The sequence below is a fragment of the Natator depressus genome, chromosome 2 (assembly GCF_965152275.1).
Source record: "Natator depressus isolate rNatDep1 chromosome 2, rNatDep2.hap1, whole genome shotgun sequence".
Classification (NCBI taxonomy): domain Eukaryota; kingdom Metazoa; phylum Chordata; order Testudines; family Cheloniidae; genus Natator; species Natator depressus.
Genome location: NC_134235.1, coordinates 204279508 through 204382707, shown reverse-complemented (window position 1 = coordinate 204382707; position 103200 = coordinate 204279508). Strand labels below are relative to the sequence as shown.

Sequence of the window (103200 nt, the reverse complement as noted above, 5' to 3'; positions counted from 1 at the left end):
AAACCCTGTATATACTGGAAACCTCTTCAAGCCAGGGGGTGCAGCAGCACCCCTCTTCCCAGTATGTATGGACTGAATGGACCATTAGTCTGACCCAGTATGGCCATTCTTGTATTTTTTTCCTTCTCTTTACTAGGTAACATCACCATGCCCCCAACACCTCACTATCTTTTTTCTTTTAAACAGGGTTCCTTCCTGTCCCCAGCACTGTGTAATAGTACCCACGGGATGTGACAGGAATATTAACCTTTTGTCCTGACCCATTTTGGCTGCCTGAGGCGAGAAATAAATACTGGTCTCTTACCAGAGCTCATGCGAATCACACCTTGCAGGATCCCCCTTCCAGGCTGTCTCTCTAAACCTTGTGCCTCCTTCCAAATTTCAAGTTCCCCTTTTCCCTCTCCTTGTCATCCCTTCCAGACTTTTTCCTCCTCCTCCAGGCAACAACTCATGTGATGCTCCTAATAGCAATGAGCCAGGCTGGGGATTCAAAGCAGCATGTGGTGCCCTACAGCAATTGGGAGCAGAAAGCAGTTTCATTCTCCATCACAGCCTGGGAGGCAGAAGGGCAGCCAGCAGGGGGTGGGAGGGCCACTGCTCTTTGGCCACACTGGCACTGCTGCAGCTGTGCACAGCAGAATAGGAGGGAAAGAAATTAAGGAAGCTGTAAGGCAGAGAGGAGAAGGGGCTGTAAACCTGCAGGGCGGGGACTTTGGCACCCTCTGTACTGTAGTACCCTAGATGGCCACCCCATTGGTAGACCATTGTGGTTTTTGCCAATGGGAAAGAACATGAAATAAAATAAAAAATTCACCCCACAGCAGTGGCTCCTGCCCCAGAGGGCTGAGCCCAGCTGCCTGCTGCAAGCGATAGCATTCAACATAATATTTAAGAGACGGTGTTCAGCTGAATACACTAAAAGTGGGTTTGTTGCATATCTGCTTTCGGTAACAGGAAACTTGGTTCTCAGAGGAGATGCTAGCTGACAGGGTCCATAGTTCTGAGGAGACATGGAGATGCTGAGTGGTTTTGGCAGTTAGTGAGGGCGTGGTGCAAAAGCATAGCTACCTATTTACTAAGATGTGAAGACTGCAAGAAAGCATAAGATGTGTTTTGCAATGCCCGCCATTCGGTGCCCTGGGTGCTGTACCAAGGCATTAAAGATTTCCCACCCACACAAACAAAGTACTTCCCATCCACCTGCTCCAGAACCCTCATTAACCCATCAACCCCATAAAATCTCCTTCAAACCAGAGAAACCCACAGTATTTCAGTAAATCCTGAACTCTGGTCTCCAGCAAACCGGGGCAAGCATTCCAGATCTGAGGATTCTTTACTGAGGAGTCCTGGCCCTCAGGGTGGTTTTTGGCCCCATCACATTGCCTCAGCTAATTGCAGCTGGTGTGATGTAGCCTACGAGGGGAGGGGCAATCTTCTATTGCACCCAGAATCCAAACTCTTTAGAGCATTACAGGTCAAAACTACAATTTAATTTAGCTACAGCTATAAAAACACCCAATGTTAGTTTTTACAGCAAATTGGCTTGGTAACTGAAAATGCATGCAATTCAGCCTCCCTACTCCGGGGGAGTGCTCTTGTACCCTTTCAGGTCAGGCTGGAGGCTGCATCTTGGTCTTTTCTAAACCTGAGTCTTCTCTCTCTCCTGCTGCTTGGAGGAGTTGAGAGCAAAAGCCAGCTGCAGGTTCCCTGTCTGTCCACTATCAGCAGGTTCTCCCCTCCCTTCCACCCGTTACCCGGGTGGAGGACAGGGACAGTGAGGCTTTAGAGAGGGAGACTGACCTTGGAGACGGGGAATGGGGGTGAACTTAGGAAGAGAGGAAATTTGGGAGGATAAACAGAGATGAGGAAAGCTAGAGGGAGACAGGCACACAAGGATCTTGCGGAGGGGTTTTTTCATGGCTTAGTGAGTATGGACTAGATAGGCACTCTCAGAACAGGTCTCTATTATGCCTGCAGTGATTAGTTGTGAAGGTAGGCTACCAAGCGCGCTTGAGTGTTAAATGGGATATGCTAGGGCCTCAGGTTTGAGAACTGCTGCCTTAAACTTCAGCTGGGAATACATTGTTAGCCACTGATGTGCTGTCTGTGGAAAGGGCCTCCTAATAGGCAAGTAGCTCTATTTTGCACTATTATTATTAATTACTCGTATTACCATAGTGCCTAAGAGCCATAGTCAGAGACCAGGACCCCATTGTGCTAGGCACTATACAAACACAGACCAAAAAGTCTGTCCCTGCCCCAATGTAAATGGCTAGATTTAGGTGGGACCTCCTTGTAGAACACAAGTAAGAGCACATGCGTGTTGTGTGGCTTGTAAGAGAAGGAGTCTTCATTTTGAGAATGGTTTTCTGAAGCTGGACCTGACCCCAGAAATAACGGCAGCCCTTGATGTGGGCCAATGGAGAGAGCCCCATGAAATTCTTTATCATTTTTTGTTCTATTTCTTAGAAATTTCTTGCTAATTTATTTTATCCATTCCATTCCCCATCCCAGGGGTTGGTAGCCGTGGGGGATGGGTTGCAGAGCAAGCCTGCTCCTGTCCTGCAGGGTTGGGCCTGGCTCCCTGCTCTGGGCATTATGACCTGGAGCGTGGGGTCACAGTGCCACTCAGGTTTGCTCATTGAGTTGGTGAGACTTCATGATAGCAGTGAGATTTGCTAGAAAGATAGTATGATGTTTCCACTAATAAATAGAGAAGCCAGAGCACAGAATATTAGCTTCAGAGAGAGTCCAAGAGACCTCCGTCATTTTCCTCTTGCATCCAATTCCACTGGCTTTCTTCGTGAGTTACAGAACTCCTTCCTATAAAATCAAGGGACTGTATGTGATTTGCACTACAAACTTGTTCTTTCCACCCCCCCTTTACCTTCCTGCTTCAGCAACTTCACTTTTTCCTGTCTGCCTCCTGTGGTTTCAACCCCATATAACTCTTTTCTGTTTTTGACTCCTCTAAACTCAATATCCATGATACTTCCCTGTTTTATCCAGGATCTTGCCAGTTTCTTTCAGGAAAAATTAATTCTTTCTAGCTGGAGTTTTCCTGACCCTGAGAGACCTCTCTTACTCTCAGTTTCTTATTCCTCAGCCTATTCTTTTATCACCTCTCATTTTCTGACTCACTTTCTCCTCTCATCTTTTCCTTTATTCTCAGCTTCTTTCACCTGGCTCCTTTTCTTCAGCCGTCATCTAACCTCTTGTAGCTCTTATCCTAAAAAGCTTCTTCTTTCACCTCCCCTTATTTGCTCATCCAACTATCACTCTATTTCCTTTCTCCACACTGTCTCAGAGATCCATAAGCACATTTCTGCTTTCTGTTCTGGCATGTGTGCCTAGCAATTCAGTTTCTGGGCCAGATGCTTCACTGAAACTCTTTGTACCAAAGTCACCAGTGACCTCCTGACCAAAAGTGATAACCTTTTCTGTGCTTTCATCTCCCTCAGTCCATTCACCATCCTCAGTGAACAAGGAAGAGTCCAAAATCTCCATTATCTACCATTCCTGTCTTCAGATTGCCGTGATTCTGAACTGTCCTGAGTCTCCTGCTCAGGGCCATCCTTACCCATACGCAAAGCACACAAGTGCGTAGGGCACCAGGAAATTTGGGGCACCAAATTTCCTGATGCCCTGCGCAGCTGCGTGCTGCTCCAGACCCTACTCCGGCTCTTCCCCAGGCCTCCGTCCTGCCTCTTCCTGCCCCAGCCCAGCCCCTTTCCCACCCCAGCCCCACCTCTTCCCACCCCTGCTCCGCCCCAGCCCCCCCCCCACTTCCCTTGAAGATCGCAGCCAGGCCCTGTACTCACGGTGTGGTAAGTGGAGTGACCTGGCCCCAGCCTGCTCTGCTCCCCTGGCTCCCAAGCTTGAGGGGGAGAGGGAAACCACTCGCCGGCAGCGTGGCTGGGAGCCAGGGGAGTGGAGCAGGATGGGGCCAGGTCACTCCACTTCCCGCAGGAAGTGGCCAGCCCCCTTCCCCCACGGAGGCCTGGGGCCACACACACCCAGTGGAGGCCTAGGGCGGGGCCCCACACAGCCCCCCCGCAGAGGCCTGGGGCGGGGCTCCCCTGCTCCCACCCACGGAGGCCTGGGGCCCCCAAACAGCCCACCCATGGGGGGGCTGCATAAGGCACCAAAATAGCTAGGGACGGCCCTGCTCCTGCTCCTGGTCCTCCTCCTCCAAATGTTCCTATACCCCCTCTCCACAATCTGTTGAGATCCCTGTCCCCTCTGTTTACTTTAATCTTTGGATATCCTCCTCTTTTCTCATGCCTTCATCTGTACTGATGACTTCCAAACCTACCTCTGATCTTCCCAACTACAGTGTATCCCTACCTTCAGTCTCACATGTCTGAGTCTCCATCTCCCCCTCGATGTCCCAACACCAACTCTCAGCATAGCGAAAATTGAACTCCCTTTCTACCATCTCCCTTCTTTCTTTATGCACATCATATTCCATTATCCTTCCAGTCACTCAGGCTCACAGTCTTAGCCTCTTCAATTCCTCTTCCCATACATCCGTCCTGTCACCAAATCCTGTCTGTTTCTTTCTCTATCCCATCTCTAAACAACAACATGTACCCTCCATTTCTCTCACAGGGGGAATTTTCTAACCACTTTGTATATAAGATGATTCTGATTCAGATTGCATTGACCCTTTTTGTGGAGGCAATGCATTACCATGGTGGGAGGAGGTACAAATGCAATCTTCCCTGCTTATGTCTGATCTGTTGCATTCTGTGAAGTTCCGGAAGTTCTTGGCAGGGCTGAGTTGAGACTTGACATTTTGACCCATGATCTTCCTGATTGGTAAAAGATTGTGGGAAGAGTCTGCATAGAGATTATCAATGCTTCTCTTTTGGAAAGCAAAGTGGCAGCAGCCCTTAAATGAGCAGTTGTTGAGAAATGGCTATATAAGTATTATCTTGACAACTGCAGCTGTCGCTCACCTTTCTTTCTGAGGAGAAGTTACCGAGAAGGGTGTTGGAAGGCAACTTTGGCAGTGATTGGAATCTTCAGAGTTTCTGGACCCCTACTAGCCTGGTTTAATTCTTGAGCATGGAGTATGCACTGGTCCTGTTGGTCAGTTGTTTTCTGGCACCGAACAAAGATCAAATGGCCATTCTGATTCTTTTAACTCCCTTTGGTACCATTGTTGCTAATACTGATACAGTGAGTGGATTCCAGGAGTAAGGGTCTGTGCAGTAGGAGGCTAAAAGGGGGGCAGTAAGGAATGTGGCTTGTGTGAAGCAAAGGGGCAGACATGGAAAACTAAAGGAGACAACAGTAGGTAAGTTCAATTTCTTTCCCAGAGGGTCCAAAGAATGGTATTAGATCAATGCCCTAATTGCTCTTCAGTCCTGAGGGATTTCTTCTGTGGGCAGGATTCCATTCTGGCACTTCTCCTGCTCAGTATGAAGCTAGTAGGGGAGACTGAATATTTCCATTATATGATTGACACTTGCCTCTATATTGCCATTTCATTCAGCCCAAACAGCGTGCGTGATGGACTTTCTCATTTCTTGGCTGAGACTGAACCTAGATTATTGCTAGCTATCCAGGCTCAACCACAGGAGTTGGTGGAAGGTGTTATCAGCCTTCTTGCTTGAGGAGGTTTATCTTTCCCTTTTAGCTAAGTGTTATGATGTGGCTGCTGTTGGCATTTCTGATAGCAGCAGTAGCCAAGAGTGTTTTTTTTCCCCCATCAAAGCCTAGTTGGAAGATTGGTGCTGCTATTCCTTTTTGATTCAGATCTTACCCTGGAGAACCATTGCTTTTTCACCTCCAAACCAGATTAATCTGCGAGGAGTTACATTTGAAAGTCACTCACAAACCTGAGAGAGTGCAGCATACAAATCCTCCCTCAATGAGCAGTATTTTACAGGTATAAAACATATTAGGTTAGACTGTAACCACAGGACAGAGTAAAAGGAAAAGCTAGGTGAAAATGTAACAGCAACCAAAACACATACTGGCTGGAAGGGTAGGGAAGCAGTCAGCTGCAAAATGGCCATTTTAGGGTTGCATCTGGTTGTCTCTCCCAGATTTAAAAAGACAGTTACCTTTTCCGTAACTGGTGTTCTTCGAGATGTGTTGCTCATGTCTATTCCACAATAGGTGTGCGTGCTCGCCCTGTGCACCGGTGCCGGAAGTTTTCCCCCTAGCAGTATCTGTAAGGGGAGTGCCCCAGCGACCCCCAGAGTGGCGCCTCCATGGCGTCATATATGGGGAGCTGTGCACTCCCCCCACCCTCAGTTCCTTCTTGCCCGACAATTCCGACAGAGGGGAAGGAGGGCGGGATGTGGAATAGACATGAGCAACACATCTTGAAGAACACCAGTTACGGAAAAGGTAACTGTCTTTTCTTCTTCAAGTGATTACTCATGTGTATGCCACAATAGGTGATTCGAAGCTATATCTGTTGGAGGTGGGTAGGAGTTCACAAATTCTTGGGACGGAGGACAGCCCTGCTGAACCCAGCGTCATTCCTGGTTTGGGAGACAATCGCATAGTGTGAGGTGAACCGAAGACCACGTGGAAGCCTTACAAATGTCCTTGATGGGGACGTGGGCCAAGAAGGCAGCCAACGAGGGTTGCACTTGAGTTGAGTGAGTTTTCACAATCGGTGGCGGGGATTACCCGCCAGACCATAACAGGTACGGATGCACGAAGTGATCCAGTTGGAGAGCTGCTGAGTGGAGATCGACCAATCTCTCATGCACTCAGCCGAGGTGATGAACAGTTGCAAGGACTTTCTGAACTGCTTGGTCCACTCGAGGTAGAAAGCCAGAGCCCGTCGCACATCGAGCGTGTGGAGATGGTGCTCCTCACTGAACACGTGGGGCTTGGGGCAGAGGACTGGCAGAAAAATGTCCTGACCCATGTGATAGGTGGAGACCACCTTCAGGAGGAATGCAGGGTGTGGGCGGAGCTGGACCTTGTCCTTATGAAAAAACGTGTATGGAGGCTCCGAGGTCAGGGCCCTGAGCTCCGAGACCCACCCGGCCGACATGATCGCAACCAGGAAGACCACTTTCCATGAGAGGTGGGACCAGGAGCACGTGGCTAGCGGCTCAAATGGGGGCCCCGTGAGATGGGCCAACACCAGGTTCAGGTCCCACTGCGGGAGCGGGGGCCTAGCATACAGAAAAAGACAGTCCAACCCCTTGAGGCATCAGCCAGTCATAGCATGGGAGAATATCGTGAGACCCTGCACCGGCAGATGGAAGGCCGATATGGCTGCCAGGTGCACCTTGACTGACAAGGGCGCCAGGCCCTGGGCTCTAAGGTGGAGAAGATAGTCCAGGATAAGATGGATCGGGGTAGTCACCGGGGAAACACCCCGCTCATCCGTCAATTTGGAGAACCGGGACCACTTTGACAAGTAGGCGTGGCTCGTGGAGGGCCGCCTGCTTTATAGGAGGATGCGTTGAACCCCTTCTGAGCACGTCCTTTCTTCCCTACCTAACCATTGAGCAGCCACACCCTGAGATAGAGAGCCGCTAGCTTGGGGTGGAGGTGGCGGCCCCAGTCCTGGGAGAGCAGGTCCGGGCGGAACAGCAACAGCCACGGCGGAGCAACTGCCAGGCCCGTGAGGGTCCCATACCAATGTTGCCTGGGCCATGTCTGGGCAATCAGGAGGACACGGGCCTTGACCATGTTAGTCTGGTGGGAGTTGACGTTGATCCATGTGGACTTTGCCCTGACTTTGCTGGGCGGCGAATAGCATCAGGAACTTTCCCTAGACTGAGACCCATACTGAGCTGGGGGCGACTGCAGAGATCCCAGTGGCAGCTTGCCTATGGAGCTTGGAGCCGACGTCAGCGGTGCTCCTGGTACCGGCATGGACATAACATCCTGGGCCGCCTGCAGGGCTTCTGGTGTGGAGGGCATCCGGACATCTGGGGAGGCCTGCTCTGAATGGGCCGGGTTACTCCACTCGACTTGAGTCAGAGGCCTCAAGGCCGGTGGGGGTCAAGGACTGCCCAACATGGGTCTAGCCTCTGTCCTGGGTTTACTTTGGTGCCGCTGCGAAGGAGTCTTTCTAGCCTTCTTGGCGTGTCCTGTGGACGAGGAGCGGTGCTGACTGGTTGATGGCACCAGAGGGTCGCTGCGCAGTGACACTACAGTGCCCCGTGCCAACTCAGAGCGGCGCACTGGAGTCAGGGTCAGCGCAGACTCCATCAGAATGGCCCAGAGCCTAGTGTCCCTTTCTCTCTTGGTCCGAGGCTTAAACAACTTGCAGATCTTGCAACGATTGCTGATATGGGCTTCTCCCAAACAGCGCAGACAGTCCACATGCGGGTGACTCCTTGGCATAGATCGCCTACAAGTGTCGAACGACTTAAAACCTGGGGCGTGGGGCATGCCCTGGCCCGGGCACTCTAACTAACTGAACTAACTAAACAGCTAACTAACTACAGGTACCAACACTGAACGACCAAGCAGTTCTGGGGACGAGCTACAGCAAAGCTGGAGCAGAGCAGTTCCGACGCACCTTCACTGGCAGCAAGAAGGAACTGGGGGGGGGGGGGAAGCGCGGAGCTCCCCTTATACCGCACCATGGAGGCGCCGCGCGAGGGGTCGCTGGGGTGCTCCCCACTACGGGTACTGCTAGGGGAAAAACTTCCCACACTGGTGCATGTGGCGAGCATGCACACCCATTGTGGAATACACATGAGCAATCACTCGAAGAAGAAACATCAGCTACTGGAAAGGAGTATGCTAGGAAGAAAGCACACATTAAACCTAAACAATAATTCTCCATTTAGAATATAAAGAAATATCTTTCCAGAAACACTTCCAAGTGGCTGCTGTTCCCTTTCTGCTTTTTTTATAGGATAAGACCAGAGAAAAAAGGAGAATGCACAAGGAGAAGCAGAAAAGCTCACCAAGACAAAAAGCCCACAATGGGGAACAGCTGCTCTTTCATAACTTGAAGCTTCTTGGTATAATTTCTCCTCCTGTCCTGCAAACAAACAAGTAATTTTATGCACAGAAGTCCCAGTGAAGTCAAAAGGAGTACACGTGAGTCATATGTATTTACAAGACTGAGCCACTGGATTACTAGAAGGGATTCCTGCCTTTTATTTACCTGCAAAGCATGATGCGCACCTGTGTAAATAACAAATGAGCACTCTGTGATCACCTGTGAAGCGATCCTCCCTTTTCAGGTTTTTCAGTGAGATGTTTGAGGTGGACTGAGAGACAAAGGGCACCTACCCATAGATCACCACTCCATTCCTCACCCAGCTATCAAAAAGACTTAATATACAGGAGTACAATAGCACACATCCATACATCTCAGTTCTTTAACAAAGGTATTATCCCTGTTTACAGATGGAGTAATTGAACTGCTCTGGGCTTCAATGATTTACCCAACATTACCCAGGGCAGGGTTACAGACAACCATTTTAAATTAAGTAGATAACCCAGCTTCACCTATTGCATGCTGCTTATCCTCTTTCTTAAGCCCTCTTCCCACCCCATCCTCAACATAATACAGATAATTTGTCTGTGGGAATGGACAGTGAAATAGTCTCATCAAAGAGAGTGTAATGGAGGCTTTGATTTTTTTGTATGAGAGGGTAACATATAAAGTGTATCTTACCCAAATTTGGATAGATCATACATACAATTTAAAATGTAGTATTAATTTCTCTTTCTTTTTGCCCCCCCCCTTTTTTTAAGGAACCTGAGGTGTGTAGAAATGGTGAATCCAAGTACTTTGGATTAAAGTGGATTTGGGGGGACAGTCACATGGTTACATAAATAAAATTCCTGCTATAAAATGGCCGAATTTCAGACTTCTTTTTTGTTTGTATCTGCTACAGTCTGTTTTGTGGGGTCTCCCAACACTCACAGCCAGTATCTCTTGTGGGGGAAGCAGAAACGGCAACTGTTTCCCAGCATCCTCTGCTTCCAGAGAACAGTGATAAAGGACATATGAAATGGATGGAGGGGCATTATTGTTTGTTTTCATAGCACACCTCTGAACAGTGTGCAGTGTTTGATAAGGACTTTTTATTCTTTTTGGTGGGGTGGGAGGCCGGGTGAACAAATTAGAGAGAAGAAGGCTGGCTGTAAATATTACCAGATGCTTAGATAAAAAGAATACCGGGCAAAGCTGGCTTTTCTTTGAATTTGTAAGAAAGTTTAAATTTAATTTAGGGCTGGAACATACTTTGCTCCTATTTCCTAATGATAGGTTGAAGCTGGGGCTGCAGTCACTCCGGTGATGACATGAGCACTAGACAGTAGCTCAAGTAGCTAGGAGCTCAGCGCTGAGACACTGTCACAACTAAAGTAAAAATCCCCCTCCCCCACATTCTCTGTCTCCATAATGGAGAGGCTGGGAGAATTAGACTCCCAGCGCTACATTTGTGGGTGTTGCCCACTAAGCTAGCTCCTGATCATTGAGGGAGAGGAGCCAACATGTTAATAAAGTCACAATGGAGCAGTGAGAAATAAAACAAGAAAAATGTTTAAATTTGTGTGAGGATAGGATGAGGCAGTTCTTGCCCTTCCCATGTACGTATCTGGCACTATTTGCAGCTCATCTCACCAGTGTAGATGCAACAGCCTTCTCGACTGCAATGCCTGAAACAACTTCTCTAAAGCCGTCTGCCTGCCCACCTCATTTAAGACCTCTATTTTCCCCCTTTCTTGTGGAAATATTAAGTATTAGTAATTGTATTTGTTACAGCATTTCCTCTCCTGCTAAACAACTGAATCCCAACCCAGTATAAATGATGCACATAGTCTCTAGAGAGCTAGTCTTAGAGGTTCAATAAAGCCAACATCACAAAGCAGGTTATTAATTCAGATAAGCTGTGCAGTAATATTACACAGCTGGAAATGACCACATCACATATTTCGCTGTATCTTTGAAAACTCAGGGCTTCTGGGGATTAGCTCCTACCACTAATGTACATGTAATTTATACTTTTACACTGAGTTCACAAATCGTGACACTACTGCTATGTCTACACTAGAAAATTTTGACAAAAGAGCTAAACATCTGGCAGTGGCCACTGTCAGAAGACAGGATGCTGGGTTAGGTGGACCATTGGTCTATGGCCATTCTTGAGTTTAAGGCTTCTCCAGACTTCCTATTGGGGAATTTATTGCCCCACAGATCTGGAGAGGATCAGATCTTTTTTTCCCCCTCAGCCAGTAACTGCTCTGCGCCATAAACGTCAGAGTCTAAATGTTAAGAGGACTTTTAAATGTTGTTTAGTCCTGACAAAGACTCTTTACAAGTCTCCAAATCTGTTTGTTTCCTTAGACAAAAAAAGGCTGTAAGAGCTTCTAGAGCAATAATTTCTTGATGAAATAAAAACTGTCAATATGAGCAGAAGACCCCTGTACCTCAACATCAGTTTGTACATGCTGTACAACAAACAAATCACTGCTCCCTCTAAGTCAGAAAGGGCAATGGATTTAGGGGCACTATATCAGCCCCTCCCCCCACCCCAGGTCTGAAACAGTTCCAAAATATATTGCCATTCAGGACACGCTGCATAGTCCATTTATTTGAACGAGCGTTTGGGGATGTGGGTGGAAAGTAAGTATTTTTCTCCAAAGCTTCGGGGTGGGGCTGTTTTGTTAAGGGTTCTTGCTATTTAGGGAGGGAGTTGCTGCTTCTTTGTTTTGACTTGTGTTTTTAATGGTTGTCAGGGCACCTTCTGGGATAGTCATCCTTTAAAATGTTAAATTTCAATAAATGATATGGATCTAGTTTCACTCATAGCTCCCTGCTGTCTAGATCTATCCCCATTCCACAAGGCTGACTTTGATTAGAGTTTTCCAAACTGCCACTCAAGAAAAGTTCACCTCCTTGTTCTTGCTGCTCCTCATTCCAGCTATTATTCACAGACTTGTTTTGAAAGCTAGAAAGAGAGGGGTCAGACAACAAAGGGAGAATTATCTACCAGTAACTGTGTGTATTACCATCCTCCCTTATTTAATCCTTGTTTGTTTGTTTGTCTATCTATCTATCTAAAATCTTTGTCTGTTACATTTTTCATTGAGAGAAAGAGGGTGGAGAGTGGATAATTACATACTGCACCTGGGATTGGTAGTGTCATTTTAGCTCCCACTTTTTAGTGGTGCTGATGGCTTTAATGCTTGGTGTGTGGATTATTGGTTTGTTTTCCATTAATACTGATGATAACTAGTGCCGCATGTTTTCTGTGGTACATCAGCCCTAAATTCTGCAGCAAGGGCCCCTGATGTCTGCACATGGTGCTGAATCTTGTGGTAGCATAAAAGGCACATTAAAAATGGAGATTATATTGAATATTAAAATAGCATTAAACTGACACTGCAATACTGAGTTTAATACAAACCTCGGAGTTTGAATGGCTTTCCATACATTTCAATCCGCTGTGCAATTTACAGCTCACTGTGGAATGCAAGACAGGTGTATGTATAGAGGCAGAAATTAGGAGCCCTTACTCCAGATCAACAGTGTTAAACTTGGGATGGGAAATGAAGCCTCGGTCCCTTCTCTCTAATTGCAACAAGGAAGTGGGATTCCGTGTTCCTTAATTTCCTATCACCTGGGAAAAGGAAAAGACTCTAACCCATCCCTTTATCCCAGCTCCAGAGTGAAGGGCTCTGGAAAATCCCCTACAGCTTTCCTGCAAAGGCCTTAACTCTTCCTTAACACAGGAACACTCGTGTTGTGTCAGACCAGCGGTCCATCTAGTCTAGTATTCTGCTTCACAGTGAAATTGCTTGTTGATTCAGAAGGTGCGAGAACCCCATCGTGAATAAATACGAAATAACTTGCCCACTAAGGAAGTTTCTTCCTAATCCTTGTCAGCTAAAAGCTGTTTTATGTCCTGGAGCATGAGGGTTTATAATTCTGTAAATTTTATCTTGTCTAATATAACTATTATTTGTATTACAGGAGAATGTAGAGCCCTTGTGCTTGCTAGGCATTGTCCCTGCCATGAAGAACTCATCATTAATACAGGTAAAAGGTGGGAAAAAGTAAATATTATCCCCATTTTTATATCTGTGACCTTGAGGCAAGGAGAGATTAAGTGACTTGTCCAAGGTTATGCAAGTAGGCTGTGGCACTTCTAAGAACTGAATCGAGATCTCCTGAGACCAATGTCTAATCCCTTTTTGTACTCTGTTAAGCTCTTGGCTTTAATATATTGTTGCAATGAATTTCAGCTATTTATTGTAAAAAGTACTTCCTAATATTTAGTTTAAATCTGCTGTATTTCAATTTCACTGTACTATTGTAATATTAAAAAGGATGAATAGAACACAATTTACTTTCTGCACATTCTTTATTTTGTATATGTCTTTGTCATGTCCCTGTTGTTTTCTCCTTTCTAAACACTTCTGCTCTTGGTTTCCGGGTGTTTCCTCTTCTAGCTTCCTACAGACGTAAGTTACACATGGTTTGTCCAAAGATAGTGTAAATCTCCAATTTAGAATGTTGTGTTAAAAACAGGAAAATATGGTTGTCTCCATTGGTGTGTGTAACCAGAATTGAGTATTTTAAAATAAAATTTGTTCTAGCTACCTTCCCTCAAGACCAAAGCAGCTGATCTGACCTGCATTCAAAGCCCTGGGTGCGTCAATTGACTGAATTTAGTACTGGCTTCCCATCTCAGTTACACCTCCATACAGTAGTCTGGGGAGAGCACACCCCGTCTTCCATGTTTATTCTTCTTGCATCTCCGAGAAGGAATGGAGTCAAGTAGAAGGGTAGGCAAATCACCCATTCCTCAAAGCTGTGTGGAGCTTTTAACAAACTGAGGCAAGATGCCAGTTTTCATTCTTTGCTGCTGTCTGGGTGTATAGATCAGTCAACTTTTAATGAGTGCACCCAAATTATTTATTTTTTGTATTACCATAGCAGCACCTAGGAGCCCCAGTCAGGGACCAGGACACCGTTGTGCTAAATGCTGTAGAAACAGCAATATCTTTCCTTTGTATTGCTATTCAGACAACAAGCAATATGTTTGAAATGGGGCCCCGTTGTGAGGAGAAGGGACAGAATGTTGGCACTGATGTTCTGGAAGGTTCTGTGACATTTGGGTTGGAAAGAGATACCTTAAGGAAGCAGAATGAAGGCAGCAGTCTCCACTCCCCCCTCCCCCAACCCATGGAGGAGACAGATCGGAAACAGGCAGTGAAAGAAGGTTCATAGGAAGCAGGGTGAAGTGTGTGGAGCAGCTGCATAAGGGAAGTTAAAAGTGCTCTGTAGCAGGGGAAAAGGAGAGGGACAGCAAAAGAAACAACCCATGGAACTAGGGAGGAAAGAGAACAGAGTAAGAAAAACAAAACTGCCCTACCTCCTCCCTGACCCCCAGATAAGTGATCTGCTCTTTGTTACTGCTGGTTCATTGAGCGTATGAAGGGACTGAACTGCTGCATAACCACTCTTATTTAAATATGAAGAGTCAGCCTTAACTGCAGCATTAAGCAATTGCATATACTATTATAAAAACTCAGTGTTTTTTCACAGTTGAATGGTCTTGAAGGCAATCATTCATTCTGTGAGGGATAAACAGGTTTAGTGGTTATTACTACAAATTCTGAGGTATTTATGGATTGTGCTGTGGTTATTTGGGGCTGCAGCCATGACTCCTAGAATCAGGGACTCCAAATAATCTATTCTTTAATTATTATCCATCCTTAATTAAATGCATGTGGAATTCTTAAATGCAGGCAGGCACCTTGTCCAGTGGGCAGTAAATAATATTTGTCATCTGGACTAGGTTTTTGGGCTGTCGGGCAATCGTATATGCCTATGCCTAGCCTACCCAGACATAATCAAGCAGGGAAGAGGGTGAGTGTAGACTTACCTCCCTATCATGCTGTCCACCTGGTATTTAAAGGAAAGAGAGGATGCCTGCAGCAGAGGACTGAAACATTTTTGTAATTTGCACTCCACTCCTTGACTTGAGCCTATGCCCAGGCAAAATGAAGCACTGATTAGAGCATAGAGTTCTGCAGCAAGCCCTGTATCAGCAGCAATTTCTGGAAGGCACAGGGCTCTGGTGACAGAGTAATGGTGTTGTGACCTGTAAACTAGTCTTCCCATGATAAGAACTCATTGGTCTGGAGGAAGAGGAACTGCTGGAAATAGTCCCAAGGAGTCACACAAATACTTGGAAATTACTGAACAATAAACCATTGCACACTGGATAACCCACAACCTGAAACTGCTACAATACATGGCAACTCTTACTGAAAGGGCGGGGTCTGTAGGACTGCTGGATTCTTGTTAGAAGACAAATTTAGAAATAATTGCCGGACAATTGTTGTGCCCTGGATTTTTAAATGCATACCAGACCAGCAGCTGGTTCTTGAGGTAACTTCCCCCTACCCCATTCTCATACACAAAATGAGTTAGTCTGGAGGAAGAGAAACTGTTAGCAATCAGAAAGCAGAAAGAAATGGAGGACAGATAAGAGGAAGAAATAGGAATATGAAGAAAGCATAGCACACTGCAAAATTCAACAAGTGAAAGACATCCACCTTATAGACAGCCATGTTGCTGCTGTCTACATTGTGTAATAAAACACTTTCTCATTGCCCATGTGGTAGCCACTGAACTAGCTGAATATGTCCTAATCCTTGATGAAGGAGTTTTACATGATCTTTTGTAAGATTAGCTGATAAAAAACAGTTACCTTTCCGTAACTGGTGTGCTTTGAGATGTGTTGCTCATGTCCATTCCTCATTAGGTGTATGTGCTCGCCACGTGCACTGGGGCCAGAAGTTTTTTCCTCAGCAGTATCTGTAGGGGAGCGGCTCTGGCACCCTCTGGAGGGCGCTAACATGGCGTGGTTAAGGGGAGCCACTGGCTCCCTCCACCCTCAGTTCCTTCTTGCCAGAAACTCCGACAGTGGGGAAGAAGGGTGGGTCATGGAATGGACATGAGCAACACATCTCGAAGAACACCAGTTATGGAAAGGTAACTGTCGTTTCTTCTTCGAGTGCTTGCTCATGTCCATTCCACATTAGGTGACTCCCAGCAGTTCCTGTGGAGGCGGGTAGGAGTTCACGGCTGCGCAGATTGTAATACAGTTCTGTGAACTGTATTACAGAGCATTGTCTCTGGCCTGCTGAGTGATGGCATAATGTGACATGAACGTGTGGACTGAGGACCACATTGTGGCTCTACAGATGTCCTGGATTGGGATGTATACCAGGAAGGCCACCGAAAAAGTCTGTGCTCTAGTCGAGTGGGCCCTGACGATTGGCGGCGGCGGGACCTTTGCTAACTCATAACAGGTCTTTATGCAAGAGGTGATCCAGGTGGAAATCCTCTGCGAAGAAACTGGAAGGCCCTTCATCCTATCCGCCACAGCGATGAAGAGCTGGGTCAATTTACGGAAAGGCTTGGTACTCTCCAGGTAAAAAGGAAAGGCCCTCCAGAGATCCAGCAAGTGTGGACACCTCTCCTCAGCAGTCTTGTGCGGCTTGGTACAGAACACAGGCAGGAATACATCCTGGCTCATGTGGAAGGAAGATGCCACCTTCATCAAGAAGGCTGGGTGGGGCCACAGCTGGACCTTGTCCTGATAACATTGTGTAAGGCGGTTCCGAGGTCAAGGCCTTAATCTCTGAGACTCATCTCACTGACGTCACTGCCACCAGGAAAGTGACCTTCCAGGACAAGTAGAAAAAGGGAGCAGGAGTCTAGCGGCTCCAAAGGCGGGCCAGTGAGTCTGGAGAGGACCAGGTTAAGGTCCCACTGCGGGACAGGGGCCTGTACCTGCGGGTAAAGCCTCTCAAGGCCCCTTAGGAAGCTGACAGTCATGTCATGAGAAAAGACCATCTGACCTTGGATCGGCTGGTGGAACACAGAGGTGGCCACAAGGTGCACTCTGATGGAAGAGTGCACCAGATCCTGGGTTCTGAGGTGCAGTAAGTAGTCCAAAATGGACTGCACTGAAGAACGCTCGGGAGAAATGCCACGTTCCGACGCCCAGCGAGAAAACCTCGTCCACTTGGCCAGGTAAATTAGTCTCGTGGATGGCTTCCTACTTCCAAGACGGACCTGCTGGACCTCCTCCAAGCAGGTTCAACCACGGAGCACCCACGCCGAGAGGTATAGAGACTCGAGGTTGGGATGTAGGAGCCGACCGTGATCCTGTGACAACAGGTTTGGGTGGTAGGGAAGGGGTCAGGGAGGGGCCACCGACATGTTAATGAGCATGCCGAACCAGTGCTGGCGAGGCCACGCAGGGGCGATTATGATAACCTTTACCTTGTCCCTCTTGATCTTTACTAGGACCCAGTTGACCAGAGGGATTGGAGGGAACACGTACATCAGACCCTCGGCCCACGACTGGAGGAAGGCATCAGAGAGAGAGCCCTTGCACAGGCCCTGTCAGGAGCAAAACTGATGGCACTTTCTGTTTCACCTGGTGGCAAACAGATCTACTTGGGGAGTTCCCCACCTCTGGAAGATCATGCAGGCCACCTCCATGTGGAGCGACCACTCGTGGTGAGAGAAGTCCCTGCTGAGGATCTGCCAGGGCAATCCTCAGACGGGGGAGGTGACCAGCTTCCAGATGGATGCCGTGGCCAATGCTGAAGTCCCAGAGACGGAGAACCTCTTGGCAGAGAGCCGATGAGCGCGCTCCTCCTTGCCTGTTGATGTAGAACATCGAGGCCATATTGTCCGTCAGGATTCTCACCACTTTGCCCGACACGTGCGGCAGGAAGACCCCACAGGCCAGCTGGACTGCTCTGAGCTCCTTGACATTTATGTGTAACGTTGTCTCCTCCGGGGTCCACATCCCCTGGGTTCGGAGATGTCCAAGGTGCACCCCCCAACTGAGGTCCGAAGCATCTGACACTAGCTCAACAGATGGAGTGGGACTGTAGAACAGGACTCCTTTCAGGACCTTCTCATGATCGGTCCACCACCACAGCGAGGTGAGAATCGCCGGAGGAATGGTTATGATCTTTTCCAGGTGGTCGCTGGATTGGGAATAGGTCGATGCCAGCCATTGCTGCAAGGGCTGCATGCAGAGCCTGGCATGGTGGACCACATATGTGCAAGCTGACACGTGGCCTAGTAGGCACAGGCACACTCTGGCCGTTGTCAGGGGAAACGCAGACACTTCTGCAATGAGGTCAGGACCTGAAACCTGTCTAACGGCAGGAATGCTCTCGCCCAGGTCAAGTCAAGCATGGCCCCGATGAATTCTATCCTTTGAACTAGAGCTAACATGGACTTTTCGTGGTTGACCAGTAGGCCCAAGGAGCGGCACGTGGTTTGTAGTATAGTGACATAGCATTGGACCTGAGCCTTGGAGCTGCCTTTGACCAACCGGTCGTTGAGGTACGGGTAAATCTGGATACCCTGATGCCTGAGGTAGGCTGTGACTACCACCATACACTTGGTGAACACCCATGGTGCTGTAGCCAGACCAAACGGAAGGACCGCAAACTGGTAGTGGGCCGAGCCAACCGTAAAACGGAGAAAGCATCTGTGTCCTGGGACTATCACTATGTGAAAGTATGCATCTTTCAGGTTGAGGGCAGCATACCAGTCTCCGGGATCCAGGGAGGGCATAATGGAGGCCAGGGAAACCATGAGAAACTTTAGCTTCCTTAGGTATCTGTTGAGGTCTCACAGGTCCAGGATGGGATGGAGAGCACCCTTGACCTTTGGGATCAGAAAATACCGGGAATAGAAACCCTTGTTCTGGTAAGGAGGCGGGACCTCCTCCACCGCCCCTAGCTGTAAGAGCCCCTGAACCTCCTGCTCGAGAAGATTCTCATGAAAAGGGTCCCTGAAGAGGAACAGGGAGTGGGGGTGGAAATAAATTGGAGAGCATAGCCGTGCACCACCGTACTGAGGACCCAGCGTTCCGAAGTTATCACCAACCATACCGGGAGGAAAAAGGAAAGGCGCTTGCAAAAAACTGGGAAAACTGGATCCAGGAAACAGACTGGTAGGTTGCCCCCGGGTGCACCCTCAAAACGACTTTTTAGCTCCTTGCATGGAGCGGGTCGAGCCTGACTAGGCAGAGGGTAGGGAAAGGTGGCTCGTGCACCATCTGTAACCCTGGGGCTTTTTGTGCGGCTCATCCTGCCGTGGCTAACTCCCTTGCCCCTGGGGAAGTTGCAGTTTGAACCGCTTACGTGCCAAGCCCAGAATATAGAACCCCAGGGTTTTTAGGGTGGTTCGGGAGTCCTTCAGCCCATGTAACTTGTTGTCCGTCTGTGCCACAAGCAAAGCCTGGCCATCGAAGGGGAAGTCCTGAATCAACTGCTGAGCCTTGGAGGACAACCCAGAGAGGAGCAGCCAGGACGCTTGCTGCATGGAGATGGCAGACGTCATGGTGCGGGCGATGGAGTCTGACACGTCAGATGCCGCTTGAAGGGCCGCCCTGGCAGCAGCCGTGCCCTCATTGAGGATCGCTCAGAATTCTTTATGGGAACCTTCCGGGAGGGTATTCTCAAACTTGGCCGCGGACTGCCACATATTAAAATCATAGCAGCCAAGGAGTGCCTGGTGGTTGGCCACTCTCAACTGTAAGCTAGATGAGGAATACATTTTTCGTCCAAACAAGTCCAGTTTCCTGGAGTCTTTATTTTTGGTGGTAGCTTCGGGTTGCCCCTGGCGTTCCCTGTGGTTAACTGCCTCAACTACTAGGGAATTTGGGGCAGGATGGGAATAAAGGTATTTGTTTCCCTTAGTTGGGACAAAGTACTTACGCTCTGCCCGTTTTTAGAAATGGGGGGCAGAGAGGAGGGGGTTTGCCACAAGGCGCTGGATATCTTCAGTACCCCTTTGTGAAGGGGAAGGGCCACCCTAGCAGGGGCAGTGGAGGAGAGGATGTCAAACAGGGAGTCCACTTGCTCCTCCAACTCTTCCGCCTGCAGGCCAAGGTGGGACCCTCTTCAACAGCTCCTGGTGCGCCTTAGCATCACCCTGAGGAACCAGGTGAGCGGGCTCCGTGATGGCCTCGTCCGGTGCCAATGAGGAGGAAGCTGGTACCACAGGTTCCATGGCACCCATTGGTGGTCCAGCAGGCTGTTCCCCTTGATCCCCATGGACATGTGGGGTCTTATCCCCCGGGGCCTCAGGCACCGGAGGGGGTTGGGTCGTCAATCCCACAGGCCAGTCTGAGGCTTCCGAGGCCAAGCAGGCAGGCTAGGAGGGCTGGGTGAACCCCCACAGGTGCCAGGGGTACCACGGGCCCGGTCACTAGGCCTGGGGCCATGGGGCAGGTTTCGGTACCGACGATACAGGCTGCACCAAGGGTCTGGGAGGCTGCCCCTCCGATATGGAGCCTTGCTCCGTACTGGAGCCATGTGCAGAGCGATTGCTGCCCAGTGACCTGGATCCACTGGAGCGGCGACCCCATGCCTGGCGATAATCTCGGTCGCGTCTAGAGGAGGACCAGTCCGAGCAGGACGTGCGCCTTCATGGGGACCTCGGTGACTGGCAGCTCTCACCAGATCTGCGACAGAAATACGGCGATCCACACCTGCGCTTCAAGAATTGGTACCAGGATGAGGAGCGGGACTTGGAGATATCGCAGGCCAGGCACTGGGGGGAATCTCCCCCTGTATGGTGACACCCGTCTCAGGGAACGTTGGCGGGGCTCGCAGCTGCGGTCCTCCAATCATTCCCGGGATCTGTAATGGCGTTCCGGTGACGCAAAGGGCTGGTCCCAACATTCCTGCTGGGGAGCACATGCCTCTGTGGTTCTGCGTCAGGTAACTGGCGAAGTCCGCTTCGAATCCCACTGCCAGTATCCAAGGTCTGGTGACCATAGACGGCTCCAATGCGTCTGCCTCCCTAACTCCGAGGCATGACAGCTTTGAGAAGGTAAATGGTGGCAGGACATCCCTTGCGATGGGGAGCGGTACTGTTGAGGCGAGAACGCACGGAAAGGTCCCAAGGCGGGCTTATGCTGAGGTCTGGGCACCGCCGGGGCTGGTGTGGGCGGGACTGGGAGAGTCAGGATCTCCCGCACAGCCTGGAGCACTTCAGGCATCAATGGCACCTGAAGCTGATGAAGGCCCGCTTGTGTGTCCAAGCTTCCAGGCAAGTAATGGGGTGGGCTGCATCGCTTGACATGAGCTGAGGCCTGACTTCCCAACAGGGGAGATGAGCCACCTGGCGCAGGTCTTAGCTCACCCGCAGCCCTCTCCTTCCCCTCCCCTTGCGGGAGTAGGTGACCGTCCCCTACCAGCCTTCTTTGACTTCTTGGCCGGGGCCACGGATGAGGATCAGTGCCGGCTCATCGATGGCACTGGCAGGGCACTACGCACTGATGCCGCGGTGCTGGGTGCTGAGTCGGACCTTTGCTCCGGGGCTGGAATGAGCACCGACTCCATCAAGAGCACTTTGAGTCTGATCTCATGCTCTTTCTTGGTCCTAGATTTAAAGGATTTGCAGATTCAGCACTTATCACTTATGTGTCCTTCACCGAGGCACCTGAGACAGCTACTATGTGGATTGCTCACGGGCATGGGCCGTTTGCAGCAATTGTAGGGCTTAAAGCGACAGGACTTAAACTCTAACTACTGCTAAGGGCCAACTAACTCAATTACTATGTACGCTAACTTTACAAGAACTCTAGTTTGTACGAAGCCTAAGCAACGCTAGTAAGAGCAGCAAACATTCCATGCACCATCAATGGCAGCAAGAAGGAACTGAGAGTGGGGGGAGCTGGCGGCACCCCTTATACTGTTCTACTTGGGTGCCACTCCAGAGGGCGCCAAGCCTGCTCCCCTACGGATACTGCTGAGGGAAAAACTTCTGGCACCGGTGCATGTGCAAGCACATACACCGAATGCGGAATGGACATGAGTAAGCACTCAAAGAACTACAGTTCTCTCATAGGCAGATACTGTTTTTCATAAAAAGAGGTTACTTATAGATCCAAAGGCCAGAAGAGACCACTGAGATCATCTAGTCTGACCACCTGCATACACAAGCCATAGAACTTCCCCAAATTAATTCCTAGAGCATCTCTTTAGGAAAATACATCCAACTTTGATTTAAAAATTGCCAGTGATGAGAATCCACCATGACCTTGGATAAGTTGTTCCAATGGTTAATTACTCTCACTGTTAAAAATGTATGCCTTATTTCCAGTCTGATTTTGTCTAGCTTCAACTTCCAGACATAGGATCGTGTTATACTTTTCTCTGCTAGATTAAAGAGCCCACTATTAAAAGTTTGCTCCCCATGGAGGTACTTAGAATGTAGTCAAGTTACCCCTTAACCTTCTCTTTGTTAAACTAAATAGACCGAGCACTTTGAGTCTATCACTGTAAGATATGTTTTTTAATCCTTAAGTCGTTCTTGTGGCTCTCTGCTGAACCCTCTCCAATTTACCAACAGTATTCTTGAATTGTGGACATCAGAACTGGACAGTGTTTCAGTAGTGGTCACACCAGTGCCAAACAGAGAAGTGAAATAACCTGTCTACTCCTCCTTGAGATTCCTCCATTCAGGCAGCCAAGGATTGCATTAGACCTTTTGGCCACATCATCACACTGGGAGCTCATGTTCATCTGAATATCCTCCTCACCCCCCCCCCCCAAATCTTTTTCAGTCACTGCTTCCTAGGATAGAGTCCCCCAGCCTGTAAGTATGACCTGTGTTCTTTGTTGGCAGATATACGTTTACATTTAACCATATTAAAATGCATATTTTTTGCTTATGGCCAGGTTAACCAAGTGATCCAGATCTCTCTGTATCAGTGGCATGTCTGCTTTATTATTTAATACTCCCCCAATTTTGTGGTCATCTGCAAACCTTTATCAGTGATGACTTTCTTTTCTTCTAGGTCATTAATAAAAATGTTAAATAGGATAGGGACAAAAACAGATTCCCCACAACACCTCAACACAAACATATCTGTTTGATGATTTCCCATTTACAATTACATTTTGAGATCTATCAGGTAGCCATATTTTAATCCATTTACTTACCAGAGTAGCTCTTGTTCTCTGTATGTATTGCCACCACAGAACCATGCTGTAGGATTGCAGGCCTGGTCCCACAAACCTTTTATAATTGGATGGGCAGTTGGGCACTCACAAATTCCTAAAGCTTAACAGTGCATTGACCACAGATATAAATATCCTACACACCCTCCAAACCGCCTTCAGTCCCTCTCTCCCTCCAGGAGCTTCAGGGCTTTAAGAGTGAAGCAAAGAGGAGGGTCAGTGTGGATCTGTGGAGGTGATGCTGTTGAAGAACATGTTGGTGCAGTAGACGACCCTTTTTTGCTTTCATAACATTGCCTCAACAGCACTATGCTATAGAGAACTAGCTGGCAGTGACAGTCGTCAGGAGGTGTGGGCTGAGACCACCACTTATTTGTTGAACGTTAGCTAAAGCACTGCCATTTTTGAAACCAGCATCTTGTTCTTTGTGAGAATAGTGATTTGTGAAGATGTGAACCAAACTCCATGGACTAGTGGGCTCTTGACATAAGATAGGGCCCCACCTCAGAAGCACTCGTCAAACAACAATTGATTACAGCATAACTGTACAAAACTCATTTGTCCTAATGAAACAAAATCACTATATAAACAGGGTGCCTTGCAATGAAACTTTGGGTTTGTCCTGCCAAGACTTCCCCGAAGCATCATGTCATGACCAAGAGAACCCGGCTCCTCCTTACCCGTGATCAACCTAGCTGGCCACTAGATTGATCCAGACCCTGGACTGGTAACTATAATATCGACTGGTGGGACAGTGTGTGTGTAGTGTGATTGAATACATATGCTAATTGTTGTATCTTCAGTAAATGCAGTGTATTGCCTTTTCCCCTGAAAAAAATCCTGTGTGCTGCTTATAAGCATAACAATGTGGGGACTGGGATTAGCCAAGATGAGCATACAGATATCTCCAGGAAGCAACAGAATCACAACATACGGGGCTGTAAGAATAATACAAGGCAATAAGAATTCTGCGGGCTGAGTCTGCTCTTCTTAGCTACTCATGCCAACAAAAGACATACACCAAATAGTCTATTTGAGTGAGAATACAACTCTCTGTAGTCTCTATATCAATGGTGGCCAACCTGAGCCTGAGAAAGAGCCAGAATTTACCAATGTACATTGCCAAAGAGCTGCAGTAATATGTCAGCAGCCCCCCAACAGCTCCTCCCATCATCTCCCACCCACTAGCAGCCCTGTTGATCAGTGCCTTCCCGCACCTACTGATCAGCTGTTTTGTGGCATGCAGGAGGCTTGGGGTGGGGCGGGGTGGAGTGGGGGCAGGGCCTGTGGCAGAGCAGTGAGCACCCCCCAGCACACTGGAAAGTTGGCACCTGTAGCTCCAGCCCTGGAGTCGGTGCCTATACAAGGAACCTCATCTTAACTTCTGAAGAGACCCATGTGGCTCCAGAGCCACAGGTTGGCCACCCTGCTCTATATCCTAGAGCCTTGATCAAGAAAAATGCAGTCTGATTATTGCTTGAGACAAATAAGTTGATTTGAGGCCCCCGCCCCCGCAATTTCTCATAGATCTTGATCAGTACTGTATATTTCAACTCCAGTTCCCTTGTGGAAGAGTTTGGTAAGTTAACTAGTCAACTTGAAGGCTGACCTTGTACTTGACATCTGTATCCGAGACAAGTTTCCCATACACTGGGGATTTGCAGAGTAATATTTGATGGAATAGCTGGCTCATCTGTTGCTCTGAAGCAGGATGGAGCTAAATTTCATTTGCAGGCTAAGGGTCTCCAACAGCATTGATCATTGCCCTGACTCCAATTTTTAATCTTGCTATGTTTCTTCCTGGTCCACCTACCATAATGTGTGAAGATCCATGAAAGTGCCTCACCCCAACCCTGATGCATCCACAGTTATCTTTGTGGGCAGCATCTCTCGTCAGTACTTTCCCTTGGGCTAAATCTATCTTGCTCCACCATCTCAAGGATTATAGTTACTTGTGGAGAGCGTTACCTTGTGCCATGGATTCTTCTTGGCAATCCACTCTGTTAGGAAGGATTACAGGTCTGATGCAGGACAGCTAAATGAATTTTGTCTGCATGCATTAGGTCCAGAAGTTTCAGCATCTGACAATTTGGGGCAGTTGGGATTTTGTACAGAGGATCTGCACCCTCGTCCTTAATCTCCTGCTAAAAGGAATACAAGATCTGGATCACGAAATGGGCTGATGTGGTGATCATGCCAGCACTCCTCTTCTGTGCCCAACATTCACAACTCTTCTCGCTCTCTGTTGTGGCAGTGTCTGAAATGCCAAAGTTTGGAAAACATCCCCTTAAAGCAAGAAAGGGAGGATTTATGTATGAGATGGCTGCTCTTGTGACTGCCTGAGAAGCACTGTAATCCTCCTTTGAAAGCTTAAGTGCCTACCCTTCCACAGGGATTACTTTGGTATGGGAAGATTTACAACTTTTTAGGCTTTAGTAATATGGCTTTCTATTTTCTTTATATTTTTAGCTGTCACCTTTTTTAATGTTTTCCCCAAACAGGAATGTCTGTTCATTTGGATGTGCAGAGTATCTCTTGGGAATGACTGTCAACCATCCATGATACAGCCACAATAGCCTCCCACGTGGCTAGGATGCAATCATTCTGCAGGGGGTAGCTTCTAATGTTTTCTCTATGGGATCCTTTGGTTAAAAAGACTCCCTGACCAAGCTGCTCATGTCTTTTGTCAGCAAGGCCACAGCTGTATTAACCTTAATCACCTGAAACTAACACAAGTTCTAAAATGGGTTTTTGTTTGGCCTTTGTTTTTCTAAGTGTTTATTTAGATCTCATGATATTCAAAAAGTTGTGAAGGAAAAATCTGCAGCCATCCTAGCCTGAATAGTAGACTTACCCTTGGTTTTGAGGCCTTCTTCCTCTATCACTAATGTGGCATCAAAATAGGTGGATGGAAAGAGTATTTGGTTCTGATTTGGACATGTCTAATATAGGCAACTTGCCCTGTGCAAGGGCAGGGTGTATGTGTGTACAAGAACTTCCGCCACTTTGGGCTTTTTCAGTACCCAAGGCCTTTTAGTGTGTTTCAGCAACTATTGCTGTCTGAATAAGCTTGTGTAGCAGTGGGAGGGCGGTATCTTGTGCTGTTCAGACAAGGTTCCCTTAATTGCTCTTAGGTGGGGCAATGTATGTTGTACATCTTCAACTGGGGGCAGACCAATCCAATAGAGGCACTGGACAGTGTTCCTTTGGGGGTAGGAAGAACCACTAGGGAGTCCTGGGATCTGAAAGACACTTGTCTGCTTCCCTAAGCCAGTTAGCTCCCATTTAAGCACTTTGAGGGACCTAAGTATCCTAGGTCCTTTTCAAGTAATCTGTGTTTGGTACATGAGAAGGGTTTTTGCACTTAGTGTTCCTTGGGTGCCCCTGAATGAGAGCCAGAGTCCTTTATGTATCTTCTTCTGGGAAGAGGCCACCCAGAACAGTCCCTGTGCTGTGTGGAAATTGGGGGAGGGAAGGAAAAAGGCTTCTTTTGAGTCCTTTTGCCAGCTTGAGAAAACAGATATAGCCCCTCCCCGCTTTCTGATGCGGCCTGTGGAGGACTTTGCAGATATTGCGTAGAGGACTGCATGCCTGACAGAAGGCACTCCAGGAGAGTCTGTGCTTAGGTCATTTGCCTAACAAATAAAAAATGCTACCCCTTGTAGGGAGCAAGGGAGAAGAATGGGTTTCACTTGTTTTTGTGCCCATCAGTTGTCCCGAAAACGTTAGTTCCAGAGAATTTGACTCCTACCATGTCACTGGAGAACTTCAAGGTAACATAAGATAGTGCTGTGACCAAGTGGAGTAGATAGTTAAGCAACAGTTTGAGTTTCCTCTGCAGCAAAGCAACAAGCCAGTATTGCAGACTAGTGGTGCCCTGAAGCAGAAATACTTGACATTTTACTAAGAACCTAAGAAACAGAAGAGGGTAGATGGACGGAAGGTTCAAGCCAAGTGTTAAACAGCTGAATGCATCAAGACTGCTTCATAACTCACATTGCTTCTGTTTTTAAAGCAACTTACTTGCTTCACATGTAGTGAGACAGGAGATTGAAAACTCACATTTTCAAGCACAAAGTATGGGTATACAGTATAAATGACATTTTTAAAATGGTAGCTTCACTAAAGCTATTTCCTCTCATAGCAAACACTTCTAAGGTCCAACTACCACCAATTTTCTGATAATTTCTGTATAACTTATTACAAATAAACTGCCACTTGCTTTTCACAGTAAGTACTGAAAGAATCTACATTGGTTTAACACATATTTATGCTATCCTGGGTAATTAGAGGTTGTTTTGGACTCAGTGCCATTTGCAAAACATTTTTCACGACCAGTACAAAATACACTAATGAAACCTTTTCAGACTATCGTTAGGTGTCTGCATAAAAATGGCACCTTCTATGTCTATTGTGGTCCTGCCCCAAAGCCACTGATCAAGGCCTCCTTATGCTAGGACTGGTAATGCATAACCATTATGCTCAGAAAAACTTACAACCAAAGCTCACTGAAAACAACCAATCCCTGATTAATGTCAGGTCTGCTTACTTTAGTAACAATACTTTTTACAGCTTTACTCTTGTTACCCTGTAGAATTAACACAGCTACTGGATATGGATTTGATTCCTTGTGCATAAGAATTATTCTATTGTTACACCAATGCAAGTGCAATGAGAGTTTCACAGGTGTCACTGAACACGAATCTCTACTTCCTTTTCCTGGGGCACCCTCCCCCCTACCTCAGTAAAAGGGGTTTATTACTTTATTTCTTCACAGCAGAGTTAGGCTTAATTCCATTTTTTAAAATTGCTTTGAGAGTCTCAGTTAAAGCACTATACACATACAAATAACTATTACTGTGGGAAGTTTTGATGGCTTGGGAATTAAAAGGAGAGCTAATTTCAGCCCAAAGTTTAGAAGAGTCAAAACCCTAAAATATGTAGTTAAAAATGCAATACAAATGTTTTGAACATTCCTCCTCCATGCTGTTGCGTCCAAAAATTTTGCTAGTGAACAAGATCATGTAAATGAGGGAAACTATTCTTATTTTCTAAATTTTGTCAATCATTTGGGATGGTTTCTTTGGAGACATTTACTTCAAATTGGTAAACCTTTCTGCATGTGACCAGAGCTCCAGCTATGCATATGTTTTACAAATCTAAAACTGAATAAAATGCAAAAAGAAATGAAGTAAATTAACTTCCACAGTTAATTAGTAATAGTTAAGTTTAATTAGTTGATAGTGAAAAAGTTAGCAAGGAATAGTAAGTCAATATAAATAAAGTGTAATCTAAATCTAGTCATGGGAGCTGGATGATTCAGAAGATTCTTGGAATATGGATCTTCTCCATCTCTAACTCACTGGTTAGAATTTAGCCCGTAGTAGTACTTTTTATCACCAGATGACATGTAAATGCAGAATAAAAGACATGAAAATCCATTACAGTGTAATTAACTTTATTTTGAGGAAGAAGTTTATATGTAACTGTAATTTTTCTATCCATACCAGCAACTCCAGAAGGACTGAAAACTAGAACTTCCTTAACCATCATTGTAATACCAACATGAGTTTGTATGAACAGCAAATTATATAACTAATTGCTATGTTCAATAAATATTTTTTCTCCTGCACTGATTAAGGGGAAACACTACTTTGAGTTCAATTAAAAAAATCAGTTAGATTTGTATGGTTTTAACTTCAAATGTTATCCACTGTGTAGCAGTCTAGAAACTTTTCATCTATAAAACACAAAACTTTTATCTTCAGTGTACAAGAATCTGTTTTTCCAAAGAAGTTAAACCAAATATGAAAATTTGCTATCACTTTAATATTTTACACTCAAAGCAATTTAACCAAAAAAAAAAAAAAAAAACCTGTCGGGTTCATGACTATCTAGTGAAATTTGTCATTACAGAAAAGGTTCGGAAACGTTACTTATTTTTCAAAATTAACAACCAAGCATTAACAGAAAGATTAACAAGTTATTTTTTGGAAACACAGGTTTATATTAAAGTAGCTGAGTGCGTATATTACACACAACATGCAAGCTTTAAAAAACATCAATGCTCTCTTCTCCTCATTAGATTAGCCAGGAGTACAACTGTTTTAAAAACAAAAACAAAATGACTTACAAAATGTAGTAACACTTTGGGATTTCTATTTAGTTTTGCTTAAGATGTTTAACTACACAAAACTACAACAATTACGATTTTAAGAGTATTACAATAAAAGGGGGTGGAAAACAGCAATACTTCAACTGAAAATATGTATCTTCTAAATGAACCAAAGATCTTATAAGAGAGATTTGAGGGGAAAGGAGGGGGAGACCAAAGGGAAGCTAAGGGCAGAACTTTATTTAAAAATCATGTCCACAACCGTAATTCTTCCGTTCTTCAGTAGCGTCCTGGAAAAAGATAACAATATTACTATAAAAATCATGTACATTTAAACATTCAAACTTGCAATAGCAGAACTTACACCAAGGTGAATTTTCTGTTGCCACATTCAAAATTTCTCATTCATCACGAGTCTATTTTCCATTAAAACTAACAAATCAAGTCCAGATGCACTAGCATGGTTCAATACGAACTATTTACATATACTTACTTGGGCTATAGGAGCGGGATCTTGACCGTGATCGGTATCGGCTATAATAAGGTGAAGGTGATCGTCTCCTTTAAAGAGAATATAGAAGTTGTAGCTTTGTTATGAAAGTGTCTTTATACAATCACTTCTATATGATGACAGTTGTTCCCTTGACAGTGGAAGATCGGACTGTATGGTTGATTTAAATCTGATCTGGCAGAGACTCACAATGAAATATTTAAGGAGCTTCCTAGCTTCTCTATTCCAAGTATGGTATTTAAACTTATGAGTTTATTTAGAATATGTTTATTATCCTATATGGTGCTCCGAAGTGTGCACAGCACTTCTGCAGACATGTAGAAACAAGTCCTTACCCCAAAGAACTTAGTTAAACTATACAACTTTGACAAAGGAGAAAGATTTTTAAATGGATTTGACCTCATGCTTAACCATCCCTTTAGTGGCTTTTACTTTCAATATGACATTTTCCATTTTGTTTTAATATTTCCCTTTAATTATATTTGCACCCCTGCCTATTTACATCCATTCTTATTAACTTGGGCTCAGATCTTTTTTCTCCTCCTCCCGATTATGAAACCTCACCTTTTTATTACATTAGCCTTTCCTCCAGCTCCCTACTAACATTATTTCCCTTTCTCCCCCCTTATTCCTCTAGAAATTAGTATGTGGACTGCTGAATGTGTTATTTAGTTGACATAACTGTATTAATAAGGCTACAAGGCTTGCTTTTGCTGATCTCTCTCCTAGGGGTCACTTGAAATTTAAGGACACCAGATATGTATGAGAGTCGCAAGTCTCCCCACAGCAACTACCTTTATTAAAAAAATTAAAATGAAAGAATCAAAATTAATCCAACTTGTTACCTGTACCGGTAGTCATATTCTTCATATCTGTCATATCCTCTATCATATCCCCTATCGTAATAGGAATCACGACGACGACCTGCTCCTCCACCACCACCACCGCCGCCACCTCCACTGCTATTTACAAAAAGGAACAAAATGGAAGCACAGAAATCTGCATTCTTTCTTGTGAATTTTAAGTTCTCTAAAATGATCTTCAGCATCCTCAAGTGACAACTACTCCCTGTACACTTTCTGTCTCAGACTTAGTAGATTCCACATTTTAAAAAAATCACTAAGTGCATTAATTGACCAGAGTGGGGTGGGGTTTAGACATTTAAAGAGCCCTGGAACAATTTCCCGCCGCCCCATCTTGTTTATTTTTAATATATTCTTCACCCAGTAAGCTCTTGGGCTATAAAAGATGTTCACCTTAAGTAAAAATACCATACTAAAAGAGGGTTTAATAGTGTACCTCAGGATCAACTGCAACAAACCCACCCACCCTACATTAGAGATAAGGAGCAGCTTAAAAAAGGCAGACGACTGAAATCCTCACAAGAAATACATTGCTGGTAGCGTCTGCAGTTCAGAGTTCAAACATTTAGTTTAACTCGATCTGAGGCCGTTCACACAGAATGAAGAGTCAATTCCTTACTGGGTTGGCCTGCCCATGTAGATGCCCGGGGTGGGGGTGTGCGCTCTCTTGGTGATGGAGTAATCCACGCGAATCCTCCTGCCGTCCAGCTCCATGCCATTTGCATGTTCCATCGCCTGCAGGGGAGACAGGGGCCCGGCCATTAGCTCGCGAGCTGCTACACCGCTTAATGAATAGGAGATAAAATGAGCGCTTCGCTTCTCAGTACGCGGCGCAAGCCCTGAACAAACGGGCTCGAGTCAGGCTGGTTACTAGCGCCCCGCTGTGGCGAGCAGCGCGTCTCGCCCGCCGACATGCCCGTCGCAGGCGGAGTGTTGCAGCGCTGCCTGCACTGGGGCGCTGGAGTTACGTGACACGCGATCCCTGTGCTAGCCATTAACATACTGACGCTTTCCCCAGACTTCGACATTTAGCCAACAAAAAAGTTAACAGGCAGCAAAGCAGCTTCCCCTGCAAACTGCATCCTTCCGAGCGCCTGCTCCGACGCGGAGGCAACGGGCTCATTGAGAAGCCGCGCACACAGTGGCTTCCTACGGGGTGCATATGGCCGCATGACTGCTAGTCGGCTGCCATTTCATGCGCGCTCTGCCTCCTGCCATCTCCCTTACAAGGACCTACTCCAGCAGAGCTTAATAAAATGGCGGGTTTAGCCTACATGGATACCTAATTACAACCTTCCTCCCCACTCCCACTCTGTGCAGCTCGCTAAACCGATACACATCGGGGACTGTGCTGGAAGGCTGCGCCCCCAGACAGGACTGAAACCCGCGCACGCACTCATTCACTGGCCCCCTGCGACTCTGAGTTTTGAATCAATACAATGGCCCCCTAGCCCTATTCCAAATCATGCAAACTGGAATTCAAAAGGGGCATAACACACTTTAAAGAGTTACGTGAATATAATTAAGACTTCAGTCAAAGAAATCAGAGTTAACCGCTATTATTTAAATATATTTATTAGGTTACAATTAAGTGCTACTTGCAATAAGCAGCAATTTCTGGCCCCTTCCATCTAAGGGCGTTCTCAGCTGCTAACGGGTCTTTGGGCAATCAGTTCATACTAACAATTAGTTTACCTTATTTAGATTGTATTTTCCTTCTTCTATGTGAGCTAAATAGAGTTTTATTAAAATTAGCATACCAAATTGTGTTCCCATTTTATGGATTTTAAGTTAAATATCACACACCACACAAAAGCTTTCTTGTAAATGATACACAAAGCATTCTCTTTTACAGACACTAAAATTGTAACCTTTAAAACAAAATTAGATTAAGAAATGGTTCCTTTTCAAGCCCCCTTTTTAGCCAACAATTTTATAATTTAATGTTAAAATCAATGCAATAGGAATCTACAAGACACCACCACACGGTCACTGTTCATATCCCTACCAAACTGGAAATAACAATTCTCCACTAACCAATTTAATCCCACTTAGTTTGCTCTTTTATAATGCTGTTTATATCTAGACTATATTGCCACCTAGTGATATCTATTCAAACTCAAAAATAGCTAGATTTAGTAAACTGAATAGCAGAGCAAAACCGTAAGGGGATAATGAGCAAGATCTCAATCTTTCAACACTACACTTAAACATATAAATACAAGGTTTTGAAGTGGTTGCATACCCATAATCTTTTAAACTACTCCTATAATGCCATAAAATAAATATGCTGTTCATCAAAGATGCGCTAAGATATAAAAAAGCAACTGGCTACAGAATACCCTAGACCTCAACAGGATTCTCAACTGGTGTCATTTTGACCATAGGCATCTTAGAAACTTGATAAAGTGAAATTAGGTATAAAAAGTGGGGTTATTTTATATTGCAGTGGAAGATGTTTTAAAATCTCAGGAATATGAGCCAGCAATTTTGGTCAAGTCTTACAAAGCAAATATGGCACAAGTGACAGCCAGTTCACAAATACAGACTTCTGATTGAGGTTTTTGTTTAACTGAAGAACTAACTCTACAGGAAAAGGAACTTCTAATTCAAACGGTCCCTTCCCTTTCAGGGAGAAGTCAGCCTTGAAGATGATCCATTTTGAGAGCTTTTATATACCAGCAACATACCTAAGACACTCAAACCTTATTTGCCAGTTAACTGGAAGAACGTCTTAGAACTACCCTTAAGATAGGTACCTATGTATCTAAAGAGTGTAATTCTAGTATCATATTTTGACCCAAAATATTCATAAACTGTTTCCCCAAAAAACACTACACTTTAATATAAAGATTATACAGTTTAATTTTTAATTCCAGAGCTCTTCAAAAAATCCAACTGGCCTGCTTAGTGTCCCAAATAAATGTTTATCAAAAAACAAAACACAAAGACCCCCAAAACTCCCACGTAAAACACAAAACTAAAAGAGTTGAACTGTCAGCATCATGGTCAGGATTTTTAAAATAATTTTAAAGCAATTTCCTTTTTTACCTATGTGTATTACAGTTTGTATAGACATCTATTTACCCAACAGGCAAGAACAATGGGGCCTAGATTTTTTTTAAAATGTAATTTAAGTCAAATAATTTTTATAACCTGATCCCACCTTCAGCCACTAGCAATTCTTCTTAATGATGCTCTGTACTATTCTTAACAGCACAAAGCAACAAACAGAGAAATCAGATAGTTCATGGACTGCTTTTGGCATCTAAGGATCATTGCAAAATGACTCAACGAAGGCCACTTTGAAAATCTGCTTCCATTTCCTGCTTTTAAATGGTCCACAGGTGAAAGTGTCTTAAATTTGCACAGACATTATTGTCAGGGACACACATTAAGAATGCTAATAACTTTTGATATTGTTTGCATTTCTGTATCTCAAACACATCAGTTTTTATGGTTATTTTGTACTTGTATGCAAAGCATATATTTACTACTTACTGTAAAGTATATAAAAAAATGCTTAAAATGTTAACTTGCCTAGGGAAAGTTTCCCATAGTTAAATTCTTTAAACACATTTGTAGCAAATATATTTTCAAATAGGATTGCACGTCCATACGGCAGAGTCTCAGAAATTCAGTTTTTAATCAAAAGGGAGGAAAACAGTATTGATTTGAATGTCTATAACAGATGCCCAAAATTTATAATAGATGCCCAAATTTAAGAAGAAAATTATTAAAGTTTAATTTTGGTTTTAAGCATCACTGTTTACTACCTTTCAGAGGCATAATATGTTTTCCCCTGTTGATTTTGTCCTTTTCTATTTGAACACTGATTTTCTCCCCAATGCCTGAATGTTTCTAGTGGACCTGAAATCACCATGGCTTTTATAAGATGATGTAACAGACAACTCTTCTACAGAAAGAAGTTTTAGTAGTTTACTTGTGTAGATTACATGGGCAAAACTTGGTAAGTCACCATCTTCACAGAGGGAGAAAGAGTGGAAGCATATGAACATTGGTAACCACATGTGAATCCTTCAATTCTAAATGATCTTAAACATGGAACAGCTTAGTAGCTGTTTAAAGCCTTACAGCTGTTCAGTGGGCTATTAACTTTAAGTTGGTAGTTTGTGTAGATCTTTGTGGACTGGTATACCACCTTTCCCCTAGGTGACAATGGCCAAGGATTCAACAGGCAGAGAATCAACTACTCTTTCATCCTCCTAGAACAGAGGTTTCCAAACAGTGGTATGCATAACCCTGGGGCTACATTGGAGAAATTGTGCAAGGGTGGATTTTATTATTTTATTTATTGCATTTTCATAATAAACTAATCAAAGCTTTAAAACTGTGGGAATTTGTTATATAAAATACAGTAGTTAATTTACTCCAAGATGCACCAAAGAGAACACAGATACATTGACTTACAGAGCCCTCACCTCCAATCATCCTACAGCATGGGTTCAGTTGCCCAGTAACTGTCCAGTCTAACTGAGCTCAGAATTTAGTGAGGGTTTGGTTTTTTTGTGGTTATATATGTCACACTATAAATATATCTGTACAAAACAGTGAAATATGGACAGATGGCTAAAGACAGGTAGTGTTTAGAACACAAAAATTATCAGTGATGAGAAGGTTAGAGGTACGCAGGCAGCTGGTAGATCTGGAAGGGGGTATGTAATAACAAAAGTTTGGGAACTTCTGCCTTAGAAAAAACACAACCCAGGGGAGGATTGAGGCATATAGGAGGGCTGACGCCATCTGTGTGTGTTGGACTTATTCGGCAGATACAGGATTTCACTTCGTAGAGCTGTCAATATCTTTCATGAGGCCTAAAGTCGCCGAAAATAATTGTGGCAATTACATGATGGGTTTTAAATAAGAGATACAACCCAAACTGCAAACAGATCAAACATTAAAGGCCTTTATTTGACAGTCTCTTATTAATTGCTATGTACAGCTTCAAGAATTTGTGAAACCAATGAAGCAGACCAAGCATACTTAGTAATTTACTAATTCAAATGTAAAAGTAATACCCTTTGTGATACAGGAGGGCCAGGGAGCAGTAGGAGAGTGCTAGAGGGGAAATATATAAGCTCAAGGGTAATTAAGCATGGTTCCCTGTAGACTAGGGAAGGTGGCTGCAGGTTAATTGGAGCACCTGCAGTCAATTAAGGCCCTGTTAGGAACCTAATAACCCCCACCACCATCACCCCGCATCAGGCAGTCAGGGAGAAGGAGGAAGGAGAAAGGACTGGAGCTTGGAGGTGTGTTGAGAGGTTTGGAAGACCTGAGAACTGAAGCAAGGGAGACCCTGCCCAGCAGGACAGGGAGACTCCCTTCCCCCCAGCATCTAAGGACCAAGGGTAACCCCACCTAAGGGGGACGAGGGTAAGAAACCCACAGGGGTTGAGAGGGGCTGGGACTCAGAGCGAGGAGCAAACCCAGACCCCTCCCCTGCTTCCCTCCTCTACCACCTTCCCAGGCTAGTAGCGGGGCCCTCGGAACCCAATGCAGGGCAAAGGGTGGCATTTTAGCTCCCCACCAAGAAAAGCACAGGACCCACCAGACTAAAATCAGACATCTTGCCACACCTTACACACTAAAAATGTTTTAAATAAAAAAGCTTCCAGCTATAACTTCTAAATAGTAGTCAATGACTTTTGGGACACATTCAAATATTTCTACATATATTTACTTTCAGTATTTCTTCACGAAGAACTGAGATTACTTGCATGGAAAGACTTTCTACTAAGTCATTGGCTTCTGTTACCTATTTCTTACCTGAAGTCCTTCCTATGTCATAATCACTTCCACAAAAAACAACTGTGATGCAATGGACACATTAAAACATGTGATAGGACTATACAGTCACAATGAATGAATTAAACTAAAGCTTTTATGAAACCAATATATTGTTTAATACCTAATTCAGATCAGAATAAAAAATGCAAACAAATTAAGCGTGTAAAAATAGCTTTTTATGCTGTAATCCGTGAAGCCTTACATTCAAGACTATTTCCTTATAAGACTCTGAGTCAGTTCCCTACTCTGGTGTAGGTATTTGTAATGTTAAATATGTTAGAAATTACAAGCAAGCCTGCATTTTACATATTTAAACATCCTGCTAAGAATTTGGGATCCTGTTTTTTAAAAAGCTTTAAAGAATTTACGAGTAGATAAATACAGGATAGAAAACAAAATTATTTTTAACTGGAATGCTTTTCTAATGTTTCTATGTTGTGTGTCAGCAATGTCAGGACATTTTACAATCAGCAAACATGTTTTTAAAAAGTCATCCCATAGGTCCAAAACTCTTAATTTCTGCTGGTGCATTTTGTTCTCAAGAGTTCCTTCTGTATGATTTTTTTTTTTTTGCGAACAATTTTAAGCATTCACTGAATAATTTGTATGAGAATTTTCGAAGTCTGTAATAAACTATGTAAATTTATTTCTGAACACACCAACAAGCCAGCACTGTAGAGAGTAATTAGCACTGATAATTCATAACAGTGGTCTTAAGTAATGTAAATATTTGGTCAGAATATTTTTGTGATTTTTTTGGATTTAAGTTCATGTTTCAGTGCTTGGGAAAGGTGATGAACTGACTGCCCTTAAGTTCTCTATCTGCAGAACAAAAACACAAAGTACGTCTAGCAACAATGTAAAGTTCATGCTTTATTAATGTGTTATGCTGATCCAGGGAAATTAATCTATAAAGGTCTAAAAAGCAGTGCAGTCTCTATGCCTACACAATCCTTGGTGCCTTTACTTAGACTGCCAAGAGTGTAAATTACCACCATTTCTAAAAGTAGTTTTGTAAGATTAACAAAACTGGAAATTCCATACAACTGGCATTGATAAAACTGAAAATTTTCCATATAATTACCAATACCCTGAATTATCCAGTCTCTCTCAGTTAGAAGTTTCCTGACCCATTACTAAACAAATACACAATGTTACAGATATTCTACTTAGGATTTTAGTGAGAAGGCATTCCACTTCCCCATATGTGCAGCATTGTTACTGAAAGGTGTTTTAGCTATGAGTGCAGTAGTAGTTTTTCCCACTGCTATATATATTCTTAGTCAACACAAAACATTCCTGAGGATGCATGTTTTTTACAATGGAAAAGTGAACCCCAAAACGCAAACAGGAAGTAGATGGATAGGTGAGAATGGGCTAGAATTCCATCAAGGTTTTTAAGTAACAATGCTGTAAATAAGTGGAGGTAGACTGATTTTTCATTAGAATTTTATGATGGAATGCCAATCCTCTGAATTATCTCCAAAGGGAGAAGATTACAGATGTGATAATCCCTTGTAATCAAATGCCATTCCTTAAACATCTCATTCTTTGAGACTGAGAAACTCAAGGAATATCAACGCAAGTGACCACATACTGCAACAGACAAGACAAAAACAAATCTCCAACTTTAAGGTTCTTAAGAAAATGTGAGTGATAAAACATCTCCTTTCCTCTAAAAAGCACAATCAGACAGAACCTCAGAGACTGTGCCCTCAGAAACCATACTTGTTTTACAATTGATCTTACTCAAATAAACATCCTGGAAAGGACAAAAAAATACTCTAGCAGGTAGAATACTTCAGGTACCTCTGCTTTGAAAATAGCAACTGAAGACCAAACTGGACCCTTAAAGATTCTTAGTAACATTGTTTTGAAAAAGCATACAGGAAGGACCACGTGCAAACTGCATATATTTTGAAGCAAAACAGGTCTTAGGTTGGCAAGTGAAACAACCCAGCCTTATATAATAGCATGATAGTACAGGACTGCTAAAAGCTTATAGCAGCAAGAAATGCACTCAACACAGCCTTTGTAGTAATAGCAACACCTATTCAATTGGTGTTAGATAGAAGAATCTGGGTGGATTAAGGCTGTTCAACAGCTGATCTTTTGGAAACATTGGAATAAAACTGTGAAGTCATTTATTGCATCTATTGAAAACAAAGATGGGTTTTGTCAGTTGACCCCATGGTGTCTTGTAAGCTCAGCAAGTAGATCTTTACAGTATTCCACATGAGAGCTCTTTGGAAAGAAATTACTCTGTGAAGTAACTGGTTCTTTGAAATGTCTCCTCCTTCAGGTGCACATTCACCCCTCAAAGCCCTTGATCAGAGAGAGTTAGCAATGTCCATTCAGCCCATGCACATGCCCATGCCTCCTTGTGCCCAGTACCAAGACTACTGAGGGGCACGCAGGTGAATCGCCCTTTCCTCTCCACCCAAACAGGAATAATCTGAAGCAGAGGGGAAGACGGGTGGGTAGCGGAGCACCCACAGAGAGAGACATCTCTAAGAACCCAGTGATGCTGGAACAGGAGAGGCAAGGGGGCCATAGCCCCACTACTTTTGAAAGTGGGAGGGCATAATAGCCATAAGGGCAAGCGACCCGGGGAGGGGGGGGGAGGCAGAGCCATGGCAGAGGGGACATAGGGGAAGGGGCCACAGTTCAGGCGCTGGTGGTCCCCCCACTTTTAGGGAGCTTCTGCCGCTCCTGAAATAACCAGTTACTGCACAAAGTAACCAACATCATCATCTCTGAGAAGTGTCCCTATGAGTGCTCCACTTCAGGTAACTTCTGAGCAGTCTTCAGTGGAGGAGGGAGCTTCAGAATAGAGTCCGAACTGAAGACAATACTGCAGAACCAAGCCTGAACAGCATGGAGCAAGGCGTAATATTTTGATAACGTATGTATTGAAGCCCATGTAGTAGCCCTACAATATTTCAGATACTAGTACACTCCATCAGTAATGCCACAGATGTTGCCTGAGATCTGGTTGAATGTGCTATTACCCTAAGGGGCAAGGGGGGGGGGTGGATGAACACCCGCAGCATTGTAACAAGTGATAAATATATCTAGATATCCATCTTGATAGCCTATGAGTATTGAGAACTGATTGAGAGATCGAGAACTGTGTGGATCTATCTGCAAAGGAAATAAAGAGCCTAGGTGTCGTCTTAAATTGCTTGGTCCCATCTAAGTAGAAGGCCAATGCCCTTCTGACATCTAGGGTACAGAAACAAAAATCCTGCAGAGAACTATGTAGCTCTGGAAAAAACACTGATAGATGAATGACTTGAATACGGTGGAACTCTGATAGAAACTTAGATAAGAATTTAAGATGTGGATGTAAAGAGAACTTACCCTTAAAGACCAGTGTAAATGGGGGGTAGGGAAAGGGAATCTGCCATTTAGGATCCAGACTCCGTAACCTTATGGCTGACGTGATAGCTTCTAAAAAGGCTGTCTTCATAGACCAAAGCAACAGAGCAGGTTGCCACTGGTTTGAATGGAGGTCTCATAAGGTAAATGAGTACCAGACTGAGATCTCAGGTTGGGGCAGGGCTTCTAATCTGGAGACAGACATTCTTCAAACCTTTAATAAACCTAGACCACACTGCATGAGCAAATATGGAAAATCGTTCTAGCGGAGGATGAAAGGCTGATATTGCCTTAGTATATATCTGAACTCCTGTGGTACCAAATAGGGGATCAGTACTGATACAGTAGCGGAGGCCATGGTCGCCAAAGTAGATGGTACCACCAACTGTGGGCATACCAAAACAGAAGCTAATCATGTGTGGTGCTGTTGCTTGCTGGTGCCGAATGCATGGGTACTGACAGCTGGGCTGAACTTGATGGTGCCAGTCTTGAGTGTCTGTGCTTGCCCTCCTTGCTGGTAGAAGGTACCAAGTCCTGATTGGACCTCTCTCTCTCCTTGGTGCTCCAGGACTTTACAGCCTCTCCAGTACTGGATGAGGAGTCCTTCAATTCAGTGGTATCGAGTCAAGAGGTAGACTCTTCAAGACCATAGATCTCACCAGGGTCCTGGCATAGGGATGGATGAGCAGATTGAACGGACATTGTTAAGTAAAAATCTCCAGTCATGGGCTCAACAGGAGCACCCATAGGGACACCACTTGAAGAAGAGGAGCAGCTTTCCAACACCTCTATCTAGGTCCTGTTCAATTGGAATGAGCATAGTGTTATGCCATCTACTTTAGTTATGCCATGCAACAATAGAATCAAAAGCCAAAGTAAGGCTGAGGTTTGGCTTTTATCCATACTGGAGAGTGGCCATTAATTACTGCTACAAGGACTGCCTCTTTCTCAAGTCCTATCTAAAGTCTGACAGAAAAATTCAAGATGTCCACAGATATTAATTATATTTAATTTCGTACTGCCTACGAGACACACTCATGTACCAGGACCCCACTGACAGGCACTCCATAAACACAGAACAAAAAGGAAGGTTCCTGCCCCAAGGAGCTTACAATCTAATTATACAGCAAGAGACAGAGGGTCACATGAGAACATTCGCCAGCCTCACTGGCTACTGGTGTGCTGAGACCATAGCCCAACTGTTAAGCTTTTTGGGTGCATCATGGCATAGGAGAGTTTTAAGGACTGATCTGAAGGAGAACACTGAAGTGGTTTTGTGGATGTTTACAGGAAGCTCCTCCCAAGGGTGAGGGGCAGCATGGGAGAAAGCATGAAGGTCCTTGTTTGAAAATCTAACAAATGGGTAATGGAGGCTAGCATCATGAGGCAATCACAGGCAGGAGCAGACATCTTGATACTTAATGAGAAATGATAGGGTGGGGCTATTAAGTGATGTTGAGTTTGGTTGTTACCACCTATGATGTTTTTACTTAAGTACAGGGAGACTGGATAGGATATGGAGAGATGGCAGTTATGTGTAGTCAGACATGTTGGATGGACCTAAATTCTACCGTGACAGAAATTTAGCACTCTGGTGAAAGACTGGAAATTCTGTAGCAGTTTCACACTGAAGGACTATTTTACAGAATTAAATACAAGCACGTTAAATTCAATTAAATGTTGCACCATAATTATCAGTTTTTTCAGCGGTTGCAGAATTTTGTACTGAAAATACAGAACTGCATTGTGGAAGCTGGAGACTATCAACGGTTAAGAGATAGCTGGGGCTTTTGGAAACTGGGAAAACAGTTTATGATTGTGAAATAAGCATAATAGCTAGATGTTTCTGCTAATGTGGTCAGCATCATTATAGTTAATAAGGCTGACAAACTGTCATAATTAGGTTCCAGAATTAACACTCCATTGAGCAGGAAGATAATTCATACTTAGACCTACTGTTTCAAACTGTCTACACACTTAGGAAGACAACACAGACAGTTTACACTCATTTCATGTTCTCTTCATAACCACGAGGGCTAGAAACTTTAAAATAAAATCTTAAATTTTGCTTAAGGTAGGGTCTGTGTAGCCAGTTACTCAGTAGCAGAAAACACAGGTACTAAATAACTCAAAAGCTGATCAGCTTTGCCAGGGTCACATTAAAAACTCAAAAGAATCTTAGTGAAGTTTCAGACATGTCAGAATGCACATGAACCTGCTAATGGTCCAAAGAGACACTTGTCTACTTTGGACTAGTTCACGGAAGACTAAAGCATAACTCCATATTGAACAGGAAAGTTCAGCTGTTTACATGGATTCACTTTAAGGGACACACGCTGGCATGCATGACTTCTACATATGGCAAGTAATTCCCAAAGGTATGTAAAAAAGTGCTCTGCTTCCAGTTACTTCAGCCGAACAAGAGGGAGCATGGTCTAGTACTGTGGATATGAACTGTTCCCATCAAGGATCCAACCATCAATCACACTTCTTACTGCAATCCAAAATCCCACAAAACTTTGTGGCCAGAAAGAAGTGCAAATATGGGCACCACAAGAAGCAACTGGGGGCAATGTGTTGAGTAAGGTGCTGATAATAATGATGATTTCCCCCATTCCCCAACCTCCTTCCATCCAACTGTTTCAAGTTATTGTGGAATAACAGGAGTGAAGTAACTGCAAGAAAAAGAAAGGGAGCTTCTCTTTTCCTCACTCCTAAAAGCTACAGCCTCTGGTAGCTTTCTTCCTATCTCCCATTCCTGTCCCGTGAGTGCTTAACAAAAAACATTAATAAACTGATGTTCTACACCCATGAGCTATTCTCCATTTTACAATCAAGAAACTTAACCTGCAAATTACTCATCTGTAGTTACACAAGAAATCGGTGGCAGAACCAGGAACTGAACCCAGATCTCTCAAGTCTCAGTCCAATGTTAACTACTAACCCACCCTTCCTCTTAATCAAAGTGCCTTCTACCTTAGCAAAGGAAGTTTTCTGTTTTAGCCCCTGGAGTGCAATCAATTGGGTAGCTACCCCCTCATGACCCACTGGTGGGGAGAGTAGGGGAGGTGTCACATCCCAGCATTTGAGAAACTAGTTTAGAGGAAGCAGCATTGACTGCACACTTGAAACTGCTGATGTGGTGTCTATTTTTCTTCATTTTGACAGAGCATTGTTTAGAAAAACTGGAGATACCGTATCTTTAATTGAGGTGGCCTCACAGCCAGTAGAAGTTTCAATATAATTTCATATCTCGGAAGAAGTAACAATACACCTCTTTTTAAAAGAGACACTACTTTTCTATGGTGTTCTGTACCCCTTGTGCAAAAATCAATTTAGATTCTTGGTTTCCATTCTTTCCTCCTCAACTGACCATATCATGGATGGAGAATGATCACTCCCAGGAGCAAGGTATGTCTTAAGTGTTTTGCATTGATTAGTAACCCACTGACCAATAAAGGCACATACTGACAAGTCAAAGTAAGCTTTCCAGATCTTGTTCCTTAAAACAATGGTGACAGATAAAAGCTTAAGACTATGAGGGAAATCAGTGGTATCTCACAATTCTGACAGATAAGAGACTGCTCAGGGGGAGAGAGAAGTGACTTTTTAAAGGTAGATGTTTAAAAAGTTTAATAGTTTAAAAAAATCCATGCCCCTCTAAAGATTTTATTTCCATTTTGTAACAGATGTAGTGAGGCAAAACAGGGCTTGCATTAGTGAGTAGTTATGGTTGTGTTAATGGATGTATACTGATTTTACTTTACAACTGTCAAACCCAATAATGTTTGGGAATTAAATCCCATTGCTTAAACAGTATACTGGTATATAAAATTACAGTGTTTTATAAACACTAAACCATTACTTCTCATGAATTTGACCAATATACTATTTATATAGCGATTTTCAGCATTTATGAGATTCACAAAATACAATGCATCCGATGAAGTGAGCTGTAGCTCATGAAAGCTTATGCTCAAATAAATCTGTTAGTCTAAGGTGCCACAAGTACTCCTTTTCCTCTTATAAAATACATTTAAATTCTTTAGTTTATAAAAATATCTGTAAAGATTTTTACAAATCTGTAATAATAATCAACTACAGTCAAGAGCAACAACATTAATTTACCTCTTTAGAATCGTCTATTCTCTCAAAATAAACAAAAGCGAATCCTCTTGATCGTCCAGTCCGCTGATCATAAACCACATTGACGCCACTCAAAGGTCCGTAACGGGAAAAGACTTCACGCAAGTCTCGCTCAGTGGTATACAAACTGAGGCCAAACACTCCAAGGCATGTGTTAGGATCTGGATTAGCCTGTTAAAACAAAAGTTCAAAATATATTCCATTAAAATGCTATTACTATCATATCCGCCAACTACTATTTGTTTTCCTGGTTACTCAAAGCTTAGCATTTCAACCTTAATAAACTAAAAGATATTTTCAAAAATCAAACTTAATTTTTTGATAAAATCTATTACAGCAAATTAAATATTGGCAAACGATGCTGAATTCACAGTACTGGAAACCGAAGCCCTTTGTTCACCTACAGAACAAGTACAACGTAGACGCCTGCTCCAGAAGCTTTCCGATAGCTGCCCCTAGCTGATATGCTACTGGCCTGATTTGGAAGGACAGACTAGCGGTAAGAGTAGCACTACTCTCCATTGAGATTCCATCCTTGACCTCTCTGCAGAGACTGGAATGTCATTTAACACTCTATTCATGGATATTTAGCATAGGGATGTCTGAATTCCTAATTTATCTTTTGCTAGATATGGACATCTCAACTATTACTATATCTGTAATCTCCCCCAAAGACTGAATATTTCTGTCACTTTCCCCCATAATAGTTCTACGTCTGTACATAAAAGGCTCAATTTAGGTTTGTAAGGTTCATCTCTCTAAATTGTCCTATCCCTCTAAACTGACCAAGATCACAAGCTCATCTTATCTAGATAGTATAGATGTGCACTATTTTAAGGGACCTTGGCACTCCAGAGCCAGCAGGACTAGAGTTCTGCAGCAAGATGCCAGGATTCTTACATGGTAGACTGGAAATTCTTTGGCACCTTCATTTCAGTTGCACTTTACTACTTTTACTTAACCTACTTTTTTAAAATATAAAATTGAACCATACAATCAGTACAGTACTTCCTTTTATTACATTTATTTTATGTTGTCTCCACATTTTCATTTTTTGATATGCTGGATATTTAGTTTTAATACAATCCATTGTAGAAACTGTTTAGAAACTTTTGGAACTGTCGAAGCACTTTAAGACTAGGATTAATTGCAGTAGCTGAATGTTTCAGCTACAATGATCAGCAGTGAAAGTTAATAAGACTGAAATTTAATCAATCATTTTTAGATAGGACAATGATATGAATGGAGCAGTTCACACTTTTCAGAACTATGGTTTCAGATTTTCTAGCCACAAGAAGTGCACTGGTTACAGATAATTTTCTTCACAGCTCCAGGGATCAGGAACAACCCCCCCCCCCCCCCCTTGCATACACACACTTTGGAGCATAATTCCACAGCCATGAAATAATTCACTGACATTTTCAGTGACTACTAACTTGATGCAAGTCACTGATTTACATAAAAAAGTGTAATTTCATTCCTTAATTCCCTAAGGGATCCCACATCTCTACAATTGGCATGAACCTCTTATTCATGTCAGTTATTCTAAAAGTAATACTGTTTGTGACAATGTGTGGGACCTGTGCAATTTGAAATGAGGTTTCCATTCTGTGTAAGGCATAAATACACATTAAATTTAAAAATCAAGCATCTGTATGATAATTTTGTTCTTGTCATTGTTAGAATTTAAAATTACTAGCTGAAATTTTAGTGAGAAAATTTGTTTGTACCTTCAATTGGTTTACTTTATTCAATAATGTCAAATGCACAATCAGTTTGAATTATTTCTGTGTGTAAATCTTATACAGCAAAAAGAGAATGTTTAAAAAGAAAATTCAATTGTACATGCCATAAAAACTGACAGGGGATTCCTGGACAGACATGGGTTCCAAAACTACTACTATAATGACCAGATCACAAATTGATGGTGTTTCTTTAAGCACTGCTCCTGACTAAACCATTTTCTAGCTGGTTTTCACACTTGTTTATAATTTACACAGCTTAAAGTTTTCCATGTCTGAGTGTAAACTCATTTACAATGTTATATGGCAATGTTTATAATTCATGGTGAGAACTGATACAGACACGGACTTAAAAGCCAGAACAGACCATTGTAATCATCTAATCTGACCTCCTGAACATTTCAGACCACAGAATCTCTCACACTCACTCCTGTAATAAGCTCATAACCTCTGAGTTACTGACATCCTCAGATCTTCATTTAAAGACTTCAAGTTTCAGGGAATCCAACATTTACTCTAGTTCAAATTAGTGAGTGACCCATGCCCCATGCTGCAGATGAAGGCTAAAAAACCTGTCACTCTCACCGGGGCAAAAAATTCCTTCCCTACCTCAAATATGGCAACTGCTTAGGCTCTGAGGATGTTAGCAAGACCCAACAGCCAGACACCTGGGAAAGAATTCTCTGTAGTAACTCAGAACCCTTCCCAGCTAGTGTCCCATCTCAGACTGTTGGGGATAATTGGTACTAGCAATAGTGGATGGGCCACTGCAAGCTATCATTATACCATCCCCTCCGTCAACTTATTAAACTCAGTCTTGAAATAAGTTAGGAAATTAGACAAAAGTTTCTAACCATCAGAGGAGTGAAGTTCTGGAACAGCCTTCCAAGGGGAGTAGTGGAGGTGACCAGGATGGTGACAGTGACTGTGAAATGCTCAGGGAGATTAAAGAGGCTATTAAAATATAAAACTCAATAATAATGGGGGATTTCAACTATCCCCATATTGACTGGGTACATGTTAACTCAGGACAGGATGCAGAGAAAGTTTCAGAGTAGCAGCCGTGTTCATCTGTATTCGCAAAAAGAAAAGGAGTACTTGTGGCACCTTAGAGACTAACCAATTTATTTGAGCATAAGCTTTCATGAGCTACAGTATCCAATGAAGTACTCCTTTTCTTTTTGAGAGATAAAGTTTGATACCTTGAATCAGGCGTGGGCAAACTCTTCAGCCCAAGGGCCACATCCGGGTATGGACATTATATGACGGGCCATGAATGCTCACAAAATTGGAGGTTGGGATGCAGGAAGGGGTGAGGGCTCTGGGGTGGGGCCAGAAATGAGGACTTCAGGGGGCAGGAGGGGGTTCTGGGCTGGGGCAAGCCGTTGGGGTGCAGGCTCTGGCTGGGGTGCAGGCTCTGGGGTGCAGGAAGGTGCTCTGGGGTGGGGCCAGAAATGAGGAGTTCAGGGGCAGGAGGGGGTTCTGGGCTGGGGCAAGCTGTTGGGGTGCAGGCTCTGGCTGGGGGCGCGGGCTCTGGGGTGCAGGAAGGTGCTCTGGGCTGGGACCAAGGGGTTTGGAGGGTGGGTCGAGGATCAGGGCTGAGGAGGGAGTTGGGGCTCAAGAGGGGGTCAGGGGTACAGGCTCCAGGTGGCGCTTACCTCAAGCAGCTCCTGGAAGCAGTGACATGTCCCCTCTCCGGCTCTTAAGCAGAAGCGTGACTGGGCGGCTCTGCATGCTGCCCCGTCTGCAGGCGCTGCCTCTGCGGCTCCCATTGGCTGCGGTTGCTGACCAATGGGAGCTGTAGGGGCAGCACTTGGGGCGGGGGCAGCATGCGGAGCCCGCAGCTGCCCCTCTGCATAGGAGCTGGAGTGGGGGACATGCTGCTGCTTCCAGGAGCCGTGCAGAGCCACACATGGAGCGGGGCAAGCCCTGAACCCTACTCTGTGACAGAAAAACACAAGAGCCCAACACTGTAGCATTTAATTTCAGAAAGGGGTACTACACAAAAATGAGGAGGTTAGTTAAACAGAAATTAAAAAGGTACAGCACCAAAAGTAAAATCCCTGCAAGCTGCATGGAAACTTTATAAAGACACCATAGAGGCTCAACTTAAATTTATACCCCAAATTAAAAAACGTAGTAAGAGAACCAGAAAAGAGCCACCATAGCTAAACAACAAAGTAAAAGAAGCAGTGAGAGGCAAAAAGGTATCCTTTAAAAAGTAGAAGTTAAATCCTAGTGAGGAAAATAGAAAGGAGCATAAACTCTGGCAAATTTTTAAATTATATTTAAAAATATAATTAGGAAGGACAAAAAAGAATTTGAAGAACAGCTACCCAAAGACTCAAAAAGTAATAGCAAAAATTTAGTATATCAGAAGCAGGAAACCTGCTAAACAATCAGTGGGACCATTGAACTATCAAGATGCTAAAGGAGCACTCAAGGACAATAAGGCCATTGCAGAGAAACTAAATAAATTCTTTGCATCGGTCTTCAATGCTGAGGATGTGAGGGAGATGCCCAAACCTGAGCCATTCTTTTTAGGTGACAAATCTGAAGAACTGTCCCAGAATGAGTGTCATTAGAGGTGGTTTTGGAACAAACTGATAAACTAAAACAGCAGTAAGTCACCAGGACCAGATGGTATTCACCCAAGAGTGCTGAAGGAACTCAAATGTGAAACTGCATAACTATTAACTGTAGTCTGTAACCTATCATTTAAATCAGCTTCTGTACCAAATAACTGGAGGATAGGTAATGTGACACCAATTTTCAAAAAGGGCTCCAGAGATTATCCTGGCAACTACAGGCCGATAAGCTTGACTTCACTACAGGGCAAACTGGTTGAAACTACAGTAAAGAACAAAATTGTCAGACACATAGATGAACATAACTTGTTGGGGAAGAGTCAACATATTTTTTTGTAAAAGGAAATCATGCCTCACCAATCTACTAGAATTCTTTGAGGGGCTCAACAAGCATGTGGTCAAGTGAAATCTAGTGGATGTAGTATACTGAGATTTTCAGAAAGCCTTTGACAAGGTCCCTCACCAAAGGCTCTTAAGCAAAGTAAACTGTCATGGGATTAAGAGGGAAGATCTGCTTATGTATTGGTAACTGGTTAAAAGATAGGAAACAAAGACTAGGAATAAATTATCAGTTTTCAGAATGGAGAGAGGGAAACAGTGGTGTCCCCCAGGGGTCTGCACTGGGACCAGTCCTATTCAACATATTTATAAATGATCTGGAAAAAAGGGTAAAACAGTGAGGTGGCAAAATTTGCAGAGGATGCAAAACTACTCAAGATAGTTAAATCCCAGGCAGACTGCAAAGAGCTACAAAAGGATCTCTCAAAACTGGGTGACTGGGCAACAAAATGGCACATGAAATTCAATGCTGGTAAATGAAAAGTAATGCACATTGGAAAACATAATCCCAACTATACATATAAAATGATGGGGTCTAAATTAGCTGTTACCACTCAAGAAAGATCTTGGCGTCATTGTGGATAGTTTTCTGAAAACATCCACTCAATATGCAGTGGCCATCAAAAAAGCAAACAACGTTGAGAATCATTAACAAAGGGATAGATAAAAATATAGAAAATATCATATTGCCTGTAAAGAAATCCATTGTACGCCCACATCTTGAATATTGCATGCAGGTGTGGTCGCCCCATCTAAAAAAAAGATCGATTGGAATTGGAAAAGGTTCAGAAAAGGGCAACAAAAATTATTAGGGATATGGAATGGCTGCCGTATGAGGAGAGATTAATAAGACTTTTCAGCTTGGAGAAGAGACAACTAAGGGGGGATATGATGAGGTCTATAAAATCATGATGGCGTGGAGAAAGTGTTATTTACTCCTCATAACACAAACTAGGCGTCACCAAATGAGATTAATAGGCATCATGTTTAAAACAAACAAAAGGAAAAATTTCTTCATACAACGCACAGTCAACCTGTGGATCTCTTTGCCAGAGGATGTTGTGAAGGCCGAGGCTATAACAGGGTTTAAAAAAAAAAAAAAACACACTAGATAAGTTCATGGAGGATAGGCCCATCAATGGCTATTAGCCAGGATGGGCAGGGATGGTATCCCTAGCCTCTGTTTGCCAGAAGCTGGGAATGGGTATGGTATCCCTAGCCTCTGTTTGCCAGAAGCTGGGAATGGGTGACAGGGAATGGATCAGTTGATGATGACCTGTTCTGTTCTGTTCATTCCCTCTGGGGCACCTGGCATTGGCCACAGTCGGAAGACAGGATACTGGACTATACGGACCTTTGGTCTGACCCAGTATAGCTGTTCTTATGTTTTTTGTTTAGAAAAACTGGTTATCTTCTCAAAGAAAGATCAGGTTAGTCTGGCATCACTTATTTGTAAAACCATGTTGTAATTTTATCCCATTTCCATTTACCTCTATGTCTTTAATTACTTTTTCAAAATTTGTTTGAACACCTTGCATTCATCTAAGGTCAAACTAACAGGCCTGTAGTTTCCCAAGTCCCACCCCCCTTCTTAAATATAGGCACTCTATCTGTAATTCTCCAGTCACATGGTATGACACCCAAGCCTACGGATTCATTAAAAATCCTTGCTATTGGCTAGCAATTTCATGAGCCAGTTCCTGTAATATTCTTGGATGGAGATTACCCAGGCCCCTCGATTTGATCTCCTTAAGCTGTTTTGAGTTTGGCCTCCCCGTACAACGTGGTAGTTTCTACTTCCATATCCTTGCTCCTACAGCAACCCTACCACTGCCCCCAAGCACCTCATTATCCTTATTAAAAACTGAGGCAAAGTATTTGTTTAGGTGTTGGGCCGTACTTCTTATTTTAATCTCCACCATGTCCTCAGTGTTTAGCAATCCCACTTCCTTCCTTGTTTTCTTTTTGTTTATATGGCTAAAGAACCTTTTACTATTGGTTTTAATTTCCTTTGTAAGGCCCAGGTCTGCTTGACTTTTGGCACTTCTCACTTCATCACTATGCTTTCTGACCTACATTGGTGGGTCAAGGAAAATTGTTTATTCTCTCAAATATACAAATAGCAAATCAAGTCTATTCAAAGTATTTAAAAGGGGAGATGATGAAATATTTAGATCTATCCATAAAGTTAAACAGAAGAAAAAAAATGTGTAAAAAATGCACAATGCCACATACTATTACAGGAGTAACTGGTGGTAATCTCTATATTTAGGCTTCCTTACGCTTTCCATTATATCAGATTCTTGTAACTCTTTTTCCAGAAGCTTTAACACCTACACTGTTCGCAGCAGGCTTTTGCAATTTGACAACTGAAAAGCCCTTCAGTAGAAACATGTCTTTAATCCCATGAAATTCCTTTTAGATTTAAACAGAGTTATAAACAGTTAAATAATTTCCTCTCTTTCACTAGCATTCCTCAGGAAAAGTCTGTCTGCATGCCAAAATATTAACAGAACACAGACATTCTAATGAATCAGGCTGCCACAGCACACGACGTACACTTCTATCCTGATATAACGCAGTCCTCAGGAGCCAAAAAATCTTACCACGTTATAGGTGAAACCGTGTTATATCGGACGTGCTTTGGCCTCGAGCATTTCCTTTATTAATAGTCACTTCCCATCCCCTGACTGACCCCTCTGAACCCCCAACCCATCCAACACCCCCCCCCCGCTCCCTGACTGCCCTGAACCCCTATCCACACTCCCGCCCCTGACAGACCCCCCCCCCGGGACTCCCACGCCCTATCCAATGCCCCCTTTCCCAGTCCCCTGACCGTCCCGCCCCCCAGAACCATCCAACCCCCCTCTCCCCCCCGAGACCCTCTGCCCCTTATCCAACCCCTCGGCCCCGGCCCAGCACCCTAACACGCCGCTCAGAGCAGCGTGTCAGAGCCAGACACACTGATGCGCTGATCCGCCAGAGCGAACAGCCCCACACCGCAGAGCACTGCTTTACCGCACTATATCGGAGTAGAGGTGTATTAGAAACACCTGGGCCCTACCAGAGCAACCTAGTCGTGCTGTTTAGGGAAGGAGCTTGACCAAGCCCCCTAATTCTTCAACCACACCACATGGGTAGAGCCCTGCAAATCTGTGGATATCCACAGACGCTGTTTGCAGATTGGACATGGATAAAATTTTATATCCATCCACGGCTCTACACATAGGACTCTGAGGCCATGATCTGGGTCTCTCCCCATCTCCCTGCCCTTGGGGGCATCATATGAGACAAGAGCTCCCTCAGCTCCAAGGGCAGTTGGGAAGGGAGTAGAGACAATCAGGCCAGGATCCCCCACCTACCCCACTGACTCTGCACATGGCACCTGTAGCCCACTCCTGCTTTGGGATAACAGTCTTCTGCTGCTGCCGGTTAATATGGTCAGTTCTTAAGTGGTAGAAATCTTGCTGCACTGCTGAGGGGTTGAGGTCTCAAACTTTCTTGATTGTCCATGATGGTGATTGTTACAGCCGTACAACCTGCTTTATATTTTTCCCTTTAACAAACCTAGGGAAGTGCAATACAAATAACTGCTTCAAAAGAAAATTGTTTAGGTTACAAAACCAAGAATGCAGAAGTTAAGAATGTCCAGATTTATAGTTGCCTGTGCAATCTTAATTCTGCAACTTTGTTCACATGCATTTTGACACAATCTTTAACCACATTTCCCGCCCCCCAAAGACACCTACCTCATTTAGTCCACAGATTGTATGCACAAGGGGGAAGAATTTAGGTTGCATGGGCAACTGTGAATCTGACATTCCCCAACTTTCAAGTTATTTGCTTTGTAACCTAAATAACTAAGGGTAGGTTTTTAAAATGTTATTTCCTTGGGTGTTTGTTAACATACTTTTAAACCTTAAATAACCTTTTTTAATGCATTTTTGTATATACGTGTAGAATGCATACACTACTCATAAGTGTGAGTGCCTAAAAAATTGCCACTCAAGTAAAACAAACTCATGTTGTACACATGTTCTAGGCTGAATTTTATACCTAAAATGTTGTCTTGTGCAGAATAAATGAAATGGGCATATCGCCATATCCGAAATACAATAATGTAAACAACATGTAATCAGGCAAACTGAAGGCAAATGAAATTTTGTTCCACCTTACACCCTGACTTTCAGTGTAGCACTAGTCTGGAATTTGAAGCTGCTATGTTTTTTTACACCACAGATTGCTAGATGCTAGCTAAAAGCCTAAAAACCATTTGACACCACCCCAAAGCCCTAGCTGAAGTTTCAAAAGTGTGAAATATCTAATTTAAAAAACAAACAGAACTCTGAAAAATACCACTAAATAATGGCTAATCAACAGGGGCGTTATGATAAATAGGTCTTTCTGATTCAGTAGGATTTATTTCTGCTGTAATACGTGGTCACTGTATGGAATCGGTTGAGAACCAATGCAGATGACTGGATAAACCAACAGAGGTTTATACCAGGATGGGACTACCAGACAGATTGTCTCCTTTGCAAAAAGTAATTTACATGACATGACAAAAAAAATGGAGGTTATGTACGAGCAGGATTTTATAATTGTACTATAAGAATAGAGGTACTAATGTATGTCTTGATTTCATTTTACCAGCTACACCATTTGAATAGCAGAAAGGAATGACCCTCTGGGACATGGGTAGAAATGCATCTGACAGACTGCCAGTGTCTGTACTGATGTTAAGGCAGGGACAGACCAGAACAATCCTTATGACTGATTATGGTCACCCGTTTTAGGATAAGTTATCATGTCTACTAGGATTTCCTATATTTTACAAATTATGCACTCTAGTTAAATATACTGTACATTTCTTTGTTTTAAGGTTTAGTAAGTAAGAGACAGGACCTTGTATTGTGTCTACGTTAAGGAGATCCAAAATAAACTGACACTATTTGTATTCTCAAAGGTCTCTGTAAAAGATTGTTTGTGTGAATGAGGAATGTATGCATCAGGAAAAGATAAGGTGCGAAGGCCATTGTTATAGCCAGATGGCCATGGAAGAAGGAGTGAAGAGACTTAACGGACACCAGAGAATCATCAACATGCATCCATAATGAAGGAAGGGCAGATTGACGACCCTGAGATGAAGGCTGGCACCCCTAAAGACAGGACAATTGATTAAATCAGAACCAGGACAGGAGGACCCTCTCGGAGGTGTATTGGACTGTTTACATCAAAAGATACACCAATTAAGAAGTAACCCAGTCACAGACTGACACAGCAAAATCCACAGACTTCAGAGAAAAAAAGGACGGTAAGAACAGGGTGCTTGGCCATGGGACTTTGGGTTCGTCTTGCCACACTCCAGGAGCATCGGATCACGACCGACAGAGCCCTGCTCCCCTCTGCGACCAATCTGGCTGGCCACTAGATTGATCCAGACTCTGGACTGGTAACTATAAACATCAACTGGCAGGAGTGTGTGTGTGTGAGAGAGAGAGAGATTGAAAAGCATATGCTAACTCTTGTATTCTCAATAAATGCGGTGTTCTGCCTTCTCCCCTATAAAGATCCCGTGTGCTTCTTATTACAGTTAGAGCTGCTCATCAGACTGGAATCTGGACTATATCTAGTAATGTACCAAGTAAACTAGGGTAAGCAGAGATAGGAGAACTAGATATTGTGCCTGAGACCATGGGTAAGCAAAGGCCAGACTTCAAACAGGCTCAACGGGGAACAGTTTGATAGGAATATTCTTCACTGTTTTCAACAACCTTGTGACTTGGGAGAAACCCATTATGAGTACCCAAGTGCCCATCAGGACAGACAGATAATCCCTGGAAGCCTTAAGATCAGCCCTTTAAGCCTCCTTGGGAGACAGAGCCAGAAACTAGGGACAGATAGGGAAGTATTATTACCATCATACAAGCCACTGGTGAAATCTCATCTGGAATAGCATGTGCAATTCTGGTCTCCCATGTTTAAGAAAGATGAATTCAAACTGGAACAGGTGCAAAGAAGGGCTACTGGGATGATCAGAAGAATGGAAAACCTACCTTATGAGAGGAGAATCACAGAGCTTGGCTTGTTTAACCTAGCAAAACAAAGGCTGAGGGGAGAGATGACTGCTCTCTATAAATGCATCAGAGGAAAAATACCAGGAAGGGAGAGGTCTTTAAGTTAAGTGCCAATGTTGACAAGAACAAATGGATGTAAACTGGCCATCAACAAATTTAGGCTTGAAAGCAGACAAAGGTTTCCAACCATCAAAGAGGAGAAGTTCTGGAACAGCCTTCCAAGGGGAACAGTGAGGCAAAACAACTAAATTGTTTCAAGACTGAGCTTGATAAACTGACGGAGGGGATGGTATGATGAGACAGCCAACAATGGCATGCAGCCCATCTGTGACTGCTAGGAGCAACTATCTCCAATGGCTGGTGATGGGACACTAGATGGGAGGGCTCTGAGTTACTACAGAGAATTCTTTCCCAGATGTCTGGCTGGTGGGTCATGCTGACATGCTGAGGGTCTAACTGATCATCATATTTGGGATCAGGAAGGAATTTACCCCCAGGTGACACTGGGTTTTTCACTATCCTCTGTAGCATGGGACTTGGGACACTTCCTGGTTTAAACTAGAGCAAATGGTGGATTCTTTGTAACTTGAATTCTTCAACTCACGATTTGAGGACTTCAGTAATTCATCCAGAAGTTATGGGCCTATTACAGGAGTGGGTGGTTGCGGTTCTGTGGCCTGTGATGTGCAGGTCTGACTAGATGATCATGATGGTCCCTTCTGGCCTTGAAATCTGTGAACATCTCTCTCAATCTGATACTAATAATAGGAGTGGGGGGGAAGGGGGAGAGAGGGGGAAGGGTGTTTTGTGGTAGGATGGTTGTAGAGGCCTTTGAATTTATCAAGGTGGAAACTACCTTGCCTGACAAAGCCTAGCAAGCCAGAGATTCTCTTTTGCAATCCAGATCTTTAAACAGCTTTTCTAGTACCTTTTCTGGTAGTCAACACATGGAGGCTTTGACTCAAGACTAGGAAGGACATCTATTCTCCAACAGGATCATCCTGATCATTTCTACCAAATTGGGGGTGATCAGAATCAGAGCCACTGAATTCAGTTTCCTCAGGATCCAACAGATCAGAGAAAAAAGGTATACATTAGATGAACTTCCTAAAGGATCAGAAGTACGTGAGTTGTCCACCCCCCTTTTTCTTTATAGTAAGTGGATAGCTGGACAGCGTTGGTATTCTTAGTAGTCACAAATATATTTGCAGGAAGAGCTCCTTTCAGCTTTCATTCCCCCTGGCAGTAAAGACTTAAGTCATCCATTTTAATCGGATTAAGCTTGCTGGCTCAGTAAATCATCTCGCGCAATACCAAACAGCATGTTGCCCAGCCCATCAGGATCACAGGTTCTTGTTGTCATCAGTCTTGTGGGACTCTCTTGGTCTTGAAGGAGGGTCAAGATCCTGTGGGCAAGCTTGCCGCAGAATCAATCAGGCATACTCCAGTCACTATAGTGCCCCATGTTTCATTTGGATCTTGCTTCTGCTGCCATAGCTACAGAAGTGCTAAAGTAAGAGTGCCTGACTCACTAAACTAACTGTCAACTGGAGCTGAGAGACAGAGGACTACTAATAGGAAGGGCTCTGATGTGGGCTAAAAGCCTATATGGGAGGTAGAGCTACTTGCAACAATGTAAAGAGCAGCACCTCAGATTTCAGACTGGCAGATTTCTTCCAGAAACTAAAGTCAGTCAGACAGGTACTGATTACTCTTGATCATGGATCAAAGTCACACACCAAAATGTATGATAAAAAATAAACCTTATCCAATTCACATTTACACCAATGCTTGATATTCCCCAGACATTTTTGAGTACTTTGCCTTTTTGTTATTTCCTTTGATCCAGAATGGCTTCACTACTTTATTTAATGTTTCAATATAGTTTTGTCTTGCTCAAGTCTGAGTAATTTGAACAAGGATGCCAGCTCCTCCTTTGGAAGATTATTGCATCAATTGTATGTTTAAGCATTTTTTCCCCTGAAGTTCAGCCTAAGTTTTACCTGGCTCCATTTCACAACATAATTTCCAGTTATTCCTCCCTGTACCATTAAGCAATTTCCTCTTTATCCTTGACACCCTTAATTATTTGTGTTTGTTACAGCATGGCTTTAGTAGTTTTTTTAGCTTAATAAATATTTCTTCTAGCTTTTCTTCATGGGCAAGTCCCTCTATACATACTGCTATCTGTACTGCCCTTCTGTAGATCTCCTATTTGCACATAGTATCCCAAAGATGGCTCAACCATTGCTATTACCTTTCTAACATGTGACACAGACAGCTAGATATAACAATAACTATGCCACTGTATCACATTGCAAACTTATGCAATAGGTTACAATCCCTGTTACAGGAGGGATTAATTTAATATTGCCTCCCAATCACCACAGTATGTGAGAAACCTTTCACGTAAAACCAACGGGAACAGTGAAATTCCTAGTGTTTTTGATGGCACATCTGGCACTTGTCCATATAAAGAAAAAATTCTACTTGAGCCTTTTGTTTTCAATTTTTTAGACTTTATAAATTTACCTTTCTGGAGACTCTAGGAGTTTTATCTGGGTTGAAGGGGGGAGGGGAGGGGAGAAGAGAATCAGTGCTGTAAGTGCCTTTCTTATGGTAGAAAGACCTTTTTGAAGAGGAATGATTTGCAGTGTCTTTCCTAAAGCAGTAGCAGAATTTACTCTTGCCTCTCCTTTCAGCCCTCACTTAAGGTAACTAGCATATTTCCTAAATTTTATTATTAATTCCAGCCAATTTTTCTAAGAGTTATTTAAACATGTATTCTCAATATTTTAGGTGTATACAACTCCATTTGGCATGGTCATCTGCAAATCTAATTAATTCGTCCCCAGATCATTGATAAAATAGGCTAAAATCAATTCCTACACTGACATTTCAAGAAGTCCTTCCGAACAGTTAATTCAGACAAGATGGTCAAGTCAAGCAAGATGCAGAATTACTCTTTAGTTACATCCTGTAATCTTTTATTCCTTTTAATTTTGTATTTGTCCAATACAGTGAAATTTCATTAGATAAAAATAAATTTGAGGCATATTCAAGTGTGTCAGAGAAGTCTAGATATCTTTCATAGGAAATAATGTCTAAGGGTTTAAGTAGAGAACCAGGAGTCATGATCCTATCCTACCAATGTAATGTGTAATCTTAGGTAAATAATTTTAATCCCTCTATTATTCCCCCTTGCTTGTCTTTAAAATAGGGGTTTGGTTTGTTTGTAAAGTGCTTTGATATACTTAGATATTGTCTTTCATAAGTATACATAATAAACTAATGCTTACACTGTAGCTAAATAAAAGTGTAGTTTATTTTAAAAAACTTATAACAATGTTTATTCTTCAAAAATCTATGCCACTTTTATTCATTCAATGCCAACAGATTTGTTCCCCCTTACATGCTATCATGTTGCAGATGAGACTTTGTGGCAAGGCTAGATTCTTTACTCCTCCGGCTGGAATCATTATATAGGCAGATTCCTACATTATGTTCCCAAATCACATCCAGCCAAAGCACTTAGCAGAACTGATTAACTCCAGATGCACCAAGACGAGAGCCCATAGAGCACCTCCCTCACGAAGAAGGCACAAGAAATGCATCCTAATCATAGCCCTTCTTTAGCTGTTATTGGACATGAATAGTCACAAGTGCCCTGAACACAGTACACTGCAAGCTATGCATGGATAATCAATCCAGAAATCTCTTACTTCTTCAGTCAGGCTCAGAGGCAGACATCTCCTGGAGTTTCTCTTGCCTTATTCATCCACATACACAAAGAAAATACAGTAAACTCATAAGCACTTTAAAAAAAGAAACTAGCCTCCCTTATGATAGAAATGTCCACAGGGAGCGATACCTTACATCATTTATTTAAAATACTCAGCCTTGATTAATACCACATACTCTGCTGCCAGTGTGCCTTCTTCGGTTAGACATTGGAGAATGACTGCGGCTCCTTCGGCGACGATATTCGGGTGTGTAGGATCTGCTTCGAGATCGTCTCCTATGCGAATGAGAATGAGAATGGGACCTGGAGCGAGTGTAACGTCTGTGAGAATGTCTTCTTGATCTGGACCTTCAATGAAGAAAAAAGTTTTCAGATATATATGATATGTATGTGAAATACACGCAATAAATTAAATTTTAAAAAGTACATGTCCCTAAAGGAGATTTCACAAATTCACTATCACCACACACAATAAATAAACATTTAAAATATTGTTTAAATTCTACTTAAGGTGCCTATAGATTTGACAACTGCAGATTTGTAGTAGTTTAAAACTGGACTGAGTCTGATCAGTAATGTGATTCAAACTCACATGGCAAGTACACTTTGGCCATGTGAACTAGAATATATTTTAAATTAGAGAAGAGATTTCTAATCTTACACTCACAGCATGTTAATATAAAATGACATCTATAACATGCAGTGATATGGAAGCCCAATATACTATGTTTTAAGGAAGTCTTACATCAGCAGGGAGATGGACAGATCTAGCAGGGCTTTTCTGTTTAACTTTTATGATTGAGGTAAACCTAAGCTCAACGGTAATCCAAAATTAAGGCCAGAAGGACCATGTTAGTTTCAGGTAGGTAGGTTGTTCTTCACATCATTCACACATGTCCAGCTGTTCTCAGTAGGATGGTACAAAACTGTTCAAAGTTATGTGATTTCCACACACAAGTATCATAGTCACAGGTACGGTACAGCCCTCCTGGCCTAACAGTCCAAGAGAAACATACTGCAACAGCCAAAGAATGCCTGACAGTTTGCAGAGTTCAATTCATGGTCTTTTGGCATTCATATCATTCATGCTCATTAAGAAACCTATGCTCTAACACCTCACAACTAACTGCAAGTCAGAGGACCTGAAAAGTTTTGGTAAACCACAGAAATTGTCTGACAGTAATTATGAAGAAACCAGTTTGGTTGATTTGAAGTCACTGATCTCAATTACATAAGTTTAGAGATCATCCTCAGAAACGCCCTTTACAAAAACTTCACTGTGTCATTTAAAGTTTGGTTGTATTCAGGCTTCTACAGATTTGACCGTTTAGCGACTGCAATTGACAGCAACCTTTTCACATTCAATCATTCTAGTAACATAGCCACAAAGCTCTTAAGAGCTTCCACCTCAAGCTTCCTACCTTTGTCATCACTCTGAATGGCCTTCGTGGCTGTTTTTCCTAGATTCTAGCTGTGGACACTTCCCTGATGGCTAAATATCATTTTGGGTTCCAACTGTGAGTACCACCAGTCAGCCCTAGGGTACGTCTACACTACATGAGAAAGTGCAATTGCAGCGCGGGCAACTATACCCACACTAGCTTTAATCTAACTAGTGTGGGTAACAGTGGTAGGTAGTGAGGATGTGGCGGGCGGGGGGGAGGGGAAGCTACCGCAGTACAAAGCCTCCTGGGACTACGGCTACTGCAAGCTATGCATGGGTAAAACAGTCAAGAAATATATGCACCACTCTTCCAGTCATTCCAACCCTTCTAGACTGAAGTTAGCACAAGTATGCCTACCCACATTACTATGTCACATTTATTTGTGGTTCAGACACATTCCTATACTCTTTACACTCCAGATTTCCTTCCAAATAGCTTTCTCCAAAGACCACAAGTCCAAGTTCGCCTTCATGCAGAGCGATAAAAACTGCCTGCCAGCCTAGCAACAATTGCTAGGTAAAGCATGAATTGCAGCTCCACCAAAAAAAGGATGAGAACCTTTAATAAATGGTGTAACATCCTATGTAATTTAATTTACCCCTTCTGTTTGAAACAGTCAGAAACTATACTCATGAACCATTATCCCTTGCTCATTTAGCCCTAAGATACTTTTGGTATGTTTTTCTCTCTGGTTCATCAGGGTATTTTTATTCTACTGAATGCAGTATCATGAGTGGAGGAACCAGGAAAACAAAACCTCACGGTCCCAATTATATGACCTCATCCATCTCACACGAAAGTGGTTACAAACCGAGTCCTGGAGTGTGGAGGAGATACTAGAGGTTCTGGTCATCGACTGGTACATGAGAGGACTACCGCCAGACCGTCGCACCTGGGTAAGCCAGAACGAACCTTCCACCTATGACGAGGTTGTCACACTGGTAGAAAGGCGAAGGACAGCGACGGAGCTGACCCAACCAGTTAAGGAAAAAGCACCCCGGGTTAAACTAGCAGCACCAAGCCCTAGCGCTCGGGTGACTGGGCCACCAGGAGAACCCAGGTGGAAAAAGAGAGGGGCTGAAGGCCCATCAGAAGCCACAAAGAGTCGGAGGACTGAGGGGGAAGAGGATCGTGATGTTAAACTACCCAAACCAAGAGACCGGGGAACGCCTAGGGCTCCACACAGATGTTACGCCTGCGGGGAGTAGGGACACACAGCTGCACAGTGTCCCAATGCCGAGGAGCCTATGCAGTGTAACCTGGGGAACTGGGCAGACCCATGCTCCCAAATCCACCTTGTGGGGGTCTCACTAACCCCACATATGTACACTAGACCAGTGAAGCTAAATGGGGTAGAGACTACAGCACTGGTTGATTTGGGGAGTGCTATCACGCTTGTCTCGGGGAAGCTCGTGAAGCGCAGTCAGCTGCTGTGGGCTAAGCGTACGGGGATAACATGCGTCCATGGGACAGTTGGTTGTTACCCCACCATCCCAGTAAAAATCGAGATTCAGGGGAACACTACTGAGGTAGCAGCAGGTGTAGTCCCTAAACTCCCATACCCAGTGCTCATCGGGAGGGACTTCCCAGGGTTTGGAGACTTACTCCCGGTAGGGGAATTGGAGAAAGGGGGAAGCCCTGAAAGTAGTGAGGCATCCACAGTAGACTGGCAACCCCCAACCTTCTCTGAAATATCCCCCCATTTGTTCTCCTCTCCCAGACAGCGTAGAAAAACAGAAAGGGAAAGAAGGGCAGCTAAGGCCTTGGGAACCCGAATACTGGTCCAAAGCCAGAGGATTGCTCTCATAGGTAGGCGGACCCGAGCAGCTGCAAAAGAGGCCACCCAGGAGGGAGAAGCACCCGAGTCTGACCCACACCCTTTCGCCTCTGAACCAGTAGAGACAACAGAGACTGGCCCCCTAGATCTTGGGCAGATTAGCCCCAGGAGAGAAAATTTTGGACAGTACCAGGCTGAAGACCCAAGGTACGACAACATTAGGAAGGAGGTGACCGAAATAGGTGGGGTCCCCGTGGAAGGGAAAACCCAGGGACCAGGACCCTACTTCATAATGAAGAAGAATCTTATACGAGGTTGCACCAGTACAGGGGCAGAAGGTACAGCAGATCCTAGTACCTCAAAAACACCAGAATGCTGTATTAAGTCTGGCCCACAGTCATCTTTTGGGGGGGCATTGGGGGTAGAGAAGAGCCTGGCACAGGTCCTGCGATGATTCTTCTGGCCCAGAGTATATGAAGAAGTGCGGAGGTACTGTGTGTCCTGCTCGGAGTGTCAGCTGCACAGTCCCCGTCCCCACTTGAGGGCACCTTTAGTACTCCCTTCCCACGATAGAGGTCCCCTTCGAGAGAATAGCCATGGATCTAGTGGGACCCCTGGAGAAGACAGCCCGGGGCCACCAATATATACTTGTTCTGGATTATGCTACTCGCTACCCAGAAGCCGTCCCCCTGCGGAACACGGCCTCTAAAACGATAGCTAAAGAGTTGGTGGGGATCTTTGCCCGAGTGGGGCTACCAAAGGAGATATTAACAGACCAAGGTACTCCATTTATGTCGAAGCTAATGAAGGACCTCTGTACGCTGCTCCATATATATACCCTGAGAACTTCAGTCTATCATCTGCAGACCAATGGGCTAGTAGAAAGGTTTAACCGAACCCTCAAGGCAATGATAAGCAAAGTGGTAAATCGAGACGGGAAGGATTGGGACACCCTACCTTATGTTTGCAATCCGGGATGTACCTCAGGCCTCAACTGGGTTTTCCCCCCTTTGAATTATTGTACGGACGCCACCCCCCGTGGCATACTAGATATTGCAAAAGAAATTTGGGAAGAGGAACCCAATGAGGGGAGAACTATAACTGACCGTGTGTTGCAGATGCGAGAACGGATAGCCCAGGTCACCCCTATTGTATGAGAACATTTGGGAAAGGCGCAGGAGGCCCAGCGAACCCATTACAATTGCCAGGCAAAAGTCCGACAGTTCCAACCAAGGGATTCGGTGATGGTGTTGGTACCCACGGCAGAAAGCAAGCTTTTGGCTCAATGGCAGGGGCCCTATGAGGTGGTTGAACCTGTGGGGGAAGTAGCCTACAAGGTGTGGCAGCCAAGACGCCGGAAACAAGAACAAATTTATCACATTAACCTCTTAAAGCCTTGGCACCAACGAGAGGTGTGCGTAATGGCCCAAGAGACCCCGATCCAGGGAAATAATATGCAGGAGCAGATCAGGATATTCACTGATCTGACACCAAACCAGAAGAAGGAGATAACTGAGATGATCAACCGATACCAAGACGTGTTTTCAACCAAACCAGGCCGGACCACAGAAGCATATCACCACTTTATCACAGACCCTGGGGCAAAGGTAACTTTAAGGCCTTATCAGGTCCCAGCAGCAAAAAGGGAGGAGATCAAGGCAGAGGTAAAAAGGATGTTGGAGCTGGGAGCCATCGCAGAGTCCCAGAGTCAGTGGTCAAGCCCGATTGTGCTGGTGCCCAAACCCGATGGCACCACTAGGTTTTGTAATTACTTTCGCCGGCTGAATGAGATATCCATATTCGATGCATACCCCATATCAATGAGTTAGCTGACTGCCTGGGCAATGCCCGATTTTTGACCACCCTTGATTTAACAAAAAGATACTGGCAGATTCCCCTTGCCAAAGATGCGAAAGAAAAGACAAAAAGAAAAGGAGTACTTGTGGCACCTTAGAGACTAACCAATTTATTTGAGCATGAGCTTTCGTGAGCTACAGCTCACTGTATGCATCCGATGAAGTGAGCTGTAGCTCACGAAAGCTCATGCTCAAATAAATTGGTTAGTCTCTAAGGTGCCACAAGTACTCCTTTTCTTTTTGCGAATACAGACTAACACGGCTGTTACTCTGAAAGAAAAGACTATTCTCTACACCAGAGGGTCTGTTTCATTATACTGTTCTTCCTTTTGGACTGCATGGGGCACCTGCCACCTTCCAGCGTCTTATGGACAAGCTCCTACGGCCCCATACCAGTTATGCAGCGGCTACCTGGATGATATGGTTATTCACACCCCCGACTGGGAAACCCACTTAGGAAAGGTGGAAGCGGTTCTGGACACGCTAAGACAGGCTGGCCTCACAGCCAACTCAGCCAAGTGTGCTTTAGGGCTAGCCGAGGCTAAATACCTTGGCTACATTGTAGGAAGAGGCATGGTCAAGCCCTAACTAAACAAACTAGAGGCTATCCAAAATTGGCCCTGGCCGAATCAGAAAAAGCAAGTCCGGACGTTCCTGGATGTTGTGGGGTACTACCGATTATTTATTCCCCATTTTGCTACCAGAGCGAGTCCCCTGACAGACCTGATAAAAGCCCGGGGTCCAGACATGGTGAAGTGGACAGATGCCGCAGAGAAAGCATTCCTGGATCTACAGACAGCCCTCTGCAGTAACCCCGTGCTTACAGCCCCAGACTTCAACTAAGAATTCATTTTACAAACAGATGCATCTGAAGTAGGATTGGGAGCTGTCCTACTGCAGATGGTCAGAGATGAAGAACACCCAATCCTCTACCTCAGCAGGAAACTTCTCCCGAGAGAGCAGAAGTATGCCGTGGTTGAAAGAGTGCCTAGCTATGAAATGGGACATGGAAACACTACGTTATTACCTTATGGGATGACGGTTTACCCTTGTGACCAACCATGCACCCCTCCAGTGGATGCAGCGAAATAAAGAAAAGAACGCAAGGGTGACCAGATGGTTCCTGTCCCTACAACCTTTCCAATTCACCATACAACACCGGGCTGGAAGCCACCATGGCACTGCAGATGGCTTGTCACGAGTACACTGTCCCAAGTTGCCCAACCCCGTAGTGTTGAGCGGGGGGCGGGAGACAGAGAGAGAGAGAGAGATGTGACAGGGTCGGACCAGATGGCTATAGGAGAGTAACAGAAGGCAGATATATTAGCCCTAGGCTAGGTAGGTCCCTTTTCCCTGGGTAAGGTAACAGGGAAGGTTCCAGAACAATCAGGAACCCCTGGAGACAATTAAGACAGGCTGATTAAAACACCTGCAGCCACTCAAGAAGCTGCTAGAATCAATTAAGGCAGGCTAATCAGGGCACCTGAGTTTTAAGAAGGAGCTCACTTCAGTTTGTGGTGTGCATGTGAGGAGTTGCGAACAAGAGGCACTAGGAGCTGAGAGTGAGAACGTGGACTGTTGGAGGACTGAGGTGTACAAGCATTATCAGATACCAGGAGGAAGGTCCTATGGTGAGGATAAAGAAGGTGTTGGGAGGAGGCCATGGGGAAGTAGCCCAGGGAGTTGTAGCTGTCGCACAGCTGTACCAGGAGGCACTCTAGACAGCTGCATTCCACAGGGCCCTGGGCTGGAACCCAGAGTAGAGGGTGGGCCCAGATTCCCCCCAAATCCTCCCAACTCCTGGTCAGACAGGAGGAGTCGACCTGGACTGTGAGTTCAGAAAAACGGCCAAGCTGACGGCTGCCGTGAGGCTCCAAGTCAAGCAAATCCACCAATAAGCACAAGACCCACCAAGCTAGAGCAGGAACTTTGTCACTATATTATATATATATATATATATATATATACACACACACACACACACACACACACACACACACCCCCCCCCCCGCGCAAGCTGGGCTCTCAGACGAATTAGTGCAGCTCAGATCACTCCACAACCTTTCAGTCAAGAATATGGCATGTATGAGCAGGGATGTTCCCAAAACTATAATTTATAAAACCTTTTACAAAAGTTGCAAGTGAAAACAGTACCAAGCACATTAATTATGTATACCACATTGTCAAAACAATAGCTACAGAGATAGTGTTTGCAAGACTGTTTTCTGCCCTGTATAGGAGTACTTCTTAAGAGGATATGTTAGGGCCAGGTAGCTCTTTTGTTACTGTCTGTATAAACAGCGCATCAGGGACAAAAAGCGGAAACTATGTCCCAACAACAAACAAGAACAATGACAATCACAATAAGGTATTTTTGGGGCTTCTGTTTTTCAAGTTTGTTAATTTCATTTGGGAAGGAGGGGGTGTTATTTTTTAGCAATTTGAGTGTTATGTAGTTGTCCAAAAACTGGAGTTTCACCAGGACACTCTCTTTGTATCTATTGTAAAGAGTAATATTTGTCATTTTCCCTCGTGTGCTTTAAGAGACAATTACTCACCCTGTACAATAACTGAGGTTCTTCGAGATGGTTGTCCCTGTGGATGCTCCACTTCAGGTGAATCTGTGCCCCTGCGCTTTTAATAGGAGATTTTTAGTAGCGGTACCTGGTTGGGTTGCACATGCGCTGTCCCCGTCTCATGCCGCCTCTGGTGGTTACATAGTGCTGTGTGACCAATCACCCCCCCCCTTCAGTTCCTTCTCTACTCCAGTCTCTGGTGTGAAAACGCTGATGTAGAGGGGAGGAGGAAAGGTAGTGGAGCACCCACAGGGACAACCATCTTGAGGCACCGCAGTTACTGCACAGGGCTAGTAACACTTTCTTCTTCAAGGAGTGTCCCTGTGCATGCTCCACTTTAGGTGACTGTAAAGCAGTGCCCCTCCTTGGTGGAATGGAGGGGCTTTGGAGTTGCAGTCATGACAGATGATAAAACCACAAGTTCCAGTAGAGCGTCTGATGATGAATGCAGCTCTGTGACATAGTGCTGTGTGAATGTATGGGCTGATGCCCAGGTTGCTAGCTTTGCAGATGTCCATAACAAGCACATTGTTGAGGAAGGCTACTGATGTGAAGAATGGTTTGGTGGAGTATGTACGGGTCCCAGGTGGGGGTTGTAGCTGTTGATGGCAATAAAAGTCAATCCAGCTGGTGATCCATTTCCACAGCCTTTGTTTGGATATGGTGTCTCCTGTAGATCATTCCGTGATGGAAAGAAATAACTTTGGTAACTTCCGGAAAGACTTGGTCCTTTCATTGTAAAAAACTAGTGCCCGGGATGCCCAGGATATGAAACGTTTGGTCCCATGAGGTTCTGGGAAGAAAGATGGGAAATAGATGGGTTCATTCAAATGTAATGATGAAACTATTTTAGGTAGGAATTTGGGATGTAGTCACAGGGTAACTGTTTTTCAAAAATTTTGTGCATGGGGAATGTACCATGAGGGCCCCCAGTTCTTCTCCTTGTCAGGCAGATCTGACAGGAACAAGGCAGGCCACCTTCACTGAAAGGCGGAGAAGTAAACATGTCACTAATTGTTCAAAAGGGGCCCCCATAAGGCATTGCAGCTCCAACCTGAGGTCTCATGATGAAGTAGTGGCTCGTATTACAGGTTAAAGATTACAAACACCCTTGAGGAAGCATTTTAGTGGTAGGGTGGGCAAAGATCAAGAACTTGTCCACTTTGTGGAGGAACGCCATGATTCCTGCGAGATGTACTCTGATCGAGCTCCACTGAGAGACCAAAGGTCCTTGAGCTCTAGTATGTAATCCAATACCACTGGTAAAGGAGCGGTAGTTGCCATTGTCTGCCTATTCTGGCATCATGTATAGAATCTTTTCCATTTGTGAAGGTAGGTATATCGTGTAGTCAGGGCTGACCTTTAGGAAAATGGCACCCTGTGTCCACTTGTATTTTGGGCATGACGCTTCCCCCATTGCCCCAGGTATGAGATGGTTTACCTCCTGTCATAGTAGGTGTTCATGAGAAGGATCCCTAATGAGAGGCAGAGAGAATAGGTAGGGGGAATGGAGACAAATTGGACAGAATAGCCAGTCTTGATGATTTCCCGTACCCATTTGTCTGACGATGTTTTGCCATGCTGGGTGGAATGGAGTCAGACAGTCTCCGAATGGATGGATGGTGCTGGACGGTTCCAGCAATAGAAGACTCTTGTGGGAGGTATGTCTGGTCCTCAACTGAATCCTTGAAATCACTGTTTAGAGGCAGGTTGTTGGGATGTAAGGGGCTGAGAAGATAGTGGGTTTTTGTCTTTCCGTGTCATATTGCCTCTGAGGTTGGGTGTAGAGCTTGTTCTTTATGCCAAATAATACTTCTATTTTTTTCTTTTGAGAAGGTATGTAAATGCCCAATGATTTGAGAGTCACCCTGGAGTCTTAACGTGTGAAGAGACTCATCAATCTTGGCTCCAAACAGCTTTGGACCCTCGAACTGGAGATCATTGACAGTAGATTGTACCTCTTTGGGAAAACCAGAGAGGTGGAGCCAGGGAACTTGTCACATGACTATGACTATGGAATGTGCTGCTATGTCCAGAGAGGCTTGTAAGACTGTTCAAGCAAGAAGGTGGGCCTCTGACGTGGTTGCTTTTGAATTGCCTTTTTTTTTGTCCTCAGGGAGATGATCAATAAATTCAGACATTTTTTCAATAATTTGTGTAATTGTATTTGGCCATTGGTGCCTCATAATTGGCAATCCTGAATTGTAGGGTTACTGACAAGTAGGCCTTACGCCCAAAGAGGTCTAACCACTTCCAGTCCCTATCATACGGAGTGGTTCTAGAGTGATGTTGCCTGCCCCGCTCATTCACAGCCTCTACCACCGGAGAGTTTGGTGTGGGATGGGAAAACAAAAATTCCATTCCCTTGGAGGGGACGTAGTATTTTTTTGTCTGCTCTTTTACAAGCAGGTAAAATTGTTGCCAGGGTCTGCTGGATGGTCTTGGCCATGTCCATGAGTGCCTCGTTTACTGGTAGGGCAATCTCAGAAGAGGCTGAAGTCTGGAGGATGTCCAACAACTTATGTTGGGAATCTGCAACTTGTTCCAATAGAATCTCTAATAAATCTGTGACTCTCAAATAGTTCTCAGAACTGTTTCAAGTCATCCCCCCACTGTGGATGGTGGAAGAATGATAGCTTCATCCAGAAAGGATGAAAAACTGGTATCTAGGGTGACTTCCCTCAACTGCCTCTTCCAGAGGTGCAGAGGGTACAGGTGCAAAGGGTGATAAGGAACGCCTCATCCTCTCTCTGTGAATTGGGAGGCTTAGGACTGGGTTTGCAGTACACTGCCCATGAGTCCCAATAAGACCACTGTGGTGGAAATGGCATTGGTGGCAGCATCCATGGGTGTCTATACCATCCCTGAGTTGGTACTCCTGTTGTAGTGGACCTGATCTGGTGTGGATAGGTGAGGAGTAGTGGGAAGAGTAGATCTCCCCTTCATTATCATTAGCATCATCTCTGGATAAAGGAGGAGCTGATCTTGCTAGTGTGGTAATCTGGTACAGTACCGAACATGCTGGAGTAAGATCAGTACCGAGGAGTGAAGATTCCAGTGCTGTTGAGACTAAAGGGTCCTTATGCCAGAGGAATTGCTGCAGTACAGAGAGCATCAATACCAAGGAGGGTATTGTCAGCGGTACCAGAGCCTTTACCGCAGTTGCCGGTGCCGAGGGTCTTGCGCTATGCACTGTGGAGGCAGGAGGTAGTGCCATAGATTGTAGTAGTGCCAAACTGCTTAGTGCCACATTTGATTAGCTTTGGCGGTACCGAGGCAGGGATTTCCCCATTTTTGTCTTTTTCTGAGCTAGCCCTCTTAGGGTCTTTTGCTCGCACAGTACCGAATGGGCCCATGTTAGAGGTGGATGGTCTCGGTGCAGTCAATACTGATATGTCCGAGAGGCTGGAAAAAGTCTTTTTGGCAGCTTCCTGAGACAGGAAAGTTGGAGCCCACTTCTATGTCGCTTTTTTGGGGAAGTGCTCTTTCCTCTGAGAGGGTGGTAGGGAGAGCTGGTCATGCCCCTTAGAGTATGGTTCTCCCATGAGGGAGGGTAACTATACTACACTAAGGAGTACACTAATAACTGAAATGTAGACTCCTAAAATAAGATTTCATTTATTTATTTATTTATTTATTTTTAAGAAAAAACAAAGAGGGAAAAGATAGGGCAGTTAACTATGAACTAACTGGGTTATAAACTGGTACTCTGTGAGATGGGGACAGCACACGTGTGACCCAACCAGGCATGGATACTAAAAATGGCTGAGTCCAAGCACAGGCGCGCAGATTCACCTGAAGTGGAGCATCCACATGGACACTCCTCAAAGAAGAACATGGTGTTGTTTGAAACAGCCCTATATTAAAGTGCACTAGGGATTTTAGTGCAGAGCAACAGGGCCCAGTTAATGCTCAACATGTTATGCAACAGTCTACATTTCTGCTTCATGTAGGCAAGACTTCAGATACAAGTAAACATTTCTGATGTTTTTCCACTGTTTATTTGGTGTAACAGATTTCTATACTGGAGAGTTTTAATGTGTTTCTTGGTTGAAACTAAAAATCAGAAGCTCTAGGTATCTTACATCATACCCATGGATATATGATGCAGAATTCATTTTTATCAAATTCAGTACATACCTGGATTTTGACCTTGACCGGGAGTGCGATTCAGAATGTTTGGAAGCCCTCGATGGACTACGAGATCCTGACCTGCTCTCCGATTTTACACGAGCAGGACTCCCAGCTGGAGATTTTGACTGGGAGCGAGACTCCTAACAAAAAAGATAGTATTACAAATGGTACTGGTCACATAAATGCCTAACTCCTAACATTTAAAGTACCGTAATTATAATATTTTGATTGCTCCTGAAAGACAAATGGTTAGGCAATACCCTCCTGAACAAATTTCAGTCTGTTAACCCACTGTTAATATTGTATGCTTTCCTCAAATAATTCCCTACTTGAACCAGATCACCAATTCTCTATTAACTAAGTAATCATGCAAATTCATCTACAACTTGATCATACAGACACTGGAACATAAACCATACATTTACTTAACCTAGGACCCATTCATTCTTCCAGATTCTTTTAATTCTACTTCACTCTTGCTTTCTACTTTTCTTCATTCTTCATTGAGTTTTTCATTTTTCATACTTCGTGTATCTTCCCCAATTCAAACAATTCATTATAGCCTTAAAAAAACATTCAAGTGCTTCTATCTGACCAATCTTCTGTTCAATTTTTTCCCCCATTCAATTTTAATTTTCTGATCTTTAATATTTTTCATTAGCCTTCTTTTATCTTGATTTATCTTCCACAATCTTGGAAAAAACTCTTCAATTTCTTCACGAACATTAACCTTAATGGAAAAAGAACATTTAGTATATTTAAGCACTAGGGATTATAAAACTCTGCTGGAGTTCAGAATGTTATCTACCAAAATTGAAAAGCCAGCAGGTAAAGTGCAAGTAACTGTTTTTATAAAAACATTTTTTTTTAAAAAAAATCTTTAAAATTGTATTATTTCTAGGTTCTGACAATGTTTACTGATTTTCTCTAAATGTTTCAAAGCTGCCCTCCTCCCCATTCAAATTATAGAATTATCCTTATGTTTTAGAATTTCTACAAGATACAAACATGTACTAAAAACTTAATTTGCACAAATATATTAAGATGTTCTGATATAAAATAGATTTTTCCTAATATTAAATTTGCACTTTGATATTAAATACCTACAATGCTAGTCTTGTAATAAGCTTTTATTAAGCCATGTTTAGTTCAACAGAATGTTAAAGCACAGCTTTCCCAGTCAAAAAAATAAAATAAAAAATTTGTCTATGCACAGAGATATATACAGGGCCCAAACTAAACCTAAAGTTAAGGATTCTCTAATAATATTCTTTTCTTCCTTATTGTTATCCTATTTTCCTTGAGTATTAAAGCTATATTTAAAATAAAATGTGTACTATAGTACAAAGCAACCCAAGAAGGGCCATTTTTACTGTATAAACACACACAGGAGAAATAACCAGGAAAACAAGCAAACAGAGCAGGATAGGACTTTTTTTCTAAAATACTTTTTTCCAGGGAGCTTAGCCATATGTGGCTTAAATTTGCTTTAAGTAATTGTAAATGTTTAGATATGGAGAAGTATGACAAATTTTGATTACGAAAGCATAGCAAGCTTTCCCTACCTTTTAAGTTCTTTTATTTTCTTTGTTACATTCTGTTCTGGTTTTCACTGTATCTTTTACTACCTGTTGTAAACAGTCTCTCTCATTCTGTTTTACTAATTGTGTATCATCTGCTAATCTTATGGGATGTTGCCAAATACATCTCTCATTCTGTAGTTAACATGGTCAGTTTCTTTAGTGCCTTTCCTACTTAAAGAGGAGAATTTCCCTTCTCTTACCTTTTCACAAGTACTAAAATGACCAGATAGTAGAGGATTTTAACTTCTATTTCTATTTAAGCCTCATAACATATAACCTGAGCAAGCTTCCCCAAAATACCTCAACAAGAATTCAAGAGAAAGAAGGGAGAGCTACATTCAGACTACTAACTATTCAGAATGCCCTCTGATGTCTATGGGAGGCTTCCATAGAGATCACGGGAAGAAGGTGGCTTTACATATCTTTATTCTATTCCATGTCTTATTCTCACATCCAGAGCTCACTCAGAAAACACGCTCCCTTTCAGGCCCACAACTATTCCTGCCTTTTCTTTGTTTCCTATCCTCCTTACTCTATTTCTCTGCCCCTTCATTGTCTGAGAGCCTCCTCTAGTCTTTCCTCTACACTTTATTCCCTGCAGCAATTCCCAATACCTACAGCAATAATTCCCACTGCCTTCCTCATTAAAAGTGATCAGAAATTAAATTTAATGTTGCAGAAGTGTCATTGACAAATCAATCAAATTAAAAAGGGAAAGGTGTGGCCCACAGGCTATATATTTGACCCCTCTGGTATAAGAGTTTATAGTTTAGTATCCCTGTCCATTCAAACTTAAAACTCTGCTGACATTGCCAACATGGTTTCCAATTAATGCCATATTGACATGAATGTATCTGCCAGATATTTGAAAGGAAACAATACCTCATTTCAAACTATAATCTATTTGTTTTATTTTTAAAATATTTGTGTGGATCCAGAACAGTTTAAATTCACAGGACAGTTCAACTGTTCCAATTTTCAAGTGGCAGTGAGAGCACAGGTCCCTACAAGTTTCAAACCTCTAAAAATTAATAACAATTGGAGATATGGACTGCAACTGAGGAGACAACTATTATCTATCAGCAGTTGCATACTATAGGTCAATGCCAGGCATTCACAATTTTCTGATGTAATACAGACCATTACTCCCACAGAACTTCAAAGAAAGTACTGAAGGAATCTGTACAGTGGTTTTATGAGATAGTTTAAGGATCTAAGGAAGGCAAAGCAGCTAAGAAAATATTTCCCCTTACTTGTGGTCTTTTGCTGAACTAGAACAGGTTTCCAACCCCTGGTGAGTTACATAATATGGGATGAAGTCTTCTGTTGGGAAGGATTTTTTCCCAGAGACCTCAACATTCCTACCTTCTTTCCCCAAACTCTCCTCTCCCCGCCTCCCCCAGCCCCAAACCAATATGGCATCTTTAAAGTTTTATCATCTACAACACAGACAGAGCAGACCTGATGGTTTTGTACACAAGCATTTTATGGCATGGATATAATCCACAAGCCTCATATATTATGTATTGTTCTACAATATATGTTGTTCCTCTCCCAGGAAGTAAGATTTTTCCTTAGCACATAATCTTTAATGGATTTGGGGGGGAATCTCCTGTGTGATTTGAATTTTCTATGCCGCCACCAGGTCATAAAAATGATAAAAAGCACACCAAAAATAAGGGCTTGTCTACACTAGAGCAATCAGTTATTGCTCTTCAACTGGTCATACAGGACTGATGGAAACACCAACACTTGAGTCCACACTCGCCTCCCTAAATTGGTTTAAGTTTTGCCCTTGCGTCCACATTCATCATGGCAAATCGTAAATGAATGTGGCCTTGCAGATCAAAAACCACCTGCATTGATTTGAATTTACATGAAGGCTGCCCCAAAATAAAGATGTGGACAGTTATCTTTGACTGCTGCCTAAGACAGCACATATCCTTACTTGCCAACTAAGAGTCCCCTCTCCGCCTTCCTCATCCTTTCAGTATACCCTGCTCCACAGAAATGCCACTGAGACATGCCCTCCCTCCTGTTCTGAAGGTCCTCAGTTTGTGACCGACCACCAGTTAAGGCTGTATTTCTTAAACCCCATTAACCTCCCATCCCACTGCCACCATTGGACAGAACACCTACACTAATGCCTCCACCTCTATCTGCTACTCAGTGAGTCACTAATGGTTCACCAGTCAATCCTCTTGCTCTAACAAACTACAGGTAGTTTGTCAGAGTGAATGCTTCAGATGGCAATCCACGGATGATTCTCCAGCTCTAGAGGCAGCAAGAGCACAATTAGTAGCTGCGCTCCTTACAATACCTCAGGTACCAGATTCTCCCTAACACTCCAAAGCTAACAGAACACCTTGACCAACTCCACTCTCCCTGTGGCAGGCCCACATTATGGCTGACATTCTCACTCTGATGAACCACAAGCAAGCAGTGGCATAGTCAGAGCAGGGGACATTACTGGAGGTGAGTAGAAAAGCTACAGAGTACAGTTTCAGCTACTGAGCTACAGGTGCTTCATCAGATGAGGACATACAGAGCCAAAGGTATTACTAAAGCATACAGAGGGGCTCTTCTGGGAAGTGAGGAAACCAGAGGCAGGGAGGGGGCCAAGCAAGGGCAGAGAGGGAAAACTCACAATCAACGAACTGAGGACCATTCACTAGCTGACGGTATTGTGAACTCTGATAAGTATCAGTTGACAGGGCACCAACTGTGGCTGGGTCTACACTGATACACAACTGGTTGAGCCATGGGGTTTATCCGTACAAATTTCAGATATAAGTTACACTGACTGTTGCCTTCCCAATAATCCATATTATTTTCTCCAGTACAGATAAGGCTTTAAAACAAGCTCTCCAAGTACTTAAACTATCCCACTGAATCTTTTGCAGGGTTTTTTAAAAATGCTCTTTCAAATTTCCAGGGGTGGGGAAGAGAATGAGGTAAGAGCAAAAAATGAGTCTTGAAGGAAGGGGTATTTATGCCCTCTCAATGACCACTTATCATAGAATATCACAGAATATCAGGGTTGGAAGGGACCTCAGGAGGCCATCTAGTCCAACCCCCTGCTCAAAGCAGGACCAATCCCCATTTTTTGCCCCAAATCCCTAAATGGCCCCCTCAAGGATTGAACTCACAGCCCTGGGTTTAGCAGGCCAATGCTCAAACCACTGAGCTATCCCTCCCCCCTTGAACATCTCCAAAGTGTGTCAGAACGAGCTTGTCAAATGAATATCAATAGACCCCATTTCTGAGATGAGATATTAAAAAAGATAAAATAGGGCATAGCAGTGTGTGCATTAAGAGCAGAATCGGGAAAGAAAAAATTCTATGGAACTTCACTGTGGCTATGTCTCATAATACTTCCCCCCGTGCCAAACTGCAGTATGCTTGCCTTGGTTAAAAAGAAAACATACATATTACATGTAGAACAAATAAAATCAGTCTTAGACTTCTATCTAGCTAACATTTCACTTGTAAGAGATGGTCTGGAGCCAGTGGAAGGACCATCCTATGTACTTCCTTGGTAATTTCACCAGACCCTTCCCCTAGAGAGACAGATAGACAAAAAGGAAACCCTAGCAAAATAAAGAGGGAGTGAAAAGAAACACAACCCTTTAAAAGGAAAGGAAAAATAAAAAGGGAGATGATCAGAAAAGGAGATTTTAAGGAATGTACTGACAGCAGCCTGAGTCTGTAGGCTAAAACATCAACAGGGTAACATCTATCAGATGAGTCCCTTCAGTCACAGTTATTTACTCGGTGATCAATTGGAATTTCTTGCCACAGAATACGGCCAACTTTGCTTTAAATGGAGAAACAGATCTCTTAATGGCTATTTTTTCTTATACCCTATCAAGAGCTTGACAAATCAAAACATAAGACTGCAAATCCTACATTGTGATATCGGTATATTAATGTGTCTATGTATGAGTATTTCAACATATATGGGAGGCAGATGAATTGCTGCTAAAAAAGGTAATTTGCCAACTATACTGTCCAATAGAAAATATACTGATAATCATGTAACTCATTAACATTGTGATTTGAATATGTTTATCAATAGAAAACTCTTACCCTGTAGTGTTCAAAAAATTAACTGGAGCTAAAAGGTCTTTGAAATACTCATATTTACTGTTCTATCCAAAAAGAGAAATTCTGTGCTCTACTTAGGGTTTATTTAGGTGAGTATTTTTGCAGAAGGATTGTTTTCAAGTCCTCCTCTATAAGGTCGGGAAGACAGGAACAAATCTCATTTTTGAAAATATAACAGTCCTGATGGCTACCATGGCATGAACAGTAGTCTAGCAGTAACTACCACAATTACTCAGTAACAAGACGAAAAGCCAAAGGGAACAAAGAGGAATATTCAGACACTTAAATAACAAAAAAAAAGCTATCCTCCTTTTTCATACTCTTATAGACACAAACCATGGGATTATCAGAGCATTTCCCAAAGAACTGTGGGACTATCCATGTGTGAAAACTGCCATTGCTATCTCCAAAAGCTGCAACAGAATATGTCCACACTGTTGTCCTCTAAAATTCTTGTTGGGAGTGTCTGGTCTCTACTGAGGCAGTAGACTGTCCTTGGAGAATATGTTCTGACCCGAACCAAAGGTTACAGATACAGCCTTCCCTAAAATTATCTTTGAGCCAATGAGAGGACCACAAAGAGAACAGATGACCAGATTTCCTTAACTTGTATATTTTTAAGATACACCTGCAAAGTCCTCTTTTCAAGGCAATACTCCTTTCACAATTTCTCTGATCCAGAAAAGCACTTAAGCACATAAGTAACCACACCGACTTAAATGAGACTGCTCATGTGCTCAAAGCTAAATACACCCTTAAGCACTTTTTTGGATTATGGCCATTTTTAGGATTTGTACAGAGTAGGAAGAGATCTCAATTAAAATCGAAGGTACTGAAACTTAGGAAGATGAGAAAAGATTTGACTACTACTTTGACTTGGTGAAAAACTGAATAGCAATTCCTACAAGATATGCCTATCACTCCATGACTAGCAAGGTACACAGCTGCTGAAGACACCATTTTTTAGGGACAGAATCCCAGTTGTCTATATCTAAAAGAATGGTTTTATATATTACTTATGAGATGACAAGGATTGAGTAAATTGCAGTACTGCATTTTTAATGTACTCTCCCTGCTGTGCAGAGAATGATCTCGGGATGAAATAAAGAATATGGTCTTATTCACCTCTTTGAAAAACAAACAAACCATCTGGGATTAGGAATTAAACTGAGATCCTGAAATGGAAAAGAAGAGTGTAGTTTAGAGCTGTGATTCTCAGCCAGGAATACTCAGAGGTCTTCCGGGGCTACTCAATTCATCTAGATCAATGTTTCTCAACTTCAGGGGTTCAGCCCCCTGGGGTGGAGGGTCATCAAGAGATGTGTTGGGGGGGTCACAAATGCAGGGGGTGGCAAGCAGGGTAACTGCCCAGGGCCCCATGCCACAGGGGGCCCTGCAAAGCTAAGTTATATGCTTCAGCCCCAGGCAGCAGGACTCAGTCTTCAGATAAGGCTCACAAGTGAAAAATAGGTTTCAGAGTAGCAGCCGTGTTAGTCTGTATTCACATAAAGAAAAAGGAGTACTTGTGGCACCTTAGAGACTAACCAATTTATTTGAGGATCAGCTTTCGTGAGCTACAGCTCACTTCATCGGATGCATTCCACTGAATAAATTTGTTAGTCTCTAAAGTGAAAAATAGTCTCAAGTGTCACACTAACAACCAGCTGAAAGTGAAGGGAACAAAGACTCAAATCTTAAGTTCTCTGTAATTTAGTAAGAATTTGTGCAAATTGTGCATAAGAGGTGAATAAGCCCATGTTCTTTATTTCACTCTGAAAACATTCTATACACAGCAGGGGAGTATGTTAAAAATCCAGTAATACAATTTACTCAACCCCTGTCGTCTCATACATAATATATAAAACCATCCTTTTAGACATAGATAACTGGGATCCTAGTGAAGTATTGTTCCCTGAAACAAGGAACACTCCCCTGACCTGAGGAAGGACAAACAATATTACTTACAGTTTTGGGAACCAAAAGGTAACAAAGGCCAAACTGGAGCTACCAGAATGAAAATAGTTCTTTCGTGAGTACATGAGCATAGGGCAGTGGTTCTCAAACTGTGCATCAGGACCCCGTTTTAATGGGGTTGCCAGGACTGGCATTAGACTTGCTGGGGCCCAGGGCTGAAACCAAAGCCTGAGCCCCACTGCCTGGGACCCAAGCCCAAGGCTTCAGCCCTGGATGGCGGGGCTCAGGCTACAGCCCCCCGCCTGGGGCCGAAGTCCTGGGGCCTCGGATTTGGACCCCTCACCCAGGACGGTGGGGCGTAAGCGGGCTCAGGCTTCGGTCTGCCCTCGTGGGGTCATGTAGTAATTTTTGTTGTCAGAATGGGGGTCACAGTGCAATGAAGTTTGAGAATCCCCGGCCTAGGGACTGAGCAGAAAATGGAACTACGAACCAGACTTAAATCCAGGGATATGACAAAAAAAATCCACTCTTGACGATCTCCTAGAAGCTGGAAAAGGAAGACTTCATCTTAGCATTGCAATTAGCAACCACCATATTCATCTGGAAGGTATTAGTGTTTGCCACATCAATTAGCACCTTAATGGAAAAGGTGAGGATATTTAATTTTTAATAAAGGCTTCCTTTATATATTTATCCAAAATATCAGGTGTTAAATAGTTTTAGTCGCTCTGAATAAAAATCCTTTTCCTTTTCAAATTGCTCAACTTCCACCATTTTGGCTCTAATGGAGTCACCATTTCACTAGTTTCCCAGTCAGGGTCTTTCAGCATAGAGGTCTTTTGTTGTTTTTAATGTTAAAAAAACAAGAAGGATTTTTTTTCTTTTAAAACATTTTCCTAGTCCTCCATATACATCATATATAAAATATGCACATGTCCTTTTTCTCGCTTAGCAGATGACCTTTAAAAGAGGCATCAACTTAGAATCTACTCAACTTCAACAAAATAATTTTAAATAGCTTCAATTGCTATAATTGCCAAGTTATGGAAATTTCCCTAATAACTGTATTAAGGTTTTCCATGACTCAGTTTCCATACAAGCATTCCTTTATTAGTTCAAAGGCCACTTGGTGCAAGTTACATCCAAAATAGCAATATAAGAATATATCCTTATATTCTATGCCCTAACAATAATACAGTTATAAGCATTGGCCAACATGCTTACAGTAAGTTCAGGCTTGGGAGACACCTTCCCCACATCATGGCATGTCTCCAGAAGGCTAAAGAAAACTGACAAAAACTCTAGAAAGCCTTATATTTTTTATGCACTATAATAAACAAGTGATATCACTGTCAATTATTGGGCCTTAGCTAAACTCAGCTGAAGCAGTTCAGGGCTGCACCATACTTTCTTATCTCACTATGCCATATTTTTCCCTAGCTGCAAGACTTGACTAAGCATTTGTAAATTATTATTTACTGCAGCTGGTGCTCAATTAACCATGTTTTCTTTATTTCTATTGCTTAGCTCAAACCCTCAATAAGGTAACAGTGGTATTTCCAGGGCCATTACAAATTTTAAGATAAACAATCCCTCTCATTTTTTCTGGTTGCATGCTTCAGACTTATCACTTTGGTTAAAATCAAAATAATATAAAATCATAGTTTACTTAGGTCTAATGTAGGCCTGTAGGCCTACACCAAGACTTCCCAATTTTGTGGCTTTGCAAATCATATTTATCTTTAGTGTGTTTTCTAGCCTACAATGTGGATGGGTAAGACACCCCTATAAACCAAGTCTTACTAATTATACAGGGAAAGAAGTGAAACTGACTATATATAGAGTGATGTCAAATGCAAAGTAAAACTGACAAATAATTCTCTAGCTTTTTCTAATATTTCAAGTACAGTAAACTTAAGTGTCGTTTGCAGCAATAGTACATAAAATAATTTCAGAAAAGTGTGATTTTTTTTAATTGAAGTCTTATTTGAAATTGCATGGTTTATCACACATTGTTGGGCAATTCTTAAGGTAGTCTGCAACACTTTTTGAAAGTTACTTTATCGTAGCTAGGCTTTTATGACATCCACAACAGTGGCAATTCAGTTCAATTCATATTATCTTAGAACACAATAAAACACTCAAATGCATGTATCAAGGACACATGATGATTAAGGTATGGCTGGTTGGGCTGACTAGTGAAGAACACATACTTAACTAAAAAGAAAAGGAGTACTTGTGGCACCTTAGAGACTAACAAATTTATTAGAGCATAAGCTTTTGTGAGCTACAGCTCACTTCATCGGATGCAGCTCACAAAAGCTTATGCTCAAATAAATGTGTTAGTCTCTAAGGTGCCACAAGTACTCCTTTTCTTTTTGTGAATACAGACTAACACAGCTGCTACTCTAAAACCTGTCATCATACTTAACTAAGCAGCACCATACAATACTTCAATTTTATTTTAATTAACTTTAGTGTAATTGACTTTTGTTGGATTTGGGAGAAGTGTTCAACAGATGGATCTTCAAAATCGTTCACAAGCAAAAACGCAAGTCACAGATTTATTGCATCTTTAAAAAAATGTTTTACACAAAGCAAAAGAAAACCAGATGAAAAATAATTTTAGAATACTCCTAGAGTAACGGGAATTAGTGTTTGTTTTCTGTTCTGATACATATGAACAAAAGTAAACACATCACTAATTTTCTCTACCATTGCATTCAGCTGCATGGAAGACCATAAAATGGACAATATATTGCCATTTGGTATGCTGGTTAAGAAATTTCCTCATCATTGGAAATAAAGATAAGTATACTCCCAAAAGAACTGAAGTAAGGCTAATGGCACACACTGACAAGTAAACTTTCCCCTCTAAACAGAGAGGGGACCAACTGCAACAGCAGTCACAGAAACCTAGCTTCAGAAATGCTTAGAGTAGACCCTCCTATTTCAACATCAGGCAGTGGAAAACATACAGTAACTCTGAAAGCCATCAGTTTCATCACCTCCCTAACAACAACTGTTCTCTTAAACCAGAGAAAGTGATGAGAAAATATCTTTGACAAGAAAAGCAAGATACCAAAATACACAGTAAAAATGAATGGTAAACTAGTACTCAAAGAACATAATAAACTGTAAAGAATTACTGACAAGCACGTTTGTTACCCAAGTTTTTCAAACTATCTAAAAATATAAGTTCATTTTCCATTTACTCATTACGTTAATTAAAACAGAAATACCACAGCTAACAAAGCCACTTTTGCCAGAATAATCCACACTAGAACTGTTTTTGTTTACCTCACCTGACGAAGCAGCAGCCAACACTACAACAGTGTATGGTGCTTCTAGCCTAGGGAAGATTTAGTGTTACAAAAGTAGCACTATTTCAGTAGAGATACTTGTTGGAATACAACACTGCACTGTCAGAATTTCATGGGTCACTTCCCTAGGCAGCATCAGGTTGCTGCAAAGCTGCTGCCACTGGTTCATCAGAGGAGATCACAAAAAAGATCCTCTAAAGTTCTCTTCAAGAGCAACTCTTGTGAGGACACCAAAGATTTCCTACAATAAAACAGAGGTAAACAGGGATGGGATCAGGGCAGTGACCACATGGACGTGAACATCTGTCCCATGTTTCAAATAGTACCAGGCAGTTACTAATTCCTGCCTTTGTCCATCACTAAAAAGTGTACAGAGACTATTCACACGTGTACAGAAAGACTGCAGCAACCATTAGAGGGTGAGTGAGTGAGGCGCTCAGCCTAACGAGGCCAGGGGCCACCACACTCCAGTAGGTGGCACCGGGGGAGAGGAGGGGTACAATCGGATCATCAGTGAATACACGGGGCAGTAGCGGAGACCGCCGGTGGCATCGGGAGTCTGATTCAGAGGAAATCCCGATCACGGGCCATTGGAATGGTAGAGGCGGCTGGTCCCCGCGCTCCTCCGGCAGTGACACGGCCCGCCTCTCGCACAGGCGGAGCCATTAACTGCCCGCCAAAGAAAGCGCAACCAAACCAGCGCTGACACGTCGGGATCCCCCCCCCGCCCCAAGGGCAGACACAGCGCCGCCTCCAGCGCCCAGGCTCCGGGTAGAGAAGCTCCAGGAGCGGGATCCCGTAGTCCGCGGGGGGGCTCGGGGCGGGCGAGCTGGACTCGGGAGCCAGGGAAAGGGAGAAGCGAGAAGGGCTCCGGCAAAACGCTCCCCAGGGCTGCCGGTGAGAGGAAGGGACCCCAGACGGGCTCAAAGGGAGGTGGGCAGGTAGCACGGCTCATCGCCCGCAACAAGAAACGAAGGGCGGGACCAGCAGGGCAGGACGCCCCATAGCTAACGGTGGGGGGCAAGGCAGGGCGGAAGGGCAGCGGGGCGCGGCCCAACGCAACGCCCGCCGCGGGCGGGAGGCTCCGATGGCTCAGCGCCTCCGAGGGGAGCCATCTTAGGGAGAAGCTGCTGCGCCTCCCAGCCCGCCGGAAAAGAGCGCCTCTCCCCTCCCCCACTCCCTGGAGGACCGGGCCGGCCTCCCCCAGCACGGCCCGGGCGGGCTCGCCACTCACCCTCCCCTCGAAGTTATTCTCCTCTACGTCGCTCATGGCGGCGGGGTGCTGATTGCTGCGCTCAGCGAACGGGGACGCGAGTCCCGGGCAGCGGCCTCCTTCCTGCCTCCCTCCCCGCAGAGCCTCCGGACCCGTCCTGCAGGCAGCGGCGGCAGCGCAAAATGGCGCCTCTGCCTCCTCTGCGCCCGACACCGCGCAGGGGGGCGGGGCCGCCCCGCCAATCACAAAGGAGGCGCCCGCTACGGGCGGGGATGGGGAGGTGATGGAGGTGAGGCCCCGCCCCCGGCCTTCCGCCGGCCCGCACTGAGGCGTCGGAAACTGGAGCGGGGAGAGACACTGTCCCCATTGATCCTCTCGTGCACGCACCCGCGGTGTGCACCGGTCCCCTGCAACACACAGGGGACTTGTACGATTCCCTCACACAGTCAACGCGCACCGCGGCGTACATGCCGCTCCCCCCACCGCAGTTTGTACAAGGTACCCCCTAAACACACAACTTATACCACCATGCATGAGCCGCCCTACACACAACACACAGCCTCGTGTATGAGCTCCCCGCTCCCCCCCCCGCAGCCACAACACAGCGTGGGGGGACTCCTGCATCTCACAGTGTGTGTATAAGAGAGTGAGATGAGAGCTTGAGCAGGCCACTACGTGTGCGGGGGCCTCTGGGCATGTGTATGCGCTGTGCTTTTTTTTGGAGGGCGCGGGGGGGGGGGGTTGTGCATGCTAGCGTGTGTGTGCGGTTGTGGGGGCTTTGCATATGGCAGCATGTGGGCGCATTGAGGAGAGCATTGTGTGCAGGTAGATGTGTGTGTGTGTGTGTGTGTGTGTGTGTGAAGAGGACACGCGGCGCACACTGGTGTAGGGGGTTGTGTATGCCAGTGTGTGTGTGCCTTCTGTATGCCAGTGTATGTTGGAGGAGAGTGTTGTACAGACCAGTGTACGTGTAAGGAAGCAGAGCCTCATAAACATTAGTGTGTGGTGAGGAGAGAGAGGTGGGGACCTCATGAATGCCAGCATCTGTGTGTGTGTGTGGAGGGGATGGGCCCCCACACACATTGTTGTGGGGGGCTTCATGCACACTGATTAGGAAGACCACCCATCTTTTATTTCAAAGGACCATCCATATTTCATTGATTTGTTCCTTAGGGTTACCATCCATTCTTTATTTTAAGATTAATTGAAATGTATTAAAACTGATAAGTACCATTTTAGACATTAAATTGAAGCTTAAGATAATTGCATTGTATACTTGAGGGCAGTAGAAATATACACTTGAGAGGAAAATACATGATATGCTAAGGAAAAAAGTGTTTCCTTAAAACATCTCTTAAAATAAAGCGTTGACCCTTATTTTTCATGTGGTTTTCCCTTATTTCTATCCAACAAAGGTGGTCACCCTAACACTGATGAATATGTTGAGGGAAACTCTGGACATTTCTGTGAGAGAGAAATTCTGTGCACATCAGCATGTGTCTCTGTGACAGTAGTGAACTCCTACACACTGATGTGTGTGTAATGGGGGGTTTTACACACCGCAGTATGTGATGTGGGGGCTCGCCAGTGTGTGTTGTATGTGTACGTGGTAGGAGGCTTGTACACACACCAATGTGTGTGGTGAAGGTATAGGTGGTAGAGAACTCATACACATTGATGTGTGTGATGGGTGATGGGGTTTGTACACACTTGTGTGTGTGTAGGGGGCTTGTACACAGTGATATGTGTGGCAAACGGGCATGTACTGGAATGTATAACACTCCCCCCCAACGTACACTGGCATACATAAGGCACACACACACTGGCATACACAACACTCTACACCAGCATGTCCCTGTCCTCTTCACACACACACACACATGCACACACACATCTGCCTGCACACAGTGCTCTCCTCAATGTGCCCACATGCTGCCATATGCAAAGCCCTCAACTGCACACACACGCTAGCATGCACAACCCCCCCCCCCAAACTGCACGGACATACACATGCACAGAGCCCCCCACAACTGCACAGACATAATGGCCTGCTCAAGCTCTCATCTCACTCTCTTTTCATACACATATAGGGTTGACAACCCTCCAGGATTGGCCTGGAGTCTCCTGGAATCAGCATCAATCTCCTGATGACTATTGAAAGCAATCCAGGAGATTTTAATGGGCTATTTTAAGAAAATGACATCATGTCATGTTAGGGAAAAAAAATCTCACAGAATAGCTTCAGTCAGAGTTGGCAACCCTATACACACACTGTGAGATGCAGGAGGCCCAACATGGCATGCAGGAGGCCCCCTTATGCCATCTCACTGCAACCTCCAGTATACCAACACCTTCCTGCACAGTTGCGTACATATCCATCTTACCTCATACACATGCTCCAGTACACACATCACCTATACTTTCTCCTCATCTCCTTATCAATTTATTTAAATCTCACCTCTGTGATGGGTTCAGTCACAGAGACCCCATTGGGACTGTCACCTGATATGCTGAAATTACTTCTGAGCCTGATTTCCCTGCCAACTTGGGACTTCCAGAATCCTGTCTTGTTGAGCCAGACACGCTAGCCTGCTGCAACACAGACCCAGGGTTTGGTCCACGCCCCCAAAGCTGCAGACTTAACTGAAAACAGCTCAGCAGGTTACCTCTCTCCAGCATCCAGACACATAGTTCCCAATGGGATCCAAACCCCAAATAAATCCGTTTAACTCTGTGTGAAATCTATGCAGGGTAAATTCATAAATTGTCCGCCCTTTATAACACTGATAGAGAGATATGCACAGCTGTTTGCTCCCCCAGGTATTAAGCACTTACTCTGGGTTTATTAATAAACAAAAGTGATTTTATTAAGTATAAAAAGTAGGATTTAAGTGGTTTCAAGTAATAACAGCCAGAACACAGTAAGTCACAACGCAAAATAAAACAAAACACGCAAGTCTAAACCTAATACAGTAAGAAACTGATTACAGGTAATATCTCACCCTCAAAGATATTCCAATAAGCTTCTTTCAAAGACTAGACTCCTTGCTAGTCTGGGCCCAATCCTTTCCCCTGGTATAGTCTTTATTAGATCCAGCAGACATCTCAGGTGGTAAGTAGGGGTTTTCCCATGACTGGCAGTCTATTTTGTCCTGCTCCACCCCCTTTTATAGCTTTGGCACAAGGCGGGAATCTTTTGTCTCTCTGGGTCCCCACCCCTCCTTCTAAATGGAAAAGTACCAGATTTAAGATGGATTTCATTATCAGGTGACATGGTCACATGTCACTGTAAGACCCCTAGACTCCATTCCCTATGGGCTGGCCCACACGTACACAGGAAGGCTTTCAAGTAACTAAGGCCATTTACAACTGATTGTTTCCGGAGCACCCTTAATGGCCTCCACTTAATATGTTTACATCAGTGATACAAGTTTATATCTTATTATTCTAACTCCAGATATAGAAATAATACATGCAAACAAATAGAATGAACACACTTAGTAGATTACGAGCTTTCTAACAACACCATACAAGGGGTATTTAGTATAAAGCATATTCCAGTTATGTCATATTCATAAGCATATTTCCATAAAGCATATGGAGTGCAACGTCACAACCTCCCTCCCATATGTTTATATAAGTCTATTTAAAACTTCCTCATCTCAGGTCCCGATTGATTTCTCTTCCTTTCTATGTTCTTATATAAATCCCCACATCTCCCTCTAGCACCTCCTCCATGAACTTTTGAACTGCCTTCATTCCCATTGAGAAACACAAAATCATTCAGCCTACACTATCTACACTATTTTCACTCTCTCACATGCAAATCTCACTTTTGCCTTCCATCCTCCTCTAGTTCCACATCTTCTACAGTTGTCTAATCACCTGCGCTTCCCTTCCACATGTACACATATCTTCTCAATCTCGCCTTTCCCTCTCCACATAGTGCTCAAATGCACTTAAAGATAGGGTGACTGTATTTCCTTATGCTGAATACGGGACCTCTGGTAAAATTACTCGTATTCAAGTGAGTTCAACGGCAATCAATCAGAACTATGCAGCATAGGTGCCGACTCCGTGGGTGCTCCGGGGCTGTAGCACCCACGGGGAAAAATTAGTGGGTGCTCTGCATCCACCGGCAGCCAAACTCCCTGCCCCGCCCTGCCTCACCTCTTCCTCTGCTTCCGCCTCCTCCCCTGAGAGTGCTGCGTCCCCACTCCTCCGCCTACCTCCCAGCGCTTGCCACAGCCAAACAGCTGTAGCAAGCTCCAGGAGGGAGCGGGGAGGAGCAGGAATGTGGCGTGCTCAGGGGAGGAGGTGGGGAAGAGGTGGGGCCAGGGCAGGGATTTGGGGAAGGGGTTGGAATGGGGGTGGGAGGGGGCGGGGAAGGGGTTGGAATCAGGGCTAATAGTAAAAGTGGAAAAGCATAAGGTGACAATGGCTGAAGTACCAGGCTGGAAATAGATGGATCTACCCCAGGCATAAAAATAGTCGTCCACAACACACAGAAAAATGCCCAGTCCTTTAGAGGGATGGGCCACTTGCAGTACATGGTTTGTGGCCAGTTTTAGCAATAGTGTTACATCTATTACCGGTGTGTATAAGAAGGTAGTTTAAAGAGACTACTGTCAAGAGGCCTTCCATTTTTTGGAACAGGAGCTGATTAAAGACCTAGTGCTAATTAACCTAGATTTTGACAAATCCTTCCTGGTGCTCACAGATGCTTGACACTGGTTTAAGGGCTCTCCTGATATAAGTACAGAGGGATAAGGAAAGAAATCCTATACAGTGCATGGATCATCATTTTGTTCTGTGTTTTTGCAGTGCCTAGCACAATGGGGTCCTGGTCCATGACTGGGATTTCTAGGTGCGATCACAACATTAATAATAATAACAACAATAAATAATCTAGCTATGCAAAAAATACTATTAAGGGAGAAAAACTATGCTACTATTGAAAAAAAAAGGAATACTTGTGGCACCTTAGAGACTAACAAATTTATTTGAGCATAAGCTTTCATGAGCTACAGCTCACTTCATCGGATGTATGCAGTGGAAAATACAGTGGGGAGATTTTATATACACAGAGAACATGAAACAATGGGTGTTACCATACACACTGTAACGAGAGTAATCAGGTAAGGTGAGCTATTACCAGCAGGAGAGAAAAAAAACCACATCTTTTGTAGCAATAATCAAGGTGGGTCATTTCCAGCAGTTGACAAGAATGTGTGAGGAACAGTAGGGGGGAAAAGTAAACATGGGGAAATAGTTTTACTTTGTGTAATGACCCATCCACTCCCAGTCTTTATTCAAGCCTAATTTAATGGTGTCCAGTTTGCAAATTAATTCCAATTCAGCAGTCTCTCGTTGGAGTCTGTTTTTGAAGTTGTCTTGTCATAATGCAGGGTCTCAACATATTTATAGCTATCTCATTATGGGAGGAGGTTTACTGAATATACAGACCAGCAATCATATGATCACATGATATGAAAGAAGCTAATGCTAAACTGTTGTGAAGCCTCAACTCCGCAGATCAGCAGCCACGCCCTGATTAGTGGTTGGAAGCGTGTATGTAAGCAAACAGGAAGAAGCTGGACTCTCCACCCTCAAAGCGTTCTGGTTGGCTAGAGAGCTGGCAGGTAAGTTTGTTCCTGCTTCTTACTGCCAGTTCTCCTAGGACTGGAGAAAGAATTCAGTGGGCTGCTGGTGAGAAATATTTGACCAAGAGTCTGAGCTCTAGATTTGCGGGGAACAGGGCAAGGGAGCAGCCTAAACATGTGGCTTCATTCAGTGAAACAGCACCATATGCGAGATTCAGCTAGAGCCCACAAGCAGGAAGAAGGTATCCTGAGTGTCTTAGGCTCACAGTCACTCAGACATTTTGCTGATAAAGCTGACTGTTGCTGATAATGTGATTGTTACTTATAAAGGAGTTGTAGTGACTTCTGGGTGAATATCTGCCTCTCCAAAGGCTATAGGAGGGCCTTAATCCCAACGCAACAGCTCGGAGTTTGGAACTGGCTACCTCAGAAGGGAGCCCCCACCACACTGGTGTGCTGGTGTCTAGGCTACAACATGGACAGAGTCCTGTCTCAAAGAACCAAAAAATAAAAATGTGTTGTTTTCAATTGTTAGCTTAACGCAACTGAAAGTCCCTCTAACGCTGGGTTAAGATGCAGTCTACCATGTTTTAAGGCATATTATCTGGCTGTGTTGCTGCCTAGGCTACAGTGTAGCCAGCCAACATGCCTTCATATTATCCTGTTTTAATGAGTGCTGAAATAGTTTTTCAATTGTGTTAAGCTAACTTGATGGAGAACCATACCTTTTCAGTCCATCAAGTCAGGACCTTGTAAAGGGGGAGGAGTATGACAAATCCATTATCATTTTGTTAATTAATGTTAAGGACAAATTATACATTTATATAAGCCCTGCATCTTTAAAAGCAGACTGACCTGGCTTCAGGATGACACCTTCAGACAAGACAATTCACTTGCCAAGCCCAGTACAAAAGGTCATTCTTGGAGAGGAGAAGCTAAATTGGGTTGATAAGATGCAAAAATGGAGCAGAAAAACAGGAACTGAAATTGTTTGTTCTCAGCACTGAATGCTATTCTGAATTAATTTGGGAATGGTCCCCTCAGAAACACTTCTTCTGCATACCATTTCATTTGTTTTAATCTGATCTCATTAAATGATTTTTAATTCAACCACTGGAAACTCACATCATTCTGGACAGGTGACAAATTTCAGCCTCTAAAGACAGGTTAATGAAGAGCATCTATATGATGCTCCACTCAGGATTCTCATCACAAGGCCATAAATGAAGAAGTCCTCTCTCATTAGGTGTGTCACTTAATATTAAATAAAAATAAATTACACAGGATTTATGTCGTTTGTTGTAGTACTTTTTTTCCTGGTCCCAAAAAGTATTGTAATTAAATCACTACAAACAGAAGAACTGACTTTGGGCTGTTGGATTAAAGTTCACTTACTCAGCAGATGAGTCTAACAAATATTTATTAAGGCAAAACACTCAGAGTAGTGATCAGTTACTCACAAGTACGAAGCTCACCAGGATGATCTCATCACAGTTGCCTGCCGCACTGGACAATACAACTTCAATCTCCCTTTGTTACACAAATTTATTTATAACTTTTTCTTATCTTTTCTTATACATACAGATTAGTCTTTCATTTCTATGTTAACTCTCCTCCCCTGTCAGAAGTTTAGCATTAGTTCAAACTATTATTTTCTAGCTTTTTATTTACTTTATATTTTCTTGTTTTCCCAAATATGATTACTCTGCAATTTCTTACATATGTGCAATGCTAAACATAATTATTCTGCAATTTCTTATATGTACACAATTCTACTTATGCTTATGCTGTTAAACATTATCAGAACAGACTCTTAAAATCCACAGCAGGCTTCTGTCAGACCTAAATATGCCTTCACTCCCAATATAGGCATCAGTGTGAAGATTTTAAGTACACATATTCCTAAAATGTCTAATCACATTTAAAATCACATGCCTGGGATAACAGGGAAGCATATCATTTAATACTGTGATAGCTGTACCTTCCTAATTAGAAAAAAAGTAACAAGAGCATGACTATCAGCCCAAAGGAACAAATATGAACACAGTTAATAATTTATAAGCCCCTGCTGCAGTAGAAGGATCCTGGATACAACACAGTGGTATCCTGATACAGTTTACTCTTGTAGGGTGAACAGACTATTGTAACATAGATTTCCTGACCCGTATTAGCACAGTTTCCCATATTTAGGCCTTGTCTACACTACATAGTTTTGTCAACACAACTCAGGTTTCATCGACAAAACAGTGCAGGTGTACACAAAACAATGCTCCTCCCGCCGATTTAACTCTCCTGCTATACCGACATAATAAAACCGCCTTGACAAGTGGCATAGAGCTTTTTACGACAAAGTTAAAGCGATGCAGTGTCAGTGAAGACACTGTGCTTGCTTATGTCACCCTAAGTGGCCTCCAGGAGGTGTCCCACAATGCCTATCATGACCGCTCTGGTAAGCGGTTTATACTCTGCTGTCCTGCAGTCAGGTACACAGGCATGTACCCCTGTCCCTTTAAAGCCCCAAGAATTTTTGAAATTCCACGTCCTGTTTGCTCAGCGTGGACAGCACACATTGCACCTTCCCAGCTGACCATGCTGGCTTTCCGCTGCAAACACAGTCCCTCCTGGAGTACATCAGAGTTGCTGGATCTGTTGGGTCTGTGGGGAGAAGAGGCTGTGCAGTTGTAGCTCTGATCCAGCTGTAGGAACTTTGACGCCTACAAGCAGAGTGCTTGTGACATGGATGAGAAGGGGCATGGAAGTGGCACACAGCAGTGCCATGCTAAGATGAAGGAGCTGAGGCAGGCGTACCAGAGGGCAAGGGAGGCTAACCATCGCTCTGGTGCAGCACTGAAAACATGCTGCTTCTACAAGGAGCTGCACATCATCCTCAGCAGCAACCCCACCTCCACCATCAAGAGCCCCATGAATACTTCAGGGGGACTGGATGCCAGCGGAGTCAACCCTGAGGATGAAGTGATGGACAAGGAGGTCAAGTTGGAGGAAGATGTGGGACAGGCGACAGGCTTGTCTGGTGCCGTGGTGAGCCAGGACCTTTTCTGATTCCGGAGGGGTCTAGCCAGTCCCAGCAGTCCGGCTCTGGTGTGCCTGAAGCAGGAGAGGGGCGCTCCGGTGAGTACTCATTTTGCTTTGATAGTGCCCAGTTACATGAGGTAGAGGTGTCCTTTATTTTGTTACACAGTGCATGTGGGAGAAACGGAGGCGGATTAAGGCTTAGTGGAGGCCTGGGCCAGAGCAAATGGGAGGCCCATCCCCAACCGTTCCACCTGCAGTCCGCCCCTGTTCCACCACTTTCCCCCGCGGCCCTGCCCGTTCCACCTACAGGTCCGCCCCATTCCACCCTCCCTGAAGCTCCACAACCTGTTTGCTCCTTTCAGTCCCCTTCTGCTGCAGCCCCAAGACCGGAGAAGCTCTGTGTCCCCCCTCCTAAACACACAGGCTGCAGCGGGGACTGAGAGCTTCCCAGCTCTGAGGCCACAGCAGGGAGCAGCCAGGGTCTGGGCGCGTGGGCTTCAGGAGGGTCCTGCCAAAGTGCGGGGTCAGGGCGTGGGTGTGCCCATGTTTCCAGGGACCCCCCAGTGGCTTGTCATTGTCTTTTACCCTCCATTTTAGTGCACTGTCTTCATGCTTGGTCTAGCGCCGTTTTTGTGGTGTCTAATTTTTGATCGGTTAATGTTTATGTAATCCTGCCCAGAAACTGAGTGAAGGCAGGAAATTCAAACAGTAAAGGCGGAAAGGGGTCATCTGACTCCCAGTTATTCTGCCTAGTGACAGAGAGTCTATATAAGGGGGTTGCACACTCTGTCAGGTGCTGTCTGCCCAGGAAGTGCTTGGTCGTGCAACAGAGGAAGAGGAACATCATCAAAACACCTTTGCTTACCTGGTTGTCCATTGTCCAGGAAGATCTCCTGTTCCATCTCAAGCTCCTGATTCCGGTAGCTGTCCTCAAGGTCTTGACCTGAGTTACCTGAGAAACAAGTCAGATGACAGCATCATGAGCCATCTACACCTGAATTCCTGTCACTGTAGAGACTGAGTAATTTGACATTTTATTTGTGTTATGCCCATATTGGTTATGGGTTGGGTCAGGGCTTCAAGCTGTACTTGTAAACCACCGAGCTGTTTTATGCTGTTTTACTCTGTTTAATGCTTTATTGCCCTTTCTCTGTCTAATCCCTTAATAAACCCTCCTGCCTGTTTTCACCTTTTAAAACAACTAAGTTTAATTTTACCTGCAACTAAGAGGTGATAGACCCTACAGGGGAATCAATCCTTTTAGGGAGGTGGGGTCCTTAAATCAATTCCACCAGTCTCTTCTAGTAACACCCCGCCCAGTGCTCCTGCCGGGGAGCAGGGTCGGGGCATGGGTGTGCACATTTTTCCAGGGCCCCCCAGTTGACCGGGGTTCGTGGGCATGGGCTCCGTCAGCTCAGTGACTAATCCACCATGGGTAGAGAAGGGATCAAAATTAACAACACTAGGTACTGTTTGCATCTGCTTTGCATTCCCCTGTGCAGGTACGCAGTGGGGGCCCAGCGGAAAAGTTTTTAATGTGCACCGAGATCTCCCAGAAATTCTCCATAGAGATCTCTAGGAAACTTTCTTGCAGATACTCTGCAATCCTCTGCTGAAGGTTCCTTGGCAGAGCTGCTTTGTTTTTCCCCCGTTGTAGGAAACTTTCCCACACCAATTGGCAATTACTTCTGGAGGAACCAAAGCATCACACAGCCGAGCAGCATATGGATCTGGTCTGAAGCTGCCTGCATGTAGGAGATGTACCCTGACATCTTTGATAACCCGCAGTAGTGTGATTTCAGCTTCGATCGCCCCCACCTGTGGAAAACAGTATTCAGAATGGTGTCCCTAGGCGCTTGGACTGATCCCCTTATGAAAACACCCAGACCTTTTGTACTGTCTTGCACCACCCCCCCGGGTCTGAACTCATCATGTTTAGTGCTCTGGCCATGCTGCGTGCTTGCCAAGGGAAAGTGAGAAAGAGATGTATGTAACTTTTATGATTCAAAACAGTGAGTGCACGCACAATATTGACTATGTGTATTCTTTCTTTTGCTTATGCAAATGTGCCCTCGAGGGCCAGCTCCTACACACTGGCTGCGATCATCAGATCAGGCCAATAGCGAGCACAGAACATGGAGAGAGACAATAAACGAAAAACTAGAAGTGGATAGCCAGGAAAGGAGACAGGCCCAGGAGCGGATCACAGAGGGTCAGAAGCAGAAAACAAAGCTCATGAAGGACCAAACAGAGATGCTGAGGTCCCTGGTTGTGCTGCAGGTGGAACACATGCATGCTCGACTCCCCCTGCAACTCATACAGGACTACCTTCCTTGACCTCCCCAAACTCCCCCCACCCCAACATTTCTCTCATGTTCCCAACCAATCACTGTACCCCTTGCACTCCACCCCGAGACATTTTCCATAACAACAGCTGGACTTGCACACCGCTGTGAGATCCTCAATTCAGTGAATGCTATTTACTATCATGTCCCTTGTAACAAATGTTAATCTGTGTATTGCTGTTTAATAAAAATTTAGTCTTACAAAGACAGTGATTCTGTATTTGTGACCGACACAGAGTGGCTGCAACAGAAATTCATACACAGTGGTAACTGGCACATTTGCAGACCACAATTAACCCTCAGGCAGGAATAATTACAGGGGTCATTCGGTGTGGCAAGTAAACAGTGTGGCTCAATTCAGAAGCCCTTGGAATTACTGGATGGATAAAATTGCATCATGGGGTGGTGATCCCGCCCCCAGGATGCACTGCGATCCATTCCCAGAACTCCTAGCGGGAGAAGGTGGCGATCTGCACAGTGGGATAACTACCCATGGTGCACTGCTCTCTCTGTCAGTGCTAGAGCACCAACCGTGGATGCGCTCCGCCGACACAAGGAGTGTTGTCTGAACATGCACAAGCAATGTAATTACAGTGGTTTATGAGAGTTGACATAATTTAAGTCGACAACTCTGTAGTGGAGATATGGCCTTAGATTTACTCAAACTGTTTTACCCACTCTCCTAAATAAACTGAAAATTGCATGTAGATAATAATTGTGATCTGTCTAAGTTGGGGGGATGTTACCAGCTGCTGACTATGCATGTCCATGGGAAAAAAGGATTAATCACTAGTTTTGGAGAGGAAGAGGAATCAGATAGGAATAACATTGCCACAGACAAAGTCAGAGCTTGTAATTTCTATCCATAAAGGTGTCACGGGCAGGGACAGTGATCCAGGCTGCCATAAAGTGAATCTTGTGACCTTAGGTAGGCTGGAGTATAGTTACCCACTGCAATAGATGGCCTGGGTTTTCAGAGATACTAAGCAAGGAGACCTGTTGGCACTCAGCATCTTTGAAAATCAGGCTAAGAAAGACTCTCTCGCCCCAGTAATCTCTGTCAGACAGAGTTTGCAGTTCTTCTGTCCTCTTCTTGATATCACAAGGGGGAACCTTCAGTGGTTGTGCTAAAAATCTAGAAGATGACGACTGAATATAGGTGAGGGAATCGTATTTTTTAATTTTTAGCAACAATTTTAATGGCATTGTACAAGACAAAGACAATGTCTGCATTGAAAAGCTTTTACTTACTAAATATTTTAATTTATAATTTTTAACATGTTCCCCCTCTCCCCCAATTTAGCAAAGCCACCATACCCCATTTAGGAATATTTAAATTAAAAGTTCAGACTTTTAAAATTCAGCTACTTCTGAGTTCTCTATAGGGGTAAATGTTGCCACACATATTATTAGGGGTTTGCACTAATGTAATTAGATTGATTTAAAGATGATTTAGTTACTCCAGTGCAAATTCTCTAAGTCTAGGCTTCCACAATCATCCCCTCCCACTGTCCCAAGCTTGTTGGCTGGGCCGAAAGCATCATTTCAGCAAGTGTAATTGCTCAGATAATAGATAAAAAACGGAATTTAGGGGACCCTGGTATGAGAGGAGAGGGGGATAGGGGCACACAGAACTGGCAGGAGGGAGACTGGGGGACCTGGCAAGTGGCTGAGGTGGAAATGAAGGTCACACAGAGCCCCTGCACCACAGAGGACAGAGAGGAATGGGGGACACAAAGAGGCCCAGGCATGAAGCAGGGGTCAGGGAAGTTCCAAGGAGTCCCTGATATGGAAGGGAATGGGAGGGTGGCACACAGGGAGCTCGTGGGGGGGAAAGGAGGAATGCAAGGAGCCCTGGTGTGTGCAACAAGCTCGGCCTACTGAGACTATGAAGTATATGACCCCATAGTTAAAGTGCAATTAACATCTGCATGGCGATTCTCATTCAGAAGTGGCCTTAGGCCTGGTCTACACTACAAAGTTAGGTCAACCTTAGTCAACTTGTTTTGATCTAGTTGTGCACATGCCTACCTCTAAATTTGTCTCCTCCTGACATAAGCACCCTCTTCCAGCACTACAATAACACCACCTCCCTAAACGACAGAGAGGTATCGTCGACATACTTAGGGTGACACAGTGCAAGTGTAGACATTGCATTACCTATGTCAACCCTAACACTCTTCCAGCAGCTGTCCCACAATGTCCTTTGCCCTATGACAGTGGCTATTCCAGTCACAATTCTGAACTCCACTGCCCAGGAGTCACAGAGACTGGAAGCCTATGCCCCCTTTTAACACTCCTACCCCCGAGTGTTTTTGAAATCCCTTTTTCTGGTTGCCCACCTTGGCAAGCGCACCTACTAGCCCACCTCTGCGAACATTCAACCAGACCAGCTCACACACACGCAGAGCTACTAGACATGCTCCTGCCAGGAACAGGAAAGAGGTCATGGATCTCCTTGGCCTGTGGTGAGTAGACACTATGCAAACACAGCTAAGGAACAGTCAAAGCAATGTAGACATCTACATGCAGAGTCCACTGGGGATGATGAAACTAGGGAATGACCGACAGGGATGAGTAGCAATGTCATGTGAAAGCGAAGGAACTTTGGCACACATACTAGAAGATGAGGGAGACCAACAACAAATCTGGTGCCGCCCTGCAGACCTGCTGCTTCGACAATGAACTGCATATCATACTTGGTGTGGGCACACCAGTAACCCATATACAACTGTGGACATTTTGCATGAGCCTCAGGTGGAGACTCCTACAGTGCACAGCAGCGAGGAGAAGAAAGTGGGGAGAGATGTGGAGGGGAACGCAAACGATGCAGCGAGCCAGGAGCTATATGAAACTCTGCTGGAGTCAAGCCAGTTCTGCCAGGCAAATGCCAAATGAGACTGCTGATGAAGGGAAAAGGAGCTTGGGTAAGTGTGCACAGGCCTTATGCCTTATAAGCATTTTTTTTCCTTTTAATTGTCTGAAACCTCATCTTCCTTCCTCCCACCCCCCTCCACCCATTTTGTCCATTTAAAAATGGCACCCACCCCATCCACAAGTTTAGAGAACAAAGGCATTGACTTTTGATTGCTTATTTTGCTTGTAAAATGTTATGTTAGAGAATATAGTAAAAAAAATGTGTATGGCAGTCTGAATTTCACAATCCACATTAGACAGAGGTAGAAGAAAGAGGTAGAGGAAGCATTCACTTTTCCATTCTTTAGCTTGTTGGACAAGGCAAGGTGGACCATGCAGAGTACTTTGTTTATCTGAATAGCGTTATCCCTTTTATCCTCTTGAGTGATCTCAACAAAAACTTTCATGGAGATACTCTGAAATCCTCTCTTGAATATTTTTAGGGATATGAAATTACTGGCCCCATTCACCACACTTTCCCTATATATGAGAAAGCAAAATTGCCAAGTCTAATCATTGTTCTCAAACACAGACAACACCATTGTCTTGCTCATCTGCACCAGATGGACATATTCCAAAGGATCTCCTGTATGGAGAAATTCCAGATGCTCCAGGGCCCCTGGGCCAACCTAGGCTCAGGTTCAAAACGTTTGCAAAGGGGAATTGAAAACTTGCAGCATTGGCACTACAAGGTGGGAAGATACAGCTAGCAAGAGGACACGCTGGAGGGCTGGTCTGCACCAAGGAGTCAAAGAGGCTAAAGAGAGGTGGTTGAGAAAGAGGAAAGTACAGCAGGCCTCAAGTGCTAGCAGCATATTAGTTCATCTTCTGGCTCAGTGCCTTATACCTGCATTATCTGTGGCAAGGACTGTTGCTTGAGAATTGGACTTATTAGTCACTCGTAATACTGAAGCATAACACACAGTAACTGAATTGCTTCAACACTTACACCATTGTCTTTTGAGATGAACACCTGCCATTCATTCCCCACATTCATACACAGGGATGCCCAGTGTGACAGTCTGTAACCCTATATTCACCCTTTTTACAAAACTATAATGGATTTTGTACAAAGTATGCCTTGTGACTTATCATTTGAAAACTCATAATGTGCTCATCGTTATTGTCCTGGTAAAATATGTGTGGCAACGTTGTATGTAAAGTTATAAGATTCCACTGTATAACATTACTGAGACATATTCCAAGTTTAGAAAAGCAGGCACAAACCAGTTCCTAAAAGGCAAACTGATGCCTCAGCTAGCTGTCAACAAAATCAAACGGACTATTACCTGGTTAAGCAGCCATGCTTTGTCAGGAAAAGGGTGTACATAAGAAATTTACATCTTGGCAAAGAAACAGCTGTAAGTTCCCGTCCCACAGACTTTCTGTCTCCTGAACCCCAGCTGGAGATGATTCTCAAAGAGGAGGAAAAGATATAAAAATGGGGAACAGATGCCTCAAATGACTCCTCCTTTTTTCTATGCCCATGGCATCAACAACTACTGAAGAACAAGGAAATTAACACTGAACTGGGGCAGGGGTCCTGGCTGACAGGATTCCAGCCATAAGACTGCTAAAGCATATGGTGAGATAAACATTTTGCTTTGAATTCAGTTAACTTCTTAAGTTAGGTGTTAGTTGCATGTCACTTTTTATTTCTTTGTAATCAACTCTGATTTTTATGCTTCATTACTTGTAATTACTTAAAATCTATCTTTCTATAGTCAATAAAATTGTATTATTGTTTTAACTAAACCAGTGTGTGTTTGGACTGAAGTGTTTGGGAAATTTCATTTGGGATAACAAGATTTGTGCATATCATTATCATTTTCTATTAATGAAATGACAGACTTTATATGAGCTTGTGTTGTCAAGGAGAAGCTGGGCTGTACAAGACACAGATAACTGGGGGAAAGTCTGGGCCTGGGAGTTTGCTAGTGTTGCTCTGTAGTGTAATTCAGAGTGACTGGCTATAGCGCTCATACAATATAGCTGGGAGTGATTTCCATGCTGGAGGCTGTGTCTGAACTGAGCAGGAGTAGTTGCTCTCACATTGAAGCACCCCAGGTTGGAGAATTGAGAGGACACACACAGATGTCCATCAGTCCACATTGTACCCTGGGTAATGTCACACCCAGTGTCTAAACTTTCCATGCAACACCACCCTCCCTGGCTTTCTCCCTGCTAGGCTGTACTCACCATGGCTTGAGCTGCAAAATGGTGCTGTAATGAGCACTCCAAAGCTAAAGTGACAATTAGCATTTCTTATTAAAGAAATTTATGGCGATAATGTAAGGGAGCTTTAAGACTTATCTTTCCCTTTCCACTGTGACTGTAAATCTAACGGTGTGTTTGTCTGTTTTAATCAGTAGCCTCTGGCATGGTGACTTCGATGGTCCCTCCATGCCTGCTGAACACTGGACCTTGATCAGGCACCTTGATCAGGGAGGATATGTCATCTTGCTTCCTTCAGAGGGGATAAAACTAAAGTGAACTAAGGACATGTCTACACTATGGGGACTATAGTGGCATAACTATGGTGCTGTGGCTATGCCGGCACAAACCCATAGTGTAACATCTTGTAACTTTCCACTGTAAGGGAAGGGGGGAGGCAAGTTTGGGAAACAAAGGATTCCCACCTCATGTAAATCCTATTTAAGGGTGGGGAGGAAGGCAAACAAGACTAATCCTCTCCATGGCCTGTCTGCCCAAGAAGAAAGACTGCAAAAGGAAAGGCAAGGGGGGAGTCCAGACTGAGACGGGGTACAGTCTGAAAAGGAATATAACTGGAACTCTGAACCACAGAAACTTTGCAAACTGCCTGCAACAATGTCTAGGGTGAGAAATACTATTTGTAACCAATTTCTTTAATGAAACTAGCTTAGTTTGCATGTTTGATTTCATTTGCTTAGTAATCTGCTTTGTTCTGTTTGTTACCCCTTTTACCACTTAAAATCTGCCTTTTATAGTTAATAAAATTTGTTTATTAGTAAAACCTGTTTCTGGAATTTCCAACGGGGTGGAGGGTAGGTGGAAGAAGTGTGTACACCCCTCTCCACATTGATGGAGGGGGTGAATTTCATAATATATCTTTGGGTCTGCACTCCAAGGGAGGTAGACATCTGAGTCCTGGAGCAAGTCCCTTAAGCTGAGTCTTCCCAAAGCTGATCTGCAGCTGGGTGTGGCCCTGCCTGTGTGTGTGTGTTAGGGGAGGTTTTAAGAGCCTGGCTCAGCAAGACAAGTTAAAGGGGGCCCATGCTGGCAGAACAGGGAGACTCAGTGGCATCTCAACACATCAGGTGGCTTCCCAAAGGGTCCAACCCATCACATACCTTGTATAGTAACTGGAATTCTTTGTGATGTGCGTCCGTATAGGTCCTCCACTTGAGGTGCACCTGTGCCTTGTGCACCTTCGATTGGAGATTTTCGGTAATCTCAAACAAACAGCAGTGCATGTGCCCTAGCTATTCATGTGCCCCATACTGAGGGACATCACAGACGAACTCCCACACAGTCCCATGGAGACAAGACTACAAAGCAGAGGGGAAGGAAGGTAGGTAGGTAGTGGAGCATTCAAAGGGACGCACATCTCGAAGAACTCGTTACTGCAGAAGGTGAGTAATCTTTCCTTCTTCTTAAAGTAGTGTTCCTCTGGATGCTCCGAAGCAGTACTCTTCAAAGGAGGTGGCAGCTTCAGAACTTGGTCAGAACTGTTTGCAGAACTGGGCGTCAATGGGAGATGGATGGCTTTGAGTGGTTCTATCCACTGTAGAGGTAAGAGGGAGGACTTTGCAGTATAGAGCTGAAGGCAAAGCATGTACAAGAAAGATGTAGCCTTCTTTACCACTGTTTGAACTTCAATGTAGGAATGCCCTTTTAGAAGCCAATTGTCAAGACGGGAAGATGATTACTCACATTGGTGAAGCATCTACTGCCATAACTTTTGTAAAAACTTTTGGGGGGCGGTAGAGAGTGCGAAAGGGAGGACTTGATACTGATAGTGGGTCCTGACTATGGCAAAGCATAGAAAACTCTTGTGAGAGGGATGTAGTGCAACATGAAAGTATGTGTCTTGAAGGTCGAGAGTCACAAAATAGTTTCCTGGATTCAGAGATGGGATAATAGCTGTGAGTTTTACCATCTTGTATTTCTGTACTTTTACAAAGGTATTCAGAATACTGAGATCTGTTTTGCAAACCAGAAAGCACTTGGATTAAAATCTGCTTCCTTTGTACTGAGTGGGAACTGGTTCCACGGCTCCTAAGCAGAGGAGGGAGAGAACCTCTTGTCTCATGAGACACTCGTGAGATGGGTCACTGAAAAGGGATGGGGGGGGGATAGGAGGGAGATATGGAGTGAAAATAGATGGAGTAGCCTGATGTTATAACCTTCAAGACCCATATGTTGGAGGTGATCTGCTCACAGGAACTGCAGAAATGGTAGAGATGATCTCCAAAAAGTGGGAGCATGAAGGGGGGCAGGGTGCTACAGCCTCTGCTATGGATCATAGGGGTGTTCATGGCCCTCGACTGAGGCATCAAAGCCAATGCTTTGTAGATGGTGACTGCTGCATCAATCCGGGTGCAGTGGTTGAGAACTTTCCCCTCTGCATTCTGGGTTTCTGTTTAGGTGTGGAGGCCTGCAGTATCAAGGAATGTGCAGAAGGCACTGACAAGAATGGGCAGAAGAGGGAGGGCAAGCAGGAGCATGGTCCCCCCTCAATAATCGGTGGGGGCACAGAACTCCTCTGGCCCCAGGGCTGGGGTTGGGAGACCGTGCTCCTCCGGCCCTGGGGTCGCAGTGGGAGAGTGAGCTATATGGAAATTCTCCTTCAGGTTCATGGGCGGCGGGTATCATAGGCAGGGGGAGTCTGTGCCTCCTGAAACAGCCTGGCGTGGCCCCACCCATGCTTCACCCCCAGGTCCCCTCCTGCCTGCTGTTCCCTTCTGTGGCGAAGAGGCTGGGGCAGGCAGGCTGGGGACCGTGGTGTGCACAAGACCCCCGGGCTGGGGGTACGCCACGCTGTGCCGCCTGTCTTCCCGGTGCTGGGACCATGCTGGGGCTAGGGGCACTCCAGCCGCGCTGTCTGCCCACCCGCCTGCCTGCCCAGCGCTAGGGTCACTCCAGCCATGCTGCTTGCCTGCCCACCCAATGCTGGAGGTGCTCTGCCTGCCCGATGTGCTGGGGCTGGGGGCATGCAGGGGGGCCAGCAGCCACAGGGGGCAGGGATGTGCTCTGGTGGGGGATGGGGCACAAAGGGCAGGGCCTCAGGCACTCACCCATTGCCTGTGTTCATGTTTAATTGCTATCAAAAGCTGTCAGAAACAGAACAGATATTCCTGTACCCATTATGCCCCCCCGCTACATTTGCCAAATAAAGCACATTTATATGATAACAAAAATATATCAAGAAATGCTATATCCTTGTCTCTAAATCAGCGATATCATATTTATACTGTGGAGATGGCCAAATTCTATTTAAGCTCTCAGAGGCAGAAATTGTTTCTTTTCTATTTTTCTACAGTTCCCAGCACAACGGGGTCTCAATGTTGATTTGTGGCTGTTGGGCACTTCCATAATATAAATATTTACGAATAAGTTTTACTAATAACCCATGGACTGGGGTATGCAGGACTGCATACTACCCTCACTTCAGCATAGAACTCCCATTTGGAAAGTGTCGCTAAATGTCAACTGGAAAAGTAACTAAACTTGCAGTTATAATTTATTAATTTCCCATTGACTAATGCTTTTGTATTCAGCATCACTAACTGGGAAAATATGCTTACCTTTAGGACACCTACTTTTTCTACCCCTTGGGTTTGTCTGCACATGGAACAGCTGTTCCTGAATAACTCCAATAGTGGACACACTTATTGTGGAATGAATCCACATCTACAACAGGGGCTTTTGCTAGCATAGTTATTTTGGTCGGGGTGTGAAGAGGTGTGACTTGTAACTGACATAGCTATGCCAGCAAAACCTTCTAGAGTAGATGCAGTTATTGTAGCAAATCTATGGTGTCACCAGTTTAGCTTGTTTCGCTCAGGGTGATGGTGAAATAAGCTGTATTGGTTAGCTTTGCTGGTAGAACTATTTCCACACTAGAAGCACTCCGCTGGTATACCTATAGCAAAAGGTGATCCTAGTCTTGACATGGCCTAATAACGCCTGATCTATATTTAAAAGCTGTTGGCATACCTATGTCAGTTAGGAGGGTGATTCTTGTATGGTTAGGCCTGGTCTACAGTACTAAGTTAGGCTAATGTAAGTTGCCTTGCGTCGACTTATTTGCATATGTGTCTACAATGAAATTTGTCTCTAGCCAACATCGTGGCACATTACAGCAATGCAGTAAAACCACCTCCCTGAAATGATGTGGAGCCATGGTCGACTTACTGAAGTCGATGCAGTGCGACTGTTGACAGTGTGTGACCTGTATCAATCCTAACAGTCCTGTAGCAGTTGTCTCACAATTCCCTGCAACAGTGACTACTATGTCACAATTTTACACTCCATTGCCCGGGGTCACAGAAATCAGAACTCCGCCCCACACACACACTCCAAGCCTCCCCATGTGTTTTCAAAGTGCCTTTTCCTATTTGCCCACCTTGCTTATATCTAGCAGTTCACTTTTGTTGTGCGCAGCTGCCCAACTGATCATGGTGGCGCCCTGCACTTGTCATGCTCCTGCCTGGAGTAGACAGGAGGTATTGGCTCTCCTGGGCTTGCGAGGGTCGGAGAAGAGGTGTAGTAACAGGGACATCTACCAAGATTGCACAAGGGATGCAGGCAAAGGAGTACAACAGGGATCGGCAGCAGTGCCAGGTGAAAGCAAAGCAACTGCAGCAGGAGTACAAGACGAGAGAGGCCAACACTAGCCCTGGTGCTGCCCCACAGATGTACTGCTTTCACAATGAAACATGCTGCACTTGGCTGGGCCCCGCCACCACCCCACAGACCGCTGCTGAGTTTGGCCAACACCAACATCAGAGCCACGTTTGCCCACACCCAAGGGATACACAGCTTCGGTGGTAACGACGTGCGTTGACCAGTTTGTGGGGTACACATGGCCTGAGACTA

General features: G+C 44.2%; 1 protein-coding gene across 2 annotated transcripts; it reads right to left on the bottom strand.

Annotated features, from left to right (window-relative positions):
• Positions 1-28747: 28747 nt before the first annotated feature.
• Positions 28748-82423, bottom strand: TRA2A (transformer 2 alpha homolog). Of its 2 annotated transcripts, none has more exons than XM_074945788.1 (8): positions 82242-82423; positions 70087-70220; positions 58469-58640; positions 43787-43975; positions 31089-31204; positions 30452-30568; positions 29589-29656; positions 28748-29385 (listed from the first exon to the last, which is right to left on the bottom strand). In XM_074945788.1, exons 1-8 carry the CDS (start codon positions 82275-82277, stop codon positions 29375-29377), a joined length of 843 nt encoding a protein of 280 aa, XP_074801889.1. In that variant the 5' UTR covers positions 82278-82423; the 3' UTR covers positions 28748-29374. The 2 variants fall into 2 exon arrangements, with proteins under 2 accessions (XP_074801889.1, XP_074801890.1); XM_074945789.1 differs by having other exon boundaries at positions 30452-30565.
• Positions 82424-103200: the final 20777 nt, after the last annotated feature.

Excerpts from the sequence above, each read along its gene's own strand:
- TRA2A (XM_074945788.1), bottom strand. The coding sequence starts at position 82,277 with ATGAGCGACGTAGAGGAGAATAACTTCGAGGGGAGG. Across the intron at positions 70,221-82,241 it reads AGAATAACTTCGAGGGGAGG|GAGTCTCGCTCCCAGTCAAA; the intron begins GTGAGTGGCGAG and ends CTTTTTTGTTAG. Across the intron at positions 58,641-70,086 it reads CGGTCAAGGTCAAAATCCAG|GTCCAGATCAAGAAGACATT; the intron begins GTATGTACTGAA and ends TCTTCATTGAAG.